The sequence below is a fragment of the Liolophura sinensis genome, chromosome 7 (genome assembly GCF_032854445.1).
Source record: "Liolophura sinensis isolate JHLJ2023 chromosome 7, CUHK_Ljap_v2, whole genome shotgun sequence".
NCBI classification, from domain to species: domain Eukaryota; kingdom Metazoa; phylum Mollusca; class Polyplacophora; order Chitonida; family Chitonidae; genus Liolophura; species Liolophura sinensis.
Genome location: NC_088301.1, coordinates 28259615 through 28403793, shown reverse-complemented (window position 1 = coordinate 28403793; position 144179 = coordinate 28259615). Strand labels below are relative to the sequence as shown.

General features: G+C 40.0%; 4 protein-coding genes across 5 annotated transcripts; 2 read left to right on the top strand and 2 right to left on the bottom strand.

The window, feature by feature from the left end:
• The first annotated feature begins 34593 nt into the window (after positions 1-34593).
• Positions 34594-39875, top strand: LOC135470811 (cytochrome c oxidase subunit 6C-like). Its single transcript, XM_064749854.1, has 3 exons — positions 34594-34637; positions 36823-36983; positions 39767-39875. Exons 2-3 carry the CDS (start codon positions 36823-36825, stop codon positions 39855-39857), a joined length of 252 nt encoding a protein of 83 aa, XP_064605924.1. The 5' UTR covers positions 34594-34637; the 3' UTR covers positions 39858-39875.
• A 9307-nt stretch (positions 39876-49182) lies between these two features.
• Positions 49183-67420, bottom strand: LOC135471432 (amyloid protein-binding protein 2-like). Its single transcript, XM_064750665.1, has 10 exons — positions 67163-67420; positions 66515-66897; positions 64261-64791; positions 63080-63297; positions 60608-60732; positions 59254-59359; positions 56765-56969; positions 56060-56240; positions 52105-52283; positions 49183-50875 (listed from the first exon to the last, which is right to left on the bottom strand). The coding sequence occupies exons 1-10, from the start codon at positions 67363-67365 to the stop codon at positions 50598-50600; spliced, it is 2409 nt and encodes an 802-aa protein (XP_064606735.1). The 5' UTR covers positions 67366-67420; the 3' UTR covers positions 49183-50597.
• Positions 67421-68211: 791 nt separating this feature from the next.
• On the top strand, positions 68212-76888 carry LOC135470322 (ATP-dependent Clp protease proteolytic subunit, mitochondrial-like). Of its 2 annotated transcripts, none has more exons than XM_064749185.1 (6): positions 68212-68323; positions 71150-71320; positions 73140-73236; positions 74700-74887; positions 75281-75386; positions 76383-76888. In XM_064749185.1, the coding sequence occupies exons 1-6, from the start codon at positions 68306-68308 to the stop codon at positions 76391-76393; spliced, it is 591 nt and encodes a 196-aa protein (XP_064605255.1). In that variant the 5' UTR covers positions 68212-68305; the 3' UTR covers positions 76394-76888. The 2 variants fall into 2 exon arrangements, with proteins under 2 accessions (XP_064605255.1, XP_064605254.1); XM_064749184.1 differs by having other exon boundaries at positions 76068-76888.
• A 3424-nt stretch (positions 76889-80312) lies between these two features.
• Positions 80313-132536, bottom strand: LOC135470810 (protein shortage in chiasmata 1 ortholog-like). The gene is made up of 31 exons (XM_064749853.1): positions 132361-132536; positions 129597-129669; positions 123604-123732; positions 122178-122283; positions 118781-118971; positions 118307-118478; positions 116157-116262; positions 115330-115453; positions 114925-115038; positions 113719-113869; positions 112269-112366; positions 111241-111516; positions 110774-110860; positions 110179-110283; positions 109280-109369; positions 106361-106471; positions 103682-103840; positions 103097-103211; positions 102822-102841; positions 102045-102187; positions 101591-101721; positions 100870-101051; positions 100446-100545; positions 99106-99333; positions 96841-96931; positions 90423-90545; positions 90021-90064; positions 89151-89254; positions 86753-88667; positions 85050-85189; positions 80313-80388 (listed from the first exon to the last, which is right to left on the bottom strand). The coding sequence occupies exons 3-28, from the start codon at positions 123620-123622 to the stop codon at positions 89194-89196; spliced, it is 3147 nt and encodes a 1048-aa protein (XP_064605923.1). The 5' UTR covers positions 123623-123732; positions 129597-129669; positions 132361-132536; the 3' UTR covers positions 80313-80388; positions 85050-85189; positions 86753-88667; positions 89151-89193.
• Positions 132537-144179: the final 11643 nt, after the last annotated feature.

Genomic DNA, 144179 nt, shown 5'->3' with positions numbered 1-144179 from the left:
AAGTTACGGAATCGCAAAACTCACCAAGTAATCCGAACTGACTGTGACGCCATCGAGCTCCTCGCGCCGGGCAAATACGTTCGCGACGATTAACATCTTTTTCGTCGCAAATCTGTTAGAGGGCTGCTAGAATACCTTGATGACATGGCTAGTAAAGTGTCTGCTCGCCTGGCAAATATCTACTACAGCCCTCGTAGGTGCTGGAAGGGCCGCGCGGCCATCCAGAAACTTGCCACTGGGGCAAAAGTCTCCGAAGATGTGGTCCGGGCCTGGCTGAAAAAACAGGCTACCTGGCAGATATATCTGCCTCGTCGGTGAAAAATACCGAGGCCTATGTTCGATGTTTCCACGCCGAATGACATCCACCAAGCCGATCCTCTATTTCTACCACATGATCGGCGAGGCCGGAAGCTGTATAAGTACGCGCTGACAGTTGTTGATGTAGCTTCTCGCTACAAGGAGGCGGAACCTCTGGCTACTAAAGATTCCAAAGACGTCGCTGATGCTCTCTCTCGCATTTACAAGAGGGGACCCCTTAGATGGCCGAAGCTTCTCCAAGTTGACCCTGGGCGCGAGTTTATGGGTGCGGTGAGCCAACTGCTGGCCAAACACGATGTCACCATCCACCGAGACCAAGGCATAGTGGAGCGTTTCAACCGTACTCTAGCTGAGTGGCTCTTTGGACATCAGTACGCCCAGGAGATGCGCCTCCCTCCCGAACACCGGTCTACTGAATGGGTGGCTCGGCTGCCCTCTGTTGTGGCCGCTCTGAATAACGAGACAACGAGACTGATCGGTAAAAAGCCAAAAGACGCCATCAAGGCAAAAGGGGTGCCCCATAAGCCTTCCTCGACGGTTCCAGGTCGTCCCGTTGGACTTAATGAACCGAAGATCCCGAGCGTGTTGACGTTCGTTATCTCTATCAGCCTGGAGAGCTGGAGGGCGACCGCCGTCGCGCGACTGATCCTGTCTGGTCTCTAGAGATATATCGGCTTGGGCGCTCTGTCACAAAGCCTAATGAACCCGTGCTGTACTATCTAAACGATACGCCGGATGGTCCGCGACGGGGATTCGTTCGTGAGGAGTTGCTTATAGTGCCTCCTGATACTCAGTTTCCCCAGGGTGGGGTTCTACGGTAGTTCCTCGATATCCCATCCTGCCGTCAAGGAGGTGCATGGCCATAAGCCAAGGTGTGGACACCATCTTCGGCTATCCAGCGCTTACTATCGAAGGGGGACAGTGAGACCTTATTCAGGTGCTGCCCATAGATATGGGGGCGCTCTGATCGTAGCACGTCCATACCGTGACGGAAGATCTTTTTCTCGAAGAGGGCCTTCTTTGTACTGCTTATGGCGGATGCGCTTTTCCACAACTCCCTTTTTCACGCCCTTGGCCTTCTTAATGTTGGCTCCACCTGCCTCCAGAATGGAGTACATCTTGGGGCGCAGACCAATGTATTCGGCGATCTGCCGCCCCGTGCACTCGTCCTTTATTTTCCCCAAGACCTTCATATTTGCTACGCTGTGCAGGGGGTGGTCTTGTGGGCAATCTGAGGTGTCGTACAGGTTTGCATTCTCAGCTATATCCCTATGAACATCCTCAGTCTGAATCTCGAGTAGCAGACTATCCGTGTCAGTGTAGAGGAGCTGGCAGCGCTCTCCGTACTGGGCCTTCATGTGGTTATAGTAGAAGTTGTACATCAGGTGCTTGGAGAGATCTAGAATGCTCATGCCCACGTAGATAGGTCGGTTTAGGACTAGGCGGGTCGTCATCATCAAATATGTTTGCCCGTGCGAAGCTCGGGGTGGCTATCAAGCGTCGGAGCTTGTCGTCTTCTCCAGAGCGTACCAGCTTAACGTCCACACGCTTCCGAAGGTTCTCCATGGTTTTTCCGAAGACCGAGTTGTTCATTAGCTTGTACAGGCCCTTCTCGAATTTACTCGCGGCCGTTTTTCGGAGCTCGGTGTTTATCCCGATATATGGTTCCATCCAAGGGCTCCGGGCGAATCTCAGGGCCCGGTGAACCTTTGTCAGACGCATTCCCAGAGATAGATACAGCTGTAGGTTCCGGTCGTGCAGGTCGTTCCGTTCCTTGTTGCGAAGGTTGGGGACCAGCTTTTCGACCTCGGTAGACCTGCCGAGAAGACCGTGCTGATAGTCTGACATCCACTCCTTTCTGGACCACCAGACGCTCCGGGGCTAATGGGTATCTGTTATGTGCGTTAAGTATGCCGGCCGGATGCTCTAGGTCGACCTCGAGGATGTAACCGGAAGGACTGTCGTGGGGGTGGGTAGCAATCGTTTCACCGAGACGCCGCGCGTCATCTACCCAATGGAAGCCGCCCGTTGGAAGGAACTGACTCATAGAACAGCCATATAGATTATTGGCGTCTAGGTATTGGATGTAGCTGTTTGGACTTTCTGGGTTGTATCCCTCCACCGGCGGATTACTGGCTTTGGCGTACCGCTTACTTACCATGGAGATACCTCCTCGCAACCCCTTCTCAATGAAGAGATGTTGGTCGTAGTCTGTCAACAGCTCCAGCTCTACCCCGGTCTTCTTGAACAGCGCATCCCACGAGAGACCTGGGCTCGTAAAGTAGTGTGCAGGGTCCAATCCATACTGCTGTAAACAAGTCTTCCGGAAGGCCTCGAACACATTGGCCAACAGGAGCACGTCTGTGCGGCAGTAAAGGTCTGTGTAGTCTCCCAGATTGGTGCAGTCAAATACCTTCCATACCTATTAAGCGTGGATGACTTTGAGCTTACTGTAGAAAGCCTCTTTGGGTGGGAGGCTGGACTCGTCGAAGCGCTCCCAGGAGTCCATATACTCATAGGTGTAGACACCCTTGCGCATGAGTAGCTTTCGTTTTTCTTCGGTGGGCTCATACCGGGCTGTGATGTGGAAAGCCTCAGGTTTGTTGGCCTCTACCAGATTGTCAAGGGAAAACGGTAAGAATTGAACGCTGTCGATGAAGCGGAGCTGCCCCAGCTAGAAGGAGATGTACTTTTCCGTGTTGATGGGCATGCAGGAGATGCAGCCCTCCGCCTTACTTATGGCTTGCATCGAGAGGCGCCCTTCGTAGCCCCGTAGGTTGTGGAAGACTACTGGTATGGCTGTCTTGGGACCCAGCTGCAACTTTAGGTTGCATACGTTATGAGCCGCGCCTCTGTACTTGCCGGTGATATGGCAGTGATCGCGCACAGAATCGGCGCCTAGAGGCTTCTCACACACGTGACAGGTTGCGGCGTTGTTGTGGGCGTGCCAATCTTGGGGAGTCATATTCATGGCTATAGGGTTGGCTAGAACATTTTTGATTTCCCGCTCCTCCTGTTGGAGAGCTGTGAGGAAGTGTTCCGTTATGTTAGGGCCTCTGTATTCCACGCTGCGTTTTGTGCGGCCGTCGCAACGCAACACAACATAGCAGTAACTGTAGGGCTCGTGGTGCTGATTCTTTTGAGTGCTGCTCTCTGTAGGTGACGGCGGCGGGCCTTCAACCTTTTTGGTCAGAGCTTCAAAGTCGGCATATATGATGAACGGAGCCGGTAGCTGTTTGTGGTGGTTCTGAAAGGTGAACTTGTTTTCCCCCTCCTGTGGCATTTCCACCCTCACCGCCGTCTGGCCAGTTCCTCGGCATTCCGGAATATGCACCTCGAGCAGATCCTCCCTTGTGTAGCCGTGTAGGCAGCGCTCGCAGAAGTGTTTGCGATTTCGTTTCTTACTTTCTTGGAACAGGAGACGATTGAGATCTTTTATCCACGTATAATGGAATTTGCCTGCCTTCTCAATCAGCAGCAGATTGATTCGGGGCGTGTCGTCGGGCTTCTTGCTGAGGCGGTGCACGATCACGCCCTTGTCCCACCCGAACACGTTGATGGCGAGGTCGTTCTTTTCCTCCACTTTAGGGATCTGAGAGATGGGCGTGGGGGCGTCGATCCCCCCAAAGTCAAGACCATCATTGATGGGGTACTTTGTTGGTCTCTGAGGGTTCCCGGCGGCTGAAAATAAGGCAGACCGGAGTGACCAATCGGAGGCAGTCGTCGTCTTTGTTCTTTACATTGATGACTGCTTTCTTGTTACTCACAGCTGCGGGTAGGGGGATGTAGGACCCGCCTCTCAGTGGCTGATACCTTGCAATGTCAAGCCAGAGTGTTTGCACGCTATTGACAACCCACCCTGACCCTCGCTGTGTCCATTTTTCCAGCACCTCCTGGATGGTGGGAAAGGCCTTATCTAGAGCTCCGTCAATGTCACCAGCCTCTAAGAGGGCCTCCTGTTTGCTGTGGAGTACTGGGCTGGTATACTCTTCACTGCCATCGGCGTTATCCTTTCGCATCTGAACCCTGAGGCCTAGTTGGAACTTAACCCCGTTGAGTGTCAGGATCTCTTCTTCTAACTTCTGGCGAATAATAGCTCGAATTTCTTCTAAGAATGCTACTGGGTCCGTCCAAACGCCTTCGGGTACGCCCAACTGCCAGGCCCGGAGGAGATTCCTTATGGCTCGGCCAGTGTTAGTGAATTCTAGTTTCTTTTCACCTAGCAATTCATCCAACCCCTCGTTACTGAGGAGGTTCTTGACGTCTTGCTTCAACTCCTCGTTACTGCGGGGTTATTGACGTCTTGTTTAAACTCCTCGTTACTTCGGGAGTTCTTGCTGGCTTGCAGCCGCTTCAACTCAGCCACAGCCGTTTTATACCTGTCGAGGATCCCCTGCAATTCCTCCAAGGCATTGCGGGACCGTGGGTACTTGGGCCGCACACCTAGGAGCGTCTCAAACTCCCCCTGCAGTGCTTGCGCTTTTTGATGATGTTTCATTGTACGCGCTGTTATACCAACACCATCGTTATACCTATTGACAGTGATTCTCTAATAGGAAATTTCGACAGCCGCCAGCCGTTTGAACTCGTCCAAGAAAGCCTTGCGCCTCCGCTGCCTTTCACACGTCTGGACATTATTATATCCGCAGGCCACGCAAAGCCGAAATCTGTTTTTTACACCCCGGCTACAGCTAATACATGGCTGGGTGCCAGGACTCTTCCGCAGACGGGCTTGGTGAACCCCGCAGTACTCCCACAGACAACTTTTACCACAGAGCTCCGTGGAACCGATGAGAAGCCACTGGCAATTATTGCGACCCTTTGGCATGTTGTTGTATTTATCGAAGTATACCTGGTGCGATGGGTATGTCTAATACAACCCCAGATGGGGTTGGGGGCCTCTATTTACCAAGGGGAGGGTGTGCCAGAACCCTCCTTCCCTATGTTTATATCTTTTCACGAGAAGGGGCTGGGGGCCTCCATTTGCCAAATGGAGGGTGGTCCAGAACCCTCCTTTCCTATACTACTCTGTTTCTTTTTTTCTGCTGGTCATCCGCAGAGGTAGATTCGCCCTTGCTGGCACTCGGTGGCGGGTGGGGGACACGTAAGGCGAAATTAATAAAATACAAAATGGGTTCACATCCAATTTCAACTTCCAATATATCTAATAGATCTTCCTCTCAGCCGACTTCATCAAGTGCTGATAAAAATAGGAAGTTACAAGTTTTATCAGACTTACTTGATAATGGACAGGACAGCTGGCCGGTTTTCATTGATCTCTCAACTGAGAGTGAACAAAAGCCGGCCTCTAAAATTCATCCTTTTATATTAAAAAGGGCTCTCTAGGGCACAGCTGGAACATTAAAAACTGTTAAAAAGTTAAGATCCGGAGACATTCTCATTGAATGTTTCCCGAAGCAACAATCAAAAATTTAAATCAAAAATATTTATAAATAAAATTTCTGATATACCTGTTTTCGCACCCCCTCACAATTCCCTGAACAGCTGTCAGGGGATAATTCGTGACCGGGATGGTTATATTATTGACTTGTCTGAAGAGGAAATATGCGCAGAACTGAAATCACAGGGTGTTGCCAGAGTTAAACGCTTCACTACGAAGAAATCTGGCAACATCATTAAACTTAATACATATCTTTTGACTTTCAACACAATCTCGCTTCCGTCTTATATCTACATTGGCCTGTATAGGGTTAATGTAGATTTATACATTCCTAACCCTACACGTTGCTTTTCTTGCCAAAAATTTGGTCACGGCAAGGGCCAATGTAAAAATCAACTGGTTTGTTTTAGATCCGGCAGTGAAGGTCATGATGGCTTCGACTGCAGCAGCACAGTTATATGTTGCAATTGCAGTGGAGTCCTCCAACGACTTTTCCGTTTTTTATTAAAGAAAAGCAAATAATAAATCTAAAAACTAAAAACAACATATCTTATCAGGAGGCCCGCAAATTGGCCTCCCTCTCTAATTGTTCACTGCAATCTTCGTTTGCCAATGTGGTCAAGCGAACTACAACATCTGTTGGAACTCAAACTTCATTAACATGGCCCATTGGAAACGACAAACCTACCTTTACATCTTTACAGCCTGCTGCTCAACCTGCACGTATTTCCTGCTCAACACAGACCACTGCAGAGCAGCAAATAAAACAGTCAATAATACACAACAAACCGATATACCTGAACTTAAACAATCCAAAAACAAAACTGCCAAAGCCAAATCCGGAAATAAATCTTATAATGATAATAATAAACCTAGTGGTCCCACAGAGCGTCCCTCTAAGGCCACTAGGGACCCTGTCCAAACTTTTAATAGGTTTGGATCGTTGGAGGACGTTGCTCCTTCAACATCGGATGTGGATGTGATGCATACATCCGCCGCACCAGGGAGATCTTCACATTATGTTCGGTGTATATACATCCGAACACTTCTTTTTCGGCCTCTCAGTTACATAATCTTACAGAACAATTACCTAAACCGTTTATAATAATGGGAGATTTTAATTCCCATAACCCCCTATGGGGCAGTAACAACATAAATAATAAGGGCAAGATAGGGCAAGGGCAAGACTTCTTATCTAAGGAGGAACTGTGTTATTTCAATGATGGTTCTAATACCTATTTACATCCGGGTAGCGGCACTTATTCTGCTATCGGTCTCACTATCACAGATCCATCACTTCTCCTAAATTTTTCTTGGAAGGTCCATGACGATCTTTGTGGTAGTGACCATTTTCCTATAATCCTAGAGCATATCACTTCTAATTCTTTAAGTTCGATGAAGCAGATTCGATCGCAGTTGAGATGTTCTGTGAGGCTGATATCACTGCAGAGACTCTCAATGCAGCAAATGATCCTATATTAAAATTTAACGAGCTTGTTTTACGAGCTACCGATAGAACTATCCCTAAAATCTCGACAAATCCAAAATCCAAAAGCAAACCCTGGTATGATAAGGACTGTCGCAAAGCCATTAAGGACTCCAAGAAGGCCTAGCAAAATTTTAATAAATGTCCTACTGATAATAACTTAAACCAGGTTCATATTTTCAGAGCTAAGGCTCGTGGATTACTCAAGTCCAAGAGACGATCTTGTTGGCGGAACTTTGTTTCGGGCATTACGTCAAAAACACCCATGCATAAGGTCTGGAACATGGTTCAGAAACTTAAGGGCAAAAATAATAAAGCAAAAGTTCAGCATTTAAAAGATGGAGATAATATATTAACTTTTCCACCCGATATAGCTAATAAATTAGCTGAGACGATTTCAAAGAAATCTTCTTCTGAGAATTATACTAAAGAATTCCAACATATTAAAAACCAGAAGGAGAAAATTAAATTCCCCTTTTCTAGTAAGAATTTAGAAGATTATAATCATTCTTTTAACTCCGAGGAACTTCAGACTGCATTAAAAAGGCCCACGATACTGCTTGTGGTCCTGATAACGTATATTATAAGTTTCTGAATCACTTACCACCTGAGCCACCGGAGACTCTCTTGGACTTGCTTAATGATATTTGGATAACTGGTAATTTTCCACCATCATGGAGGGAGGCGTGTATTATCCCGGTTCCCAAACCGGGTAAGGCTCATACTGATACGAATAATTACCGTCCCATAGCTCTTACCAACTGCGTCTGTAAGACTATGGAACGGATGATTAATAATAGACTTGTTTGGTTTCTTGAAACCAAAAAGTTACTTTCTAACATTCAATGTGGTTTTCGGCAAGGTAGATCTACCACGGATCACCTTGTTCAATTCGAAACCTTTATTCGCGATGGCTTCATCAATAAAGAACATATGGTGTCGATAATTTTCGACCTTATAAAGGCCTACGACACCACATGGAAATATGGTATTTTAAAAGACCTAGCGGATAAGGGTCTGAAAGGTCGATTACCTTTATTTATATCTCAATTTTTGTTTAATCGTCAGTTTAAGGTACGGGTGGGGTCCACTCTTTGTAACTCTTGCGAGCAGGAAATGGGTGTACCCCAGGGCAGCATTCTATCATCAGCTCTGTTTAGCATAAAAATAAATAGCCTAGCAAAAACATTAACATGGAGCACGGAGGGTTCTTTATATGTTGATGACTTCCTTATATGCTACCGAGCTAAGAATATGAATAACATCGAACGTCAGTTGCAGCTTTGTCTCAATAAAATCGAGAAATGGGCAACTGAAAAAGGTTTTAGATTTTCAACGTCTAAAACCGTAGGTATGCATATTTGTAATAAACGGAAACTTCATCTTGACCCTGAGCTTAATTTTTGTGGTGAACAGGTTAAAATTGTTGGAGTAACTAAATTTTTAGGTATAATATTTGACAGTAAGCTATCTTTTATACCTCATATAAAAATGCTTAAAGCTGAATGTACAAAAGCTCTCGATATAATTAAGGTCGTTTCTAGCACCTATTGGGGTGCTGACCGATCAGCTTTACTTAATTTATATCGTTCTCTGGTGAGGCCTAAATTGGACTATGGGTCCATCATTTACGGTTCCTCTAGAAAGTCATATATTAAAATGTTGGATCCTGTGATCTTTACATCACAGACGTATAAAACTGAGCCTTCAATATGCTGCAAAGCTTAAAGCACACCCAACAAACCCTGCCTACGACTGTGTTTTCAATCCATTATACGTATACAAATATACTAAATGTCGTAGCAAGACCCATTCGTTCGGTGTTCGTGTTATGGACTATATTTTGGAAGCCAACATTAAACTTGGGGACATAGCTCCGGTTTCTTTTCCGAAGTCTCCTCCTTGGCTTCTTCCATAACCTAAACTAATATTTGATCTACGAAAACATAATAAATCACATACAAATCCTCTTATAATTCGGCAAAGTTTTGCGGAAATCAATGCTAATTATCCGGATTGCAAATTTATATATACCGATGGGTCAAAGGATGGGGACAGAGTTGCGGCAGCTGCTGTCTTAGAACAGCGGGTCACTTCTCTTCGTCTACCACCCTCATCTTCTATCTTTTCTGCAGAGGCCAGAGCTATACTCTTGGCCTTATCATATGTTTCCTCTGGGCGTGCCCAGAGGGCAGTGATATGCACTGACTCGTTGTCTTGCCTTTTTGCAATTGAGAATAATAAATTTAAAAATCCATTAATTCTTGAAATTATAGCTTCGCACAGATAACTGGTTAAAAGAGGTAAAGACATCATATTCTGTTGGATACCAAGTCATATTGGTATTCATGGAAACACAGTCGTAGACAGGGAAGCGAAGGCTGCCTTAAATAAATCTGTATCTCCTGTTAAAGTCCCGTATTTTGACTTTCGCCCAAATATTCTTAAATATATTCGTCGCCTTTGGCAGGATGAATGGAATTTGCAGATCCATAGTCAACTGCATGCCATTGGCTACAATTCTAATATTTTTGGAGACCAATTAATTTTAACTACGTGTCGTATTGGGCATTTTCATCTGACCCATTTCATCTTAGATGGGAGCAGTGCTCCAGAGTGTGTTGCATGTGATGCTCAGTATGGCATCAAACATATCCTGGTTGACTGTGTAGACTTGGCCCATGTTCGGCAAAGTTTCTACACAGTCAACTCTATAAATGATTTATTTGACAGCATCACTGGCGATGTTGTCGTAAAATATTTGTAGGCCATTGGACTATATCCTAAAATATAATTTTAATTGTGATAAATATTGCCAGATAAAAAAATTTATACACATATAGATTTCTAGATGTACTAGTTTTAAGATATATTGGTTTTCGAGTTTTAACTGTTGTTTTTTTTTTCTTATCTGATTTTAAACATGTCTGAACATGCCGTAATCATTCATTCATTTATTCTGTTTTTAAGTCACAAACAGGATCAGTCACATTGTCTACTGCATCACCGGTTGTTTCTCCATCTGCCTGTGCTAAGTGTACTCTGGCCTTCTTGATTTTTACTGTCCCACTTTTTGTTTTGTCTCTATTCATACGCAGACATGGACTTTGTAACTGCATCAACAATTTCTTCATCTGTTGGGTTTCCCTCCAACAACTCCTTCATGACTGAGAGCCACATCCCTGAGGCCAGTATGGATAGAACGCAATGTCCTTCTTCGCTCTAACAGAGGATCATACATTAACCCGGAATCATCGTCTCGTGACGCAAAAACAACTTTTTGTCCCAGGTCCAGAATTCTCAAGGTGAAGTATAAGGTGTCTTCTGTGGTGTCTTGTGAGGCTTCACACAACAGTTTATACAGGTCTGTATCTGAATCTTCTTTGAAGTATCGTCGGAGCAATTTCCTTAACACAGGCAAGCCCAGATCTGTTTTCCCTCCAGATAACTTCAAAGGCGCCGTGATGGGTGGATTGCTGTCGCGACTACATCAAGAATCTCTGCTTCACTGTACTTCTTCAGCTTGTAGCTGACGTGTCAAATAAGTAAAACGGATACCAGCTGATCCATTTCTTTGTCCAGTGAGTTTCAAGTCCTTTTTGAAAACCTTGTGGTTGTCAGCTGACTTCTCATCAGCAAGAACTTGTTTGCTACCTTCCATGGCTGTGTTCAAAGTTTTGAGTAGCTGGACTAGACGTGGTGGTCTATCTCCCTCATCTGCAGAGAATACGGCTATGTATTTTTCGATAGCGCGTAGCCACTCGGTTTTTCCACTGTCTTCTAATTTCACAGGAATCTTCAGCTTATTAATGGAATCAAGTAGTTTTTCTGGGGCCTGTTGGTACAATAAACCCTTAATCTCGAACTCGGTCTCCACAGAACCCATGGAGACCGAGTACCTCACTACCGCTGACTGGCACACATTCGTCTTATCCTGGCAAGCTCGCCAAACTGTTGCCTTTCCTATGGTCTGGCGCAATGTAGGACTAACACACAGACGAGACGAGACAAATTATTTAGATGGCATAGAACTTTTAATGGAAATTGGCGGACAACCAGTCTCATCCATCGTATACAATGATATTACATTACAATTCCGGACAGAGTATTCCCCCCTGAATTAAAATGTCATTGAGAGTTGTCTCCCATGAACCGCTACAATCACTAGTGGGTTCATGCACACCCGTTCGAACACTGACTGAATTACTGATTGAGTTACCTTGTGACACACGCAACTACACTTAACTGTTAGGGTTACTTGTATCATAAATACAAATGCCTCAAAAACTATGAAATCTGCCATACTAGTGTACCATCTCAGGCTAATTCTAGCAAGGATTTAACGCTCTTGGGCTTGTAACAACAACAACAACACCTTGCCAAACAGTAAGCGAACTATTCTTCCAAAAATATCTTCAAAGCTAACCACATTATATCAGTTTTTATAGGTCAGCTGACACTAAAACACAACAAGAACTAAATGGTGTGATGCCGAGGGGCAGATGGCCTCTTAATCCTACCTGTAACTTTTAATGGAGGATGGCGGACAAAAAGTCTCATCCTCCCGATCAACCAATCAGAACGATGGTTTCACTCCGCGTCAACGCACCTATTGGGGATTCCCCTCCTGTCTAACACCTAAGAGTTATGTCCCTTAGAACAACATTGCTGATTACCTACGATCTCTACATATGTACCATCGCCACGAGTGTTAAAAATTGCAAATTTCGCTGGTTTCTGAAGTGTAAAATCCTTGGCTGGGCACGCAAATGTTACGTCAACCATGATTTAAACCCCGTTACAGCTACAAATATTGGTTGGAGAACAGCTACAATGTGGTCTGTATCATCGCGACTGGTCATCTCTATTTAAAACTTTCAGCTGTAGCAAATGTGCTGTTCGGTAGCCCAGAACACGTGCAGTCTGTGGGCCAAGCTCATTTAACTGACATAGAAATTATGTTACTTCTAAGTCCAAGACAAACCCAATGGCTTTACCTACATGTATTACTGTACATCATTTGTATATAGAAAATGTAAGGTACTTGATACAGTCTGTTTTAAAAACTACAATTTAACACTGACTCACAGAAGTAAGGTGCTAAAAGATGTGGAATAATGTCAGCAAATTGACGAGTGTTAAAAAAAATTGCAAATTTCTCTAAATTCTAAAGTGTAAAATCCGACGTCAACCATGATTTAAACGCCACTACAGCCACAAATATTGGTCGGAGAGCAATGTGGTTTGCACCATTCGATTTCTCGTCACAAAATACGTCGAATTAGCTTCTTTGCAAACGCATCTGAAGAATTTTTCCACTTTCGCATTTTTGCCTGATCACTTTGCTGATTTAAATGGCGCTGCAGCTAGATCAGCATTTAAATAAGTTTACCGAGTATGATATTTTGCCTTACGAATTTACTGAGTGACATAACCTACAATGGGCTGCAATTCCTTTAGGTGTACCATCGCCACTGGATGTTTCTGTATTAAACATTCCGCTACAAGTAATGTACCGTTTGATAAGCCCTGAACATCTCAAATCTTTGGTCCCAGTCCATTTGAATGACTGAGCAATTGTTTTACTTCCAAGTCGAACTCTTCATCTGCATGTAGGCCTACTACCATAAATCATTATTTGTATACAGAAAATAGAACGCATCTGATACCGTCTGTTCTAAAAATGCAATTTAGCACTCAACTACATAATTAAGGTGTCAAACGATGTCGAGCAACGCATGTCATTGAAACGTGATGAAAACAAGTTTGAAAAATTTCGCTGATTGACAAGGAGTTTCTAACGTTGCTGGGCATTTCAATAGGATGTTATCCAAGATTTAACATGAGCTACAGCTAACACTAATGGTCGGAGAGCAATGCGGTTTGCACCATTCGATTTCTCGTTGAAAAGTACGTGGGATCGGCTCCTTTTCAACCGCATTTCAATAATTTTACCCAATATGACATTTTGCCTCATGAATTTGCTGATTGACATCAGCTACAATGTGCTGCAATACCTTAAGATGAACCATCGCCACTGTATGTTGCTATATTAAACATTTCACCACAAGTAATGTACTGTTTGGTGGCCCAGAACATCTCGAATCTTTGGGCCCAGTTCGTTTGAATGACCGAGCAATTCTTTTACTTCCAAGTCGAAGCCTACATGTGCATGCACTTCTTTACTACATCATTTGTATACAGAAAACACAACGCATCTGATACCGTTTGTTCTAAAAATTAAATTTAGCACTCAAGTACAGAAATAAGGTATTAAAGGATGCCGAGCAACGCATACCATCGGCACGTGATGAAAAAAAGTTTGAAAAATTTCGCTGGGATCCAAGGGGTTGTTAACGCAGCTGGGCATTTTTATATGACGTCATGAAAAATATAAATATGTTAAACATAACTCCAACCGCCATGTTGGAATGCATACTCCTAACAGCTAATACAAGGGAGTTAACTACTGACATTTGTAGCATATTTTGTGCGTGTTTAATCTTTTCTTTTATTTTGTTTAATTTTTTTGAGAATTGTTTTTAGTGCTCAATGTTGATTATGGTTCTTTCTAGGCCATTACTTCTGAGATTGACCTTAAACAATTTGCCAGAATGCATGTCAAAAGTCTAACTTGCCTAATAGTGACAGAGGTAATTGTATACATGATTCCCCTCACTGTGAGGAGTATGTATTTAAACATAGCGATTGGAGTTGGAATTTAACCAATTTCCACTATGGTTTTATGCTTGTGTGGGTTTTACTAATGATAACACATGGGCACACCTACCTGCAAATTGATAGCTTAGACGACTGTGACTACGGACAAGCAAAGTATTTGGTGCCCAGCAGTAGTATACTGAAGCCAGTAAGGGAAGTACAGAGGTGTTCAAAGTAACCTTATGGAACAAGACAGGCCTGTGATAGTATACGTAATTACAGCCCTTCAGAGCTGGTGTAATGAATTACACGTTGTACGCTAACGATACATTGTTTCATCACGTTAGGACATAGCGCCTTGAGTTTGATAGTCCAAATAATCTATAGCGCTCGGACCTTGGCTTTCCCCATGTAACTGTTTTTAATCACTGGGCGTTTATTGTCAGTCTGCCACGATTTACAAGTGACCCTTACATTAACCACATGACCCAGGTAACAGGGTACATTGTATATACGCTACTTTGATAACAATGTTGTTATCTATAAATGTATGCAATGTTCCAATAACAATTGTACCGAAACACTAATCAACTTCAGCACCGGATTGTTTTTTCCCAGTGAAACGGGATAAAAGTTTTTATCATAAGTTAAGCAACTTAGGCCTATCCTTCTCTGTACTCTGCATGCATTTTCTCTTTTTCTTTCTACTACGACGTTAAACCCTAAGCACTCACTCACTCACTCACTCTTTTTCTTTCTCGCACACTCACTCGTATTTTCTGTGCACTATGACTGACAGCTATGGCGTCACATGACTACCTTTCCGAATGGACCCGAATCTATCATCGGTAGCGGTCGGGGACTGGTCGTTTGTTTGGAAAATTCGGTCAAAAATGTTTAAAGTTTGGAGCCTTACTACACGAATATGGGACGAGCTGAAAGCTGTAATTTTGCACATAACCTATATTTAACAAACTCTATCATACGTGGCGTTTCAATTTTCAAACCTTGATCCGACTACCTCGCTTTAAATAAAATAAACCTACTTATAAATGTTTGTTTCAGAGCAATATTATTTAGGAGTAGGGGGGGGGGGGGTGCAGTCGAAGTAGCAGCCATTAGTATACCTTAGCCTCCCCACTTTAATTTCAGGGGGTGGGGGGCAGGGTGCTTCAGCCCCCAGTTCCGCCGCCTATGAATTCCTGAAAACCAGTTTGAGAATAAGGCCTTAAACCTTCTCTTCCGCTAACAGGTTACAGTCGGTGTATGGCCTCAGACCCCCATTAATTTTCCATAAGCGACAATGTTAACGTCTAGCGCTGTAGCTCAGTCCCAGACATTCCGTGGCCAATAAGCTTTGGTGCATACCTGGCCCAGCCTGTGAGAAACGAGCCATAAAAATCTTGACATAGGTTGACCGTCAAAATCTGGACCTTTCCATGCCGTCAGCTGGGAGGCGTGCCTAGCAACGCCCAGGGGACGTCACTCGCAGCCTCATCACTACCTCGCACTTTGTGTCCTCTCGCCCAGAATTTCAAACTTTCATCAATAAAGCTCATACCTCCTCAAAGTTTTGACACTTTCCATCATTTTAATACCAAACATGCACCTGTACACCAAAAATGGCCACCTGGGAGCAAAAAAAGGCTTCATACCCTAAAATACACAGAACTACAACCCTACCAAAAACACGGAAGTTGTAATGGGGGTCTGTGTACGTATGTACATTTATTCCTCTCTTCCGGACTTATCTCCCTTATCACAAAACATTGCATTGTGGGTTAACCGAGTCTCGTTTTGTCTCACAGCACGTTCAAACCGTTTGAAGGAGTAGCACTGGGCAGCCGCCATCCATGAGGAGAACGTCCACGAGGAGAACGGACATCCATGAGCAGAACGGAACAAGTAACTTGTTCGTTTACGAATAATTGGGCAAGGTACGAGACTATAGGCCTGTATATTTATATAGGCCTATAGACGAGCAGATAAATTCTCAACACTTTAAACCCCTTATTATCCGAAAACACAGACATTACTGTAACCCTGAAGACCTTCTCTAATGTGTCATTGTTAATTAGTAACCTAATAGTCCTCCATCACTAACTTGAAGAAAAAATATTAAAGATCCACGAGGAGGACCTTGCCTAGTTCACCTCCCCATAGGTATAAAGTATAACATCCACGAGGAGGACGGTGGCTAATTTACCTTCCTACTGGCATAAGATACAACATCGACGAGAAGGACAGTGGCTAATTTACCTTCCTCCAGGTAAAAGGTACAACATCCACGAGGAGGACGGTGGCTAATTTACCCTCATATAGGTATAAAGTACAACATCCACGAGGAGGACGGTGGCTAATTTACCTTCCTATAGCCATAAAGTACAACATCCACGAGGAGGACGGTTGCTAGTTTACCTTCCTATAGGTATCAGGTAGAACCTCCACGAGGAGGACGGTGGCTACTTTACCTTACTGCAGGTATCAGGTACAACATCCACGAGAAGGACGGTGGCTAACTTACCTCCATGTAAGCATGAGGTACAACATCCATGAGGAGGACGGTGGCTAATTTACCCTCATATAGGTATAAAGTACAACATCCACGAGGAGGACGGTGGCTAATTTACCTTCCTATAGCCATAAAGTACAACATCCACGAGGAGGACGGTGGCTAATTTACCTTCCTGCAGGTATAAGGTACAACATCCATGAGCAGGACGGTGACCAGTTTACCTTCCTGCAGGTATCAGGTACAACATCTACAAAGAACACGGAGGCTAATTTACCTTACTATAGGTATAAAGTACAACATCCATGAGGAGGACGGTGGCCAGTTTACCTTCCTGCAGGTATTAGGTACAACATCCACAAAGAGGACGGTGGCTAATTTACCTTTCCTCAGGTGTAAAGTACAACATCCACGAAGGGAACGTTGGCTAGTTTACCTTTCTGGAGGTGTCAGGTATAACATCCACGAGGAGGGCTGTGCCTAATTTACCTTCCTACTGGTATAAAGTATAACATCCATGAGGAGGACGGTGGCTAACTTACCTCCATGTAGGCATGAGGTACAACATCCACGCGGAGGACGGTGGCTAATTTGCTTTCCCATAGGTATAAGGTACAACATCTACGAGGAGGACGGTGGCTATTTTACCTTTATATAGGTATAAAGTACAACATCCGTAAGGAGGACGATGACTAATTTACCTACATGTAGGTATAAGGTAAAACATCCACGAGGAGGACGGTGGCTAACTTACCTCCATGTAAGCATGAGGTACAACATCCATGAGGAGGACGGTGGCTAATTTACCCTCATATAGGTATAAAGTACAACATCCACGAGGAGGACGGTGGCTAATTTACCTTCCTATAGCCATAAAGTACAACATCCACGAGGAGGACGGTGGCTAATTTACCTTCCTGCAGGTATAAGGTACAACATCCATGAGCAGGACGGTGACCAGTTTACCTTCCTGCAGGTATCAGGTACAACATCTACAAAGAACACGGAGGCTAATTTACCTTACTATAGGTATAAAGTACAACATCCATGAGGAGGACGGTGGCCAGTTTACCTTCCTGCAGGTATTAGGTACAACATCCACAAAGAGGACGGTGGCTAATTTACCTTTCCTCAGGTGTAAAGTACAACATCCACGAAGGGAACGTTGGCTAGTTTACCTTTCTGGAGGTGTCAGGTATAACATCCACGAGGAGGGCTGTGCCTAATTTACCTTCCTACTGGTATAAAGTATAACATCCATGAGGAGGACGGTGGCTAACTTACCTCCATGTAGGCATGAGGTACAACATCCACGCGGAGGACGGTGGCTAATTTGCTTTCCCATAGGTATAAGGTACAACATCTACGAGGAGGACGGTGGCTATTTTACCTTTATATAGGTATAAAGTACAACATCCGTAAGGAGGACGATGACTAATTTACCTACATGTAGGTATAAGGTAAAACATCCACGAGGAGGACGGTGGCTAACTTACCTCCATGTAAGCATGAGGTACAACATCCATGAGGAGGACGGTGGCTAATTTACCCTCATATAGGTATAAAGTACAACATCCACGAGGAGGACGGTGGCTAATTTACCTTCCTTTAGCCATAAAGTACAACATCCACGAGGAGGACGGTGGCTAATTTAACTTCCTGCAGGTATAAAGTACAACATCCACGAGGAGGACGGTGGCTAATTTACCTTCATGTAGGTATAAAATACAACATCCACGAGGAGGACGGTGGCTTTTTTACCTTCCTACATGTATAAAATTCAACATCCACGAGGAGGACGGTGACCAGTTTACCTTCCTATAGGTATAGAGTACAACATCCACGAGGAGGACGGTGACTAGTTTACCTTTCTATAGGTATAAACTTCAACATCCACGAGAAAGACGGTGACTAGTTTACCTTCCTACTGGTATAAAGTACAACATCCACGAGGAGGACGGTGGCTAGTTTACCTTTCTGGAGGTGTCAGGTACAACATCCACGAGGAGGACGGTGCCTAATTTACCTTCCTACTGGTATAAAGTACAACATCCATATGGAGGACGGTGGCTAATTTACCTCCATGTGGGTATAAGGTACAACATCCACGAGGAGGACGGTGGCTAACTTACCTCCATGTAAGCATGAGGTACAACATCCACGAGGAGGACGGTGGCTAATTTACCTTCATATAGGTATAAAGTACAAGGAGGAGGACGGTGGCTAATTTACCTTCCTATAGCCATAAAGTACAACATCCTCGAGGAGGACGGTGGCTGATTTACCGTCCTATAGGTATAAAGTACAACATCCATGAGGAGGACGGTGACTAGTTTACCTTTCTATAGGTATAAAGTTCAACATCCACGAGGAGGACGGTGACTAGTTTACCTTTCTACTGGTATAAAGTACAACATCCATGAGCAGGACGGTGGCTGATTTACCTTCCTACAGGTATAAAGTACAACATCCACGAGGAGGACGGTGGCTAATTTACCTTCCTACATGTATAAAATTCAACATCCACGAGGAGGACGGTGACTAGTTTACCTTTCTATAGGTATAAACTTCAACATCCACGAGGAGGACGGTGACTAGTTTACCTTCCTACTGGTATAAAGTACAACATCCACGAGGAGGACGGTGGCTAGTTTACCTTTCTGGAGGTGTCAGGTACAACATCCACGAGGAGGACGGTGCCTAATTTACCTTCCTACTGGTATAAAGTACAACATCCATAAGGAGGACGGTGGCTAATTTACCTCCATGTAGGTATAAGGTACAACATCCACGAGGAGGACGGTGGCTAACGTACCTCCATGTAAGCATGAGGTACAACATCCATGAGGAGGACGTTGGCTAATTTACATTCCTACTGGTATAAAGTACAACATCCATGAGGAAGACGGTGGTTAAGTTGCTTTCCCATACGTATAAGGTACCACATCCACGAGGAGGACGGTGGAAAATTTATCTTCCTATAGTTATAAAGTACAACATCCACGAGAAGGAGAGTGGCTAATTAACCTTTCTACATGTATAAAATTCAACATCCACAAGGAGGACGGTGACCAGTTTACCTTTCTATAGCTATAGAGTACAACATCCATGAGAAGGACGGTGGCTGATTTACCTTCCTATAGGTATAAAGTTCAACCTTTATAGGTATAAAGTTTTCCATCCTTCAGGTATGCAGTACAACATTGATGATTACCAAATTAACTTCTAATAAAGATTTAACTGATTGATTGACACACACTTATGAGGACAATAGATAAGTTATATGTCGTTTTGGTACAGCTAAAATCTATATGCGGAGGACTGTTGCCTTGTTTATTTCTGAGAAATATATATAACATATAATGTATAAGTATGTATGTAAGGTGATGGATACCAGGGTTTGTTACATGTTTAGGAAACGTTTTTAAAACTAAGTGTTAGCCCGATTTGAATGGAAGCCCTATAAGTTATATAATAGCTCTTCGCCAGCCTGATGACACTTGTGTGGTAATTAACCATAGGTTGTTTATTGTTACTTAGAAATGTTATATGTTTTATGTACATGACTATTATTATTGCTTTATTCTGTGTACAGTAAACTTCTGACGCTTAATGTTGTAATCCCTTTTGATCTCTGCCTGTGCATAGCTGTTCACAGTGCTCTTGTTGTCAATTAACGTTCAATGGCCATTTAATTAGTATGTAAAAACTTGCAGAGATATAAAGCCTGGCGAATTGTTACGCTCAGTTCCTTGATAAGGACAAACAAGGTCTTTGCTGCTGTTGTATAGCCTTATTTATAACCCCAAAAATACACATATGTAGCTTGAGAAAATAATTTGTAAAGTGCGAAAAACATTGAATATTTAAGACAGCTTATTTTGCCAAAGATATCAAGTAAGTTTTTCAGAGTTTACTTCTTAACACACCCCACACATTATTTCCTCTTATGGCAGAGAAAGGTTCAAGCGTCTAAATTCTGTGTGTCTGACCTCTGACTTTCATGCATGACCGAGTTTATTTTGTTATACCGCAGAAGCTTACATCCACATATATCAGATTTCACTGGTGGACAAGTGATCGCCCGCTTTATTGCTCCGGAATTCTCTAAGTGAAAACATTTAACTTGAAACTAAATTTGGCGTCTCCATGCTATAGGGTTTTCATATGTGGCGCTACCATAAAGTTACTTGCTTTATTTATGTATTTATTTATTTGATTACTGTTTAACGCCATATTCTCTTTAGGACACATGGTCTGTTTATTCACAACCTAATGTATATAACATCCTAGCCCAGCAAACCACGGTGGAATTTTTAGAAAGACAATATAGTCCTCAGACTTAAAAAGGAATTCAGACTTATCTCCTTGTCAAGGAAATCTGTCAGCTATATCTTTCTCATACCCAGAATTGTTTTCTTTGACCTAAGCAAGATGCATTTATTACTACTATTATTAAGTTTTAGAAAATAAAATAATCAGAATCATAAAAATCCACACATCACAAAATATTTCTTAACAAATATGTGTACAGGCCAAAGAATGCAACAATACAGGTGTATGTAAATATACCGTCAATGTAATTATTTAACTCAATTTAACTCATTAAAATTTGCCTTTCCCTGGACGACAACCAAGCAGCTGAAGATCCATGTATAATACAATATGAATTGGGGACGGGCTTTTTGAAGAGCGCTTTGATTTTATTCATACAATGAATGAAATCCTCATGAAATGGCTGAAAAGGAAGTATGTCAAGCAAATACCATTTCATTTGTACTACTTAGCACATTGTGCCTACTATAGTGCTTGAAAGTCATATCTGCAGTGTCGTGATAACTTTCGTTATGGTTGAAGAATTTAAAATGTACTTTGGACCAATATCTTTATCTTAGAAATTAAGTAGGGCTATTTTATTTTGTTCATATGGACATGTTGTCTCACATGAATGATCTTGATGTCTCCTTATCCCAATTTACTTGGAATTCGACGGTGGAGAGTTATTTCCAGAAAAATTAACGAGTTCTATCATGTACGAGTTTGTTTATGTATTTCGGACGCCAGAGCAATACAATATTTGGAAAAACTCGATGTTGATAGAGGTATAAATGATTTTCTAATTCGATTATAGGATAAAACATTTCCAGTTAAAGTTAAAAGCGTGGAGTTTCTAAGAACATTCAGTGTATAGGCCTGCTCTTTCTACACTTTTATACCTCCGTGCATCACTTGGCACAATGTCTAAACAAAACAAATTTATGGGTAACTTTCGTGTGTCTGGACCGTGGAAAGCTGAGGTGGCGGTGTGTTTGTAAACACAGTTTCCCATCGCATGTCTGCTGAAGTAATACTATCTCAGGCTGACTTGTTAGCTTTGCAGTTTGGCTAATGTAGTACATAGCTTTTATAAAAGCTTTCCACTTTTCCGACGAGTTTATTTCTGGACGCTGCAATGTAACAATGACAGCACACCGACCTGTCGTGATTCAATCTGTGGATGAATTGTTAAGTTGTGTAAAAAGTTGCAAGGATTGTTGCAAAGGAGACTATATTTCATTCCATTGTCCGTTATGTCCACCGTCAAAGTTCAAGCCAACAAGGAAGAAGAAAGTAGAGAACCATTTGAGAGCTGTACAGTGGAAAGCACGCGTTGAGGGACAAAACGATACGTAAAATTAAGCATCAATACGTTTTCATCTAAAATACTGTGTACATATATAGTTATCGTCTGCGGCTTTATATGATAGGCGAGCTTTTTGATTAACTTTTCATGTTAAAAAAATAGATACATTCCCTGTCAATGAGATGATATGTTCTTAAATTATTTTTCTACATCTTTTTTCGAAATGTATACTCCTAGTGGTCATCCAGACGTAAATGCAGATTTATCGGCTCTGTAGGTGACGCCAATTTAAAATATTCTTCCAGTGATGAGGCAGAGTAAAATAGGTATCAAAGCAAATCTAAACTTACAGATCTTATTTTCGTGATTGGCCCCGGCGATGGATGTAAAACAAAAAGATGCCATCAACTTCCGGTCGGACAAATGCAAGTGTCTAATTTGCAAGGGAAAAAATAACTAACACAAATAGATCAGATCATCTATACCTGCAATTGAACTTCTACTCAATGGCTTCATGTAAATAGTAGTTGCGTAGTGTTTGTTTACATATTCTCTCTATTAGACCAACAGATTAGTCATTTGGCGTGTATGTTTTAATACCACACAATGTAAAGAACGCTCCCGCTGCGCTAACCGTAACTTGAAAGCCAACAGATGTTTTTCTTACATAATGCATGAATGGTGGCAAAAATTTTTATGCCAATCACTGGAAAACTATTCATCTGAAATAATTTGATACGAGAGAAGAGCACAATTTGTTCTGCTGACCAACTTTCAACATTGCACCATTACTGCTTTTCTCATCGTGTCTCAAAAATCAGAATAAAGTGTGCCTAAAAGCGAAAACGTCTTTAGAACCAAAACAAAGCCACATTCGTGGTTAGCTCTTTATGCCTAATGCATGAACAGTAGGTAAATTGTGGCCAAACTTTTGAAGCTAGAACAAAGCTAGAACAAAAGCAAAGCCAGATTCATAATCTATTTGTCAAATTACACTGTATATATTCACACAAAAAATCGGATCAGCTCTGCACGGGTTTAATCTTCTTTCCAAAGGCTTCACTGCGCGAGCAATCTAATTAGGCTTTAAGTCTGCGCTATATATTACAGTCCATGCACATAAGTCCATAAAACTGACCGCCATCACATGGGCTGTAAATCGAGCTGTTTTTGAGGCGTAAAAGACCATTGAAATAAATAACTAAATTATCACAATGTTCAAAAGACGTGTTTATTTTTGTAGGTAAAAGTGTCGTTCTTTGCCATCTAACTGAACACAGTTCTTCACGGCATTTCCACTGCACGTCATGTTCAAGGATAATTATTCGCAAAGAGAACTTCAAGCACCACGTTCAAACATGTGTTAATAGTCTTAACACGCCTGTTGCATCCAAATTAATCCCCTCTACCCGTACAGCGAAAAATTCTTATTCGTCGCGTGCAAAACACAGATCAGAAAACCATCAGAATAACGCAGTAGAGGCACAGGAAAGTGACGCGGTGACAAGTGACAAAGACCATTGCTATGCCACCCAGAGTATTAATCTGAAGACGACTTGTTCTAGATCATTGGATTCCCAGATTTCAACAAAGACGTCATCCCTTCGAGCAAGTTGTACACTATGTGGTAAAATTATAACAGTGAAATGGATGAAATCGCACTTGAAATCTCACCAGTCTCTACAGCATGATGTTAATGTCCACAATCATCACCATACTGTTGTAATCGATCCAGCCAAAGGAGTGTATTGTTCGTCCAAATCAAGAAGTGGTCCTCAGATCCCGATACATCTGCAGAAAAATACGCTCACAAATGCTCCGATCAGCATTTGTGAAAACAACTCATGTATTGAGTTGAAATCGGCGGCAAGAAGAGGTGGGAATAGTTCCTTTGAGTGTGATCACGTTCGTTCCGTTCCTTATGCCATTCCTGGAAAAGAAACGATTCTTAGACAAGACACGCTTGAATGCATGCGGAGTGAAAATTTCATCACCGAAAGTAGATACAATGAACTAAAGCAGTGCCAAGAAACAGCTGAAAGCTCAGGACGCCCATTTGTAGTACTCATTCCACCCCATCAGTCGACCTATTATCCTAGACATATTCATCTGTCTGTGTACACGGGGAAAAAAGGTTCTGGTGCAAACTACAACGGACTATAGTAACGTACGATAAACAAAGAAACACCACAATATGCAGGTGCACAAAAAGCATTCACACATGCCTCCATAAACTCATCTGCAAATGGTATTTAAAACAAGAGCTACCAACAAGAATCTTACACCGAATAGGTAAACGGGAGCCAAAGGCAAGTTCCACTGAGAAATAATAGCCAACATTTCCGATCATTACCAAGGAGTATACCAACGGATATCCCTCTGGAAGTCAGGCAAATTATCAGAAATCACAAAAGAGACGGTATCCTCGAAATCACTCCAAGAGAAACATCATGTGTTCAATGCCAAGGACCACTCGATGTTCGTCTTGTTTCCAACAAGTCGGAAATAATACATTTACAACTAGTGGTAAAAGGTAAGGTCTCCAACTATCAAGAACTTTAGGTCACTGTGCTCAGAACAACTGAAGGAATGAATGGTTATGGACATGATATATCGACAATATTCTTGTCATACGGTATCCTGGCACAAGCTAGGTCCATATTCAGGACACCAAGGAGAACTGAACAATGAAAAAACCAGCTTGGCTTAATATTAAACATGACATTGTAATATATTCACTGTTAAATAATCATATTAAGCCTTTATGTCTGATCCTATATATCATACGCTCACGGCATCGCGAGCAAAGCTGTCCGATAATTGAAAAGATTATGTGGATATTTCGTCAAATATACATCAACGGTGGAAATGTTCTCATAAAAAAACACAAAAGCTTTTGGAGAGAGTGATATACGTAAATATGATGTAGTGTATTAATGATTCAGCATGGAATGGTTTAGCATGGCAGTTCTCATAGTTCCTTGATTTTCTATTTGGTTACATTTATCTGAAATTAGACCATGTCTGGATATCCTAATGGTTCGCCGTTATATAATTAATAATAGTTAATATAATTAAGTATAAAATTTTAGAATTATCAAACGCCTTCTCTGTCAGATATAACCGTATACAACAAGGTATGCAAACCATGCCAACTGTTGTATCAATATAAAGAATGGAACGAGAGCATTCATAACTTCAATGATGTCATATCCTTGGGCTTGATGTATGTCTTTTCATCAGAGCTGGACTACAGGTACTCTGAAGTATTTTATGTTTATTAATGATAAAATGTCAGATTTACTCTATTTTATTTATTTACTCTATTGAGCATGCAGCATGTAGATTTATACAGAAAATTTAACATCAACAAACCTTCCAGTTTAATGTTATCTCAAGTCAGGATATACTTACTAAAACTTCAGTTATCAATATTGAAGATAAAATTTTGACGTTTAATTGTTTTCAGAACCACGTTGCAATAGGGCGGTCTGTTGCCATGCTTCAAGAAATGATCGGAGAGAATGTTGATACCTACACTTTACATCAAGCATACCTACATTTCGAGGCATGTACTGACCACGATTACAGTTTCCATTGTGTCCTTTGTGGACATATGTATATGACAAGACATGTAATTGGATGATATACATTTCTGAATATTCTGAATCAGAAGATTAGATTTAATGACATGTATAAACGTGGTTGAAAAGCGCTCTAGATATCCAGCAATATTAACATTAACACCCCAACAGCAAAACCATAAATACATATTCGATTACCTACCCATACATGTCAACTTTCATGCCAAAGGCATAAATTTGAAAGTGTACTATTCTCAGGGAGCAGTTATTGCATTTTGTACATTTTGGCGCAATTTCTGTGGCTCTTTTACGGTTATCTGCATCCTTGTTTTTTATTCCGAGATATGTTCAAAAGAATTTTTGATGTCTGGAAAGGATTTGCAGATATGTGAAATACATAATCTATATATTAACACAAGACTGCTATTTAAGAAATCTAGAAATGAATTGTAGATATCTGAAAATTAATTCAAGATATCTGAATTAGGCCGAAATGGCTTGCCATAAGTAAGGGCAGATACTTTACACGTCATGAAGGTGGAGGTAGATGTATATATGTACCAACACGCAAATGAAGTACAAGTTATTCAATGATATACACCTGTTATGGGGAAAGTTTTGTGGTCACATGAAAATGCTACACACTCAACTATAAGTCAATAACGACGTCACTTTGTTATCTTTCAGTGTCTGATTTGTCCATTCCGTCTGGCGAAGTTTCTGACACGGTGGATGCTAAGGCTTTCTGGTCTGCAGTTGAGAACAGCGTAAGAAACCCTGGCACTCGACCGGGTAAGATATCAATATGCTAAAAGTAGTCAAATTTTAATTATTGTTTTGGCAATTGACTACAAAATTTACTGCACAACTAGTGAAGCTCTACGTCTAAATTTAAAGACCTTTCACGATACAATCTTCCAGTCCGAAAATGTAGGACAGTGTGTATTTTCAACTGAAAGCAATGATTGATCTCGACCCTGTCCCACAAAGCAATCGTAGGCGAAGGTTATTGTAACTAACATGGCTGCCCATCTCTTTTACATGGGTTGTCATGGTAGTTATAATCAGCTTAGAATAAGGCTGCTTTGTGGAACAGGGCCGAAAGCAAACGTAGGCTAAGCTGATTGTAACCACCATAGCTACCTATCTCTTTAACATGAGTTGTCATGGTAGTTACAATCAACCTAGTTTACGACTGCTTTGTGGAACAGAGGCCAGGTGATTAGCAAATGAGGTTAACTACTAACAGGTTGTTCTCCCTTGCTTTAGAACAAAATACCATAACTCCGTCCTACGAGTTTTGGAGTCCTTGGATTGGCGAAAACTCTCGCAGTGGTGACTTGATTTACAACACGGAAATAAAGAAATGTTCTCAAAGTATAAACAAGGATAATGAAGACCCCGTGTCCGAACCGATGCCAGAAGAAACCATCATGAAGATGTTAAAGGATGAAAAGGTATTTCCAGTGTAGGATGTAATAACAATTTACTGTATGCACTCAAGTGAAAAGAGAACGTTTAAGAGTTAAGGGTATTTGCACTTACTTCAAAGTGCATGTACTTATCTGGGGATATTTTATCCTATATTCTCTCAACGTTTATCTGTATAATGCAAATGCCTTTTTTCTCTGACATTAATTTTCGGTGATTTGCTTCGAAAACAAATTCGCTGGATTTAAATTTCGCGGATATATAGGGTGGAATAGTACTATGAAGATTTAGTTATTTATTTGATTGGTTTTTTTACGCCGTACTCAAGAATATTTCACTTATGCTGACGGCGGCCAGCATTATGGGCAGAGCCCGGGGGAAACCCACGACCATATTTATAAAGACTGTAAAGAAATAATGATGAACACAAAAGCTTCAACACAGCTCAAACCAAAAAATTCTCATATCTTTTGACAGGTGTCGACAATCCGAAAAATGTGTCGTGAAGTGGGTGTTAAAGCAGAAGGGTCCTCTGTTGATGTGATCAGGAGGTTGAGAGACTTGTCGATTTCACGTGGTTCATTCGACAAGGCTTAGAGAAATTATTTGGATGCTCTGGTGAGAAGACGCAATACCGCCTAATTATTTCTTAACTTGGACACCTGGAGTGAACCGCATAAACTCAATTAGATATGGCCAAGTATAAACATGGCAGGTTTCCTCACATGAGCATTTTTAGGTGATACAACATCAGTTAAACTGTCATTGTATTTATTAAATCGTTCTCTTTGGCTGTGACGCTTAAAATCACTCAGCCATCAAGAAGTTTATTATCCTTAAATACGTTCTTTATTCTTCTAGGAGGATGGGCGGTTGGTTGTTGCCATCACGGTGTTGCGATCTGAAAGTTCAAGGGATTATCTCGACATTGAAAGATCTATGAAACATCGACCTAATATCACCATCTGCGACATAGCGTATCTACTGGCAAGACAGGCCCACAAAATAATTCCACATTTTTATTCCCCAAACGAAGGAAGACTGGCACCTGATACAGATTTAAACATTGCAAGAGCCGAAAAAAAAGAGAGCTGGATTGCGGGGCCGAATTTCTGACAAATCCCATTTTTTCCCCCGACTGTGTCGAATCGAACAAAATCCCCGTCACAGGATCTGACGTACACTATGCGCTCATAGACTGGTCCCACCAAGAAAACTGTAAGAGCAGGCAAGAGATACTTCGACGGTGTTCCCTGCTACCTGAGCTTAGTGGAATCATTGACACCCAAGCGGTGGAGCAACTCTTCAGCTCTCTGAAACGGGACATCTATTATTTAAATAACATGTCCCCGGTCAAACATATTTTTCTTTTTCGACTCATTATACAGCTCAGAAACGTCAGATGAAACGGAGAACTCCTTCGTAAACAAACGACAAGATTTGGACAGGGATTGTTCTACAATCAATTTGGACAGGTCTGTCAGAAATATCTAACCGAAGTTGTGCAACCCACACTGACGGATGACACCATCCAGACGCCTGTTCGATCTGAAATTGTTGTCGACTGGGAGTATGAACATGGCGAGACGAATGAAGAGATCGCCAATACTTCTGAAAGTGGACGTGGGGAACCATCAGCCTAAAGTCCAAGAGAACATACTTTTGGGCTCCACTCTATCAGAGTTAAAGCACTTGTACACAAGCTAGTCCAGCTATCAGGAACCGAGCGAATTCAGAAGATTTTAAATGTGGATGGGTTTGTATTTACCTTGTATTTTATCTGTTTGTTTTTATTTTTTGGTATAATTAGATATGGCTATTTTGGTTCCAGTTATGCATGGAGTAGTATCGGAATGGCTTTCCAGCTTTCAAGTTATCTATATACAGACTGTTCAAATGTGTATAAACATTTGACAAGACTAAAGCCATAAAAAAGGAGGAAAGTAACTAAGAATATTGCAGTCATCAAATAGTCATTTACATGTAGATGTGTGTTTAATTATTTATCATTATAATTTCATAATTTTGTTCCGCGCATGACTTGCTAAAAAGTGTGCAGGCATATATGTTTAATCAGTAGCAATCTATATACATTTCCAGATTTCAGTGTTTTACAAATGAATAGGAAGCCTTTAACAGGATTGCATTCTGTTCACATTTTTTCTTTGTAGGTACGAAGGGACATTCAGGAATAGGAGATGTAAGGAAGCTTTGGTTCGGGATGTAGTCGCACTACTTGTATCCAACAAACTGCACATATCTGGCACAGAAGCAAGACGAAGATGCTGTCAAACTGAACATTCATCGTTTCACACGGCACTTAAAAAAAGTCAACAATTAAGAGCACACCGCTTAATCAGCAGTACTGAATCGTAACTGGCATGCTGTGTATGTAAATAATAGATGACTGATGAGTTGACAATGTATATTTTATATCATTGTTATCATTGTATCATGGCTATATGCCTTGTACATATAGCCTACACCTATAATGTATTTTCCATTCCACCGCCATACCATTCATTGCCTCACTTACACATGTATAGAATCTTAGAATGTACAAGAGAGTTAATACACTAATAAACTTGCCTAGGGTACTGCAGCATATGTATTAAAACACAACTTTTATCCTTACATCTCAGTAAAGCGTTCTTCAGTTTATAATAGTTTTTCTGTAAAGGTTTTTGCAAACCAGATGAATACAATGTTGTAACCAGTTTTAGGGAATGGAACTTGTTGAATTAGAGTTTCTGTTGGCAAACTCTCCATGGGGATGGGTTATGGCACTGCTCGAGGGCTCCTTAAAATACATATATTTAAAATAGAATGTGGTTCTTGACTTTTTTATTCAACTGTCCGGAATTGGTGGTCTATGGATTTCTCATATTCTGTGATTCGAGGATTATATTCTAAGGCTCTGTAAAAATTTTCTCATCTACGTACATGTAGAGAAAGGCAAAATCAGTTTGTCCTCGTTCGTGTTGGGCTTTTCCCATCTGCGGAGAAAAAGGATGGTAAATTAGTCACCGTCCTCCTCGTGGATTTTGTACCTGATACCTGTAGGAACGTCAATCAACCACCGCCCTCCTTATGGATGTTGTACTTTATACCTATAGGAACATAAATTAGTCATCGTCCTCCTCATTGATGTTGTACTTTATACCTGCAGGAAGGTAAATTAGCCACCGTCCTCCTCATGGATTTTGTACTTTAAACTTATAGGAACTTAAATTAGTCACCGTCCTCCTCGTGGATGTTGTACTTTATACCTGCAGGAAGTTAAATTAGCCACCGTCCTCCTCGTGGATGTTGTACTTTATACCTGGAGAAAGTTAAATTAGCCACTGTCCTCCTCGTGGATGTTGTACTCTGTACCTACAGGAAGGTAAATTAGCCACCGTCCTCCTCGTGGATGTTGTGTTTTATACCTGGGGAAAGGTAGATTAGCCACCGTCCTCCTCGTGGATGTTGTACTTTATACCTACAGGAATGTAAATTAGCCGCCGTCCTCTTCGTGGATGTTGTACTTTATACCTGCAGAAAGTTAAATTAACCATCGTCCTCCTCGTGGATGTTGTACATTATACCTGGAGAAAGGTAAATTAGCCACCGTCCTCCTCGTGGATGTTGTACTTTATACCTGCAGGAAGTTAAATTAGCCACCGTCCTCCTCGTGGATGCTGTACTTTATACCTGGGGAAAGGTAGATTAACCACCGTCCTCCTCGTGGATGTTGTACTTCACACCTGGAGAAAGGTAAAGTAGCCGCCGTCCTCTTCGTGGATGTTGTACTTTATACCTATATGAAGGTAAATTAGCCACCGTCCTCCTCGTGGATGTTGTACTTTATACCTGCAGGAAGTTAAATTAGCCACCGTCCTCCTCGTGGATGTTGTACTTCATACCTGGAGAAAGGTAAAGTAGCCGCCGTGGATGTTGTACTTTATACCTGGAGAAAGTTAAATTAGCCACCGTCCTCTTCGTGGATGTTGTACTTTATACCTGGAGAAAGTTAAATTAGCCACCGTCCTCCTCGTGAATGTTGTATTTTATACCTACAGGAAGTTAAATTAGCCACCGTCCTCCTCGTGGATTTGTACTTTATACCTGCAGAAAGGTAAATTAGCCACCGTCCTCCTCGTGGATGTTGTACTTTATACCTGCAGGAAGTTAAATTAGCCACCGTTCTCCTCGTTGATGCTGTACTTTATACCTGGAGAAAGGTAGATTAGCCACCGTCCTCCTCGTGGATGCTGTACTTCATAGCTGGAGAAAGGTAAAGTAGCCACCGTCCTCTTCGTGGATGTTGTACTTTATACCTATATGAAGGTAAATTAGCCATCGTCCTCCTCGTGGATGTTGTACTTTATACCTGCAGGAAGTTAAATTAGCCACCGTTCTCCTCGTTGATGCTGTACTTTATACCTGGAGAAAGGTAGATTAGCCACCGCCCTCCTCGTGGATGCTGTATTTCATAGCTGGAGAAAGGTAAAGTAGCCGCCGTCCTCTTCGTGGATGTTGTACTTTATACCTATATGAAGGTAAATTAGCCACCGTCCTCCTCGTGGATGTTGAACTTTATACCTGCAGGAATGTAAATTAGCCACCGTCCTCCTCGTGGATGTTGTATTTTATACCTACAGGAAGTTAAATTAGCCACCGTCCTCCTCGTGGATTTGTACTTTATACCTGCAGAAAGGTAAATTAGCCACCGTCCTCCTCGTGGATGTTGTACTTTATACCCGCAGGAAGTTAAAGTAGCCACCGTCCTCCTCGTGGATGTTGTACTTTATACCTGCAGGAATGTAAATTAGCCACCGTCCTCCTCGTGGATGTTGTACATTATACCTGGAGAAAGGTAAATTAGCCACCGTCCTCCTCGTGGATGTTGTACTTTATACCTGCAGGAAGTTAAATTAGCCACCGTTCTCCTCGTTGATGCTGTACTTTATACCTAGAGAAAGGTAGATTAGCCACCGTCCTCCTCGTGGATGCTGTACTTCATACCTGGAGAAAGGTAAAGTAGCCACCGTCCTCTTCGTGGATGTTGTACTTTATACCTATATGAAGGTAAATTAGCCACCGTCCTCCTCATGGATGTTGTACTTTATACCTGCAGGAATGTAAATTAGCCACCGTCCTCCTCGTGGATGTTGTACTTTATACCTGCAGGAAGTTAAATTAGCCACCGTCCTCCTCGTGGATGTTGTACTTTATACCTGGAGAAAGTTAAATTAGCCACTGTCCTCCTCGTGGATGTTGTACTCTGTACCTGCAGGAAGGTAAATTAGCCACCGTCCTCCTCGTGGATGTTGTACTTTATACCTACAGGAAGTTAAATTAGCCACCGTCCTCCTCGTGGATGTTGTATTTTATACCTGGGGAAAGGTAGATTAGCCACTGTCCTCCTCGTGGATGTTGTACTTTATACCTGCAGGAATGTAAATTAGCCGCCGTCCCCTTCGTGGATGTTGTACTTTATACCTGCAGGAAGTTAAATTAACCATCGTCCTCCTCGTGGATGTTGTACATTATACCTGGAGAAAGGTAAATTAGCCACCGTCCTCCTCGTGGATGTTGTACTTTATACCTGCAGGAAGTTAAATTAGCCACCGTCCTCCTCGTGGATGCTGTACTTTATACCTTGGGAAAGGTAGATTAACCACCGTCTTCCTCGTGGATGTTGTACTTCACACCTGGAGAAAGGTAAAGTAGCCGCCGTCCTCTTCGTGGATGTTGTACTTTATACCTATATGAAGGTAAATTAGCCACCGTCCTCCTCGTGGATGTTGTACTTTATACCTGCAGGAAGTTAAATTGGCCACCGTCTTCCTCGTGGATGTTGTATTTTATACCTACAGGAAGTTAAATTAGCCACCGTCCTCCTCGTGGATGTTGTACTTTATACCTGCAGGAATGTAAATTAGCCACCGTCCTCCTCGTGGATGTTGTACTCTATACCTGGAGAAAGGTAAATTAGCCACCGTCCTCCTCATGGATGTTGTACATTATACCTGGAGAAAGGTAAATTAGCCACCGTCCTCCTCATGGATGTTGTACTTTATACCTGCAGGAAGTTAAATTAGCCACCGTTCTCCTCGTGGATGTTGTACTTCATACCTGGAGAAAGGTAAATTAGCCACCGTCCTCCTCGTGGATGTTGTACTTCATACCTGGAGAAAGGTAAAGTAGCCGCCGTGGATGTTGTACTTTATACCTGCAGGAAGTTAAATTAGCCACCGTTCTCCTCGTGGATGTTGTACTTCATACCTGGAGAAAGGTAAATTAGCCACCGTCCTCCTCGTGGATGTTGTACTTTATACCTGCAGGAAGTTAAATTAGCCGCCGTCCTCTTCGTGGATGTTGTACTTTATACCTATATGAAGGTAAATTAGCCACCGTCCTCCTCGTGGATGTTGTACATTATACCTGGAGAAAGGTAAATTAGCCACCGTCCTCCTCGTGGATGTTGTACTTTATACTTGCAGGAAGTTAATTTAGCCACCGTTCTCCTCGTTGATGCTGTACTTTATACCTGGAGAAAGGTAGATTAGCCACCGTCCTCCTCGTGGATGCTGTACTTCATACCTGGAGAAAGGTAAAGTAGCCGCCGTCCTCTTCGTGGATGTTGTACTTTATACCTATATGAAGGTAAATTAGCCACCGTCCTCCTCATGGATGTTGTACTTTATACCTGCAGGAATGTAAATTAGCCACCGTCCTCCTCGTGGATGTTGTACTTTATACCTGCAGGAAGTTAAATTAGCCACCGTCTTCCTCGTGGATGTTGTACTTTATACCTGGAGAAAGTTAAATTAGCCACCGTCCTCCTCGTGGATGTTGTACTTTAAACCTGCTGAAAGTTAAATTAGCCACCGTCCTCCTCGTGAATGTTTTTTTTTATACCTGCAGGAAGTTAAATAAGCCACCGTCCTCCTCGTGGATGTTGTACTTTATACCTACAGGAAGTTAAATTAGCCACCGTCCTCCTCGTGGATGTTGTATTTTATACCTGCAGGAAGTTAAATAAGCCACCGTCCTCCTCGTGGATGTTGTATTTTATACCTGCAGGAAATTAAATAGGCCACCATCCTCCTCGTGGATGTTGTATTTTATACCTGCAGGAAGTTAAATAAGTTAAATACCAAGTACCTATATATTGTATAGTCATATAGGCCTATGAACCCCATGTCGGGAAAACGGGTCTGGAGAGGCCTTGGGCTGTTGTATCCTTATCATATAGAATACCTTGTCTTATTCATTATCTGTCGTCGATAGTTTGATAATTTATACCAATAATTTATAACATACCTTGTCTTACTCATCATCTGTTGTCGATAGTTCGATAATTTGGGGAAGCACTGTAGTAAATAAAATTTAAATTAATGGTGTCAGATATACAGTGATATAATCCGAATGTCTTTTTACTGAACACAAATGTGTAACTATACCCCACTACTTTGCATTTCGCGCCATATGTATGGTCATGCGCACTGCAACGTCCTCCTGATGGATGTCCGTTCTCCTGGTGGATGTACTTCCGTTCCCCTGGTGGATGTAGGCTGACGAGTACTGTTGGTTTGAAGGTCAGCTCATATTGGACAACCCCATAGTTATAAAACGTACGTATGTTTTGTTCAAGATATGTGGAGGGTCAAGTAATTTTGTTTTTCACTTCTAGCGAAAAGACAGCCGAGACATTTCCGGGGGCTCGAGGAAAAAATGGCAGCAATCAAGGATGGAAGTGAATATGCAAACAACAACAACTTCGAGTGGTCACGTTGCTAACATTCTGCTTTGATTTAATGCACCATGTTGTGTTGCACAGCGATTCAGATAACTGTGGGTCTGAGTTACGGCTTTAGGATATTTTAGTTCAGTTAATTAAATTGAACGTGGACCTCTTTGTTCAACAACTTTTCGAGTACCTGGATTTCTAGCCGCAAAGTCTGCGCTGAGCGCTCTGACGGTTATTAAACTAACATACATGCTATCGTCGTAAATTCTTCCCTGTTAAAAGTTTGACAGCTTCAGTAACACAGCTGTATGCTAGATTTGTAGTAGTGTAGCCATACCAAATAGCTATGCTTTAAGGCCATAGAAATGTGCACAAATTTTCCAACCCTCCCATTTTGAGAGGGGTGTGAAACAGCGAAAGAATAGGAACCAGCCTCCATGTACCTACACATTTGCCATATCTGCTATAAACATGAGATATGTCAAAACTGGGATGAAAAAGTGTCATTTGAATGCAATTACCTACCATGTAGATATAAAATCCTCTCAACAGTTAACGATTAAAATGTCACCTCGAAAATTTCTTTGAATGCTGTATGTGTATTCAGTCTTAAGTACCATAAAATTTCACCTTTTAGCTGCGTTAGTTTGAGTGAACTTGCAAGACTCCTGAAATCTTAATGCCAATTTGGCTTATCTTAGTAAAACCAACATATTGTTTGTTCAATATGTGAGGTTTGAGGTATTCCTCCATCGCCATGTTTGGCTCTGCTTTGACATTGGTATCCCACATCTACTGTAGAAAAACGTCAAATTCTACCTTAATCACCCACCAAACGAACACACACCCACCCACATACCATTCCGCACCAAAACTCTACTGTTGCTACTTTCCCACTCAGCCATATGCTCTGTGGTGATCAGATTTCTATGGAAAAATCATTGTGGACAGGGAAAGGTAAGAGATTGCTAGGGTGGCATGTGGATTTTGAGTCAATTTTATTTGAGATTCTTTCCACTATCTGGGTTGGGAGTTATTTCATTAAATGTTCATTTTGTTATCAACTATAATATGGCCAAATATGGCCACAATCAATGTTCAGTTCAACTATTTCACCCAGGATACCCCAGAGCTTTCCCTCCAAAAACAGGCTGCCATTGTTTAAGTAAATCATATAAATAAATCAGTCGTCTCCATCTGCCAGGTTGCCTCCATTTTCAAATTAACCCACTAGCCTGTGGCTTTTAATGTGTGTGATTTTTTTGTACACCTCAAATTGTATGATTTAGACGTGACTGCTACAACAGTATTAGAACTATAGCTCTGAGATCGGTTGGCCATGTTCCTAGCTTCCACATTATGTATTTCTGAGAGCCAAGCTGGGAAGAATGAAACAGATCTCAGATCTACAGGAACTACTACTTTAATTATGGACTACTGTTGCAAACGTGACTTAAAGCTTTGATAAGACTTCTGTAAAAAGTTGAAATAGTGGCACACTGACCACATTTCTATGAAGTGAGTTCATCAAGCAATTCAATAAAAGGTTTTGTTGTCATACCCTCAGTTAGCTGAACAAATGTACACTGGCATAAATTAATGCACTTTAGATCATATATCTGGTGTTACTTGAATTATTTTCTTGGTATGGGCACACAGAAGTCACTTTTCCCTTGAAGTTGTTATCAAGATGTTATCTTTAACGTATACCAGTTTTTGCTTGCACATTGTCAGCTGGGGCCATCATTAAGAATTTGTTAGTTGGCCATAACTCGACCAAAGTTCGTAATTATATGTTCAGGTTTCTTTTTTAAGATATCTTATGTCAGTTTCATACCCATGTGTTTTTTCATAAGCCAGAATGAAAAACAAAAAAAAAACAAAAAATTACCTATTGACAGACCCTTTTTTCTTCTGATATTGTGTGGCTATGTTCAGCAAAGAATGCTTTATCTGAACAGTAAATAAGATGACATGGTATATGGCTGCATGTGGTTTTATGCTACAAAGCAATATGGCATCTGTGTCTTCTATCCATACTACTCTGTTGTGTAATTTGTTTGTTGCAGATGTCTGCATCTCAGCTAGCCAAGCCTCAGCTGAGAGGCTTGCTGAAGTCCCGAGTGAAGAGGGACTTTGGTATTGCCTTTGCCTTCTCAGCAGTGTGTACGGTTGCCTACAAGTTCTTGGTGAATGAACCCAGGAAAGCAAAATATGCAGAGTTCTATAAGTAAGTACCTATCTTAATTCTTTGTGCAAAAAATTTTACAAAAAATTCTTTGGCCCAAAAAACATAACCCAATTTGATCTGAAAAATCGCTGAAACTTTGATAACGGTTGAGACCTTACAGGCCTTCAGTGCTGCAAATAAGGAATGTATTGGCGTCATTTACGCCTATGAAAATGCCCATTATGCATATAAGTTGAATAGAGGAATATTTGGTAATTAAGATACACATTTTTCAACGAAAAATATTGATCGTTCAAAATGACCAGCCTACTTAAATTCGGGTTTACCAAGCAATCGCCTAATGGACCGACCCAAGCAATGAAGCTGATGCAACAACAAAGTCAGCTGCGTGACGATATTTCAAGGAAGATTGGAAGTGATCTATTGCACAATGTGTGAAAATTACAGTGCCCACAAATAACCCAACTGGTCAGTTAATAAAACAGATGGATGTTAAAACTAAGTACACAGTGCATTTAATCATATATCAGCAGTTCAAAGAAATTTTGTCCTGTGAGTCGCAAAAATGTCCGGTAACTTTTAGGGATAAACAGGACTATTGTCGTGCTGGCTCTACTTCAAATTTCTATCCCTGACAGTGGTGATAGACCTTATCGCTTGCAAGCAGAATATGGGAGATACACTCTGTATAGGTAAAACTCCTACTCCTGACATGGCATATGCCACTTTCTATGCTTGTGTACATCACTGCCATCACTCTGGGTTGGACACAGAGCTGCGGCTTAGCCATGACTGAAAAGGTGCCAGTTAACTATCCCAGCCCACTCAGGCAGGGGTCTAAGGACCCTGGAAGCTCTGGGTTCTGAGACGGTAACCAGTTCTGGTGTATTGCTTGGCAACAAGTCTTGTGTGTTGATAAGAAACATCTTAATGCGGCCTAAAATGCATTTTAGACATTGAGATAATCCACCAGCTACTTTGATCAAATTTGCCTCACGGAGCTCTGCAACAATTTTTCTGAAAAAACAAATAAGGACTCCACAAAAATATCTGCATCCAACCCTGCCACGTGACAGGCTTAACCTTTGGATCTTGTGTGAGCCTCATCACTGGTGTCCTTGCGGGGACATGTACTTGGCATTCGTCAATAAAACTGTGTCAGGAGATCATTAGAATCACTTTGAACGTAATTTAGATAAAGAGAATGCATGTGCATCAAGTAATAATAGAAACAAAAGTTCAGACCGCGATTTTGTATTTTCTGACATCACTTCCTGTCTCATCACCGTGACCCCACCTCATCGATGTTGTTCATGATTTCTTTGTAGGGGCCTCCGTGGCTCAGTTGGTTAGAGCTCTAGCGCAGCGTAATGACCCAGGAGTCTTTCACCAATGCGGTAGCTGAGTTCAAGTCCAGCTCATGCTGGCTTTCTCTCCCGGCCGTTTGTGGGAAGGTCTGTCAGCTACCAGCGGATGGTCGTGGGTTTCCCCCCGGGTTCTGCCCGGTTTCCACCCACCATAATGCTGGCCGCTGTCGAATAAGTGAAATATTCTTGAGTACGGTGTAAAACGCCATCAGAAAAAAAAAAAAAAAAACATTTCTTTGTAGGGAGTGACACATGCGCTGTAAGAAGTATGAGTGAAACTATGCAAAGGGTGACTCGGTACTCTTACTCGAAATGCAATCATAACAGACAGGTGCAAAATTGCGTCCTTTTCTCCAAGCCAAAATCCAAGATAGTTTGACAAGTATAGTTCTTTCACTAATAAAGACGCTAATTGATAATGTTATTGCTCAATCTGAAGATCTCAAGTGAACAAAAAGACACAGGGGAAAGTTGCTGACAGATGTGACCCAAGTGTAGCAGCTGAACACTGATCCCTGGCTTCTTGTTCAGTATGGGAACTACAGGGGTGATTTGTTGTCCCGGTCAGAGAGTCAAGTCAGATTATTTTGCAAGACTTGTAAAGCAAAAAGGGAAGTCACGTGATGGCGACTGTTGGCTCATCAAATATGGAAATATCAGCGATAAAAAACATGTTGTACTTGTTATGTTTCCTCTCGCCATTAAACGCTGAATTTAACTGGCAGGAAGCATGTGGATGTGTGAAGTTTCACTTTGATGTTTCTATACTTTCTGGTGATGCTAATTTTCTTTTACTGATCTGTTCAGTGAATAATAGAAAAAATTCAATAAACTACTTAGATGAAGGAAGCCCTTCAAGTTCGAGTTTTAAACCTTCTCCAAATATTGAATTGCAAGTTAAGAGTACTTCACGCAACCTCATTGAAGACCAGGTTTGCTGTTCTACGTCGACACCTACATGTATATGTTACATCACCCAATTGATTGTGTGAATGTAAAAGTCTGTAGTCAGTTTGTCAGTAACTTGTCAAAGGTCAGTGGGTTAACCCGGGCATTTTGTCACAAGATTCAGAAAAACTGTGGCAACATTCTGAATATTAAAATAACTGTCAATGGTTTTAACTGAAGCATTCAGCTGAAATATTGGTTTAACTGTAGGTAACCAGGCCATCCTTCAGCGATTCTTTGTTAGGGGTAACACTACCCTAACAGAGAAAATAGTCACTCGGTCGGTAGGGAAATTTCTTTCATTTTGGCTAATGAAAGAGATTATTGTTTTAAATAAATCCTATGGAGACAAAAATAAAGAGCATTAATAGCCCAATAAGAAATTCAGGCCCTGTTTTGGAGAGTCTTTCTGAGCCGGTGACAGCCAGTGAATAATTCTTGAGTTCAAATAATATCTGAAACATCATCAAAAGAGTAGTTTGGTTATTTCGTTGTTTTGTCTATTAGGACCTATGATGCCCAGGCAGATTTCGAGAGGATGAAGAAAGAGGGTGTTTTCCAGTCAGTAACACCAGACGGCAAAGTAGGAGAATGGTAGACATCTAGCTATAATTTGGACTCGAAGGACCATATATCTGACAGAGTAAGTTGTAGAATGTATTTATATCTTACTGCAATAAGATGGTCAAAAATTTTGAAAACTTAAGACGGTCATGAACTAAAAAATATTATAAGATTCCTTTAAATGTGCGTATGATTTTAAACTGTACATATTTGTACATGTGATCAAGCAGCATCATTTACTGCTAATGATGAGGAAAAGTCATCATTATTATAATAAATGTCATAATATTTAAAATGTCAGAAATTCCACATCTGTTGTTACCAGCAAGCACGTTTTGGTCTGTCATAGTGAACAGTTGCTCATATTTGTTACTGCTTCATCTAAACTTTTATTTGCGAACAGTGTTTGGCTTTATTTTTGGACATAATTATTTACATTTGCAGATTTTAACAGTGCTTTTGACGTGGGAATGCTGAAGACAGAGTGCAGTTCCGTGTAGTCATGTTTTTTTTTTTGTATAGATTTTCCTGAATAAATATTGTACACTCGACTGAATACTATTTTCACATGATTTATTTCTTATTGTGGTATTAGTGATGTGGCTGTCAACCTCCTGCTTAAAGATAAACACACCTAAGCTTTAGACATTGCACATTGACAATATACTGTGTTTCACCTAAAGTTTGGTGTGTGAAAATGCACTTTAAGAAGCACAGAAGTCTTAAAAATTACACTTGTGATGCCAACACTTAATTTTTCCTCACAGGTGACCCTATAAGGTGAATGAATCAGGCAGAATTTGTTTAACAAAGTGTGTTACTTGAAAAAAGTTTTCGCTGAAATGCAGTAACCTGTTCAGTTGCAAGCAACCATTGTGTTGCCAGATTCAGTATATCGGTCTCTCAGAAGTACATGCAGGAGGTTGTTATTGTCTGTCTTGGCTACAGTTGAGACAACATCAGAACCACATATTACTGTCTGAGGTAGAAATTACATTGCATGAATGGTTTTGAAATGGGTCCTAGTGCATGTTAAAATGGGTTAAAGCTAAAAATTGCATAATCTATTTAATAGTATATCTGTTGCACAATATGAATTAATAAATTTCTATTTTGAATTATGTGTGTTACTGTGTAGCTCAGTAGATGTAAGCTACATTGCTCTGTGGTGATCACATTCTAACAAACGAAACCTATGGGCATGTATTGATGGGTAATGAAAATAAGGTATTCACTAAATTCAACCAGCTCGCCTCATATAGCAGTCAGCTAGTCAATGCAATCAGAATGAAGATAGACCGATTCTGTGGCCTAATGGTTAGTGTTCCCGTCGAAGTCGGGAGACAGAGATCAAACCCGAATGTGGAAGTGGTCATATGCTTCGGACAGGGGAGATAACTCAAGGTGGGGTGTCACGTCTGGTGTTTTCGGCATGATACTCCAGTAGCAGTAGCACTTTGGCAGCATGGACTCCAATAAGAAGACACATTATATATAGATATACAAACACCCTTCTGGCCCTTCTGATTTCCTCTCCGGCCGTACATGAGAAGGTCTGCAGCAACCTGCAGATAGTCCCGGGTTTCCACCGGGCTTTACTCGGTTTCCTCCCACCATAAGGCTGGCCGCCGTGCTATGAGTGAAATATTCTTGAGTACGGTATAAAACACCAATCAAGTAAATAATAACTCTTCGTCGTCATATGTTTGAAAAGTACGACATAAAAGCCCCAAGCATACATACATACATAATTAAGATAACAGCATATTTTAATTTGACTGCTGTTTAATTTCGTACTTAATTGTATGACAGCAGTGATTTTTAAAAGATTAGTGTCCAGATTTATTATTTATTCATAATCAGCTACTGTATATAGCCCTGTATATATTGTTAAGGTGAATGTAAAAAATATTTACAAAGGGCACATTAATCTAAGTAATATGGCACTTCACTATTATCACTAGATAATGAGGCTGGTTTTATACATTTTTTCCGCCGAATTACGCCATACAAGTCAAACCTCCACGAGCCGTCAGAGCTTTGCAATTTAGTTCAGTGTTAATAAAAGCTATAAGAGTGACAACAAGCACATCGAATTTCACCATGAAAAGTTTTCAGACGATTTGACGCTCAGGGTTGCGCGCACTTAACTTCCACGGCAACCAGCACTGTAGGCATTAAAAAGCACTACGTTGTGGAACACGCTCCTGGGGCTCGTCTTACAAAGCTGGAGTAAGGCTGCGACTGGGTGTAAAGTTTGGTGCAAATTTACACCTACCCTTGGGCAGACGTAAATTCCGTAAGTATACTAAATATGGCGGCGCTTGTGGTGTTCCGTAGGCACACTTTAAGAAAGCAGTGTGTTTTCACCACTTGAACTGCACACTGACCGTGGAGTAATTTCACGATATCGGCTGCCTCGTCATGTTATTGCGCAGTTCGTAGATAAGCTGTGACTTTGAGATCGAACGCCATTCCTGTTGTCATTCAGTTTTGTGTCTCTCTGCGATTCCTGGCAACAGGATCTTTTCTTACGGAAATAAACCGATATTCACGGCATAAGTAAGGCGTCGGCGGGTGTTTGCTTGTTAGCTGTTATAAAGGTTATTTGCGAAAGCGACACCGGCGACCTCCGCTTCCCCCAGTCACCCCAAGACGTTGTTAAAGTGAAGACTGACTTTTTATAAAATATCAGCATTTCCAAACGTGCTTGGTGTTGTCGACGAGACACAGATCCCCATCATCGCACATGTCTGCGATTGACGACCCTGCGTTTTTGTGTCGGCAGGGCTTTCACTCGTTCAACATCCAGGCTATAGTCAATGCCAATTCGAGGTGTGTACTATGAATTCAAGAGGCAATAACTCTGATGTTTTTTGTTACCAATTATGTATAACTCAGACATGTTAGTTGTACATATACCAAGTTTAACTGACATCAGACATAAAATGCAGGAGAAATAGCATATTGAAACAAGTGCTACCAAAACCTGGGCAGACAGGCATTATAGCAGGCCAAGAAAAATCAAAATTGAAGATCAGCACAACAATATATGTATCTTAATGTAGTTTTAATATACATGTACCAAGCTTCAATGATAACAGATTAAATCTGTTGAAGGAGTAGCATTTTGAAACAGTTGTAAATAGATGCAAACATCTATATACAATATCATAGCTATTCATTATCATATACAATAGACCTAGAACAAAATTCCGGCTTCGAAACATTGCAGCTTTGATCTTTGGTTTATAGCTGACAGCAAAAGGCAAAAAAGGAATATACTGTTGCAGGTATTATTCTGGCTACCACAATAAACTGCGGTGATAGGCATGCTGTCTTACTGACATAATACAGTGTTAATGTGACTTAATAATACAGGTCAACATTTTGAGAAAGAAAAAAAATGTTACTTGCAGATGCATTGCCCAGATGTCAAGATGTAAAAAAATGTTATTGTTCGAGTTTTTAGAGCTCATCTACTTTTTTGCTATGTGGAACTCATAGCTTTTAACATTGGGTTTAGGCCTAGACTACTGTCTAGTAATAGTATACACAGTTGTGATGATTTTTTTTTTCCGAGCAAAAATTATCGCAATGCATCTCAGAGACGTATAAAATTGCACCTCAAAACCGAAAATGCCACAATTACATCATGTATGTATGGCACACTAGCGCCATTAAAAGGCAGAGAAAGTTTTCTGCTTGAAATTTTTTCTGTGTTATGTGTATTTTTTTTTACAAGTAAAAATACTCGCCAGATTCGTTTTTTTTTTTTTTTTTTTTGGTTTTTTTTTTTTTGCAAACGATTAGTTATTATGTTAGCTTAACAGATCAGTCAATTTAAGGTATCTGGGCTTTGATGCACCCTTTCTGAGGCTTGTAAAAGGCTCTGCCACAAGCTCCTTTGGGCCTGCGGCAATCTCCTTATGAACCTGGAGCTTCTCTTCTTCAATCCTCAAAAGCCTCTCCTCAAAAGGGACAGCAGTCTGAGGCCTTTTCCTCTTCATCTCTAAACAACAGTCAAAATGAAACACATATTTATCAACATATGCGATTACAATTAAAATATCACAAAAATACAAGCGTGGAAAATAAATATCTGGCATTATTATTTAATATCAATGGTTATTATTTTAATATTTTCTGGCTCTCTACCTGCTTAAGGAACAACTTCAGGGTGGATTTTCTTTCCTTTTTTAATCAGTTTTATTGTTTGATATTTTTATCACTGTTACCTGATGGATTGGTGGAAGAGGGCATGATGCCTGCAGATGGAGCAACATCAGCCTTTGACAAGGCATGGAGGTCAGACGAGCATGACTGGTCGCAAGGGACAACTGAGATTCCTCCATGCTCTGCCTGCTCCTTCTCAAGATCTGCATTGAAATGAACACATTTAATTACGTAGTACACATTGGGGTTGGCAACAAGTTCTAAAAAAACTTACTAATCTGTTTCTCTAAATAAGGAAAAATTTTAAGCCTTTATTTCAGATGTGATGATATGGTAACAGTAGATTAAAATACAAAAAGCAAAAAAAGAAAGAATCAGCATCGGCGATTGTGGCAAACATACGATATATGATAAATAAAGGAGCAGAACGGAACTGAAAAGAAGGAAACCAAAGCTGAGAGCTATCACAATATGGATAGAGCACATTTTAGGTAAACACTAACAAAACCTATTACTGGCTTCTATATTTTGCATAGCTAATTTTATTACATATGAGATAAGTGTAGTAGACATTTGAATCATCCCCTTTTAACAATTTGTCCATAGTTAAGATGGTCATTTCTTGCTTATTTAAGAAGCATAAAGTTTTGAAATTTCCAACATATGTAGCTAATTATCCAAGCTGAAGAATGCGCCCACAAATGTATGATATATTTTCTCGTTTAAAAGATATAAACAGAAGAATAACACAGTCTCCAAAACTTGTAAAAATTTGGAAGTTTTAACTTTAAATGATCACTCAGAACAATAATACGACTGTATGATCAATATTTTGAGCTTCACAGGACAGAATGCATAATTTTACTTAAGCAGAGTTCTGGTATCATCTGTAATTCGGTCAGGAAAAGGAAATTGTAAAAGATATTTTTCTTATGCTAAGTTCATTTGTACACTGAGTTTCTATCGCTTTAACCACTGGTATTCAAGTGAATGGTATGTCACCTGAAACTCACATGACCTACATGTTTGTGAAGTGATGTGTAAGGGTACAGCTATTACTGTATCGCAAATAACACAATATCCTTTAATACATTAATTGGCACAACAAGGTTTTGTGTTAACTCTAGTTTGAATATTGGAACTATTATTGTCTCCTGCATACAATATTAGCTCTATATTTGATTGTGTGCACACCAAGTGTGCACACAGTGAAATCCTCAAATACGAAATGATAATCCAATCATACATAAATATAAGATATCTTAGAAGGAAGAAGACCTTTTACTTTACGTAACATGTTTATTATTTGATTGTTGTTTCACTTAAATTGTGTCAGAAAGTTTCAAGGGTGAAACACATCAGAGCAGCCTGGGTAAACCTTCAACATCTTATTGCCAACTTTCTTACATGTGACAAAGAGATACGCCCACTATATTGTTTAAAGACAAACTGTCTTTGACAAACAGTAATAGCCTCATGAGCTTTGGCATCTGGTTACTGTCGCCAAGGGAAGAACTCCAACATTTAGTGCAGTACAATAACCCAGGATCCTCTCATCAATGCGTTGGCTGTGAGTTCAAGTCCATTTCATACTGGCTTCCTCTCCTGTCATATGTGGGGAAAGTCTGCAGCAACCTGCGTATGGTCATGCGTTTCTCCCGGGCTCTGCCCAGTTTTCCGCCACTAAAATTCTGGTTGTCAGCATTTTGCTGAATGTGTATCGGTTGTGGCAAGTGCAGGAGTACATTAGCAAATAATATTTTGTATACTCCATACGCAGTAAAAAAAGTGAATGGTGAACTGATTTGGCCTACCCTTTGGTTGATGGCTGGGATCTCCAGTGGTGGTGGTCCACCACCTTTGGGCCGAAGCTGTCTCTTTCTCTTAGCTTCCATAGATTTCGTTGTTTTCTTCAAATCTTGCCATTTTGTCTTTATTTCAGTTACTGTCCTCTAACATTCACCACAAGCACTGGCTCCTCAAAAGAAAAAAAAATCTGATATAACCGAAAGTGGAGTTTAAGTTGGAGCCTGCGTGAATGCTTTCTTTCAGTCTTCCTCCAGCTGACTCTGATCAAGCTCCCTCTCTGTAAACTGAATAACTCTCCTTTTTCTGTCAGTGAAAAACTAATACAACATACGTATGCCTGGATTTATCACAATTCTCAGATAAGAAATCAAGGCAGTGCATGAAAGAATTTATACTTTACATTAATTTATAATTACACCCGGCAATGGATTGGAATTGTGACCAATCTTCTTATCAAAAAATTAAGACAAAGCTATGAGTGTGTAATTCTTATGGAATGTACGTAGTGTGAAACGCTCTATGGCTCCTAGTCCCCCAGATGACCAATAGGCAATTGTCCTTTAGTCACCTGTATTGTCGCCTCACTGGGTGGGGTATCACAGTGTTCGTTGTCGCTAAGACAGACTTGTTTCTCAAAAGCATTGTACCATCACACACTATCAGTATAACGGCATGTGTATGCTTGAGAACCATGTACATGTCATCACGAAATGAAAGCAAAAACTAATAAACTTGATGAGAGACTTATCAATGTAATAGCACAACTGAAAGAAATATAATAAAAATAACTATTACTGCTTGGTGCAGATGACAAATTTTGTGATACCAAAACCATTCAGCACCCCAAGTTACATAATACACTCTCCGAAACACCATACAGTATTCATGACACCATACATCACCAACTCTCACAATGAACACCATCTTGTGACCTGGTGTCATTGCTGAATGAGATCCTGCTGTCTATTTCATTACTTACATTCTGATCTTATCAGAAACCCACGAACATCCGCAGGTTGGTGGAAGATCTTCCCACTTACGGTCGGACTTACAGCGACCGCATTAGTGGTGAGAGGCTCCTGGGCCATTAGCGCGCTAACCGACTGGGGTCATACGTGCCGATCGTCCTAAGTTGTAATATTCTGCCACATGTTAAAACACGTTGATTCCCCACCTAGGTTTCCTGTGTAAGCAGTAATACATTTGATTTTGAAGTATATAATTCATATCATGCGAAAAATCGCTTTTCAACATGAATTTTGTTCAAAATCATGGTAGCATACATTTACATGTGTACACAGGTTAACCTGGAAATCTCGGATCACAAGAATTTCTAGTCACGTAATCCAAAGTGGGAATTTTTCACAGTGTCAAGGAGCTGGTCGTGGTCAAATGGTTAAAGGTATTTGTCTTTCAATCACAAGAGCACAAACAGTGCAGATTCAAATCCAATCTTGGACAGGAAATTGTGGATTCCCCTGTTCTCACTGTTTCGGGATTCCTTGTCCAGACGCTTGATTCGAACAGGTCCGCTATTTATGGATCGGGGCATGGGGAATTCCTCAAAGACCATGCTGACATGGCCGTATAGCTATCACTTTTCTATCACTATAGCTAACATTTATCCTTAAAATGAAATAAGCGTGATGAGTGCATTATTTCCTTCAACCCAAACCAGTGGATTGATGGAAGGATCGTTTGGGTAATATTGTAGTTTTGCCATCGGGATACTGAAAAGCTCTCCTTTTTGAAAAGACTGGCTGAATTGTATTTTGCACGGTTGTAGGCCTAATTAATAGTTGTGTTGCCCGTCTTCGTTTTGAACTACACATCCGCGATGTGGCATACTTGAAAAGGATTCCTCACCGTGAAAATGAGATGCACGCTCCCAGCACAGGTTCCATCAAAGCATAGTATTTTTTCTGAGAGGAGAATTCTCAAACAATTGCGACCGGCCCCGATAGCACAGTTGGTAGAGCGTCCGCTTCGGAGGCGGTAGACCCTGGGTCAATCCTGGGTCGGGTCACACCAAAGCCGTTAATAGAGGAAGTTGAAACTTCCCCACCTGGCGGATGGTGCATCGACTGGTTGACTCAGTGTAATGGCGGGGCACCTTACTTGTCTTCGGTAAGTCGTCTCAAAGAAGCGGCACTAAATAAAAGAGCGGTGGAAATTCGTCCTGCAACAAGGAGGCACATTACCTGCACTCTAAGGACTCCTTCCCTTTGTCGTTATATGACTGAAAAATTGTCAATTACCACATTAAACACCCAAGGACTGACTCTCTCACTCAAGCGATTGTGCTGTCCCTTGCGGTTAACAATTTTGAATTCATTGTTTTTGCGTTGAGAATATCTCTGCCAATGAAACGGTAGCAAGTTGAGCTGTGGTGCAGTAACCAGTACCGGACCCTATGTTGTTATCACACACTGTTAGAACTGGAGAGGTAACAAGGTTCCAGAAGCCGAGAGCACAAAGCCATTTCTGACTTGAGTCAAAATATGATGTATCATTTTAGAGCTTATTATTGGGCCCTTGAAATTAAAACTTTGACCATTTGATGAGTTTGATCCTAAGACAAACATATTAAAATTTCAGCTTCCAGTACTAAAAACTATGCATTGTTACGAGGTATTATGTTCGACTTAAATCACATCGGCCCCAGGTACTGGAATGGAGTGACAACGACAGGTCTGTGAGGCTCACGTGACCATTTACGCTGCCTAATGATTTGTTGAAAACCACTGGTCTTCTACCAAGCCTGTGTGCATACATCACGTGAGAATGTTGATCTCTAACTTAACCAAAGATGTGTGGTTAATGCGCGTCGCCCCGGTTTCCTACACTCATTAAACCGACCGCCCTAGCATAAATGAAACATTCTTGATTATTGTGTTGAACATCAAATAAATACATCCCGGAGTCAGTTTCATATGACAAAACATGATATCTATCATACCTTCAGTGTGATTCCTTTATCAAGAATGCAGTCTTCTTGCTACTGATTTATTTATTTATTAATTGTTCTTTAATTAATTAGTGCTTTACTCACTTATATCTAGGGATGTATGAAATCAGAGTAACCAGACTGAAGCAAGTTTTGGCCAGTTACTGACGACCTTTCTCATACATGACGTGCACATATATATATATATATATATATATATATATGTGTGTGTGTGTGTGTGTGTGTGCGTGTGCATGTGCGTGTGCGTGTGTTGATGGAATACAAATCAGGTTCAGTTTGTTCAAAAAAGCAGTTGTTCGTCAAATCTGGCCAAGGGACAGAAACTATATCAGAACTTTATCATCAACAGTCACCAATTAAGAAAAATTATATTTCAATACAAAACAAGACTAGTTTATTGGTTACCAGTACATCAATAGTCATCAATAGCCGTCAACAACCATAACAGGCTAAACCAGCTCTGTAAAAGTTTTTTTTTTGTTATAATTTAAACTAATTTATGGCTCCATTGCATACAGACAAAATAATAATCTTTATATTAGATAGTGGTCCTTCAAAAATCACAAAAAAATTTGTAAAAACCTTCCAAAATGATTCTGGTTCTGGAATTCTTCAACCTTCTTGCGTGTTTGCAAAGTGTTTATTCAAGCATACTATGAAGTCATTATTCCGAGTAGACTGAGTCAAATGAGTAGACTGAGTCAAATGAGTAGACTGAGTCAAATTATGCTTTTTGTTGAAGCCCAAATACCGGCCAATCCAACTAATGTACTTTTGTCTCCCAAATCAAATTATAAATGTGTGTAAATTGCTCTAAAAGTTGCTCTCTCTCTTTCAAATGTGAAAAGGTTGAGGCATTAGGGTATGCATGTATATTTATTCATTAGGCCATCAAATCATTTAGGCTTGAATCCCTACTGTATGTGTTGAATCCCTACTGCACTAGGCCTTTAGTTTTGGTGAGAAAACTGTGCACTGCAGTTGTTAATTTTTTTACACACGTTCATCACCAAATCGCTTGACCTAGACTTGCTGGAGTAAAAAACTTTACCTACTTGAGACTCACTCAACAGCCATATTGGGGAAGTATGGAAATTTAAAAAAAAAAGAGGTCTTCTCCAGAGCCGCTGATCCGATTGCATTAACAATCGATACGCATATATAAGACAACTGGGGATATCATGTTTGCAATTTTCCTGCAAATTGGTTGAGAAATGCAGTAGCTTGCTATTGGTTGTTTAAGTCAATTTCCACAGCCACCATGTTAATATTTCCTATCCCCTTCAACTCACTAATAATAATTTACACCAGCGAGTTGTGTGAACCCTGAAAATCTCAGAGTTCAAAGTGCTGTATATGCACTATATCTGTATGTTTGCTGAAACTTGTTGAAGTGTGTTAAAAAGCAGAGGACATCAAATGTAACGAAAGAATACAGACAGGCACCTATATACTGACTTGAACCCCGGCATCGCTGTCCCTGAGAGCTATATTTTATTTTTTTATTGGTATCATACACGTGTAAGCGCCACAACTGACAGATCGCATTCTTTCCAACACAGACGGGGACATACTGTAACACAATGTGGAGTCAAAAATCCAACTGAACTATAGCTGTTGCCTTTATCGTTTTTTTTTTTTATCAGCAACGGAGTCTGACCGATGGAACCATTCAAATACATGTATTGTTTGACAAACCTGTATTACTTCTATGCATTGCTCTTTAATACATTACCAAGCTGTGTGCACAAAAATCAAGTAGTTACTCTAAAAAAAAATAACTCTCGACAGAGCTTTTCTCAAACTGTACAAAAATATATTTCACAAATGGCAACACTCTTCGCTTTCTTTTGCTTCTTTCCACCTGTCTACCCGTTTCTGCCAAATGTTAAAATCGGCCAGGAATTCTGCATATGGCCTGGGAGGTTCCATTAGTACTGGGAGGGTGATCTTCGAAGTGTGTGGAGGATTGTTGGCCACCCATTCCTCCTTCTGAGCCTCTATTATGGCAGCTTCCTTTTGCTCACCAGCTGATTGGTGGAGAGCAACTAGATGATCAAATGCAAATACGACCCAGTTAACCAGTACACCAGGAGAGTCTGAAAAACAGATTGTTCAAAGTTTGTGAGGTTGACCGAACAGATGCATCATTGAATACAATTTTATCGACAGTTGTGGGTGGAAATAATTCAGATGACTTCTGGATTTGACTTGCTCATACTATTTCTGGCACTTTCATCTCTTCCAGCTTTTAAATCATACATTTGGTCCAAAGAAACAAAACCTGGAATTCCAGACCAGGCCTATATGTTTGTTGCTGAGATTTACAGTGAAATGTAATGACATTGAGTAAGACGAATAACCCAGTAAACCCCTCCTCCAGCTAGTTATTTAACTCCAGCATTAAACAATAGCCTTGAAAACACAGACTTTGGGGGTTACCTTATCTGTGGTACGGACAGCCTTAGTTTTTCATTTTTAACATTTTTAACATTTTTATGGTAATCTCACACCATGGTGGACCTATAAACATATTATTTATTGATTTATATATTTCACTGGGGGGGTGGGGGCGCGGTGGCTCAGTTGGTTAGCGCACCAGCGCATCATAATGACCCAGGAGTCTCTAACCAATGCGGTCGATTCGAGTTCAAGTCCAGCTCATGCTGGCTTCATCTCCGGCCGTATGTGGGAATGTCTTTCAGCAACCTGCGGATGGTCATGGGTTTCCCCTGGGCTCTGTCATGGGTTTCCTCCCACCATAATGCTGGCCGCTGTTGTATAAGTGAAATATTCTTGAGTACGGCATAAAACACCAATCAAATAAATAAATAAATATATTTCATTGGTATTTTATGCCATACTCATGAATATCTCACTTTATTCAATGGTAACCAGCATTATGGTGGAAGGAAACTGGACAGAGGAACACAACCATTAACAGGTTTCTGGAAGACCTTCCCATGTACAACTGGAGAGAAAGTCCAGCATGAGCTGGACTCATTGGCGAGAGGCTCCTGAGTAATTCTGCTGCATTAGCATGCAATCAGCTAGATCACAGAGTATTACAACGCTATCTGAGTGGACTGACATGCCAAAAACCAACCATCCATGATATCCACCCAGTCACAGCAATTTGATGTCATGCTGAGCTGTACTAAGCTTATCCCCTTAGTCTTAATGCCAAGCCATAGAATTTATACCAAATGTATGACAGGACACTGGCTTGCACTCTCTAACCCAAAAGCCATTCACCATCCAATAGTTCTTCAACACTGAGCATAAAAATATCAAGATAGCTGAGTAAATTCTGGGTTGATTTTCTTACCTAATTCTTTGATGACCTTTTGAAGAAGAATTTTGGCATCTTCCACCTTTCCAACTGGATCCATAGCATAAAACATAGCCAGTGTTGCCTGGGTAACCAGCAAGTAGTTACTATGAGATGGCAAACACAGGCTCAGGATTTTGTCACTGGTAACCAGCAGTGACTCCGCTGTCTTAAATCTGCAAAAGAAAAATGAATCGTAAAGCTAATGTCAGTTACGACTACGACATGGGGCCATGCTCAGCCCAAATCATAACATCGTCATGGCTTCCTTAATTTGAACTGTGCTGGAGGGAGCTGGTTTCAGGTTCAAACCCAGTCTTGAACAGGGAATTCCACCACTCTTGCTGTCAATGGGGCCATGGTGACAACAAGTAGTCAATAAAGCTTGTGTGGCTGTTTGCAAAGTCTAATATTCGTTGATGACCACTTGTCTTCTACCAGTATGGTGTGTATATGGGAAAGTTCATCAGTCACTTGCTAAAAGTACCTCCTTCGCACCGAGCACTGCAGTTTTCTTATAAACCTGACGGTCATCGCATAAGTGAAAAACTCTTTACCATGGCGTTAAACAACAACGAAATAAAAAATAAAGGAGGGTTCAAGTTTATAACATGCCTTAATGTGCATGGGTCAAAAATATGGCTCGTGCACATGGAACAGATGCCATTCTCTAAAAAGTGAGAGAAAAAGTGTAGATACCATTTCCATAATCACACAACCATATTGTCGGCATTGTATTTCAATGTAGAATTGACAGAAATGCCATGATATCAGAAGATATTACTCCTGAGGTTACATGCCCACACTAGAAAAACCCATACTTGATCCGTTTTGTTACAGCCCCATGTGAAGTGGAACTAAAACAGCCAAAATCAAGTCTTAAGAAATGACACAACTTTGGCTTGAACCCAGGGCCTTTTATCATAAAACTTTGTAAATAAATTTTTTCTTAACTTCTCATATAAAATCAATGGCTCTACAACCCAGGAAAGATCTTGTGAAAAGTGGTTTCTAAAATCTCTTGCTAACTGCCTATTAACTGGCAATAAGGTACTCCATATATGATCAACTGCGCAGGACTGTTACAATATGACTGAATGTATAATTCATAAATGTTGAAAGTCAAGTGAGAGTGCAAGGACATATTTGCATGTCCTATCACTGAGCAACCATGTAACTGATGCTGAGCCCATCATGAGGATTATTGACACCGTATATTTCCATGTCTTATCCCTGAGTAACCATGTAACTGATGCTGAGCTCAATATGAGGATTATTGACACCGTGTTTGTGCGTGTCCTATCCCCGAGTAACCATGTAACTGATGCTGAGCTCATTATGAGGATTACTGACACCGTATATTTCCATGTCTTATTTCTGAGTAACCATGTAACTGACGCTGAGCTCAATATGAGGATTATTGACACCGTGTTTGTGCGTGTCCTATCCCCGAGTAACCATGTAACTGATGCTGAGCTCATTATGAGGATTACTGACACCGTATATTTCCATGTCTTATTTCTGAGTAACGATGTAACTGATGCTGAGCTCAATATGAGGATTATTGACACCGTATATTTGCATGTCTTCTCTCTGAGTAACCATGTAACTGATGCTGAGCTCATTATGAGGATTACTGACACCGTATATTTCCATGTCTTATCCCTGAGTAACCATGTAACTGATGCTGAGCTCATTATGAGGATTACTGACACTGTATATTTGCATGTCTTATCCCTGAGTAACCATGTAACTGATGCTGAGCTCAATATGAGGATTATTGACACCATGTTTGTGTGTGTCCTATCCCTGAGTAACCATGTAACTGATGCTGAGCTCATTATGAGGATTACTGACACCGTATATTTGCATGTCTTCTCTCTGAGTAACCATGTAACTGATGCTGAGCTCATTATGAGGATTACTGACACTGTATATTTGCATGTCTTATTTCTGAGTAACCATGTAACTGATGCTGAGCTCAATATGAGGATTATTGACACCGTATATTTGCATGTCTTCTCTCTGAGTAACCATGTAACTGATGCTGAGCTCATTATGAGGATTACTGACACTGTATATTTGCATGTCCTATCCCTGAGTAACCATGTAACTGATGCTGAGCTCATTATGAGGATTACTGACACCGTATATTTGCATGTCTTATCCCTGAGTAACCATGTAACTGATGCTGAGCTCATTATGAGGATTACTGACACTGTATATTTGCATGTCCTATCCCTGAGTAACCATGTAACTGATGCTGAGCTCATTATGAGGATTACTGACACCGTATATTTGCATGTCCTATCCCTGAGTAACCATGTAACTGATGCTGAGCTCATTATGAGGATTACTGACACCGTATATTTGCATGTCTTATCCCTGAGTAACCATGTAACTGATGCTGAGCTCATTATGAGGATTACTGACACTGTATATTTGCATGTCCTATCCCTGAGTAACCATGTAACTGATGCTGAGCTCATTATGAGGATTACTGACACCGTATATTTCCATGTCTTATCCCTGAGTAACCATGTAACTGATGCTGAGCTCATTATGAGGATTACTGACACCGTATATTTGCATGTCTTATCCCTGAGTAACCATGTAACTGATGCTGAGCTCATTATGAGGATTACTGACACCGTATATTTCCATGTCTTATTTCTGAGTAACCATATAGCTAATGCTGAGCCCATTATCAGGATTACTGACACCATATATTTGCATGTCTTATCTCTGAGTAACCTTGTAGCTAAGGCTGAGCCCATTATGAGGATTACTGACACTGTATATTTGTGTGTCCTATCATTGAGTAACCTTGTAACTGAGGCCAAGCCCATTATGAGGATTACTGACACTGTATATTTGCATGTCCTATCACTGAGTAACCATATAGCTAATGCTGAGCCCATTATCAGGATTACTGACACCGTATATTTGTGTGTCCTATCCCTGAGTAACCATGTAACTAACAGTATCCTACATGCACAAGTATGCTATGTCATACCCAGATGCAAATATATTTTGACACATGGGCAAGTGCAGACAACAATTTAAAAAATCAAAATGTGAAAAAATAATTTGACAATGCATCACTTCAGGTCATCTTGCACACTTTGTGTGAGTTTAACAAACATATGCCATATAATATTCAAAATATGCACAAAGATATATGACTACAACAGATCAAAAATGTGAAAAAATAGCATGACAATGCACAACTTAAGGTGATTTTGCATACCTTGTGAGTTTGAGAATCCTTTGCCTAATAATAGTCAAGCCTGCTGATGGTCGTGGGTTTCCCCTGGGCTCTGCTCGGTTTCCACCCACCATAATGCTGACCGCCATCATATAAGTGAAATATTCTTGAGTACGGCGTAAAACACCAATCAAAAAAATAAACAAATAAATAATAATAGCCAAGATATCCTCTACATAAATTTGAGTGGGAAGGACAGACAGATGAAAAGAGCAATTGCTGTATGTTCCCCTTCATTAAGAGGCAGGACATAACAAGACCGGCCCAGATGGCTCAGTTCGTAGAGGGTCAGTGGTCAATCCAGAGTTGGGCCACACCTAAGACTTTAAAAGAGGAAGTTGTCACTTCCTCGCTTGGCGCTCAGCATGAAGGGGATAGTGCAACGACTGGTTGACACGTCTCAGTAAATGGATCAGGCGGAGCGTCTCACTTGCCTTTGGTAAGGCATCTCAGTGAAGCAGCACTAGATAAAAGAGCAGTCTAAGGACTCCTTTGTCGTCATATGACTGAAAAACAATTATGATGTTAAACCTCTAGCACTCTCTCACTCACCAGAATTTAAAATGTGTATGCACATATAGTTTTAATGGTTTTTCATTTTAACCACATTGTATGTCCAATGTTATATTCACTTTAACATTGAAAACTATCATGACACTTTGGGCACATCCCTTTCCAACCTACTTGTTCATCTTGATGGAGATCTGTGCCATTAGAGCAAGGACCTGGGCATGCCGCAGACAGAGGTCCCCGAAATGCTGTAACACCTGTGAGTGTGCATGAGAGATCTCCTGGAGGGCTAAGCTCAACGTAGCCTCCTGCTCACTGGGTGGAAGCTGCAGAGCTTTCCAGTACTGGGCATAGGCTGAAAACCACAACAACAAAAAATTCACACCCTGGCATAATTAACCAAGTATTGGTGTCTCCAGTCATAAGTATTCTATTTATTTGTTTATTTGATTGGTGTTTTACACAAGTATTTGAGTTTTACATTTAAAAGCTATCTTAAAAGAAGGACAAAAGGTGCATGGTGTATGGGCTGAGAGGTAACAGGCCTGGCTGATGCTAAAACTCAAGTCAAGATCTTTATACATATTGTAAAGTGGAACCAGTGTATGGCTGGATGGGCTTATGAGGGTTTGGGGTTGGGCTTGGGGAGGGGGGCATTGCGGGGTAGTTAATAGGCTTGACTAATGCTGAAACCTAAGTCTAAGTTTCCCCAGGGGAAACCTATGGCCATCCGCAGGTTGCTGCCAAATCTTCCCATGTACAGCCAGAGAGGAAGCCAGCATATGACTTGAACTCACAGCGACTGCATTGGTTAGAGGCTCCTGGGTCATTGTACCCTTCTCACATGCTAACCACCTTGGCCCCAGAGGCCCCTCTTACCCAGCGTAAAGTGGAACAGGTACTTGGCTGGGTGGGCTGGAGGGTAACAGGCCTGACTGATGCTGAAGGCGCGTTGTGCATGATCTAGATATTCTTCCTCCTTGAAATTCTGTGCCACAATGAGAGCCTTGCAGAGAGCACGATGCGCATGCGCCTGCTGGGGCGTCTCTATTCCGTATGTTATTCTGGCCACCTGTAGGGTATGCTGTCAAAATAATAATATGTCACTATTAAACCTTGATTCCAGAGGGACATGTTCAAGTGGCAGTCCCCATGGCACATACCATACCTTTTCAATAACCTGAGACAATTTCTGGGTATAACTATAAACCATGGTGCCCTGTAGGGGCTGCTGTTTTTAAGTCGTAAACCCTCTGGAGGGAATAGGGGATTACTGGTAGTCGATCAGTGACAGTAGTTTACACCTCCCTCGCACCTCATTCAGAGGTTTTGAAACGATTCAAATGTTTGTGGAGTTGAATTAACACTGGTTGGTAGGCCTATATAAACTGCAAGATCATGTAGAAACTGACATTCCCAGAAGTTCTGAATTTCACCATGTGGGTACATTGCACTTGTGACATATGTATTGATTAGTTGTGTTCTGACATTCCCAGAACTTCTCACTCTTTCCATGTGGGTACATTGCATTTGTGACAGATGTATTGATTAGTTGTGTTCTGACATTCCCAGAAGTTCTGAATTTCACCATGTGGGTACACTGCATTTGTGACATATGTATTGATTAGTTGTGTTCTGACATTCCCAGAAGTTCTCACTTTCACCATGTGGGTACATTGCACTTGTGACATATGTATTGATTAGTTGTGTTCTGACATTCCCAGAACTTCTCACTCTTTCCATGTGGGTACATTGCATTTGTGACAGATGTATTGATTAGTTGTGTTCTGACATTCCCAGAAGTTCTGAATTTCACCATGTGGGTACACTGCATTTGTGACATATGTATTGATTAGTTGTGTTCTGACATTCCCAGAAGTTCTCACTTTCACCATGTGGGTACATTGCACTTGTGACATATGTATTGATTAGTTGTGTTCTGACATTCCCAGAACTTCTCACTCTTTCCATGTGGGTACATTGCATTTGTGACAGATGTATTGATTAGTTGTGTTCTGACATTCCCAGAAGTTCTGAATTTCACCATGTGGGTACACTGCATTTGTGACATATGTATTGATTAGTTGTGTTCTGACATTCCCAGAACTTCTCACTCTTTCCATGTGGGTACATTGCACTTGTGACATATGTATTGATTAGTTGTGTTCTGACATTCCCACAACTTCTCACTTTCACCATGTGGGTACATTGCATTTGTGACCTATGTACTGATTAGTTGTGTTCTGACATTCCCACAACTTCTCACTTTCACCATGTGGGTACATTGCATTTGTGACTTAAGTATTGATTAGTTGTGTTCTGACATTCCCAAAACTTCTCAGTTCCACCATGTGGGTACATTGCATTTGTGACTTAAGTATTGATTAGTTGTGTTTTGACATTGCCACAACTTCTCACTTTCACCATGTGGGTACATTCCATTTGTGACATATGTATTGATTAGCTGTGTTCTGACATTCACAGAAGTTCTCACTCTTTCCATGTGGGCACATTGCACTTGAGACATATGTATTGATTAGTTGTGTTCTGACATTCCCAAAACTTCTCACTCTTTCCATGTGGGCACATTGCACTTGTGACATATGTATTGATTAGCTGTGTTCTGACATTCACAGAAGTTCTCACTCTTTCCATGTGGGCACACTGCACTTGAGACATATGTATTGATTAGTTGTGTTCTGATATTCCCAGAACTTCTCACTTTCACCATGTGGGTACATTGCACTTGTGACATATGTATTGATTACTTGTGTTCAACCAAACGTCGGCCAATAGAATCTCTCACAGGTTGTCAAAACATTTGGTCCTCGAAATTTGAAAGCTAACTCTTAATCGGCATAACTAATTATTGGCACTTCAAACTTACACAAAGACTGTACACTACTGCGCAAGGTAACTAGTACATTAATTCCATTACATAGTCGACAAAAGCTTTGTGGAAATGGACCCACCAGAGCAACAGTGTTTAGGTGTTTGTGGAGCTTTATAGCTATATATTTAGTCTATTAGATTTATTTGTAATGACCTCTCTGGCCGTACGTGGGAAGGTCTGCCAGCAACCTGCGGATGGTCGTGGGTTTCCCCCCAGGCTCTGCCCGGTTTCCACCCACCATAATACTGGCCGCCGTCGTATAAGTGAAATATTCTTGAGTACGACTTGACACACCAGTCAAATAAATAAATATTTATAATGGCCTACATGTACTCATGCCATTCATTTGCAGTGAGACCAATCTCTACATCTAAATTATAGACACAGTGTTCTCCATTTCCAGCCTCTTTCAGTTACTGTGGTGTGCAGTTGCAGTGTACCAGATGTGCAAAATCAACACACTATACATGCTTACCCGAGCTATTTCCACACCAGAATCATCCTGACGAAACTCATTAGAGTAGTAACAGTATGTCAACAAAGCCTTCAGGTACATGGGATGCCGGCTGCCAAAGTATTCCCTGAGAGAAAATGAGTGCATTAATTTTAGAGTAAATAAAGCTTAATTTTAGAATTGTAATATTATTTAGGGGTTTAACACTGTTGTAGCGGTCTTTGTTATATAATGCGATATCGCTGAACCTTGCTTGGTATCGAGTCAAATCCCGAGAATGAGCAGCATTTGAGGGATTTGACGAGGTACGAAACAAAGTTCAGCGTTATCGGCCGGTTACACCATGATGAAGGTGTTAAAGTATATTCTACCAAAAAAAAAAAAAATGAAGATAATGAGGCAAAAAAAAACGTATATTTCCTGCAGCTTTTTGCTGCTGTTCTCTTATACTCCCTTTGCACACGTCATGCATTTTAGACCAATCAACGACAAGTTTAGGCCATTGCAGATAACCTAGATACTTCCCAACTGCGTATGTATGACATCGTGTCTTACTTTGTGATATAGAAATGTGAGCGTTTACTGTACATGCATTACGACATCATACCAATGGGTTCAGACTGGAACGTCATGAAACAAATGTTTCTTTTTCCATGGTGACTGGGTGTCAATTATTTAAAAAATATAAAAACCAAAGCTCAATATCTATAAATTGTACAAACTAACAGTTTTATCGCTGAAATAAATCCCTATAGTTCACCTTTACATAAATCATAAAAGCAAATCTAACAAGTAAACAAACTCAGATTCTTTCATTTGTAGAAATAAATACCATGAACTGATATTATTCGGAGAGGTAAACCTACTGGCCAGTGTTTTGCGTGACATACTCTAAGTTGTTAGGGTAGGAATGTAGATTAAAGTAAAAAAGACCAGTGCCGTCTGTAAGTGGGGGCGGGGGGAGCATATTTTTTGTACATCCCTGAAAACTGTCACAGTGACATCTTCTGTTATCCTTACTTTCGCATTATTCATTGGGTCAATGTTCTTCTGTGTACCCCTCACTGTCAGAAAATTACTAGAGTTTCACAATGTTCCAACCACTGACCTATTGGGGATTAATTTAAAGTTTCCCCCATTGTGACTCTCAGTTAAAATGTCCACTGTGTAAAATATGCATTCTATACATGGCTCTCCCGCATCATTAATCAGTAAACGCTGGCCAGCCAGCTGTACTTATATCGATATACTTTCACAGTTTCAGCAGCAGGTGATAATAATGTAACAACTGATGAAGTATTGTAGACAAAAACAATGTAGTTTCTTAGCTTGGTGGTTTTCTGATTACTTAGTCTGTCCTAAAGAGATACTGTACCTGGATAGCTGAACGGCCTGTACAGCTAACTGTTCAGCCCTCTTAATGTTCCACTTACTGCAGTATGCCATGACAGCATTGCACAACACATTAATTACACTCGTCTTCTCCTCGGCAGACACATGCTGAAATCATTTAAATATTAAATTTGTTCAATCGATCAGAAAAAAAACAAAAAAAGTTAATATAACTTCCAGGACATCAAAATCAGACAAATATTCATAAAATACATGTACAGTGTATATTACAAAAATGTTATTAAATTTGAAATAAATCCCTATGTATTAGACTATGTTAGATGTATTGTGATAATTTTTTTTTAATGTGCTGCGAGCCATTTTCGGAGTTTGAACACTTCACAGATTTCAAATTTCTGTGACTTTCCTGGCCCAAAATTAATATTTTTCAAGCTACATGAAATAGATATTCTTCTTTGATCATTATACCAGCTTAAATGAATGTAAAATGACCCTAACTTGTTGAACTTTCAGTCTTTAACGTAAACAGTACAGCCGTATTCCAGCCGAATATCATACGCCCATCATGGCTCCATGGTTGGCACATTCCTCCATGGTTGGCGCATGGCTCCATGGTTGGAGCATGGCTCCATGGCTGGAGCATGGCTCCATGGCTGGCGCATGGCTCCATGGTTGGCACATTGCTTCATGGTTGGCACATGGCTCCATGGTTGACGCATGGCTCCATGGTTGGCACATGGCTCCATGGTTGACGCATGGCTCCATGGTTGGCACATGGCTCCATGGCTGGTGCATGGCTCCATGGTTGGCACATGGCTCCATGGTTGGCACATGGCTCCATGGTTGACGCATGGCTCCATAGTTGGCGCATGGCTCCATGGTTGGCGCATGGTGGGCGCACCAAGGTTGGATCATGTTCCATTACATGCGTATGATGGGCACACAAACCAAACAGGATTCATGCATGACACCATGCATGGTACCAACGAGGGCGGATGATACGAGCATGATTTTAAGACATTCCGCAACATCAATATAACTGCTCCATGTGTATGTTCTTGGAGCGTGAAAACTCCACAACAATGTATCTAGTTGGATGTCTGCGGATGATTTACTGCAGCTAATGATTCGCCTATGTTAAAATCTACAATGAATTATATGTACTCTGAGTGTGCATGCACATTCCTGGTAGTAGGCTACAATCATATATCGGGGCTATCAAATTTTGCCTGAAATTGTTGAGCAGGAAATTTAAAATAATTCTCATCAATACATAAAGACACTATGGATTTGCCATAAATAAGTCCATAACAAACATAGCATAAACACTGGCAAATTCTGATCGGGATGGCAGGATGATACGCTCTACTTTAGACAGCAGTATATAAAGTAATTTCAAAGGTCTTTGGCTCAGTTGGTTAGCGCGCTAGCGCAGCATAATGACCCGGGAGCCTCTCATCAACGTGGTCACTGTGAGTTCAAGTCCAGCTCATGCTGGTATCCTCTGCGGCCGTACGTGGGGAGGTCTGCCAGCAACCTCCGGATGGTCATGGGTTTCCACCTCGAGCTCTGCTTAGTTTCCTCCCAACCATAATGCTGTCCGCCGTCGTATGAGTGAAATATTCTTGAGTATAGCATAAAACATCGATCAAATAACTAAGTAAATAAAATATACATTTATATTAAAGTATTTATGAAAGCTAAGCTGCAAAGAATGGAACTTGTGTAATCTTTTTCGTTCACATGTTTTCTTAACTTTTGCTTAACTCCATGGCACAGTAACTTTTTTAAACCGAGTATATTAATAACGGGGAACTCATATAATTCCTTCTCACCTGTATCCAGATGGTCCAAGGTGTGGACTCATTTGTTCTTTCCTTTATTACATCACAATTATTGGCATATATGTGCTAATAAAACAGATACAAAATACACATGCACTGCAACGTCTCAGGAGAAAATGATGCGTTCTACTGTCATTTGGACTGTCCGTGTAGCTCCTTCTCCAGTCTCCCATTACAATCATTCTAAACGTTCAATGTCAACAACAAATGAGGGCCTCCGTGGCTCAGTCGGTCAGTGCGCTAGCGCAGTGTAATGACCCAGCAGTCTCTCACCAATGCGATTGCTGTGAGTTCAAGTCCAGCTCATGCTGGCTTCCTGTCGGGCCGTACGTGGAAAGGTATGTCAGCAACCTGCGGATGGTCGTGGGTTTCCCCCGGGCTCTGCCCGGTTTCCTCCCACCATATTTCTGGCCGCTGTCGTATAAGTGAAATACTCTTGAGTATGGCGTAAAACACCAATCAAATAAATAAATAAATAAATCAATGTCAACAAAAGTTGTCTAACATTTTTCACAAGTCACATGGTACATGATTTGCTGGACTGTCCTGTAAAGTCAAGGTATATCGCGTCACAAAGGAACCTACCCTATCACACAATATTGTAATGCAGGGACAGCCAAGATTCAAGAAAGTGTAATTTCGACACTAACCTGTAAAGATTTGAACGCCCAGCTGTAAGCAGAATTAACACTTCCACTCTCAAGCATCATGTGACTTAGCTCCAAATACATCTCTCCTTTCTCCACAAGATCTTGACCAAAGGACATCTTCTCGATCTGCCAAATCACCTCTGTGATCCGGAAGTAGGCGATGCTTGTACTCCTCAAATTGTATTCCTTGTTCATAAGATGCATTAACTTTATATAACCTGGTGGGAGAAAATGCCACGTGATTTTTATATGTTCAGTAAATGTGACATATAAGCCCATTATAGGTATTATTACAGGCCCCAACAATCTCAATTGTTGTTAATTTTTTCAAAGTCAGAGGAGAAAATAAAAAAATTTAAAAAAGCCATTTGAAAATTTTGAAAATTTTCCACCATTTTTAAATGGTGGAAAATGTGACTATTCTTACAATTTTTCCTGTGGAAGAAATATGTACATGACTGGAATGGGTAAAAAAAAAAAAATTGAAATTCATAAAACAGCGAGAAAATAAAAACTGGGGTTGTGGATTTTTGGTCTCAGCCCATACAACACTGAACAAAATTGGTGTCGATCCAGAGAACACTGTGTAATTAACCTTTAATAATTAGAATTATTAGCTACATGTAAATTATACATGTATGTTTAATACTGTAAAACTAACACAGGATCCTCCCAAACATTGGTGACGTCTTTCGCTTTTGGTAAATTTAAAGTGAGTGAGTGAGTGAGTGAGTGTTTGGGGTTTAATGTCGTGCTCAACAATTTCTCAGTCATATGACGACGAAGGAACCCTTAGGGTGCATGGAATGTACCTCCTTGTTGCAGGACGGATTTCCACCGCTCTTTTATCTAGTGCTGCTTCACTGAGAGGACTTACCGAAGGCAAGTAAGCCGCCCCGCCTGAGCCATTATACTTATACGGGTCAACCAGTCGTTGCGCTATCCCCTTCATGCTGCACACCATGATCCCATTTGAGACTATACAAACACTTTGCATCAACCAAACACAAGAATTTTAAATCTGCTGTCTACTACATGAAGTTGCTTTTCGGGCTTGTAAATAGGCAAAGTACTGGTCAACCCAGTGCCAGCATGACAGTCCTGCACCATGATACAGCCAAACTAAAACTAAAAGCAGCAAACCCGAATGAATGCCAAATCAAACAAACGAAAGTGCACACCTTTATATGTAGCCATCACAGTTTCAAGCCTGGGATGTCTGTTCAGAAAACCAAGCACAGAGATCAGGGTTTGCTCTGCCTCCTTGCTCTGGTTAAGCTCTGAAAAAAGGTCAGTTAGGTCGAGTCCTTGCTTGATTGTCGCCCCTATCTTGTTGATATTGTCACTGGGCTGGAGCGCCTTAAGGACGACGAGGAAAGAGTTGGCAAGGTCATGGAGAAGATTGACACCGTGGTTATGCAGGAGCAGCGTGAAGTGTTTGGCATAGAGGTGAAATTGGTCAGGGCTGGCCAAAAGGTCATGGGCGGGTTCGCTCTGAATAATCTCCATGTTGTGAGGAAGCATCTTCTTACGCTGCAGCTGATGCATCAGCTCCAAGCTGCGCGCTGTCTTCAGAGCCTGACGCTCCAGGTGCAGTTGTGCTTTGTCCTCAGCCAGAGGAGAATCCCCCAGAGACCTAAACAAGTCATCAGGCTCTGGGATAAGAGAGTGACTGAAGTTTGCAGGAACTGGCACCCAGTGGTGGATGTAACCTGCCGGGAAAAGTTTGATCTGAATGATTAACTAATTGATTGATTAATTGATTAACCAGCATTGATTTTAAACATCTGACCAATTACCTCAGTATAGATGGACGATTTCCACAGTACAGCATATTACCTAACAAAAATCTGTGAAACATAACATTTACAGCATGTCTGTTCAAAGAGCTACTCGAGTGTCAAGGGCTGTATGTTTTAAAAGCATGGTTAAATGATAAAAATCGGAACTGCTTTCCTAAACAGTTACTGTAAAAAGATTGTAATACGGCATTAAAACCGCTGTTGTTAGTTTTATAGGACAAAATGAAAACAATTTTTTTTTTATCCCAAAACAGTTTTCTGTCGTTTGCAATTTTGCCTGGTGTGATGTTATGCTAGAACATCTGGTATCACCCATCATTGACATGCAGCAGAAAATGACATCACATATTCCAGCTTGCATGATATTCCAGAATAAACGCCAGACTCGACGTCATATTTGCCTGATTCATCGTCACATGGGGAATATTATCACGTTAACAGAGGTTAAACATTCTACGACGCTGTTAGTTGTAGGCCGTGTGCAGATATACATATAAGACAGAGATGACCTTTCAAGCAACGTGACAGTCTGTGTCAAGCAACACACTGGCCGGTACATTTACCTCCCTGAATAATAACAGTTCATGCTATAGTTGTTTATTTCTACAAATATAAGATTTTAAATTTGTTTGCTTGTTAGATTTGCTTTTATCATTTAATATATACAAGACGAACTATCGGAATTTCCTTCAGTGATAAAAGTGTTACTTCATACCAATTTATAGACCTCATAATACAGTAAATTTTTACGTTCCTATGTCACACAACAGTAAGATACGACTCAATATAAAGTATCTAGGTCAACTGCAGTGGACTAAGCTTGCCACTGATTGGTGTAAAATGCATGACCTCTGAGGAGGGAGTGCAAGAGGATGGCAGCAAAATTTAAGACGCATGTAACAGGCAGTGTTAGCCTCATTTTCTTCATTTCTGGGGGCAGAATAGACTTCAGTACTGTCTTGACGTTTGCTGTGAGACCCGATATCGCTGAACCATGTTTCTTACCAAGTCACATCCCAAGAATACACAACAAACTCAAGACGAAGGTATTAAAACTTTAAGTATTATTCATTTTTGAACCATGTTGTTCCTTGGGGTATCTTTCATATCATTTTAATATTCTTCCTGATTTCTCTTGTGAATGGAGCAGTACTTTTAAAAAAAAAAGAAAACAGAAATGTCTAAGCCTGAATCATGGAAAGTTGTGGGAGTACCCATTGTGTCAGTGGATTATCACCCATGGGCCTGAGCTCTCTCATGCTTCAGGAAAACTAAATGGGTTAGGCCCAAATACCCAATTGGAAACAGTACATAGTATTATTTGGAAGTTTGAGAAGTGAGGCAATATGATTGGTCAAAAATATCAACTGAGACATATATGGTATGCATGAACTTACTATTTCAGGACGTGGCTGTGACTTTATTACTTGTGATCTGTTTTAATGAATTTAATAATCCTCAGACTGTCTTTTACTTTAAATCAATGAATAAATATGGCTTGAGGCCACATCGGCGATATTTCAGGCTATATTATTTATTTTTAAGGATATTTTGGTGATGACATATTTAATTTTTACTTTAAGTATTATGGCGAGCACACGTAGTATACTGAATGGCTATACATATATGTCACCTTTAACTATTGGGGAACTGCTTGGGTTTACAATGCCTTCCTCTTCATGGTCCATGGCCTCATCTTTAGAATCTCCCTGTGGATCTCTAGGACTGAGAAAATCGCTGCTATCGCCATCGTGGATTTTGAGGATGTCTGGTGAGACTTTCCTCTCATGTTTGGCAGGGTTGACGGCATCTCCATTCCTTTGTATGGGAGGCAGGGTGTTGTAGTGGTGAAAGGAACTTGGGTTTGGCAGTTTGGAGGCTGGCAGAGAAGTGAAGTCCCGGAATAGATTGCCCTGTGAGGTTGGTCTGTGGATGATAGTGTTATCCAGGAACTCCACAAGACATCTGTACCTTTTAGATAGGATGGGGCTGGCATCAGGGTTTAGTAGGGAGTTCCTAAAATGAGTATAATGATAATAATCACATATAAATATGGATTTTATTCTTATTTTTCTCATTCCAGGGCTCATAATGATAATAATAATGAGTAATAATAATGAGTAATAATAAGTATAGCTGTGACCACTTTACAGGAGCAGAAATCTGACCCTCCACCCAACACATCATAATTAAATGTTTCGCAGAAAACAAAAAACGAACTTAAATGCGAAGACAAAACCTGCCACTAATACATGCACACATGAATCATTTCCATGCCCACCTGAAGTGTTTGTACCACTCTGTATCTTTGCCCTTTGAAGCTAGCAAGTCCAGAAGAAGCCTAGTTCTGTCTGGCGGCATACTTCCTCTCTCAATGTGCTTTAGGTCGGCTCCATTTAACACACCCGTCTTCACAAGATACTGTACAATGTGCTCCACATGTAACTCCTGTATCAGGGCAATCCTGTTCACTTTGATTCTCATCAAGTTCTGACGGTCCAGGCCTGAAGCACTTCCAGGATGGGATATTGTTAATGGTCTCCTGCAGGTATAAAGGTCAGGTGTACCAGTCAGTTGATCAATTTAATAATTATGTGACTTTATTTGTGAAAAATAACCCCTGTTACACCAAGTATCAATGGTGGAGGACAATTCGTTGGATAGAGATTCTATGTGCTATTTTCATACCCCGGACACCATTTTACTTTTCCATAATTAGCCCTTTTTACAGATGATAGTATTATGAACAGTTTTAATTGATTGACTGACTGATTCATTTAGGCTGATATGAAGACAATCAGTTTTATGGCACCTGGTACCAGACAGACATCCCCGCAGGGCCTTGAACCAGTGGGCGCTGGATTTGAACACGTGACCTCTCTGATGGGCTTATGCAACACAAGGTCAACTCCGTACACATTACAAGAAACATATCACTTTAACCATATATATATATATATATATATATATATATATATATATATATATATATATATATATCACAATAGCAGCGTAAAGAGTGAATTCAGTGCACTGCCAAACGCGTCACAGTCAGAGAGCAAAAAAAAAACAATTGAAGTATATAATCTTTTTTCCTGCAGAATGTCACTGAAAATAAATCCTACCTGTTGAGAACATAGGTGTTTCTCCGTACAGTGGTCATTTCAAATAATTCTAGATGTAAAATAACAGTTCATTAATTTACTTTTTAACCGTTATAACGGTGTGCACGAAGTTGTTTATCTTGTCGCCATGTATCTATCGCGCGTCTGCCACTCGCGCTACAACTACCGGAAGTGAGGAAAAGGGGCGCATAACTCCAGTCGCCATAGGCAAACCCACGTGAAATGACCTTAGATGAGAAAGCAAATGGTTAGAGGTTTCTCTTCGTTCCTCTATCTGTTCTGTTTGCGTAATATCCATCATGTTCGTGTTTACAAAGGTAACAGATTACAGAATAGCATTATCTTTATGAATGCGTGTTTTATCGGGATACAATGACAATTTACATGTAGGCCTATGTGTTGAGCAGACACTAAAACTCTGTAGCCTGTCATTACGTATATTTTGAGCATCAACCCTGCCTTGGCCCATAAGCTTGTCGTAAGCACATCTGCTTCCGGTGTTGTCTTCAATATACTAATGTTGTCCGCCAAATATTGTGTCTGTCCATACTCACAGTCGCCTCAACTATTAATTCTAGGTAGGTATCCAGATGTGCCATTACTAATTGACCAGAAGTCAAACGATCCACTGCTATATAGTATTCATCATCCATTAAGCCTATATAGCGTAGTTGTCAGTGTAAATAGTGTCATCATGCTTAGAGACGAAACTGGTACCGTCTCTCACCATCTTGAACTTACTCGTCACGTGAAGGAATCATGTAAATTTACTGTTATTTATTTATTTGACTGGTGTTTTACGTCGTACTCAAGAATATTTAACTTATACAATGGCGGCCAGCATTATGGTGGGCAGAAACCAGGCAGAGCCCAGGGGAAACCCACAACCATCCACAGGTTGCTGGCAAACCTTCTCATTTACAACCGGACAGGAAGCCAGCATGAGCTGGATTTGAACTCACATCGACCGCAAATTTACTGTCAAGTTTGAACTTTTCACACTCATGGGCTATTTTATTAGTCATCAGTCCAGCCAGTATAATGATCTACGTTAGCTTGTAATTACCAATATAAATAATCAACTTCCATTATGAAAATGATTTCTGTAAGAAACATGTTTATTGATGGTGATTAGGGATGGAATTTGTCCAGTTTCCGCGGGTTTCAGGTTTGTCATGTTTCATTTGTGTTGAATTTGGCAGTGATGACATATGGGTACACCCACCTGGAATTGATAGCTGAGGCGACTATGAGTACAGACAGACACGAAATTTGTATAGCGAGGACAATATGAGAAGTATGGAGGTTTCAAGCTTATGGAAAAGATTGAGCTGTAAAACATGAGATAGTGTACGTTTATCAGTAAGGTAGCACTAATCTGACAAGTTATAGCTGAAAGTCACACAGGAGCTGTTTCCTATGATTTTAATTACGTGTTCAAGTCCATCTCATGCTGGTGTGAAGGTCTGCCAGGAAGAGCATGGTCCCGACTCACCATGATGCTGGCACTCTTGAGTATGGTGTAAAACACCAATCAATCTATACTGCTGGAAATGGTCTGACCGCTTTGTTCTCAGGGCCTCGGTGGAAGTAAGCTCACCGCCCTGTTTTCAGGGCCTCGGTGGAAGTAAGCTCACCGCCCTGTTCTCAGGGCCTTGGTGGAAGTAAGCTCACCGCCCTGTTCTCAGGGCCTTGGTGGAAGTAAGCTCACTGCCCTGTTCTCCGGGCCAAAGTGGAAGTAAGCTCACCGCCCTGTTTTCAGGGCCTCGGTGGAAGTAAGCTCACCTCCCTGTTCTCAGGGCGTTGGTGGAAGTAAGCACACTGCCCTGTTCTCAGGGCTTTGGTGGAAGTAAGCACACTGCCCTGTTCTCTGGGCCTTAGTGGAAGTAAGTAGTGGACAACACCTGTAATTGTTTTGACAGTCGTAAAGAAATTTTCTTGAATGTTATGTGTGGAAAAGAATTGATACAGTTAGTTGCCAATGGTGTATTTACACTAGACATTCCAATTTCTTCCGTATAACTGACCGCTGTATTAGGAAGTAATTTTGGGTATGTATTAAACCCAAATGAAATAAATAAATCTGTAAGCTTTGTACCACATATAATATTCAATGTAAAAAATGTATATATGACTTAGAAATGATAGCAAGGGTACCAAATTGATCATCTGTAGGAGGCACAAGAATGCAAAACTTCAACTCAATACATAAAGTACTGAAATGGTGAATTTGGTAATTTTCAGTATTTAATATGCACACAGAACATCAGCAATGGAACATCTCTGTTGTGACATCATGCTTTATATCCATGTGAAACTTCAGTCATTACATACTGTACTTTTTTAGATACCGCCCCTGACATCTTGTTTAACTTTGATTGCAATACACAATACACAAAGTCAGGAATTTGGTAATTTACGGTATTTAATACGTACATACTGAAGCAATGATGGAATATCCCCCTCATGTTATTGTAGCGTACATCTGTGCAAGCCCTGATCTCAGTACCTGCGGGGGCCTCCATCACTCAGTTGTTTAGCGCACTAGCGCAGCGTAAAGACCCAGGAGCCTCTCACCAATGCGGTCACTGTGAGTTTAAGTCTAGCTCTTGCTGGCTTCCTCTCCAGCCATAAGTGGGAAAGTCTGCCAACGACCTTCCTCTTTGCTCGTGGGTTTCCCCCGGGCTCTGCCCCAGTTTCCTCCCACCATAATGCTGGCCGCAGTCATATAATTGAAATATTCTTGAGTACGGCGTAAAACACCAATCAAATAAATAAATAAATAAATATATTTATTTGGGTATAATTCTGAGTCCTTAAGAACATTAGTACTTATTAGCATTCTCTTATTTGACTTATCATTGCTGTGTGCCATGCATGTGTGCTGACATTTCTTAGGTTTGTGGACATGTCTGATAATACGTTTATATATAGCACATCTGTATGCTGTGCATGTATGGGAAATATAAACGCCCCATCTTCCACCAAATCTGATCCTATGTTTATTAAGCCCATGCTAACAGGTGATCATTTCATTATACAATCAGTGTGTTGAGAATGGCCCCTAAGGGATTTAACATCTTTTTATGGCTCTTATGCTATTTGATATTTCATCATATTTTTTTGACTGGTTGATCTTTCAGCATTTAATTCATCAGACAACCAAGTTGGCCTGTAGGAGAAGTTTTCATCAGTCCAGTAAAAGACTGCTCCCTATGGTGCCCATCGTTATCGAGCAGACGGGAAGGGGAGAGCGAGCTTACGACATCTACTCACGACTGCTCAAAGAGAGGATTATATGTGTAATGGGTCCTGTAAGTAGACAAATTCATTGGAGGTTATATGTGTGATGTATATACCAAGATCATTGGGGACCTATATCCTGTGTGTGATACATCTTGTACCCAGATCATTGGGGATTTATGTCCTGTGTGTGATATGTCTTGTACCCAGATCATTGGGGATTTATATCCTTTATGTGATATGTCTTTTACCACAGTGATTGGGGATTTATGTCCTGTGTGTGATATGTCTTGTACCCAGATCATTGGGGATTTATATCCTTTATGTGATATGTCTTTTACCACAGTGATTGGGGATTTATGTCCTGTGTGTGATATGTCTTGTACCCAGATCATTGGGGATTTATATCCCGTATGTGATATGTCTTTTGCCAAGATCATCAGGGATTAAATAACATGTGTGAATTTATGCCTTGTACCAAGAACATATTTTGCGTGTGATATGTCTTTTACCAGCTGAATTTCATCGGGGATTAAATCCCATGTGAATCATAATAAAGTTTTTTATTTCAAAAAATAAAAAAAATAAAAACAAAAAATAACTTTATTTCAAGAGGGTAGTATACATGGATATGCAAACTCAGTCAGCCAGAGGTTGATTTTCTCTGAGGCCCTCAAAAGGGGAGTTCCCAACACCTTGCCCAGTCTGAGTTACTGACATTTGTTTGCTTAAAGCTTCAAGCAGCGGTAGAGCGTCCCCTTTGGGAGTAGTAGATCCAGGGTCCATCCTGGGTCGAGTCACCCCTAAGACTTTAAAAAAAGAAGTTGTAACTTCGTCGCTTGGCGTTCGGCATGAAGGGGATAGTGCAACTAGTGGTATCAGTATTATGGCTCGGGCGGGGCAGCTTACTTGCCTTTGGTAAGGCGCCTCAGTAAAGCAGCACTAGATAGACGGGTGCAAATCCGCCCTGCAACAAGGAGGCACACTTTAAGGATTCCTTCCTCGTCATATGACTGAAAAATTGTTAAGTACGACGTTAAGCCCCAAACACTAACTCACTCACTCACTCAAGCAGCAGTTACATGGATTGAAACAGCTTTAAAAAACAAAAAAGGTAAACTCTATTACTGGTACTTTGGACAGTTGCCAAAAATGCATTGTATGACTGTATATTAAGATGGAACACCTTTTCCCATATTTAACTTAGGAAATACACAATTTGGCAAAGAAACATTTATTTTCAGTTAGAATTTACGCAGGGAAGGGTGCCACAATAAGTGAAAATGAATTAAATTCATTTGTAATCTCAAGAGAGAGTCATCATAGTCCTCCGTGAAAAGAGCATAATGGTTTCTGTCGTTTTGAGGCCAAGCTGGTGTTATTTCACATCAATGTAGCCCAAGTGTTCTTAGTCCGCGTCATTCTGTGATGTGGGCATTGAAGACGTCTAGTCTTCTGTACATCTGCGGGAGAGATTGTCAGTAGGCCAACATGTAACTTGTCAAAATTGGTTAATTGTTTTTCACAAACATTATACTTTCTTTGAGCCATAAAATTCTTCACCATATCCTTAGGCACCAATCAGACAAATTAATAAATCTGTGATGCCAAGAATGGGACTTAGCTCAGTGAGCAGTTCTAAGATTTCAATCATGAGGCACGTGAGCTGCCGATTACCATATTCAACTTGTCATTTGAATGAGAGAGTGCTATTTCATGCGATTGTGGCTTTCAGCGAATCGCTTTGTCAGAAGTCACAGCTTTGTCATAGCTTTAATATGAAATAGTCTGACTTGTCCTGTGACTTGTCACAGTGGCAAATCCCACTGTATGAACACGGTTTCATACGAACTGAAATTCATGTAAAAAGGCACTCTCATGTTGTTTTAGATATCGGATGATTTATCCAGCCTGGTGGTTGCCCAGTTGTTGTTTCTGCAGTCTGAGAGTAATAAGAAGCCCATTCACATGTACATAAACAGTCCAGGTTGGTTGTCTAACTTCATCTGCCTTCAGAATCATGAGATTTTCCTGAGTTATTGTGCTTTGTCTGTGGCTTTATGTCAGGAGAAGCGGGTGGTTTATTACTGGACACTCTGGTTTCCCCCCTCTGTAAACGAGACAGCTGTCAAATACATGTAAGCAAAAACTTTCCGAGTATACTGTTTTAACATTCAGTCAAGTAAGGTAAATGAACTGAAAGGTTTTCAAGACCATGAATGTCCATAAAAAGCGGATAGAATATTTTAGAATCAGTCTGTGAAAACACTTGATTTTTATTTATGTATATTGTTGTTTCAGTGTTAACACATTTTTTCCGATGATTTTGTGTTTTCTCCAAATGCCATCTGCATTTGATAATTATCATCATTGTTACATGTATACTGAACAAAAAAAGAAGCTTCACATGTATTACTTTATGTTCCAAATACCCACATATAGAAGACAGTGTGTTGCTGCTGGACAAATTTGGTTTATGGACATATTGAGCATGCACTAAAACAGGATTAAACATTAAGGTGCGCTTGGTGCACCCTCCACAGTCAACAGGAGCATGATGTGGTCACATTTCAATTTCACAAGGACTAGCCATCTGTATTGCAGCTTTCGCGTTCACAACAAGGCAACGTTGAACATTCTGAGGTTGTCGTCTTTGAAACGCATCTCATTTATGTTTGATGGGATTGAGGTCAGGTGATCACGATGGCACACTCCATGACGTCAACACCCGTTAAACACAACCTTAGTCCATTGTCTCTGGTTCCAGCGCAGGTGAAGCTATTCCCAGTATAGACCTTTATTACAGTCACCTGTGTCAGATTCGGCCTAACATGAGGAAGTTTGGCATGAAGATGAGCAGCGCACCAGCAGTTAGGTAATAATGATGGTCTGGTCTGGTCTGGTCTGGGCAGTTACGCGACCCTTAACAGTGAACATGTGTCCTGAGGTTGTGAATTGTCCGTGTACTGCATCTCATGGCACGTGCAAAAGCTGCAGTAGACTGGTAATCCTGGAGCATGCTGACTGCACGTTCAGCGCTAGTAAGGTGTGGCATGACAATTGTTGCCAATTCTCTCTCAAGGATTGTTGGCGTGTTTTTTCTAATCGCCAGCAAATTCTCCTCACACCTACGTGTTCAGCCACATGAAATTGTGGTCATGTGACCTCGCACAAGTCCAAAATCGCGTTTTGACAAAAGATCATGCGGCATGACCCGTTCCCTCCTTTCCAACACATGGTTCACCACAATTACGATTGGCCATTATCGTATTTGCCCATATTAACTACTTTGTAGTACCCATTTTCAATATAATTTTTTTTTGTTCAGTATACATGCTGAAAAGATTTGTGCCACAACTGTAAGTTTGCCAGAAAAGCCTAAGTGTCGTGCTTGGCAGGTTTAGCCACAACAAAATGCATTGGATCTTTGTTAATATTATATTTGTACAGGTGGTTCGGTGACTGCAGGGTTAGGCATATACGACACCATGCAGTATGTGCTGCCCCCTATAGCCACGTGGTGTGTTGGACAGGCATGTAGTATGGCCTCGCTACTTCTGTGTGCAGGGAGCCCAGGCATGAGGCATTCCCTACCTAACTCAAGGATTATGATACATCAGCCTTCAGGACAGGCATCTGTGAGTACTCGGTAGTCATGGAACAATTCGTCCATAGCATGTTAAATAGGTAATACAACAGATTTTTGGCAAAATAAAATCCATATTTCCTAATCAAATCACCTTTCTTGTTAACCAAGAATAGTTCAAATGACAATGTTCGCCCTTGAACAAGATTAGCATCTTACTGTAGTTCTTCAGTTTTTTTTTGCGAGTTTGCAAGATAAATGGGAAAATTATACTTTTTGTTAAGCCCTAAAATTTGCCAATCCAACCAATTACCCCAAAATGGTATTAAAAAGATGCATAAAATAGCTAAGAAGGTTGATCTTTCATATGCCAAAAACATTGAGAAACTCGGGTATCTCAAGTATTGCGTTAAACAACATTTGACTGGGTTTATATAATTTTCAGGGACAAGCCACTGATATACAAATACAAGCTGAGGAAATCCTGAAACTGAAGTCTCAGATAAACCGGCTGTATGTAAAACATACAAAACAGGCTCTGGAGACAATAGGTAAGGGGAGCAAGGGGAAACCTTTGTTGATACTCAAGTTCGTTGTTGAGAAATGATTATGGCTCAGTAACTCTTTTTTCCTCCGTTGACTTTTGATTTTAATTGCAGGTATGTGTATAAAATGTTATTTGGGTGGTAAATGTATAATAAGACAGATGAAGCTGAAAATTCTACCACAAACCAAGTCCATTTACATTTACTACTCAATTCTGATTGGCTGCATGCCATACTACTGTCTTCCTTGCTAAACTACTAGGTTTTGTGTTTTTCTGCTTAACCATTTCATAAAGTTGTCGCCTTACGGATTATATTTTCTTTTGAGAAATATTTCGAGAAAGCATTTATTCCTTGCAGTAATAACATACCAAGTCGTCAAATATCACTTGACTCTCCTATGGAAAAAGGTCCTTTTTTTAAATATGGTGCAAGATGGAGTATTTCAGGTAGCCGGCAACCTGCGGATCGTCGTGGTTTTCCCCCGGGCTTTGCCCGGTTTCCTCCCTCCATTATGCTTGTCGCCTTCGCATAAGTGAAATATTCTTGAGTACGCTGTAAAACACCAGTCAAATAAATAAATAAATAAATTTCAGGTAGCCTCTCCGAATCAAGTAAAAAGTGTATGTGTTGTGGTGTGCAGTGTACTAGTGGAACTTTCAGCTGCAACTACACTTCTTGTTTCAGAGAAAAATATTGAAAGAGATCGCTTTATGTCCCCGCAAGAAGCTAAGGAGTTTGGTCTTATAGACTCTGTCCTGGAGCACCCACCGGCTGTGGAAGACGAGCACAAATTGGAGACATGATGCCATGGTTGTGCATAAACGATTTTGTTGTTCTGTCCACAAAACGAGAGTGCCCTAATTATTCTCAAGTCCATCACCTGGATGTAATGCTTCACAATAACCATCAGACAGCAGTATGCTTACAGAGAACTTGATTTGCCTCTAACAGTTTGCGTACTGACTGAAGCTGATGTAGACTTTCTTTTTGGTATTTCAGACCAAAACTGACATCACTAGCAAGATGTGGAACGCATATCTATAAAGCTTTGGCAATAAATATGAGTCACAGGAAAATTCAGATACAATTGCACACCTGAGAATGCATTACAGTCTCAGACATGATTGCTCTTTACAGAGGGATACACCTCCCCTCCAAACGATAATGCATTAGTACTGGCCTAATTCATCATCTGTTTAAGGGTTTAACACCGCGGTGTTTGTTGTGTATTCTTCCCCGCTGTGAGTTGCAGGCCGTGGGCAGATATACATATTAAATACAGATGACCTATCAAACAACATCAAGTGTGTCATGTAACAAATTGGCCTGTACGTTTACCTCCCCGAGTAATATCATTTCATGCCGTTAATGACTACAGATAATAGAATTTGAGTTAAAACTCGTTAGATCTGCTTCATGATTTATATAAAGGCAAACAATCGGTATTTCCTTCAGTGAAAAGTGTTATTTTGCACAGTTTATGGAAATCGTTTTTTTTTTTTTTGTTTTTTTTTTACACCCAGACCCACCCATGACGCTAAAAAAGAAACACTTGTTTCAAGACATTCCAACCTGAGCTCAGTGGTATGTCATAATGCATGTACAGTAACCTTTTACATTTCTACGTCACGCAACAATAAGACATGACGTCATACATACGTAGCTTTGACGTATCTAGGTCTACTGCTATGGCCTAAGCTTGGCGTTGATTGGCCTAAAATGCATGATTTCTGTGGAGGAAGTAAAACAGAATGGCAGCGTGAAACCCGACACACAAACACCACTACGGCGGTGTTAAACCCGATGCCGATTCAGCAGTTACACACCAAACACCAATACAAAGGAGTTAAAGTGTATCATATCCAAAAAAAAAGATGAAAATGGGGCAAAAATGGCATATTTCATGCTGACATTCTCTTTCCCCCCATCCACAGAAGTCTGGCATTTTAGACCCAATCAGCGACAAGCTTAGGCCAGTGCAGTTGACGTATATATTTCATCTGAAGCTGCATATGTATGACAACGTGTCTCATTGGTGCATGATGTAGGAATGTAAAGTTTAAGACAAAAAGAGATAGAAAGTTTCGTAAAAACAAAAGCGATATAATGAACGTGCAAAATAACACTTTTATCACTGAAGGAAATTTCAGTACATGACTTCTATATAAATCATTCAAGCAAATCTAACAAGTAAACAAACTCAAATTTTTTTGTTTGTAGCCATAAACAGCATCAAATGACACATTCGATGTTGTCTGAAAGGTCATCTCCATGTAATATGTATATTTGCGCACGGCCCGCAACGAACGACGGGATAGAATTAATAGTAGTCTGTACTCTCTACCTATTGCTAAAGATAGCAGCATCGGTAGAAGCACGAAATGTGGAAGAACTCACTATGACACATATTCAAGGGGTGTTGCATGTAAATGAATGAATGGTAGGTTATACAGACAAAACTAAAACAAGAATGTTCAGTTGTCATGGTAAGGAAAGCTCATGCAGGAGATTCCTTTCCTGTATATCAAACACATTAAAAAAAAAACAGTTTTTCTTACCAATTTGTATTCTGTTTCATTGGGGTATTTCTACAAACATGCCTCATTCCAAAGTACAGTTCCAGGTCAGTGAGTTCACACTGCCATAAATGCATTATGACATGAAGATAATGTGACCTGGAATGGCAAAGCAAGTGTTTGTCTCCAGAAATAAAATGACCTTACTCTTTTTGAAGACCAGACAGATGTCTAGGTCTCTGGAGAAGTCTCTCTGTGTTTCAGGGCTCTGGACGACTGCTGTCCAATTCCAGTAAGTGTAGTGTAGTTGATTTACCCTTCCTAAATAACGTTGTGTTTCGGTTTAAGAACGTGTTTTTCATATGTACTTGCTAACGTTGTGTGACTGGGGATACAGTTCATGTAAAAGTGAAATCTCGCTAATCAACGCGAGTTTTCTACCTGTGGTGGTTCTCATCTGACAATATACAGATTTTACCTTACGTGAATTTCAAAGCATTTTATTTTAAGCAATCTCAGTATATTCTTCATGACTAGAAGAAGAAGTTATATCTCGGATAGAAACCATCTGTAAGCAACATTTGTAGAAAACACTAACAGTGCAATACATTTACATAATGAATATCTTTAGCTTCAAAACTACACCAGGATAAATGAAGTCATAAAGCTAGGAAAAAGACAGACGGGTCTGGCCATCTTTAGCGCCTGGCATTCTCTCCAAGCCCAGCCGCTTTCTCTTAGACGGGATCAGTGACAGCATGCCGGATTCATCTGCCGCATTCCTTGCAAACGAGTCTGTAATAACAATCATAAAACTCCTGCTATATTTCAGCTCTATAGTGGCACGAACACGTTCAAATCAAGAAGCAGTGAATGGTATTCGATGTGATAATGAGAGCATTTAAAATATAATAAGGCGTATATATTCTGAAAAAATGGATGTTCTGAATTATAACACGGTTCGTATCTGCTTTCTTAAGTTTACGTCTATCACATATTAATTTAGGTTGTGGAAGAAGCCAGGAAGGAGACACCGGAAAGGCACAGGAGCAATCTCCTCTAGCTTGATGTTAGCTTCCACACAATATAGTCTCGAACACGCAGACCGAACGAAGGAATCTTGTTAGATTTATTATATTTCTCTACTGTAACGTATAATGGATCGGAAAAAAAAAGCAGTCACAGGGAGGATTTGTTGAATGAGGTTTAAGCTTTTAAGCGTATTGAGGGCTGAGTTTTATACGCCTGTGGTAATTATTGAAGGCTCATCAGCCTCAACTGGTGAGGTTCTGAATGCACCAAGACTGAGTGTCAAACCTTTGTGGTGGACAGGATCCGAAATTTTTAGGTACGATTTCCTAGCTTGAAATGATGGACCCATAGTCCAATTTACACCTCACCAAAGATGGATGCAAATTTATTACAACAGAACGGTTAGCACCCCAAGCGACCTTAATCATACAGATATCCTTTTTACATACTGGTTCGCCACAAAATTTAAGCCCAGGGTCTAAAATGACCGTTCACGACAAAAATGCATTGAAAATCTAAAAGCATTTTCAGTTGCCCATTTCTCAATCTTATTGAGACAAAGTCGCAACTGACGTTCGATGTTATCCATATTTTTAACACGGTAGCATTTAAAGAAATCATCAACAAATAAAGAATCCTCTGTACCTGATGTTAATGTTTTGGCTAGGCTATTTATTTTGATGCTAAGTTAGTGACAGTATACTGCCCTGGCGTACACCCATTTCTTGCTCATCACTCAGACAGTGGATCCCACCCGTGCTTTCTGACATAAATAATGGCAAGCAATCTTCAAAAATGTGAAAGGTCTTTAAAGATTCACTGTTTCCAGGCGGTGTATACCTTGTCAAGATGGTAGAAGATAGGTCCCATATGTTCATTATTAATAAAACCATCTCGAACGAAAATCTGAAATCGAACAAAGTTACCTTGATGCAAAACACCTTCGTTTCCAGATCCTCCTTAGATACAAAAGTTTTTCCTGCCCTCATCATTTATATTATTACTGTCCCAAAGAGGGTTATGGGTATCAAAATCCCCCATTATATCAGTTTGCAAGGGCAACTGTTCTGTTAACTTATGGAACTCAGAAACTGACAAAGGAGAATAAGGGGGAATGTAAACCGAACACAATGTACTTGTTTCAGAAAAAGCCACAGCCGGGCGACACGCATCCGCGGCAACATGGAAATGGTACTTGTGTCGGCCTAGCCTGTTTCCCACGGGCTCTGCCCAGTTTCTTTCCACCATAACGCTGGTCGCCGTCATATAAGTGAAATATTATTGAGTACGGCATAAAACACCAATCAAATAAATAAATCAATCAAATAGTTCGCATGTTTTCACAGGTGTCTTGCCCAAATATGATTACTTCACTTCCGTGCCCCTTATCGACTGGTCTTACCATTAAGACTTGTGGTTCTGGGTTGTGGAGCAAATCTTTTGTTTCCATAAAGCAGCTGTGAAAGACAAAATTGTCATAATTACTCAATGATCAGTTGCCATAGACATTTGAATCTATTTAATCACTAGATTAAATATATTGATTTCCTTCATCTCTCAATCTTTTTCTTTTTATTAATACACCAGAGCAATTTAGTCTGCGGGAAAACCGGTGGAAGAAAACCACCTACTCATTGTCTACACGACCTGCTCATCGTTACCGGACTAAAATGTCACGACCGATAGATAGATACGAGCTGAGGTTTAACGGAAAGCATCATACATACACCGTAAAATCATATTACAGTTTTAAAACATTGCCGGTCCGAATGACTGCCAGAACCAAGATACAACACCATACAGGTCGCCTCTAAATCCATTAATTTGCCAAGCCTACGGTGACATTCAGAAGAATTCCGAGGGACACGCGAGACCTTAGCTGATTGGCCGCATCAGTGTATTGCACCTGAAACCAAGCCTTCGGGATGGCGTCCCATATGTTGGCCAAATGACCACCCTGTTTCACAACCCCACTACCTCAAAGTCCACTAGTCCATGGGCCAAGGCCAAAAATTTCACATATTGGTACCACCCAGGGTGGCCAAAAAAGTTGGTACATGTACAAAAGTTGGTAATCCATGCTTCAATATAACAGTCCTCATAGATGAGCAGCTTTGAGTGGGTTATTCCCCCTTTAATAAACATACTTATTGTTCAATGTGCTCTTGCACTGCCAACCATCACACAATAACAGCGCTATCTGAATCCACAATCAACTCAGGAACAAAGTGTTTACCTTTAGAAATACTTCCTTAACCAAGCTCATCTTCTCAAACATAATGGCAGATTTGTTGAAAGATCACATTTTAGCCTTCTATGGGTTGAGAGAAGGCTGCTACAGGGGCAAAAAGGGCTGCATTAGCAGTTTTGGACTGAAGGCAAAGTTTAAAACGAAAGACAAAGTTTAAACATTTTATAGCTCTCTATCATGGTTGTTTTAACAATTAACTGTTGACTTCAGGTCTAAATATCCGAATGGTAAATTCCAAATGGCACACAGTAGGAGTCTTTTTTTTCCATAACCCCAAACACCAATGGAAACTGCAAGGCTTTTAATTCTTTCAGAGGGACATTCATACTCTCATTTATCTGTCAGCGGACGCCATGGATGTTTAATCAAAATGTTGCTCCTTAATTTGACATCTTAACTGCATGTTGCTTTTAATTACGGAACCCTGGGTGTTGGCAGTCTTTGGTTCGTTGTGTGGACAAGCTGTCTGGATAAAGGAGAAGATTTCTCTTCTCATCCGAAAAACAAAGTAAAGTGATTCATCCAACTCACTCTGAAAGATGATTTTGTTTCTGGACGTGTTGACCTTGATGCTAAATTTGTCAAGCGTAGCACTTTTCGATTTAGAAGAACATTCGTTATAAGAACAGCTTTTCATTGTACGTTTCCATTAACTCTACAGTCTGTTTCTGTTCCTCCCCTGCACTACTTGGAGGAATAAAATGATTATGGATTAACACAAGTATTTCTTGAGGACTCTTACTTGCGTACTATCTAGAGCTTCTGAAGCACAGCAGCAGCATCGAGGTCCGCCTGGTGTTGGGTAAAGATTTTGTGGTCAAGTTTTTAGATTGCTGTTCTAAGTCTGTTGTCATCTGCACCAAGCTAAGCAAACTGGATAGGAGGCTGCTTTGTTTTCATCCATGAAAGAGCAACTGCACCTGCATGATAATCTTTGAAACATCTTTGTAACCTTTACTGCTAGGAGAGAGTACGCGCACATCTTCATCTATAAAGAGTGAATATCTTCAGATCTATCAAACATCGCTTTTCAAGGGACGCTCTGGATGCAGTTGGTGTATCTCTAGAAAATCTAGAAGTGATACTAGTAGTTACTGGTAAATTACAAGTACGTTTGCATAGTACAGTCAAATCTTTGTCATGGTGAAAATGCTACTGAACCAGCTATCGTTACACTTTTGACATTGTCCGTGTTCAAGTTCTGTTGCCGCTCGTAGAATGTTCCATGTACTGAATCTTCTCGCAATATCAAGGATTCAGAGTCATTATCAAAGCAATGAATGATGCCTGGCTGCACGGTAGTGTCTTCATCAACGAATGATATATCCGTTAGGAAATAATTTGTTTTAAAGTCTATTCAGCTAATGCATTTATGGCTCTGTACAAGTATGCATTTTTATGTAGTAGTTTAGCAGACTGTATTTGTCACCTTATGTGACGTCAAAGATCTGAGATCTGTTTCATTCTTCCCAGCTTAGCTTTCAGGAATACAGATCTGTACTCTTCCATTCACTAAACTGAATCTCGATGTTTACGAGTATGCTGTCCTCAACATGTCAAAGCTGTACACTACAAAAACATGTTGCCTGCAATCCTTCAGTAATTCCTATTTCATATCACCCAGATATTCGTGAATAAAGACCACAACGTCACAATTAACACAAATGTATCTGTTTCTTCGGCAGGAAGCCAATCTTCGCTAACCGCTATTTTCAGTTAGAGCCTCTCACCAATGCGGTCGCTGTGAGTTCAAGTCCAGCTCATGCCGGCTTCCTCTCCGGCCGTATGCGGGAAGGTCTGACAGCAACCTGCAGATGGTCGTGGGTTTCCCACGGGCTCTGCCAATATCTTCTCTATAGTATCAAGTAAGACTTAATATCCTTAAGACCTTTCTGAAACTGAACAACACAGGAACTGCTGGACTAAGGATCGATATACATGTATTTATTCCACAGCTGACAAATTCAGATATGGCATGTCCTTTCGACCAGAGATATTTATACGCTGTCCAACAATCCCCTGCTGTCCAGGCTGTGTCCGTTGGAACAAGTTTTACGAGTTTCTTATCACTTGTACATCTGGCCAGACCGCATATTACTGCATAAAGCTCTCGATCAAAGATCAAAGATAAATAACTGTTGGTGCAGGCCTACTACCGTTTATACGGGTTGCCAGCTCAGTATCTGTGAATTCACCGCAGGAACCTCGGTTGGAATGTGCGGTAACATGTATACCCACTGGGGATGGGTTGACCTGTGACCCAGTTTAAATCACCTGCAGATGCAGTGGGCATTCCTGGTTCAGGACACCTTCTCCAGAGGGGCGACTTTGCCCACTAGTGGACTGGATTCATGCTGAAGTTTTGAATCTCAGCTCAGCTTGGCTAATGGCTCTCCAGGGCCCCCAAAAGTCCGCTAGACCTTTTTCTCGCCTCTATCATTTGATGCCCGCTCTTAAGTGTCCAGAATAGGGTGCAACTTTTAGTCCTCCTCGCAGCCTGCAAAGAGGGATCCATTGTCGGTCCCTGGGAAAGATTAACAGGCTCATCAACGAATGAAGTTTGGACGCCCATGTAATCGGACTACCTAATGGCAGACCCCAAAACGCTTGCAGACAGCAAAATGTCCGGTATTAGACACCTCTGCCGGACAGCCCGTTCTAGGTAAATGAAATTAGCCATGAACCCGTTCAGCATCACTGGAATAATGGGATATCGTTAGGTGGTCTCTACCCATCTCCTGAAATCGGAACCGAAACCCAAGATCAGGACATCCACGATGAAAGACCATTCCAGCCTATTAAAAGCCTTCTCATTATCCAAATACGTGGGGAGGTCTGCCAACAGCCTGCACATGGCCATGGGTTCCCCACGGGCTTTGCCCGGTTTCCTCCTACCATAATCCTGGCCGCCCTCGTTTAACTAAAATATTTTGGGCATGGCGTAAAACACCCAGCCGCCTTACAAGACTTTTTTTCATTCGCCCGTGGAAATTTCGCGATTTCCACCATATGAACGCTCCAATCACTAAGGGCAGAACTGAGCCACACGAGATAAAGGAAGCCATATTCATGCTAGCTGAAACTAACGGAAGAAACAAAACTGCCGCTGGTAGATCTTCAAACATTTTACCTATTGTGGACTGCTGGTCAGCAAAACGTTTTAAACGTTTCAACTTTGACCCTCATTGTCACTGGACAATGTGAAGTAATGTAAGGGGTGGACTCCCTGGACTACAATGTAAACCTTTTCCCAGCAGTCTTGTCCAGACACATAAGATAAATGGCCTATGCTTCCTTATCAATCTTAGAATCCTTCCGCATGGCACAATAATGTACCCAAAGGAAAGTGGTGACGTGCACCAAAGCCTCGCCCTGTCCATGCATGAAAGCCGAAAAAGCTTCCACTGGAGTATCGCAGATGACGGAGTCCCCCGTTTCAGAGTGTCCTCCTTTGGAACAGGCATGTCATCATCCCCAGAATCCCAAGCTGTCACCACATCCTTATCCAGATGAATGGTGTCCAGAGCTGCATCTGGGGCCGTGCTCCACAGTGACTGGCAAGTCTCTTTTTCTCGGCAGCCGTTGCGTTTGCTGAGCACACTAAGAGTCACTCCAAGCAAAGTGATTTTCTCAAAGGACCATTTGATGTCCAAGGAGGCGTCTGTTCTCCCAACTTTTGTTTGTTTTTGACCGTTCGTACATGACTAAGATAGATTACAACTGAAAGTTAGACGCCCTTACAGTCGAACCAGATTTCCAGAACTCACAACAGGGGTGAAAGAGGATTTGTGGTCAGACTTATGCACATTTCTCCACATTAGAACTAAGACACTAAGAGGTGATCCATTTTAACCAATGCATACATACCTGTGCCGAGTTTGGCTTGTCCCAAGCCATGTAGTCATGGTCTCCTGGTTTGATCTTATTTAGGCTGTCCTCGTCCAAGTCCAGGTCCATGGGTGGGGAATCCCCCTCTTGCACCATCAACCCATCAGTAGCAGAAGGCTCTATAACAACATATACACATGCTGTCAGTAGGGCAGTGTTTTCAGCGCTTTGAGCCAATCTAAAGATTACTCCACTATTCGGTTTTACGACCAAAAATGAACATAAAGAAATTACCTGTGTATATCAGTAATACCATATATAGTTTTTTTGTTTTTTTTGATTGGTGTTTTACGCTGTACTCAAGAATATTTCACTTATACAACGGCGGCCAGCATTATGGTGGGTGGAAACCGGACAGAGCCCGGGGGAAACCCACGACCACAACATATAGTTAACTAGTACAATAATTAAATAATATAATTGAAGACATACATCGCAGAACAGTTTCCAAAGATGCTTTTTAATTCTGCTTCACTAAATTTAGTATGAAGGCCTGCCATTATGCATGTCCAACTTGAAAAGTATTTAAATTGGGTACTATCCCACAAGAAACCAACTGGTCACAGGTAACCAGTAAAATACGGCCTCTTGTCAATTTACCTTTTTCAGGGTTTTGTTTTAAGCCTGTTCATAGTAGCAATTGAACTATATTATGTACCATTTTTGCAGCAATGAAAACAGTGAAAATCAGAAAAGAAAAATTACCCAAAATTTTTTAAAACGTAATAAAGCCAAGCAAAATTTGAGTCGCTATAGCGTCAGCACTTCAGAACAATTTGGAACAACTTTTGCCAACCAAAAATGGAACTTTCATTTGGTACAAGTTTTGTTCCTTTATCCTGTATTCTGTCAGTATGTCGCCAAATATTTGCCTTTTATGCCGCTCAGTTTATTAACTGTCGCAAAACTGTTGTCAAGAATAGATGAGACAAAATATGATTTCTGATCAGAAGCTTGAACTACACAAGAACCAGTACTTTTTATACTTAATTCAAAAATTTTTGATCACCTGATACTGTGATTATGCAAATAGGTTAACTCTCACAGTTTACGAGTGTTTCATCAAAGTGTTTTATCAGAAAATTAAATTTCTGCTCAATGAAATCTGCAGTTCTTGAGAAGATGTTTAAATTTATTCTATAGATGTCTGTACGAGAACTTACTTGAAAATTCAACTTGGACAGGAATAATTCTTTGAAAGTTGTAACCCTGAGGTCAAGGAGGTCCCAGATGTGTGCAAGTTTTTACAGTTGACCCAGTTTTGTTCTATTTTCATTGGCCAGTTCAAGGCTAATTTACATATGAAGGATTCATATGAAGAACTTTTAATTGCCTCCCAACTAGTCATCTATGCAGAACTCGGTTTGGGGGTTCTCACGAAGAAGATTCTTGAAGGGTTATCATATAAATCCAAAATGGCCGGCACGTGACATTGGGCGACAGATTTCTGATATACACTACTTTATACCATTGGCAAGTGCCCTATGAGTTTCAGCAGATTTGAGGTAGCCAAAAGTTTTCTCTATAGCCGTCGCACAAAACTGTTGCTCACAATCCCAACAAATTCAAAAGGCCGAAAGCTTGGAATCCTAACAATTCTTGATCACAGCATAAGAGCACAAACCAATCAATTACTCCATCAACTTAATACCAACACTGACACTTCAAGACAAACATTTTACCTTGTGGTGGATGGTTTTTAGGTAGAAGCTGGGAAAGTCCATTGCTTATTCGCTGGAAATGTGGGTGAGAGCAACTGGCCTGGAGGTGCATGTTATGGCCTGGCCTCACTGGCTGAGAATTGGTGTTTTCAGTTGTCAGAACAGGCCTGCTGCCCATAGCTGGCATTGAACTGTAACCATGGCGGACTGGTAAACTGCCACCACTGGAAGCAACAGTCTTTGACAAGCTGTTCATTTGCCTCTTGTACCCACAGTTCTGCTGGAAATATTGAGTACTGTTGGGACTGAAACCTGATTTGTTAGACACTCTGTTCTTGTGTGCAGGGCTTCGTCCAGTGTGGTTACATTTCTGATAGTACCCACTTACTTCTGAAGCAAACATGGTGTCAGGATTGGACAGGTCTGTTTCCCAAGAAAAATTTCTATCCATAGCATGTTGACGTCCTTTTAAATTTGGCTCAGTAGCATGTCTGAAAACAGTGCATTTCATGTTTTCTAAATGTCTGGAAGAGTACAGCGGAGCTGAATTCTTGTTGTGACCAACTGTAGCGTCATCTGGAGTAGCTCTTCTGATACTAGAAAGAGTGATATCCAGCTTTTGCTCGGGATCCAGATTCGAGGTGGAATGCTTCAAAGAATCAAGAAACTCGCTAACATAATTTTTCGCGCGGGCAGAACAACTAGGTGTCTGATATAAGTCATCGGGCCATGCCTCACTGAAATTATCATGCGTAGAAGTCTTCTTTTGATACATTTTCGAAGATGTACATGTAGGAGGACTTAGGCTTGCTACCCTCAGCACTTCACTCTGCTTTTGTCCTTGAATAAAAAATTTTTCAGTAGTTCCATAAGCATTCGACCTTGTCCTGCTGCTGGTGGATGCACCCTTGCTTTCCCCCCAAGGATCACGAGGCTTAAACCTATCAAGTTGATTACTGGAGGAGTTTACGGTCAATGTTAGCCCTGAAACCAGTTCCAGTGGGGTTTGAGGTAAGGTGTCAGTGGTCTTATTTATAACACGCATTTTACCATTACCACTTGCACCCATCAATAACTGTCCCTCCATCTCTGCCTTGGTGAACTCATTTGGCTGTGATAAATCAAATTCTTCACAATCCAGCTTTTCTGTGCCACAATCATTGTTGTAACTGTCACTCCTGTCTCCTGTCCACCTCTTGGCATCACCTGGAAATGCTGCTTTGTGAAATTTCTTTGGCTGTAATGGAGACTGGGGAATCTGATCATCTCCATAGCTCTCATTCTCATCACAGTAGTTCCAATCTCTCACAGAGGTGTCCAGGCTTGCATGGAGGTGCGAATCTGGCTGCTTTGGATGTTGGTCCATTCTATCATTTAGGTGTAGTCCCTGCAGGGGTAGTGATGATCCCTGTTCCAGGTGGAGCTCTGGATGTTCCTCTGTTTCATGAGGCTGCTGCTGACGTGTCCCAGATCGATATTGGAATGGTCCTACTGTCCTTGGTTGATGGGGCCTGGAGCAACAGCCCATGGTTGATGTGGGCCCGGTGCAACAGGCCTTGGTTGTGGGTCTGGTGCAACTGTCCTTAGTTGATGTGGTCTAGAGCAACAGCCCTTGGTTGATGTGGGCCTGGTGCCACAGGCCTTGGTTGTGGCTCTTGTGCAACTGGCCTTGGTTGAGGCAAGTCTGGTTCAAAGCTTTGAACCGTCTGTCTATCTGGCGCTTGGCAAGATCTTTTGTCAATAAATCTGTTGTCCTGTCTAGCTTGAATACGCATCACTTCTGGATCTCTCCAGCAATCAGAGGTTATTGCTGCCTTCTCCACATCAGAATAACTTGCCACTACAGACCTCCCTTGTGGTCTGGATTCAGTAACATCTGTGTCTTCTGTCGGATGCACAAGTGGGTCTTCATGCAGGCCCTCAATTGAACGAATCTCTGAAAGTAGATTTTCATTATTTACCGCAATGCATGTGTACTGCTAACTTGCAAATTAATCAAGTGGAACAACATCACAGTTGCCATACTTAAAGTTTACCTTAATTGTTTTAATGTGAAAGACCGTACATGTATGTGGTGCATATTGCACAACCCTTTATACATGAAGAAGTCAACATAAGAAACATCTGTAGAAATAGCTGTACCATTTTTTCTGGACTTTATATGCCACCTACATTGTAGACACTCTGAAGCATAATGGGCACCATTTAATTTTTCTTTTCCATGATTACAGATTAGGTCAAAAAGTTACAAAAATAAATTGAAGACAGTGTTGTTTTCAGCATTATATATGCATAGTCCTGCAGTAGGGTAGGGAACTGCTTAATGGTAACATGGTCTGGAATTACCGCTTTTTGGTGCATCACTCTTCAATACAACTACTGACAAAAAAAGGAAATCTTTTTTCAAAAAATTTGTTACCTGTATCACTTTTACAGGGAGGGAGGAAACAGTCAGCCTAAGATCAGGCAGCATTCATTAGCATCAGCTGTTCTAGAGTGGTCTTGCTCAGCATGAGCTTAGCACTGCAAACACAAAACAACAGAAACATACCAATACTGCATAATCACAATTCAAACTAAACCCGCATGTACTTAATACAGATGACCCAGCTGGTCGGTACTGAGACTATATTATAACCGTTGCCATCTGAGTTCCCTCTGGGCTTGGGCCAAAGATAGTACTTTATAGAATTGGTGTTGCTGAAAGACAGATGTTCAGGCATGAAGCAGTTAATACCCTATGTTTTCCAGAACTTACAATGAGCATATAGATTAAAGCACAAACTCTTGTGTGAACATTAATGGATACTACTGTAATTCTCCAATCTTTTGGCATGTTCGCGAGGTGTCAAGCATAATATGAAGACATTCTTCTGTGTTGACTGATTAAATTATACTCTTTGTGAAGCCCTGAACGAATGCAACCATGTGGTTTTGTCTCCAAAATCAAATTACAAATGTGCATAAATTGCACTGAAAGTTGATCTTTCATATGCGAAAAGGTTGGGGAATTTTGGTGGTTTATTTATCTAGAATAATAAAGGTGTTTAAATTTGACAAAATCAAGTACTTTCAAGGAATTATCCCAGAAGTATAGACCTTTATGAAAGCCTGCTTTTCTATAAAATTCAAGAGATTTCAAGGATTTTTAGGACCAGTGGAAATAAGTAAAAAAACATGTGAGCTCCATCAAGTTCCCCAAAATAATAGCTGAAAAGGGGCTGAGTAGTCATATCATAACATCTTGATTTTCATAATTAGCCTGTACTGTAATAATGTGATGAATTACCTCATGGAGTTGAAGCATGGAAATGCCAGCAAATACTCTTCTTCCTTTAAAACAGAACAGAACAACGTCAGTGTTACAACTAAGCGTAGCTAAAAAAATTCAGCTGGAGAAAATATTATAGGAAAAGTATGATAGGTTTTAAACTGTTCATGTTATTCACAATCTGTGAAACTGGTTACACTAAGTACATTCTAACATTGTATATTTTGCAGCATGTAATACAACACTTTATTGTTTACGTGGTTTAATTACCCAAAATATTTATCAGTTTGATATATGTAATTTCTTCCTTTTCGATACACTGTATATCTGAAAAACAAACAGCTGAAATTTGCAATCATATCTTCAATCAGGCAGTAACTAAATGCTGTCCACAGACATGTAAAATACGTTTGCACTCACAGGTGTCATCTCTTTTTCTTCAACTATATTTTTCATGTTCTCTGAAGTCTGAGAATGAACGACTTCTTCCCCAATGGTGCTGATCACCCTCGCAACTTCTTCAGTGTCCTTACAAACCACAATCTGGAAATAAACCTTAAAAAACTGTACTGTCAACAAAATGAGAGGCATGCACCAGTATCACCCTGATTGTAGCTAAGCCATACATCTCATAGTTCAAGAAAGTTCCACAGCAACTCCTGTTGGGGTGAACTATCTGTTTAATAACATACTTTACTTGACATGTCACCTAAGAAATGCCAAAATGAAATTTTAAACATACCTCAGACACAATCAACCTAAAGATATACTGCTGGCTTTCAGATCACAGCATAGCTATAGTGATTAGCACTTATAATTATTGCCCCCAAAACAATGTCCCATACATAACCTTAGATATATAAACATTAGGACAGTTAAATAGTTAATTTAAGTTGAGTCACAGCCAAAAAAAATGGTACTTGTTGCTGTACGCCTCACTTCGGGTTAGAGGTTAGAGCAAGGAAAAGGAACTGGTTATGTGTATATTGTATAATTTGATACAGTAGGATGTCATGTCTGGTGTCTTTGGCACGATACTACGACAGAGTATATGAACATACAATGATTTCATGAAGTCTTGTCGTCATGTGACTGAAAATTAAACCGCTTCAGTAGCCTAATGGTTAGAGAGTCCGTCTCAAAGTCAGGAAGCCCTGGAAAATACCCAGATTGGGTAATACCAAAAATTGTTGCCTCGCTTGGCCCTCATTAGAGCAAGGTTACAGCCAGGAAATAGGACTGGTTAGCCCTACATGTATGTCAGTATATTGTAAATGGGCGGGGTGTTATGTCTGCTGTCTTCGGCATGATACTACAGTGACGGCAGCCCTTTGACAACATGGACTCGCCTGCCACAACAAGACATGGTATACACACACCTACATGTGATGAGTCCACCCCGTCATATGACTGAAAAATTGTTAAGCACGACGTAAAAATCCAAGCATCCCAAGGATTCACAGAAGTCCAAATTTTACAATCCGAAACATTACCAAATTGAGCTGAAAAAAATTTAGCAACCAGTTTGGAGTGTGTATTGAGTTCAAATATCTTTCACAAACCAAGTTACATTTTATGTTGTATTGTGCCTTTATCTATATATTTCTGATAACATCTATTTTACAACTTGAAACTTTCAAGTTGACATACAAATATTTTTATTTTAGAGGTTTTCTTTTTATATTAATATAAATACTGTTCATTTAATACTGCAGTTTCACATTAGATACACATTTTCTGCTTGATTTTCCATGAGAAAATGGCATTTTGTTCAGCTTCTCAGTTTTGTATTTATTTCTTGCCCAACAAAAGGGGCAGTCACATCACATTAGCCTTCCTTCAAAGTGGGATTGTTCATCTGACAGACAAAATAGTAGAAATGTACAATACAATCAATGGATTTCTTGCTTCAACAGAATTCTTGCCTTATGACCTCAGTGATGATTTCACGTGCTGCATTCCTTATAAGGCAATGAGTCCAACGCCTTCACATAAAAGATTGTTTGTGCTTTCCATACTAATTTTGAGGACTGAAAACACTACTTTATCTGAAATTGTGGATTTTAAAGAAAATTCCAAATTTCAAGCAGACAACAGGTGGTCAAAGTGAATGAATGATGGATGATATTCAAAGACACAAAGCACCCACAACACTTTCTGACAGGCAGCATAGAACACTAAGAGTTGTTCACCATAAAAAAAACTGATGAAAAAAAAATTTTGGTTAATGTGTGTAACTGGTGTATAACTTACTGACAGTGTGTAAAACCATTTTCAACTGAAAACAAAATATTTACAAATAAATCATGCAGAAAAATCTTTGAAGGATTTTTCTTTTCATAAAACATACATTAAGTCTGTGTTAGTATTAATTTTTCTATGGATATACATGTAGGCCTAACTCGGCTCTTGCAAGTTCCTTCTTCAGAACAGTCAGCGTGTTTGCAGTGAAATCTTAGCAAATTTATAGAAATATTATAATTTCACCTCATTTGGCAATTTGGTTATTGCCAAATTTAAAGGAATGATTCTAGAACACCCTTATTGGTTGACAGCTGGTATACAAATGTCTGTTTCAAAACAACATTTACAAACATCATATAGATGCAAAGGTTACTAAGATTTTTATTGATTGATATCTCAACAAATTTTCAGTGAAAAAATTGTCAATATATTCATTTAAAAAATCAGATTTCATGAAAAAAAAACTGAACCTCATTAAATACTGAAAATAAAGAAATGAAAAAAAACCTATGCTTTTAAAATTACTTAAATTATTTCAAATAAAATTGTCACAAATGACTTTGTACAGTATTTAGAAAGTCTGGTATGTTATTACCATGGGGATGTACATGTGTTTGACAAAAACAGGCCAGTGTAAAATTGTAAAGAGACAATCACTGCTGTTTTGTTTTTTGATTTTTTTCTTTTCTTTTTTAAATACCTTATACATGATGATATCCTAATTATAATTCAGATGTGTGTATTTAGTATCAGATATTCCACTGTTAATAAACTTGTGTCACTAATGTTATGCTTTTTTTTACTAAAACATTTATCTGCTGAGTTGACATTCTTACACGTACAGTGTACCTGTACATGATACATGAACAAGATAAAATCAAATTTATGTAATAAATTTACAATTTAATATGTTGGTACATAAGTACATCATATGTCTTGTAAAATATGGATATACATCTGTTTGACAAAAGCAGGTCAGACAGTGTAAAAATCACAATCACAATCTTTAATAACTGATATTTTTATGCATGATGATATCATAATTATAATTTAGATGTGTGTATTAAGATCAAACATTAAATTGTGAATAAACTTCTGCATGAATTAATGAAGCAAATACCAGAGTAAAAATTTAAATATCAAACAAATACCACTGAAAAGAGTATGCATTTCCTCACAGGTGCATGCCATAAAAAAATAAAAAAATATGTACCTCAAGTTGATAAATTATAAATAAAGTCACGGGCAACTCCATTTTGCCTAAGAACTAGACCTGAAGTCCTGTGTTAGAAGGGGAATTCCCGTCGGAAACCACCGAAGAGCAGTTCATACATATTCAGTAGAACTCTTCTCCCCAGAAGGTAGCGAACAGTACAGTTTGTTTTCCACTTGATGATCGGGAAACCGGAATGTTGGACGTAGGTTCCGAGTTAACACGAACAAGCCAGCAGTTTTAACGACTCTCCTTGGCTGTGAGGCAACACACCCCCAGCATAAATTACAGGGTACTAAAGATGCAGGAAGCGATAGACTTGGTGATTTATGCCAGCTTTTTAGTTTTACGTGCATGGTGAGCAAAAATCGCAAAATTATGCAGCCGCCACCTCCAGATAGGAAAAAATGTGTTCTTTTCAGACCGTAGTGTCATTTTTTAAAGTTTTCTTCGCCTTTAAGAAAGACATGCTACAGATACATTGCACATATACACTTATGTTAATTACCTGCCAAGAAAGAAAACACGTGATGCAGAAGCTGAACTAAAACAACTTCCCTGACACAACGCATGGGCTGGGCAAATCATGCACAGGTAACAACAATCTGTGGCATGTTTCAGAGCTGGTTCTTCTACAAACTGCTTTTCAGTAAGGTTTATAGATTGGTAACTTTTCACACCTTGCAAGGCGATTTGTCAAATAATGATAATAATCGTTCTAGTTGTGATCAAAGTATATAGCCAAAGCCCACTGTTAGTCCAGAAATAACTTTAGCCTTTAGACTGACAGTTGTAGGGTTCTCTAAATGAATCGGCTAATTATAGTTCTAAATCTGGCCTTTTTGTACATAATAACATGTAAATTTTTAGCACAGGTTACAATTCACTGAATTCCAGTAACATTTCTGTCAAGCATATGATAAATTGTTTATTGTTACCATTTAAATCTTCAAAATTTACAATCACTGAATCAGACACAGATTCATTAAATAAAGGCATGTTGTTGATCAAATTTTCCTTGTGTATGTTTTTTGTCACTTGCATTTATTTTTGACTCTGACTGCCTTAGTGATTGCTCACCTTTATTGCTATTGTGTTTTGTAAAACTGGTGATGTGCACTCAACAAAAAGTTGCACAGACTACTGCAAAGTACGAGTACAAACCTGGTCAACGGGTGCAAATATGTACACAACTGCTGGGATGATCTTCCCAGAAAATTAAAAGCCACATTTTGAAGGTAGTGTTTCTAGGTGTAATAATATGCTCTTGAATAAAAGAGCACATTTCTTTTACATGTCAACTATAAAAATTAGTCATGAAAGGGTTTGTTTTACGAGGCCTAGGCTATGTTGTGTTTCATAATGTTTACGTCTCGTTTTTAAATGGCATCAAGAGTTCAGATAAACACAACAAAAGCCCCACAAATGCACAGAAGAATACCGACAGCACTGTGGTAAGTATAACCCCTGAGGGGAATCTTCACTAGTGTTTACGATAGGTATGTGGCTACCACGACAACCACACAAGTTGTCAAATGTGTCCACCAAAAATGAAAACTTTACAAGGAAAACAATTGGATCTGTAGTCTGGACACGAAGTTATATATAGTACATATGTTAAAGGAAAATAGCTATCTAAACTGACCGCCAAAAGAAACTTTACAACTCCGTGAGTTAACTTAACCAGCCTTTTCAGCAAATTAATACCAAATTATTGTAGGAAAACGTTGTAGGAAGCATATTCCCATGTGCCACAAGCGTCACATACACCCACACAAATTTGTTTTGAGACAACGAAGAAAGTTGAAAAATCATGTGACCCATGGATGACCGCAACTGCACAAGTAATAAGTGTACAAAAACGTTACACACAGTGTGCTGGACTTGCACACTGACTAAAAACCACCAAAGTAATGCCTCTATTGACTCCAGAACAATGCGAGACGGCCCTGGGTATGGTATCCATGGGAGCCACCCATGCCCACATTGCAAGGCCCTTCTGCTGCTTTCGTGTAACTGTGTCAAACTTGATGCAATGTTAAAGACAGACACAGCAGACACTGGACAGGCCAAGAACAGGCAGGCCTAGGGTAACTATGCCAGGAGAAGACAAGCACCTGTGCACCTTACACCTGAGGAACTGCTTCCTGTCATCGTCAATCAATGCCTTAGGTCACCGGGTCAGTCAGCAGACCGTGAGGCTCACTGAATTAGGGCCTAGCGAGTTTACCGTCGAAAAGGCAAACGAACGCCATGCATGCATCATGCATGCAGCGTGATGGTGTGGGGTGGGATTTGTGGAGAGGAACGGTCTCTGGTCATCATCTACGGGAACCTAACAGCTCAATGGAACGTGAATGAAATTCTACGTCCTGTTGTCCTGCCATTCCTTCAACAGCATCCACGTGGTGTCCTGTACCAGCATGACAACGCCAGACCCCATACAGCTTGAGTTGTGCAAAACTTCCTGGACGCCAACGACGTCAACGTCTTGCCGTGGCCTGCATGTTCCCCAGGTATGTCCCCCATGGAACATGGGATATCATGTTTCCCCAAGTAAGACAATGGCCACACATTGCAGCCAACCAACAAGACCTGGCGTTTGCTCTCCAAGATGAAGGACAACGAATTCTATGTCATCTCATCAGACGACTGACTTTTTCTATGTGTCAGAGAGATTTTGCATACATTTAAGCAAGGGTGGACACACACGATATTGATTGGTTTTGGTTTTGACTGATTTTAAAAATAATCAACTTTTTGTATACTCTGCTCTTTGTTAACCAAGATGGAATTGCTATTTTTCTACTACCCCTGCTCTGATTGTTCACTTGTAAAATGATTTGAGGGCTGCTTTGTCCGTTCTTACTCAAGACTTTCAATATCTAAAGTCATTGGTCTTTTCAATATATTAAACTTCAGTCATCCTGTCTTTTGCTTTGGCAAAATGAATTGATTTGGACTCTTTGTAAAGTTTCTTATGGCTGTCAGTTTAGTTACCATGGCAATTGTGAAAATGGACAAATGTGAAACATCGTCATCTGTGTATCTGTTTATCCACCAAAAATTAAAACTCTATGTGGACAACTGATGGGGTTATTGCAGGGTCACAAAATCATATCTATTTACATGTATTTAGGAAAATGGCAATCTGGTAACCATGACAACTGCGGAAATGGACAAATGTGAGTCGCAACAAATTGTCATCTGTGTATCCATGCATCCACCAAAAATTAAAACTCTAAGTGGAAAAGTGTTGGAGTTATAGCCAGGACATGAAATCATATCCACAGAGGCAAACTGGCTGCTGTGATCACACTGGAGACAGGACAGTAAACAAAAGCTGTACCACTCAGATCTTGTGCGTAATTAATAAATTACCTTGATCACAAAGTCATCCACAGTATTAGCAAACTGTGACAATGCATTCTGCAGTCTATCAACATTTGTGGATTTCGCTGGTGGCAAAGACCTGAAAAACAAAAGTGTGAACTAGAGCCAATGGGTTTGATGACATCTGATGAACATTGGAAAGGTATACAGAAATAAACATTAATAATACAGTACATGTAGTTCCACCTTGCATTACCTGACATGTATACTGTGTAGGATGTGGCTCTTTATTACCTTCATATCCACTGAGGAAGTCACTTCTTTTAGGTTGCATGCAGTCGTAACGACACCGCAAAGTTTACTATTAATTCATTCACCTCTACTAGTCTTCCATTTCTATTATATTATGACAATCAATAATACTTTTCTGTGGTTGTTTTTTAGGCAAAGCCAAATACACCAAAGTCAAATATTCCTGCTTGCTTTTGGGATCCGACATAAGGATTTGAAACTTTACCAACATGTACCTGTAACCTAAAAACACTGAAACATAAAGAGTGTGGTCATTTTTCTCTGAATCCCAATTTTTACACTGATCTCTGACCGGTTTCCTCCCACCATAATGCTGGCCCCCGTCGTATAAATGAAATATTCAAATTAATACACCATTCAAATAAATAAATAAATAAATACTGCTTGAGGTTAAATTTTTTTGACTTAAAAAACAGTTGGAGCTATAGCTTCCTCAAGAAATCATATCTATTTATATAGTATATGTATAGGGAATCTGGCTACATGGTAATTGTACTATTATTGTTGGGATTGTTGGTAGATATTAAAGGGACAATATTTTGATTGGCAGTTTTTCGTGACATTTGTCTTAATACGCTTATGGGGTGAGATAAAGCTTTCCTCATGCCAGCGTCTATTAATATCCCCTACAGAGTAGGGCAGACTTCAATTCAATAAGTCACTCATTCTTAATAGCTAGATTGATGCCAATAGTACACACGCATCTAGCCAGTGACTAAGGCGTATTTTCCCTTTTGTGCCTGGTATGACTAACCTGAAGATAAAGCTGGGTATCACTTGGTTTCTGAAGTATATCTGCGGTTAAAATGCATCCCCGTTTAACAACCAGAATTTGGGGGCGCTGTGCATTAGGGATATCAAACAGCAATTTGTATATAGAATAAAAAACAAATGAGCTTCCTCAACTTTCTACATCTTTGTATTCTGACTGCAGTTTCGAATGTCTTGTTCATCAAGGAAGGAAGGATAACAGTTTTATATATGGGCATGTTTCTAGGGAGTAAATGGGCACTGGGACAACAAATATACTGTTTGATTTTACCCTACGTCATAAAGATTAGTATTATTATCCTTTTTGATCTCTCTCCTTGTGTATAGCTGTTCACAAGGCTCTGTCATGTCCATAGTTGAAACTTTTTTCGATCGTGTCATTACTCGAGAAATTCTGTCAGCATCTGATAGGTTTATAATGACCTTGTCTAGTTTCGCTCATCAAATAACCTTCATTTGAAACCATTAGAAACTATTCCTAACACAGGTGAAATTTTCTTTATTAGTGTATTATTTTTGAAAGAGTAAAATTGATATCGGTTTAAATACATAAATATGACAGAATTGTGGGCGACTGACCGTCATACCAATTGACACCCCGCGGCTGAGCATGTGCTGTTGTTTATATCGCCGTCATATCCAGAAAAGTACGAGTAAAGATCTGACCCTTGTGACCAAACCCTCCCACAGATACCTTTCATGACGTTCAACAAGTGTGCAAAAAGTGAATCAAAATGCATTCTGGAACATAGGACTAAGGTAAACATGCTGCTGATTGTGTGAAATTTGTGGCATACCAATTGACGCTATTGAAAACAACACATGGCCTTTTTATGCTATCGGATAGTTATCGGATTCCTACCTTTGGTGTGCACTTCGCCAAACTAATAAAACAGCTCAATTTATTTTGGAAAAAACTCAATTTCAAAACTGACCAAAACTCAATTTCCACTGGTTTCTCATTGCTGACGAGAAAGTGCCTAAAAAAACCCTGTATATATATGTACATATATATATACACATATTGTCGATTGAGAATACATTAGCTTACACGCCTCCTTTAATAAACTGTGCCAAAGTCAGCCAGCCAACAAGCCAGCCATCCAGCAAGGACAGTTGTGAACTACCACCTCAATGCCATGGGTTACAAAGAATCTTATCCAGATGAGAGCCCGCCAAATTTGTCTAAAACTGTTGTAATGTTAGAGCAGTGAGTCTCTGTGTACTTACTTGCATGATGAGAACTGGGGGCAGAGGATGAGACAGAAGTGAGTGTATTTCTGATGGAAAGAGAAGAGCTTGTCACACATTTCCTGCAGCTGGGCAGGAGAAATCAGGTCAGTAAGAGAGTGCAGGCAGATTCCACTCGTCACATCCACGGTGATGTCAGCGAAGTGTAAGTAACTCCTGCCAGTATGTAGAGAAGAATAGTCTCTTTCCACAATAAGGATATTGAATCTGCCGATCAACAAAAGAAAAAACAAACTTGAAATGAGTATTTTCAAAATAAAAAAATAAGACTGTTTCACCTGAAGTTAAACTTCCCAAAAGAATTCAGTGTATGTATACAAAATAAGACAATATCATTCTACAGCTTCAGACTTTGTAGTTATACTACTATACAGTTCTTCTGAATATGAAAGCAAAGGATGAGCGGCCTAAACTTCAATCACTTGGTCTGCCAATGAGTACATTCAGGAAGTTTTATACGATCTCACCCAGTCTATTTCCAACACAGTATGAAAAATACAGTGAAACATTAAACAAAAATTGGAAAACTCAGTAAAATATTGCAGAATGCTAATTTTCAACAGGCTCCTTTCTCAAGAAGAGATAAATAACTTAGATTTGACCCTGTAGGAGACACATGAATGCAAAACTTAGCTCAACACATTAAGAACTCAAATTGAGAATTTGGTAATTTATGGTAATTAATATGCACACAGAGCATCAGCAATGACACATCTTCCTTGTGTCATTGTGCTTTTTATGCATGTAAAACTTCAGGTCAATACATACTGTACTTTTTAAGATATCATCCCTAAAATTTTGTTTAACCACTGCTTTCTTTGTTATTTGAGAATTTTTCTTTATTTATTTTCTTTGTTATTCACAGAATGCGACATAAGCAGATCTGTACCAACCAGACTTTTCCTGAATTACACACCTGTTTTCCAGCAGGTGAAGAAGCTCATCAGTATCAAGAAGGCTGCATTTTAATTATACCCACTTGTTTTCCAGCAGGTGAAGAAGCATTGTATCAACCCGCCTTTTTTTTCAGCAGCTACAGAAGCTCTCTATCGACAAAACTGTTCCTTAATAACCTGTCTCTTTTCCACCAGCTGGAGAAGCCCTGAATCAACTAGTTTGTTCTCAAATTACCCACCTGTTTTCCAAAAGCTGGACTATCTCTGTATCAATCATACTGTTCCTTAATTACCAACCTCGTTTCCAGCTGCCAAACAATATCACAGATGCTCTATATCAATCAAACTGTTCCTTGATAACCTGTCTAATTTAAACCAGCTGGAGAGGCCATGTATCAGCTAGACTGTTCCCGAATTACCCACCTGTTTTCTAATAACTGGAGAAGCTCTGCATGAGCCGTTAGTTTTTGTGATCCTATCACTGCGAGTTGGGGTCTTCTATTTTGCCTGACCAGACCTGCACCTGAGAACAACATGTTGGTCAAACTTTATGTTAGTCATGTGTTATCAGTACAGTGATCGGGGGCCACTTTCACAAAACTTTGTCAATCATTTTATTCACCTCGCATTTAAGACACAGATGTTGTGATACCAAAGTAGCTCTTTAACTAAACTAAAGCTTTTTCTGGTTGAGCAGATCTTTCAAATTCTGAGGGCTGCGCACTGCATACACCTTTTTTTCAGCACATTTTTCAACACAGTTACCCACTCAGACCCTTGCTGACCATTAACTTGATAGCCAGGTACTGAATACCAGATGCACACTTTTTATTAATATTACACTTACCCACACAGACCCTGGTTGGATCTAGTTTGAGGGCGAGGTACCAAATACTGTGTTGGTGACAGATGGTTTGCCAACCAGCCTGAGGGTGGTGTTCATACTCAACTACAAGGTTAAACAGTGACCATGGGAAGGTTTTTTGTATTGCCCGAGCAGGGGTTATCACACACTCCACCTGATCAAACCTGTGGAAAATCCAAAGGCACTGCTGATAACTGCTGGAAGTACCTAAAGACTGTACGAAAATCCAGCCCTGATATTACAGTCTAGAAAACATAAACAATCAATAAAATTGTACAATGTGTCAGACCAGCTTTGCCATTTGACTATGTCGTGTTGGCGTGGCACTATGAAGACCACTGGATTTATATTTATATTTATGTTGTGCTGTATCCTGATTTATACTCAAATGATGAATTATCAGACTGGTGTTTTGCACCTTACTCAATACAAGGTTTATTTACATATTTATTTGATGGCTGTTTAATGTCACAGTCAAGAATTTTTCACTTATACTATGGCAGTAAGTTTTAGGGGTGGAGGAAACCGGTGTAAATCAGTGACCTCTCTAAAGGCAAGTTAAACACAGGGTTTATGGATGAAGGTCACTGGACAGAAACCAACCAACATCACTGCACCTACACAGCCGATATGTCCATTCACAGGGAACTTGAACTTTCTCTATTGCAAAAATACTTGGTTTAGTATGGCAAATTGTATATACTTGTTAAGGAGAGCTGCTGGATCCTGTTCTGTGCTTGTGATAATCACAGGCCTGAGCTGAGAACAACTGGCCAGTGTTTGGTGTAACTCAGACAACAGTCTCTCCACATCTCTCTTCACTATTACAAGAACCTGCAAAACAAAAAATAATAATAAAAATAAAGCATAAATGCATGTTTTACAAAATCCCTAAAACAACAGTTTAATGGGTAGCAAACAATGTGCTCATAGACTGATCGAACACCAAACTCACTCAACACGCATTGTGTGTGGTTGATCAGTCACTGTGGAGCAATTTAAAGCTCTCTACAGGCGTCTACAATCCCTCCACCAATCATTCAATCATAATCCTAGCAACACACACAAGGGTATCGGATAACAGCGTGTAGAAGTGGCACAAAACGCCACATAAGAAAGATTATATGCAAGATAAATGTATGTTAGAAGCGGGTTACCTTTGATTCTAGTTTGCTATTCTGCTTTCCCAGCCATTCTTCAATGTAAACACACATTTCTTTCATCTTCGGGTGTAGACAGAGGTTAGTTTTCAGTTTATGTTGCAACTGGAAAAGTTTCTGTTTGAGTTCAACAATGCTGCCTGCAAAGGAAAATTTAGTAAGACAAGCTGAACATGAAAGTACATTGTGCAGTACAGTAGCGTGCGTTGGCAGACCTGCGTATAACATTGCATGTGGCTGTGTGAAGGTAGAATGCAGCTGCGGAGGAGTATTGCATGATTTGTGATGGCACTCTACACAGGATTATTCACTGTGTGGTACCAACATAAAATCCAACATAAGTATTGAGCAACGGCTGCACTGTACTGTTCAGCTTTCCTTAGCGTTCTGAGCAGCACAATTCACACCCATACAATCCAACAACTGATGTCACAGTATGCACCTCCAAGTGCCTGCCAACAAATCTCTTCCATGGCACTCACACAAAAGAGTACATAGTCACCTATGGACTACAATACTGTAGGTATACATGTATGTACCTTATCACACAGATAAATATGTCCTCACCAGTGTCTGCTGATAATTCTCCAGGGCACTCAAACAGTACATAGCCGTCTCCAGATTAAAGTGGAAGTACATGTCTAACACAGACTGCAAAATACCTAGCTCACAGAGCCTGTTGATACCTCTACTCCAGGCCATACAGACAGTACTTAGCCATCTCCAGATTACAGTGTAGGTACATGTCTAACACACAGACCCCAAAATACGCACCTCCCAGAGCCTGTTGATACCTCTCCTCCAGGGCACTAAGACAGAACATGGCCATCTCCAGACTACAGTGTAGGCACATGTCTAACACACAGACTGCAAAATACGTACCTCCCGGTCTGTCAGCAACCTGTGGATGGTCATGGGTTTCCCCCGAGCTCTGCTCGGTTTCCTCCCACCATAATGCTGGCCGCCATCGTATAAGTGAAATATTCTTGAGTACGGCGTAAAAACACCAATCAAATAAATAAATAAATAACGTACCTCCCAGTTGATACCTCTCCTCCAGGCCAGACAGACAGAAGATACCCGTCTCCAGACTACAGTGTAGGTACATATCATATACACAGGTCACAACATGCACAAGCAGCAGGTCTTTATAGCAATCTTGATCTGAAAAATGAGCACCTACGGTTTACACTGAAGTCATTTTTCATTATTAATTTTCCTTTATAGTAGTCTGTTGTAGGCATTGAGATCATAAACTAAATTCCTCATGTTAACAAAACCAAAAATCAAGATTTCCACAGAAGAGCAAGGTGGAATTTAACTATCTAAAAGTCTCACCTAACCAGAATAACAATACACCGTATAATCAAAATATTTATGCATTACTTTTGAACTTTTTGCATACTGCAGTTTAAGTTAGAAATGTACTCATTTAAAAATATCCCTGATGCGACTACAAAATAAATCTGTCTCTGTTACATTTTCAGCTAAGGTATGATGCAGACATATAACATCTGGTTGTTTTAGCTGAAATAAGATTAAGCTCTTTCCTACTGTAACTGACGCAAAATGTAAATGCTCTGGAGTCAAAAAAAAAAAAAATCACAGATTTGTTCTCTTGTTGTGATACCCACCTTTATCTTGTCTTTCCATCTGCTTAACTAAGAATCTGGTCATATCTGGAGTCAGAGTGGCCAGATGCTGATGTGGAGGCAGTATTCTTTGGTCGAACAGGTGATGCAGAGCCTCCTGAATGTACTCTGATAACAACATGGCTGCCTCGGAATACTCCCCTGTGGCATTATGCAAAGACTACAATTACTCTTACCCAACAGGTTCTGAATTACTGATATTTCTTCTGTCTCTGATCTTATGTAATAATCCACAAGATATTTCACAGTGGTTTGGTGATCAGGTTTATGGACAGAGGTGGCGGGTGGGTATACTGCATTGAAGAAAGCAATACACAAAAACATCAAAGGTATTAAAAGTCACACTGAAGCCATCAAAAAGCTGATGGCTTTTGATTATCTATTACCATCGTTAACCAGAGGCACCCCCTTAACCTCAATTTTTATGTACTTGTACATATATATGTAAGTCACTGCACCTTCACAATAATTTCAGACATTCAATTTTATATAAACAGAGGCACCCTGAAGTAAGCAGGAAGATCACATACATCCCCTCGCTTAGTGTTCACAGTGGGTGATATCGGCATGTCTGCAGTATTGGCCTATCCTGGCTTATAGACACGATAAAGCCTGCCTTTCCACACTGCTTATAAAAGGCAATTCACTGTGTTCTCACTGAAGACGGTTGTTCAAAGAGTTTTAAAAAAAACGACAAAAATACTGATACAGCTCGGCTATGTTGGATATTTAGACCGATAGAAGCATCAACCCAATGAAAATATATCTTTGCTATTTCACTTCCCAAAACACTCACGATGACATTTTCACGCTTTGTCTTCCCTCCCCACCTTTACCATGGGGACGGTATAAGAATAGTACTCAGCACAGAGCACTCCAACACTGGTCAGTACAAAGTCTCCCCAGCCTGGTATGCCTGGAAATGTGTATAGGCCTAGGTTGCTGGTGACCGTCCCACGTACAGCCTCAGATGAAGCCAGCATGAGCTGGACTTAAACTCACCCCACTGGTGACAGTCTCATTGGTCATTAAGCAATGCTGGCGTGCTAACCTCCACCGCCAATGCGGCCCCCGTGTGTCTCTGTGTCTATTGCCTTTCAGAATGGTTTGTTACCTGTGGTGTTACTGTCGTTGTTTTTTTATGTTTATTTCTAGTATAGACTTGCGTTAATAGCCTATTACTATCTTCAAGTTTACACAACAGCATTTAAACTAACGTTTTTTTGAGACAGTCTTCATGTAACTAATTCAAGTGCCACTAATTAGTTAGTATGAATGATCAAATTTCAGTTGGCAGCTATTCTATTAGTTTTCTAATCACTGCATATATCACAAATGCGATGTACCCACATGCAGCAAGTGAAACAATCCAAAAACGTCAATTCCTCAGCAGTTTATAGAAGCATACAAATGTAGAGGCTTAAATGGCACTGGAAAACAGAAGTTCTCTAGGGCGTCTAAGGACAGGGGACAGGGCGTCTCTATCCCTCTCATCAGGCTGGTGAGGCTCACTGTGTGACAGAGGTGTGAACTACTGTCACTGATCGACTACCGGTAATCCACTACTCTGTACTGAGAATTTACAACTTAAGACAACATCCCTTGCAAGACATCACTGTATATAAAGTACACAGTTCCTCAAAATGTGCCTCAAATCATCGAGATTAGAAGACATGGTACCTTTCTGAAACATGGCCATGGCCTGCTCTTTCACACCCTAAATTCTCCACAAATTCCATCAGTCACAAATTCAACCACAGACATAGTACATGTAGAGGAATGTTACTTGATCTGGACAACGCATTTTATAATTTCTGGTAAGTTCATATGTGCCCCTGCCTGAACAATACATTTTAGTAAATATCTAATGAATTTTGTTTTCAAGTTATGTTTTACTGGTCAAATTTGGTGGGGATTTTTCACCATTGATTTATTTATTTATTTGATTGGTGTTTTATGTCATACTCAAGAATATGAATTTCCCTTATACGATGGTGGCCAGCATTATGCAGGGGAGAGGAAACCCAACAGTGAGTGCCTGTTGTGAGTGTACAAAAATCTGTAGGTGTCTAGCAGACCTCCCCAAGTATGGCCGAAGAGGAGGGCAGCATGAGCCCGATTTAAACTGTCAGCAATCTATGAAACTAGGACAAGCGGCTCATGGGTCACTGCGCTGCACTGCACAGTAACTATCTTTGCCAACAGAGGCCCCATTTTCTGCACTGAAATTCCCATGAACATAAACAATTATATTAAAAATAGCTAGGATTACCATATTTCTTACTTGATGACGTCTTCATTCATCTGGGTACTAGTGTTAATTGGAACGAAACATACAATTCCTCCATTGTGATGTTAACACTGAAGAGTGACATCAGTATGTGATGTTACATCACCTTTCCACTGCACCATAGTGCTACCTGCCCGTCCTTAAAATTAGCAAATATACAATGTATAAAAAAAATTCTTTACTGTATTTAATAGCAAAATTTCTTAAAATCTGCACTTTATACCATTTAACGCCACTTATAATTGGCCCATGTTAATCTGCACTGGACCACAAAGTGAGGAATCAATATGAACAGACATAATGGATGCACAATCCTGCACTACATGACTTTCTATGTAGTGCACGTTTTTCTAGTTCCACTTTAACCTCACCTGACATTGTGACTGACAACACTTTCTCTTTGTCTTCTGTGACTGGGGCCTTGGAGGACACAGCTTTCTCTGCGCATTGTACTTTTCTAGAATCACTGGAATCATTTCCTTCTGTAACTCCAAATAAGCAGCAAATTATCTGTATTCAAGTCGTTCCGTACAAGTTCCGTACACTGTATGTGGCCTGTTTAGCCTGCCCAAAATACACTTTCAGGGGCACGTAAGACCTTTAAATTATACTTCTGATACCAACAATCATCTCTTACATGGCCCTAGAAGGTGGACAAACTACTCAGAATTGAGCAAAACATGTCACCTGAAAAAAGCTAAGCTAAAGCGGTATACCACAGGAGAGAACTGAACAAGGTACTCAGAGACCACTGGTAGCTCGCCTGATTGAGCAGTCCATAAAACTGAATAGTAATATTCAAGCGAGGTGATACACTGAAATACTGACCTCCAAACTAAAATGAAGTAGAATCACACTGCCATACACAGATTGTTTTGTACCAGACAATGTTAAGATCTTGCCATTAAATCAACAAGAAAGGCCAAAATTATTAAACTGTCACAAATATGACTATTTATCGTATGCATAAAGATTGCAGAGTGACTATGTATGCAGAGTAGTTGCTGAGTAATGACTCTGTATGTTAGAGAGTTCCAAATACTTGCAATGGTAAAAAGACCATATGGAGAAATCATTTCTTGGAAAACTTGATGTGCTTCTTGTCATTTTTTTTAACACTGAACTAAACGGCGAAGTTCATAAAGGTTGGACATGTATGACATGACTGGATAAAGGCTACCAAGTGTTGGTGGAAAAGAACCCATAAAATTAGCCTCATTATCCAGTGATTTAAAGTGCCATATTACTCAGATTATTGAACCCTTCTGTAATATCTTAACTCAACTGAACACTATATGCAGGGGTAGCTCATTATGAATATAAGAAATCTGGACCTCTTTAACCTTCCATCCATGTATGAGAGACCAATAAATAGGAGCTAAAAAAAAAGCTTAACCTTCAATCCATGTATGAGTGCCCAATAAATGGGAGCTTAAAAAAAACTTACATGTAACCTTCAATCCTTACATAAGAGTTCAATATACAGAAGCAAACAAAAAACAAAGTTTAATCTTCCACCAGAGTGTACATTTACACACCAAACCTAAGACTAGGGAACTAAAAAATAAGCTTAAAATTCAATCCATGTTTGAGAGCCAAATAAAAGCTAAAAAAAATGCTTTACCTTCCATCCGAGTGTACATTTACACAGTAAACTTAAGACTAGGGAGCAAACAAAGCCAAACCTTCAATCCATGTATGAAAGCCCACCATACAAGAGTTAAAGGGTTAGTCTCCAGATTTAGCAACCTGTCATAAGTGTAAAGACTATAACCTGTTTAACAGTATGTTACCAGAGGGAGCGCTGAGAAACGTAATTATATGACTTTAAACAATAGATTTACTACCCTAGCAGATTTCCAGCTGGCCGCCCGGTAAAGCTCAGCAGGTGACGTCATAGATGGCCAACCCAAGACTGGCTGACCTATGCAACCCTGGAATTTGTGTCAAAATGGTGTCATTTTCGAGATGGATTATAGCTACACAGAAGCTATCGTATTGCTGTGTCAGTCTGAACCCATAAAAGACAATGAGGAAGTTCCGATTTATGATCCTTTGCAGTTGGTCAGAAAGCGCTAGCATTGCCGTAGCTGTCAAATGGCCATTGCATTCTTGTATAAAGTTCATAATTTGTTAGAAGCTCACTCATTGGTCCACAGGAGAGACACAGTCAATGGGATAGCGTGTATCAAAGCGACATTTATTCAAAGCTGCATACACCCAGCCTCATTATCTAGTGATTTTAATGCCTTATTACTCACATTACTGTATTTTTTTCCAATTTTTTTTTTACACTTAATTTAACAACATATACAGGGGTAGCTAATTATGAATAAATAACCAATCTGGACACTAATCCTTGAAAATAAAACGCTTAACCTTCAAACCATGCATGAGAGAGCCCATTAAAGGAGCAAAAAAAAAAGGCGCGGACACCAACACTCCCTCCACCCATCAGAATACCTCTCTTTACTTTGTACAGGCTAGCTAAAAACTATAGAGCTATCCATTTAAATATACAATTTAATGAAAATTCGCCGTCTCCTGTGATGTGCCGTTATTGAAATCCACTAATTGACCTTATTTCTCGCTTGAAAGTTCATTGCAACAATGGATGCCTCTACTCACCAAAACTGAACCTCATCATGTCAAATGAATGGTCATATTAAAAACCTAGGCTGTGATTTAAAAGATGACCAATTGTGTAGCAGGTATCATATGACTTTTGTGTGTTTCAACGTCATGCGTGTGCACCAAAAGAGAAGAGCATATTTTGTACCGTGTAATGCAGCCTATACGTATATCTCTGGCTAGCGTAATTAAGATGTCTAGTACATGTATACATGTATTAGTAAACCAGTATCTGCAAAATGAAAGCTGATTATCTTTCATTATTAAATCAAGGCATGTGTCATATGTACAAATGCAAACAAGCCTACAGAAATAACACAAACATTTTTCATTTAAGTGCGGTACTGTACATTATAATCAGACTGTCGACAGAGGTACACCAGCAAACTCTAGATCCAAACTCCATCCAAGATGAATGAGCCAACCAAAGATTCTTTTTTAGAGCCAAAACATACCTCTGAAATTGGCAATTCTCTAAGCACATCAAATGGTTTTTCCCTTCACAATTCTTGAGTGTAAAGATTTAAATATAGGAACCCATACAGATGCATGCTGAAGGCTAAGTCTCTAACTTGAAATTAAAGTAACAGTATCCATTTCTAAAATACTGAAAACTAAATATTAAATATATATATACTAAATATTAAATATTAACTTACCTGTGCTGGACGAAGAAACCGTAGACCTTATTATCCACAGAAAGTCATTCAGTGAATCATCTTTGACAGGTGTTTTCTTGTAGGGCTTAACTGAAACAGGCATTCAAAATCACATATATATATATATATATATATTACACAAGCTGAGATGGCTTGGTCATGTTGTTAGAGCAAAGGGAAGGAGCTCATCCTGAACCAAATTTATCTATCCTATAGCTAACAGTGGAAATGCGTTGTACCTCGTTATAACACCAGAAATAATACGTCAACAATAAATATACCCGAACTGAAGCAAAGCAATCATTCAATGCATTAACATTCTGTTGAAGGACTTTAATCCTAACCTTATTTAAGAAGAGCCACTAGTAGATGGTTTAACCTCCACCCCAACTCCACGGACCAAAACTTTCTTTATTAATGTTCAAAATTCCGCTTCAACCTCCCCAAAAAGCAAATGGTGATATAGAATCTCCTCAAGACTGGCAATAACCTATCTGACAGATGTAAATTATCAATCTCCAAACCATGACCCCATTTTCGACAATCATTAATAACTGAGTGTAGACAATGGAATAGAAATTTCAAATTTCTAAAGTTCTATAATAACAGGTATTAATTGCAAAGTTTGGATTAGTTCATGGACAATTTTAGGCACAGATGTCATCACAGAATTTGAACATATGTCTCCCCAACCAGGATCTACATGAAACTTTTAAGTCCATGAACTTTGAAATTAATTAACCCAGATACATGTTACAGTAAATTTCATATGCATATCATACTTTAGTCCAGTAGAATGAACCTTGAAATAAGTAAGTGAAATAAATAACTATGTGAACCACTGGTTCAAACTAGTGCCTTTACACTTAATGTGTGGAATGTTCTGACAACGTACCTACCTATGACTGGTTTCTTACTCGTCTTGGGAGGGTACGATACCGCTGTTTGTGGCAGAATTCTGCTATAAACAGACTTGACTTTTCTGGGTAATGCAGATAGCTTGTCTGAATATAAAAATGAAAGCAGGCCAAATCAAATCAGAATTTCTGCATTACCTGAAGTGGTGATGGGGCGGCGGTGATAGTGGTGGGGTGGGTGGGTGTGTGTGTGTGTCTTTTGGTTGGGGGGGGGGGGGGGGGGTAGGAGGTTGAGGAAAGAATTTAGATATTGTCAAAGTTGAAACAATACTGTAATTTTAGAATTAATTTTTAGCTATATTCAGCATAAGTCACAATTATTTTACAGCAAAACATGGCACCGGTATACATGCAGTAATAAACTCAACTGTATAACTGAGACGTCAGTGAGAAAATACATATACCAGAGTGCCTATTTTTTTGTCATACTCTGATTTATTGTCAGATAATTAGTACAGTACATCTCCCCATACACAGCAAAGCTACAATCACACGTATCTTCAAACCATCTATTAACACTGCTGACCATGTAAGTAAATGTATCTAATATTTGATTTGTGAAGTATTGAAATCTCACCTCTTTTTTGCCTGCCAAGAATGGCATTTCTTAACCGGACGAAGTCAGATGTAGGCTTAACAAGTTCCAGTACAGGATCTGAACAATCTAGAAGGAATTAATATCATAAATTTGGAGTGCAGACCAAGATTTTTTGCCAACAAAGTTCAATAAACGTCCTTTCTTGCATTTTGCTGGAAATCATTAGAGTTTCAGGAGTGTGTGTCCAATATTTAATCATCATCATCCAAGCCTGATTTCATATTAATACGTTTTTACTTCAATATTAAACTTCATAATGTGCTACGTTAGATGTAAATTGCAATTCAGTTCCATATCACACAAACCCTTTATTTACCCAAACAGTAGAGTGTCAAAATTAAAGACTTTTAATACAAAGATGTTGAGAAATGAAACTAAGATTACATTTTTACACTGTCATTTCCGTTCACAAAAAAATGAAGGAATGATAAAGGAGAATAACACACCATCCAGCAGGGCAGCTGGGTATTTCTCCAGCTTTTCAACCCAGGCCAGGTTTGGAAGTACTCCATTCTGTTGATCGAGGTCACCTGATGTCCAGTTCAGTACTATATTCTCCAGCACTGGTTGCTTGACCACACTATTCTTGAACAGACCTAGAAGGTCCCAGGGCAAGCTTAACTCCTCATCTATGGAGTGAGTAAGTGCAGTCAGTGACAAGAGATCAACTAACTCACTGGTCAAGGACTCTGTGTGTATTTCAGGCTCTGGTATGATTGGCTCTGTTTAAGATTCAATTCAGAAATAAGGATATATGTAATACATGTCTGAAATCACACATACACATCTATTCACTTAATTACTACATGTATTCACTTAATTACTACATGTATTCACTTAATTACTACATGTATTTACTTAATTACTACATGTATTTACTTAATTACTACATGCACTTAAGACTGTACTGATTAGTGGTAAATCTTGAAAGATGAAAGACATTTTTACACTGATCCACATAATTAGGGTTTCTCTGGAGTGAGTGAGTGAGTGCTTGGGGTTTAACGTCGTACTCAACAATTTTTCAGTCATATGATGACAAAGGGTTTCTCTGAGAACTACTAGGTGCTCTTGGATTTAATCCTTTGCTTATTGGAACTGAAGACACACTTAAACGTACTCTGAGCCCATCTGGAAATGAATAATCCAATCCAACCCAATTTCCAAAAGTTTTAAGTTGAACTGACAATTCTCACTGATACTACTAAAGCTTTGACATGGAGGAGTCACCAGACATGCTGGGAGTTGGTGTTACTTAAGATGCGGTTTTAATAATAGTATCACCTCTTATAGGGATTGGCTGCATGATCAAGCTCTATAGTGAGACTGAGCCTTACGTGATGGCAGCAGCTACCCTGGTTATTGTGTATTAACAATTTCACTGAGATGTAGTGTGTCTGAACTTTGTTCTGGTGTACTGCAGGTAAGACGTGTTTGAACAAGTCTGCATCTATGAATTTGCACATGCATGTACCTGTCAGACGTAGTTCCAAGGTCTCATTGAAGAACTTCTCCTCCTTCCAATATAATTCATACAGTCTCTCACTATGTTTTGGTGTCAGAAAACAACAGCTGTAAACCAATTTTACACTTTATTTATTATATATTTGATTGGTGTTTTGCATGCGCCAAACTGAAGAATACTTTACTTAATATGCGACAACAGCCTACATTATGCTGGAGGAAACATGGTAGAACCTGGAAAGGGGGGGGGGCTTACTGGAAGAACTTATCCAAGCCCAGATACATGTAGTTAGTCGGCCTTTCCACATGATGTCTGGAGAGGAAGCCAGTACCAGCTGTACTTGAACTCAAAGTGGCCATTTTAGAATTAAATCATTTAATGAAGCTGTACATGAAATCAATTATTAGAGGTTCAAGTCATTCAGGCTTGAATCCCTAAAGTATCTATTCAGATTATTAGTATTCTCAGCAATTTGTGATACATTTTATGAGAAAAAGACAAATGGTACGTTCCTGAAACTTCAGTATGTTTTAGGAATGGTTTCGAAGTTGTGATTTTTGGCTTTTGGTAACATCTGGTCGTGTGATTTGGAGTCCACATTGGACTTTGAGTTAAACCTTAAAAAACCAGCTTCTCCAGAACGCCTGATGCGAATGAGCTGAAAATTAAACTGCAGCTGCACAAAGCTTAGGCACATTCAAGGTGATATCGAAAACTTTCTCCACTGAAAATTATACAAGCCTGCTATTGGGTGAAAATATCTTGTGACCAACAAATTTCTATTTTTACAAATAATTTCTACATTTCTACAAATGTATAGCAAATAGTGTTCCCTAAACAAGTTACAGGTGTTCCCTAAACCCTATTTGGAAGAAGAATGCAGTGTGAATGCAAATTAAGTCTTAACTGATACAGCTGAACTGGTGTCACACAGAAACGAAAATCTTAAATTTGACAATTCTTGCCATGTTACCCCATGTAGTATGACAATCATGAATCTGGTCTTATTTTTTCCATGAGGTGTATACTTTTGACCCAAATTGCGATCAAATTGTGAAAAAAAGCATTTTCCCTCTTATTTGCAGGTCATGTGATAGAAAACTATTATAGCTGTAAAAGCTGAAACATGCTGTGCGAAAAAAGCTACATATATAGTGTAAATACAAGACACTAAGATGGCTAAGAAGGCTGTACGTTTTCTAATTAAGTTGGTTATATATCAATGCAATAATAACCATTCAAGTAACAAAAAGCATAGGCCGGATATACCTGCTTGGGACTGTTTTAATGACCCACTCTTTGCAGTTCAAAGTACCCAAGTTGATTGACACACATGTATATATACCAAGCAAAAGTTCTAACTTCTGTGCATGTACGCATACATGTGGTAGTCAGCTAATTTTTAAAAACTTACATGTATATATCAGAACATATCATTAAAAGCTGATTAAATATTTACACTTCTTCATCTTGCTCTAGTTTCATGAATGTCAATTCTCCCAAGGCCTCTTCTGTCAGTGATGGCTTGGTCTCACTTGCACCAAATGATAGCATCAGTGGAACCTCAAGCAGCATTTCATCAACTGACACGGACTCTTTAAATTCAGAACCTGACAAGAACAAAATGGTACACACATAATATATACTGAGTGAGAGTCTATAGGTTTATATTTATTTACAGTATGTTTAAGGGTATTGCCGCAGCAGTGTTTGTTGTACAACCAGATATATACCACAGAACTTTGTTTCGTACCCAGTTAAATCTCTTGAATGTTGCGCATTCTTGGGATTAGCCCCGGTACAAAATAAGGTTCAGTGATGTCGGTTTACATAAATGCCAAGACAAAGGTGTTAAAGTCTATTCTACCCCCAAAAATTAAGAAACTACTGCAAAAACGTTCTCTCATGCTGCTGTTCTCTTTCACTTCCTCTGCAGAGATCATGCATTTTAGACCAATAAAGGACAAGCTTAGGCCATTGCAGTTGATCTAGATATATCTAAGCTGCGTAAGACGTTGTGTCTTATTGTTGTATGATGTAGGAATGAAAAAGTTTCCAGCACATGTATTATGGGGTCATACCACTGAGCTCAGATTGGAATGTCTTGAAACAAAGTCATGGAGTTTAAAACGTCAAAAATGTCAAGACAGAAGTGATATCTATAAAATGTGGGAAATATCACTTTTATCACTGAAGGAAATTTGATAGGTCACCTTTAAATAAATCATAGAAGCAAATCTAAGAAATAAACAAACTCAAATTCTTTTATTTACAGAAATAAACAACATGAACTATTATTCAGGAAGGTAAAAATACAGGCCATTGTGTGGCATGACACACACTTGATGTTGTTTGAAAGGTCATCTCTAAATTTAATATGGATATCTGCACATGACTCACAACTCACAGTGGAGCAGAATAAAGCAATGCAGGTTTATGAACAGTGAACACTGAATATTATCAATATTTGAAATGTATACTTTCTGGGTAAAGATTGTAGGACTAAAGCTTGGCCAAGATCGCTTTAGGCATGTCAGGTTTCGAACCTGCAGATACTCCATAGGTACCTGATCTCCACCAATACATGTCAACCATCTAGACCACTCAAAAATTAGCCCTCCCACAAAAAGTATGAATTATCTGACTGTCAAAAATGCCATCTTACCTCCATTAATATCTATAAAACTTGCAGACTGTGCATGGCATGGAGAAAACTTGCCATGTTCTGTTCCGCTCATCAGATGAATACCAGGTGTTGATTCAACAAGTTTTTGTAACACTATTAACCAAACAAATGCATGTTAACAGAGGAAGAACAAATTATTCCTGATATTAAAAACTTTGAACAGGTCATAATGGTCTGTTCTGGTGAAATTGTCGACTAGTAAACCCAATCACACATGGACATAAATAAATTATAAACTTTACATTCAGAAAATAGCGAGATTAATGGCAAATGGTCATAATCATGTTAATGAGGGAACTTGTATAATTGTCAATGGAAAAAGTTTTCTATATCACCTGAGGAAGCAGTGCATACACTTATATACATGTCACAATTCTGACTTACCATCTCCAATCTCTGAATCATTCTTTATTATCTCTGGATGACATGAAGCCAAAAAATCTGAAAGACAGTCTGCATAAATGAGAGGCTGCAGCTCCGTAGTGCAAATGGTCTCCTCCAGAAGATACTTGAAAATACAAAGATACCAATAATCATGAAAACAAGACATGTTTTGGACATATTTTAATGCTTCAATCTGCATGAATCATATGGTTTGGACATTTTAAGTCAACTGATGGTAGCCATGCAGTCATAATACTGCAGTTAATTTGGATAAACTTATGTACAACAGATAAGTTGTGGAATAAAATGTCAACTGTGTTAAAATTTTACAGCTGTACTCTGCTATTTAATGTCTAGTTATTTAATGCATGGAAATATTATGCTTCTTGTATTGTCAACAGTTTTGCACCCAACCATCCACAATCAAGCTTTGAAGTACAGAGGGTTTTGCACCCAATCATCCACAATCAAGCTTTGAAGTACAGAGGGTTTTGCACCCAATCATCCACAATCAAGTTTTGCACCCAATCATCCACAATCAAGCTTTGCACCCAATCATCCACAATCAAGCTTTGAAGTACAGAGGGTTGTAAGTATCTAATGGAAACACAGTTTTGGCCATTGCCAACATTTTTTGATTTATTTTATATTTGATTGGTATTTTACGCCGTACTCAAGAATATTTCGCATGCACAATGGCACCCAGTATTATAGGATATTGACCACAGGAAACAAACAACAATTTAACACCAGTTTAACATTACTGTTGTAATGTTAAGATGGTATCTTGAAATAAAATATTCAGTATTCATAAAGGCTGTCCTTACCTCTGAGGTTTCAAATGGAACTTTGGTGAAAGTTTCTTGGGGAGATTTAAGTTCAATCTCTACCTCATCTTGTCTTCCACTGCCTTCTTCCAGTTGTCTGTCATTCCTGCCAGCATCAGCAAAGAGCAAAAAATTGCTATGACTTCTACAAGTCTGATATTTGACAGCAATGTGCATACATGTACTAAGGCAATGTTTTGTTGATTCTGTTTTTTGTCATTCACCCTACAAGGTTCAGAGGACTGTTTGTCAAATAAACAATTTGCAGCCAAATATAAGTGGATCTGCACAAAAAAATCACACTGATCTACACTGAAAAATAGAACAACTGTAACAGGTATTTGTGTTATTAGTCTGTCTCTTAGGTCACATTTTCTATTTATTCTATAATTACTGGCAGTGTATTCATACGCTGTATCTTTAGTACATGCCAAATTACAATGATTTCTTTGTGTTTCTGTTTCTTTATCTGTTTCAACACAATAAAGTGTCATATGAAATTTTCCTGTGTTATGTTGCTATATTTCCACAAAGGTTTTTACCTGATTGCAGTTAAATGCCATACTCAAAAACTGCACCAAACTGAAGTATGTCTATTTATTTATTTATTGGTAGTTTACCACAGTCAAGAATATTTTGCATTAGTGACAGCAGCCTGCATCATGGCATAAAGAAACCAGACAGTGCCAGGAGCAATGTCAGAAAACCATCTGTTTCTGTTTCTCCTGAGAACTTAACAGAAAAGGTATGCATATATTTGAACTAACAGCTTGACATTAGGTTAAGGACATTGCAAGCGCAATTTTCATCGTGATCATCAATTTTCATGTAGGGATTTTTATAATGATCCTTCCCAAAGTATATATTAAGATATAGTTATTTATTTTCATTTTATGACATGGTCAAGAATATTTCACATAAATGACAGCGACCATCATTATGGTGAAAGGAAAGCTCACCTGAATGAGCAGTTTGTAAAACCGAATGATTTTAAAAGTCATGTGATACATTCAAATATTGATCTCTAAACCAAAACAATGTAGTATGAGTGACACCGCCATTATTTCTCTAATTATATGGTGCTAAGACCTTGTCATTAAATGAACAAGGAAGACGTGATTAAAATGACTGATTGGTGTTGGAAACCTTCAGCCTTAAACTTGGCTTCTATTGATTATGACAAGCAGACCTGTTTTGGTTAGCACCAATCTAAAAACCCTAGTATAACCAAGTTAAATTTGTGGATATAATTCCACTGAACTGACTCCCTCTATGTTTCGAACACGTCAAACTTTTCCACGGCCATACAAACAACAGAGATTTTTTTATATCAGCAATATGACACACTGGCTGTCACTGTGAACAAGATCAATAATACTTCTAAAACACGTGTTTTACACTTGCGATCAGACCGTCAAACCAGAAGCACAACTACCTTTCTGGACCCTCCTCAAAACTGTGTTCTATGATTTAATGCTATAAAATAAAACAATGTAGACTTAAACACGTAGAATAGCTTTCAAAATTCTATTTCCAATACTAATATCTACAAATCACTGCCTGATTTTCCTGCAATACTCACATGTTTGGATCTACCGTTTTTGGAAAGCAGTTATGTCGAGTCATATGGTTTGCAGTAGTGTGTGTATGTATATATATATATATATACACACGTATATACTCTGGCTAATGCCAGATCTCAAAAACTGTTCATTAGTTAATGCTTGAGGGTGACATATGACAAACTAATTTCAACTGCATGATTTAGTACCGAATACCAATTTTATGTGTTTATTTATTTATTTGATTGGTGTTGATTAGTCACTTATACATCGGCGGCCAGCATTATGGTGGGAGGAAACCGAGCAGAGCCCGGGGGAAACCCACGACCATCCGCAAGTTGCTGCAAGACCTTCCCATGTACGGCTTGAGAGGAAGCCAGCATGAGCTAGACTTGAACTCACAGTGACCGCATTGGTGAGAGGCTCCTGCGTCATTGCGCTGCGCTGACGTGCTAAGCACCTTCGCCATGGAGGGCCCCCAACTGCATGTGAAATTATATGTACACCTGTAAGGTTGAAACAGGTGTAGTCAAGTGAAGTATGGAATTTCATTATTGGCCATGTATATTAAAGTTCCCTGCTTTATACCTCAACAATCCCTTGGGCTCTCCTACAGAATCATACTCCAGCAGAGGATCCTTCACAGTGTACTGCTGTAAACATGACAGGAGATTTCGCACACGTGGCAGCTTAAGCAAGTACTCTTGAAACGGTTCCTTTGTTATCACCTCTTCCAGCAAATCTTTACAACCAGTGATACCTGTAAACAATATATGAATTCTTTAATCCTTCTGGAATGTTTTCACTGTGAACATTTACACATATCGATACTGGTTTTTGCTTTGTTTTTTTTTTAGAAATACCATTTTCTCAAGAATGAAAAAGTTATACCATTTTCCCAGAGGAAACCAATCTAACACGGTGCTTACCAACATGTGAAGTGTTTTCAATCAGAGATAAGTTGATTCTAACATAGCTACAATTAAAGCTGGAAGATTTCAAAACCCAGCTTTCCTCAACTCAGTTACTGGAATGTTTTAGACTATAAGTATGAACACTTACAGCAGGAAAGGGCATATGGAGCAAATGTTTCCTTGTGAGGTTCCCCATTGTCAGAGGAGTTCTGAAGGTCATTATCATCACAATCATCCACTATATGTGTAGTTAGCATCCCTGCGAGTGCTTCCTGTGACTCTGGGTTAGAACTAGGAATAACCTCCCACCCATCTCCAGGTGTGACCTCCGGGATCTGCCTGAAATAAACACGGAGTACAGATTTGCGTACCAAATCCAAATCTCTATCAGAATGGAGATGAACATCCTTGTTTTTGATGATTTGTAGCAGATGTCAGAAATTCAGTTACGCGAGTTAGCAAGATAGTAATGTACGGGAAATAATACATGAGTATTTGTAACATTCAAATAAGTATTATGTCCTCAATGTAATCAACTACAGCAATATTAACTACTCCCAATTTTAGCACCTACATCAAACAATATGAAGACTTCTTGTCAGATTACAAACACATTATGCATGCAGATTTTAAACTTTAAGGTGAAAAGTATACAGGTCATGTAAACAGAGCAAAATATACAACTACAACCATCTCTAATATGTGTTTTGATATTATAAGTATTTACATGTACTAAAAAATGCTTTCTTCTGCTGTTTTAAACTACAATCCAGATATCTGAAGTACCCTCAGGTCTTCCATCCCGCAACATTTCCAAAAATAACAGAAAGAAAACTATAAGAAAACATTAAAAACAAATGACAGGAAGGCTTGTTGCACAATAATGTAAAGTCCCACAAGCTTGAATTGAATTCCCATTATACCAACATCATGAGGCAAGGCCAGAGGCCAAGCCGAGTGAAGAGAGGCCTCTACAGGTATTGTGCAAGTTTAATTCATTTACCCGTCATATTTATGAGACACAGTCACTAAACTTTCGATTTTTATGATAGCCACCCTGTTGGAACTTCTCAACATGGCAGCTGTGATAGCCATGATAGCCACCCTGTTGGGATTTCCCAACACGGCAGCTGTGATAGCTATGATAGCCACCCTGTTGGGATTTCCCAACACAGCAGCTGTGATAGCTATGATAGCCACCCTGTTGGGATTTCCCAACACAGCAGCTGTGATAGCTATGATAGCCACCCTGTTGGGATTTCCCAACACGGCAACTGTGATAGCTATAATAGCCGCCACCCTGTTGGGATTTCCCAACACGGCAACTGTGATAGCTATGATAGCCACCATATTGGGATTTCAAAACACGGCAGCTGTGATAGCTATAATAGCCACCATATTGGGATTTCCCAACACAGCAGCTGTGATAGCTATGATAGCCACCCTGTTGGGATTTCCCAACACGGCAGCTGTGATAGCTATGATAGCCACCCTGTTGGGATTTCCCAACACGGCAGCTGTGACAGCTATGATAGCCACCCTGTTGGGATTTCCCAACACGGCAACTGTGATAGCTATAATAGCCGCCACCCTGTTGGGATTTCCCAACACGGCAACTGTGATAGCTATAATAGCCACCCTGTTGGGATTTCCCAACACGGCAACTGTGATAGCTATGATAGCCACCCTGTTGGGATTTCCCAACACAGCAGCTGTGATAGCTATGATAGCCACCCTGTTGGGATTTCCCAACACGGCAGCTGTGATAGCTATAATAGCCACCCTGTTGGGATTTCCCAACACGGCAACTGTGATAGCTATAATAGCCACCAGGTTGGGATTTCCCAACACGGCAGCTGTGATAGCTATGATATCATTCAGATGATAGGCAAGACGCAGCCCTTAAAAATTGGTGCGAACGATCATTCATTTCACATGGAGGATACGTAAAATCAAAATCAGGCAATTTCCCGTCTGTGCAAAATAACATAGAAAAAAATAAAATAAAATGAAAAAAAAAATACTGAGGTACCAAAAAAGAGTGACATTATGATTGTCTGCATGAGTTAAAGTGGAATGATAATACTTTTTTTGTTGAGGAAACAGACAGCCAAGCCAAGCAGCTGCCACAGGTTATACGTCTACTGACCAACGGATGTCAAGTTAAAAATCACAGAAACCCAAAGTCCATTCACAACAAGAAGAATGTTCCAGCCAATCAAAATCTTCGACACAGGATATTGTGCTTTACATGAAATTCGGTTTATGAGATCAGTTTGAGTGCAAGGTTGTTCTGGAAGCTGAACACCTGCTGCATTGCACTCTTCAGGCAATGGAGATAACTTAAACTGACAGTTTCGTGTGCCTGATTCTCTCCCTTGTTTGTGAAATTATAGGATTTATACTGTTTCGATAGTCTTTGGTTTGACACTTCAATCAGTCAGAGACGCTTCATACATATTAAAGAAAACACTAGCATGAAGCATATGTCGGATGAAAGCATTAAATACTGCCTGGGAAAATGGCTTAATTCGTTTTTTAGAATAGTTTCCGACTTCCTAAAATGCATGTAAAACTTTGGACTCTATGGTGGCCTTTCCTGACCATACTGGAACCAATGACACCACATCAGCTTTGTGTCACTTGATACCCATATAGGTTACTTATTTCAGCATTCCAAATGTATCTACATTTTAGAGCTATCAATGCATTCACCATATACCGGTAGTATATATTTCTCTGATGTCACTGATAACAGACCAGTTTTATCTGCATTTTTAGAAATATTCTATAAATAATCAAACTGTTTTCCTGGACAGCGTTTAATGGTCTTTCATCTGATAAATATTTTATTTTAGTGTTTTCTTTCCATTTAAAAGAAAATGTTGAGGGACTATGGTCATTTTTACGTTGCAAAAGTCAGTGATAATTAAATCTTCAGAAAACACCAGACACCAAAATTTATTTGATGAAATGCCATTAAAATACAAGTGAATTATTACAGGTAAACTGCTTCGATAGCAGAAGTTGTTGAACCACAACAACATTTTCCACCGTTTCCAAGGTCAAAAGTACACGGAAAGTGTTTCACAGCAATTCTGAAACCCTCGTGCCATTGTAAGCCCGGTGGCTGTGCTTACGATATGACTGGTGCTTACTACATCAGGACCGTCCAGCATAAAACCAGTCCACTAAATCTACTTGAATATCGTAACCAATTCTTATGAAATCCGTTTTGGAGTTATGCCAAAAAAATTTGCTATGTCCGCAAGGTAAATTTCATGCAACCTTTTTTCTTGTTAAGCAGATATTTAAAATTTTTAGGGCTGAAGATGTATGGTAAGTTCAGATGATAGGCAAGGAGCAATGATAAGTTTCATCGAAATTAACACCCTAAAAAATATCCCCCCCTCCACCTCTCCCTCCCAGTCCAACTTCCTTCAGGAGGGTACAACAAAAGCTGTCTAGTTAAGCATTTTCTTGAAGCCATTACTAACAGTAGCAACAGACAAATTTACACCCTCTACTTGTTCTATTTGACTTACTTTGAAAAAGTCTCCACATTTGACTTGCAAAGTCCTTCCGTCAGAACTTTTAGGTCACAGCTAGCCAACTGGCCTTCTCCTTCAAGAAAAGCCTCATCTGCTTTGACTGTGCAAAAAAACAATGGCAATTATTTAACAAACAATCTGTAGAAAATGCTTTTTTTTTACACTACTACAGTCATGATTATTTTATTTTGTGGAAACATGACACACTACTAAATAATTTACCTACATTCAACGAAATTCCGCATTTCTTTCACCTTGGTGCAAGAGTTAACAATTAACTCCCCACTGAGAATGAAAAGATTAGTGTCTTCATTTGGCAACTGGTGCTAATTACAAATACTATATAACCTGTCTGAACAATGTATTACTGGAATAGAGATCAGGAAGCCACTGGAACTGGAAAGTCTGTCTTGATATCAGCGAGAGAGGAAAGGAAGAAAAATTAAATCTTTAAATTAATGCTTTCATGGGCATCAAACCAACTGGAAACTTCAAAAAACTAATTCTATGGTTCTTGCATAACCTGTTTTAACAACCCTATATAGAACAATCAACTATTACGTGGAGAAACTGGATATGCTTGTTGTCACTTTTGTAGCTTTCTTAACACTGAGCTAGATGGCAAAGCTCTGACAGCTCACAGCGGTTGGTCTTGTATGATACAATTCGGCTAACAATTATTGAGTGAAAAATATGCATAAAACCATCCTCATTATTTAATGATTTTAAGTGTCTACTCACATTAATATACTATTTTTTCATATCAAATTAACAATATATACAGAGGTATCTAATTACGAATAAAATAATAAATGTGGACACTAATCCTTTAACAGAATAATATTGGGAATTCTCTTACTTCACATACCAATATCACCTTCATGTATCCTACACATAGGTTGCATGTGTAATATTTTTTATCTGGGACAGTGTTAAAAATAATAAAATTTCAAAGACCCTATTCAAAGAATTCAAAGTAAACTTGAATAATTTATTTATCTGATATTTGGTATTTTACACCGTACTCGAGAATATTTTACTCAGGTGACGGCGGCCAGCATTATGATGAGAGGAAACCGGGCAGAGCCCAAGGGAAACTCATAACCATCCACATACTGCTGGCAGACCTTCCCACGTACAGTTAGAGAGGAACCCAGCATAAGCTGGACTTCAACTCACAGCAACTGCATTGGTGAGAGGCTCCTGGGCCATTGCACTGTATTGGCATGCTAGCTCCCCCGGCCCAGGAGGTCCCCTAAAATTAAATTAAAACAGATCCATCATGATGTTTCACTTTACCTTTTAGATTTTACTTGTAGCTCCTGTATTCTATATAATATAAATACAAATACCACCACCAAAAGCACTCCTTGTAACTTCATGACTGCAGACTATGATAATACATTGTATGTATATCTACCCTTGGTCCATGGCACCATGTAAAGACCGTCAGGTACAAATCCAGAATGACAATACTTCTCCACATATTCCAGATGCTGCGGAACAGTTAACAAAGACTTGTTCAAAATTGGCGTCTTGCCGTACTGGCCTGGAAATTGAATCACAAAGAGGATTTATTTACTCATTTGATTGATATTTATCTTGTGTATGTCAGTTTATTAAACATGGAAGAGACAGAAAATAGCCCATCACACATCATGCATACATGTACACAATTAAGCAAGCACATTTAACACTGATCACATATACATGTATGTAACCACAGAGTGTAAATCCATATTCTTCTTGAACTGCACTGGTCTGAAATGATATACAAATATTTATTGTACCAAGCCATCATTAAAAATATGTCTGTTGAGGTTAACCCGACAGACTCTCCAAAATAAGAACCCTATGTTTTTATTGTGATTTTTTCATTTTTCCCCTCAGTGTTAATTTCTTTGGAATCCCAATCTGTTTTCTTAGCCAGAAAAAAAATAAAATATTTCCCTACAGGAAAATTATAGGGAAATATAGGGAATAAAGAATTGCCTTACTTACAAAATGTACTCAGTGGTAGGTTAAGATGGGTTAAAACCCAACTGACTAGACTGCAAGGTTATTTTGCAAGTTCAAGATGAAGTACAAAGTATAATACAATACACTGTGTATGTGTAAATGTAACATACAGTACAGCTGGATCCTAATCTTAAAATCCTCGCACTTTTGCATGTTGGGGTCATTAAGGTCACATCACTCAGTATTTTCACCACACAGCTCCATGCATTGGGTTCTGAAAACATGACACAGTGGCCTTTCAATCCTCACCAGCTGAGCTTGAATTAACGCAGTTTTGAGATCCATACGGTCACATTGGTATTTTTTTCGCTTGCCAGGAAAATACCGGTGTGATCTAGCCCTTATGAAAATTGAAGCTTGTCACAAGCTTGCCACAAGCCATCCCAGCTAATTGAAGTGTTTGCTATCCCTAAGTTCCCTTTGAAACACAGCTAGCTAATCATGACAGCTTATTTAGATCCCACTCAGTTGGTAAGCACGCTAGCGAAGCGTAATAAACCAAGAGCCTCTCACCAATGCGGTCACTATGAGATAATTCCAGCTCGTGCTGGGCTTTCTATCCAGCTTTATGCAGGCAGGTCTGCCAGCAGTCTGCGGAAGGTTGTGGGTTATTCCCGGGCTCTGCCCGGTTTCCTCATATCATAATGCTGGCCGGGGTTGTATAAGTGAAATATTCTTGAGTACGGCAAAAACACCAAACAAATAAATAAATAAATATTTAGATCCATGCTGGCTACCCATGTAAGATTACAAGTGTTAGCTTGTGTTAGGCTTGTGCCAGCTACCATAAGCCTCACTGTCTTGCATTATCTCTACGGATATTTCATGCTAGCTACCATGGCTAGCTACCATGGCTAGTTCCCACAAAATACCCAGGCTAGCTTCTGCTCGCTCCCACAATCTTTAATAATTAGATCGCTGAAAGTAGGTAGCTTGCTGGGAGCTTACCATAAGCTCCCATTTGAACATACCATGCTAGTGCAAGTTAGCGCTTGTGCTTGCTCCCACAATCTTTAATAATTAAATCGCTGAAAGTAGGTAGCTTGCTGGGAGCTTCCTGTAAGTTCCCATTTGAACATACCATGCTAGTGCAAGTTAGCACAAGCTAACCAGTGTAGCTACATATAGCACAAGTTAGCCTGAATAGCTTGCACACGTTAGCCTGAGCAGGTGGTGGTGCAAGCTATCCTGGGTAGCTTGCGCTAGCTACCAGGCTGACCCTGCTCGCTTGCACTTCTGAATGCTAAAATGTGTGTCCAAGAGCCTTACCCGTTTTACTGATGTACAAGAACATATTAAACTTCTTCACTCATTTATTACCCCACAAAAAAATGCACCGATGACTTCTTATATGTTGCTAAATAGGCTTTTTTGTCAATAACCATGTCTTAATATTGGAAATATTCACTGCACAACACTAATTTATGTGTTCTTTGGAGCCTGAGCTGTGCTGGGGGCTGATTTCATTTCATCATAACAAAACCTGCCATAAAATAAAAACTTTTGTACTTGAAAAATTCATTTAATAAGTCATTTATGTATGTAAATGTAGATACATTCACAAAACTTGAGAACAAGACAAAAGTCTGGACAAGAAATATTCAATAAAGGGTAAAAGTTATTTTTCTGAAATTAAATGAAAAAGAACAGTGGTCAGTTGTATGTTCATGATAAAGACTTCCTACTGCTCCATCTCTCCAATGCCTGACTTACTATATGTGTGTATTTCATTCTGATACATGCATTTGTGATAATAATTACTTATTCCACAAACTTACATCTTTATACAGAATGCTTCAATTGATATGAAAGAGAAGGAAAAAATAGAAGAAAAAAAACAGAAAAAAGAAGAAAAAAGGAAGGAAAAAAAATAATTGGATCAGATGAATGTATTTAAGAAAAGTTGTTGCACTAAGGCATTCACATGTTAAAATTGTAGCTAAACCCTGTCATGAGCCTCAAAATCATTGGGCTCCTTCTGATATACACCAAGACTGAGGAACCTGAATTGAGTTGTAATATCATGTCAGAAAAATCATATACCTGTAGTTTCTACATCATCTAATCATAAAGGAAAAGTGGTGCTGTTAACAGAATTACAAGTACACTAGATTATGGGACGATTAAGGAATCATAGGGTGCCTATAGGAAATGAATAAAATGGACAATAAAGCATGTACAACAGATTACTTTCAAAATGAAGGTGAAAATAGGGACCCACATTTTAATACAGTACAGTACTGAGGCTAGTGAATGGTCTACATACATGTGCCTATACAGCTAGGCTATGCAGATAGTTTCCAGCCTCCCTCCCGTTCATGTACCTGTAAATCCGAGATTCGATTTACGCTAAATGACCATATATTTCATCCATGACTAACTTGCCCATGATTGTAAGAGTTCTATTAATTTTAGAAAGGTGTTTTGAGGTTTGCTTGGAACATGGGATGATATTCTGCTGGAAAATTTTTAGTTTCAGCATGAAAAATAGAATTTTGTGACATTTATTTGCTTCAATAAATGCACTTTTGTGGGCGAAAATTTAGGTCATTTAGAAAATTTCCGAATACAGAAGCATCATTGTTGTTCAACTACATGCAGGCATTCCTCTGTCCACAATGTCATTACTGTAAAACTACATGTAGCAATCCACTGCCATTGTTTTTAAGATTTAGAATAGAAAGCCCAACTTCTGTACATCTTCCTGCCCTAAATTCCTTCTGGTCAACTGACAGGTTTAATTTAGTAAATGAATAGTTTTCTACACACCCTGTGTTAAAATGTTAAAATTTTCAAAGTTCAATGTTCTGACTTAATTACACATGTGCTTTATTACTACCAGGCCTTGCGACATCTTTACGGGTATCTGATACCTATAAAGATACCCTGAAAGCTTTTTCACCAGTATCCATTTCGATCCCTGTAAAATAGTGTTGTCTTAATTTTGGAGTGACACATATTTTACTGGCCTGGTCACTATAATCCTTGTCCTTCCATTGGGTAGTGAGATTTCAAAGTAATTGCTCATTTGTTGAAATAATCACTGCACATTGTTGAAGGAAATCAAGGTTTTGAATTCGTATTTCCATTCTTTTCACAACTCTATACCTTAAATACACACCTAATCTCCTGAAACTAAATCGCAGATAATTCTGTGATTCTGGTTAACCGGCGCGCAATGTTTACTAACACTGATGAATCAAAGACAAATATGTTAAAAACAAAGTACTAGCTCACGCCAGCCATAATTTATTTATTTATTTAACTGGTGTTTTATGCTGCTTTCAAGAATATTTTCACTTATACGACGGTGGCCAGCATTATGGTGGGAGGAAACCAGGCACATCCCGCGGGAAACCCATGAACCTCCACAGGTTGCTGAGCCAGCCATTAAAACTAAAAATTGATTAAATTAGTTCAGTCATGGGCGGGTATGTAATTATTCAGTTACTTCATTGGTGTTTTACACTGGACTGAATATTTCCTACGATCTGGGACTAAAATAACAGTTACAACTACCATGGCGGCCACATCAAGGTGGCATCTTCATGTCATACACACATGATTTTGGCTCTCCTCTTGCTCATATAAAAAATGTTTTAGGCAGTGTAAATTAGGTGATCTGAGCCAAGGCTCACATGTGTGCTTATATTCAGTATATTCATAGTCAAACATGCATAGTGCACCGGTTTGGAGACTAGAGAGGTTTGATCCATCTTATGGAGGATCCTTTACATCTGACCACCCAAAAATTAATTAAAATTAGGGAATTTGGGACGCATTTATGAGATCAAAAGTGAAAATGGAAACAGATTTTTATTCACTTCTAGGTCTGAAAATTGTTGGTCTGAAACTGTCCAGGGGGTTCCACTGCACTATCTTCTTGTCAAAATTATCAACAGGAAATGCTTTAACATGCTTGCCCTCTCTCTGCAGGACCTCAAAATGATAGCACAGACTGTCATAATATTTATTAAATGTTTAACAAATGTTTATTTGTAAAGATCTAAGAATATTTACTTTAAGAATTGACAAAGGTCTCATGGAACAGATGTAGAATGGAGAGGCCAGTAGGGTAGATATAATGTAAGTTGGGGGATGGGGAAGGATTCAAGTGCACTCTAGCTCCAGTATTTCATTTGGACTCCCTTGTCAAGCAAAGCTGACACACTGGTTACAGACAATATCAGTTTTGATAGGAATTGGAATATCACATAGCTGATGACATATAATCAAAGCTGATTAATTGCATACAAGGTTATTTTTTTTTTGTTTATCCAACAATGGTCAGGTGATCAAGAGTGAATTCACAAAACTAGTAGTGATCAGGAAAATGTGGATACTGGTAAACATCACCTATAGGTATCCATTTACATACACAAAGAATTTCACGAAATGCAAGGCCTGACTATCCAGTTGACTGGATTACTTTAAGGGTACTGGGTGCCTCAGAACAATCATATACATGTACAGATATAAAAACACAAGAAGTCTGTTCTAGCTTGTGGGGGAGCTTCAGCCAGGTAGCATTTGAAAGTGGAGAGCTTGTGCTAGCTAGCAGTGACATCTGCGGAGATTGTGCTAGCTAGTGTAAGTTCACACTAGCTAACAATTATAATCGAGGAGTTCCCGCATGCGTGCAGAGGGCTTCGATCTTGCACAAGCCAACTGAAGGGCTTGTTCAAGCTAGAGGGAAGCTTGTGCTAGCTTGCAGAGACCTTGTGCTGGGTACAGTGTATGTAGGTAGAGGGAAGCTTGTGCTAGCTAGTGGGGAGCTTCAGTGAACCAAAAGGGAGCTTCAGCAAGCTCCTGTTAGTTTGCTTAGATAGTTCAAAGGTTGGATAGCTTGTGAACAGTTTGTGAGAAGCTTAAATAAAGGGTTGTATTTACACTTGTCAAAAATAGGGCTCGGTGGCCTATTGATCCTTGCTACTCATTGGCACATGTTCAAAATGGCGAACATGGCTTGAACTTTCAGGGGTCTATAATGGAGTATATAGAAACTTCAAGTACTAGAAAAAGCATATACATGTAGCAGACTCCCTCTGGGGCTTACTGTGGCTTTGTCATGTATAAAAGCCCTCTAGCAAAGAACATGTCTAGAACAGAAAGGCCGTTGTGCCGTTAACAAACGATAACAAACTCTTATCAAAATATGCGTATCATTTGCATATGATGGTCGGAGGTTCACTTCACCATCTCCTGAATAGGGAACGAACAGGAATGGCTTATGTTCCGCAGACGGTTCACATATGATACGCATCATGGGGTCAAGATGTGTGTAGGATTTAAAGTGAAGATCTATATGTCATATTACTGCACTGTATATCATATTAAAACATATTTTTCCCTCTATAATCTAAAAACAGTTATTAATTTATGGTGCTATCATACCTCATGTAAGTAGTTCAGTCCAAGGTATCTTGGCATCTTCAGGTTTGCTCAACAGTCTCTTAAGGTCACACTGCTAAATCAGAAAGATTTATAATAATTAGGCACATGCATGAAGCATAAATAATTAGTACATTAATTTATTTTAAGTTGTGCGGATCATCTGCTGGTATCAAACATGTTGCAACAGTAATACTGTCATGTTACTGGGGGACTGGGTTTTCTCTCAAACACCATGACTGATGGTTTACCATTATGCAAACAACATTCTGTGACATCATTTTAATGTCTGCCTAATTGTCAGCCTAATGCCAAAAAATGTACAGACACAACAGGCATAAGGAACACTTTCAGGATTCAACAGTGGTGACTATCCAAAACAGGTCAACATCGTATTAAGGCAAGAAATTTTAAACCTGACTTGTCCGAGTGGACAGGTCAAGATGATAGAATAAGTTGAATTCTACTTGAATTGTCTTAATAGCACAGAAAATTATTGCAGTGATATAAATGTACAAAGTAAAATTTACTGCCACTTTCTCAACAAGTTATCAAGGACATTAACAAATAAACATCAGAAGCATGTTGTCCCCCCCAAATCGATGTATATCTGTACTGTTTACAGTTTCGAGCACCCGGATTCGTGGCAAAGAGGAGGAGGTGATAAATAACACTGAGTTAAATTGGCAGAATGCTATTTTTTGCTGATCCTACACAACATTGAAACTATCACATTTGAAGCCTATACACATACTGATTACTTTTCCAGGCAGAATTTCTTACCTACAAGCTATATGAATCATTTTTCATGCTAAAGTCTCCTTCAATGCCTATCTCATCTGGGCTAAATTCACTTTTTTTTTCACCACCAATACTTTAGCCATGTGACCATAGAGTGTGCTCATGACTGGCTCAGGGCAGCTATGAAATCACTGTAAAACTATGAATCCCCCATGTTTGAATGTATACTCCTCGCAGCCCATACAAGGGAGACAACTACTGACACTTCTAGCATATTTTGTACTTGTTTAATCTTTTCTTCAGTTTTGTTTAATTTATTTGAGAAATGTTTTTAGAGATCAATGTTATTATGGGTCCCTCTAGGTCATTACTGGTGAGAGTGATCCTAAACAATTAGCCAGAATGCGTGTCAAAAGGTCTAACTTGCCTAATAGTGACAGAGGTAATTGTATACATGATCCCCCTCACTGTGAGGAGTATGGATTCAAACATGGCAGTTGGAGTAGGAATTCATCCAGTTTCCACTTTAGTTTCATGCTTGTGTGGATTTACTAGTGATGACACGTGGGAACACCTACCTGGAATTGATAGCTGAGACAACTGTGACTATGGACAGACAAATTATTTGATGCCCAGCAGTAGTACACTGAAGCCAGCAAGGGAAGTACAGAGGTGTTCAAGGTAAGCTTATGGAACAAGACAGGGCTGTGATAGTATACATAATCAAAGACCTACACAGCTACTTTTGGGGTTACCTTTACTGGGGATCCAGCCTTTTTTTCCCATTGGCCCTTTTCCCCATAGGCCCTTTTCCCCAGGGCATATTCCCCATAGGCCCTTTTCCCCACTGGCCATTTCCCCCATAGGCCCTTTTCCCCACTATAGATACAAATACAAAAACATTTACTGCTATGTGATTTGAAATATATATATATATATATATATATATATATATATATATATATATATGTTTATAAATATATTTTTTTTTTTCACTGATCATTGTTAAGAAAGTGTGTTTTGTAATCCACCAAAAACACACAAATCACAAACCCAAAGAACTATTTTGCTTGTGTGCATGTATAAACCATACTTGGACAATCTTTTAAATGAAACAGAAAAAATGGACATTTTCTTACTGGTAATTTTTTCTACTGATAATTATGATCTTAATATTGAATTACTGCAGGTTACATGTATATGTAAAAATTTAATCTGAATCATGAGGGTTTGTTTAACCTTGTTGTTTGGAATGACAAGTACAAGTTTAAGGTGTAGGCAATAAAACTGAATTAATTTGGTTATTTTTGTAATTATACATGAAGACAATAAGATTTGAGAAGTTAGGGGGATTAAGATTAGCACTCAAGAAGATTGCACGAATAATCTCTGCGAGTCATGGAATGCAGCCTGTTCAAGGTAGTTGGCCATCAACATCCATCTGTTTAGGCCCTCACTGAACATTTACAGAAGGATCAGGCGCTTACTGTAACCATTCTAGTGCAGCACTCTGTTGACCAGCAGCAACAAAAACAAGTTCGAAAAGAAACCAAAACCTACAGGACAGATTGAAACAGATTTGTACAGCCAGGAAGGACAACACCAGAGGAATAACAGAGACACTGCAAGCTACTATACACACCATTAGACTTTCCTAATTTTGCTTTTTGTATTAAAGTTTGTATGTTGTACTCTTTCATAGTATTTATAGACCTGCATAACTTGTTCATGTGAATAGCCTCACCGCTGTTTTGTGTATGTTAATAAAGGCCTCATTGCATATAAACAAAATAGTTCTTTGAGTTTGATTTGTATGTTATGTAGGATTACAAAACACACTTTCTGAAATTTGGTATTTTCAGTAATTGCATGAAGCAACAATTTTATAACAATACCCATTTTTTTTATTCCAAATCACATAAAAGTACATGTTTTTCTATTTGATTTGTATCTACAGTGGGGAAAAGGCCAGTGAGGGAAAAAGGCCTTCACTCCCTTTAATGCTACTGCCAGATGACAAGCTTACGTTTGACGTTTCCACGCAGTCCTCCACAGTTTTTGAAGTACCTCGTGTCCAGCTTTTCCACGTCGATTCCCGGACCTAATGATCGGTCAGTCCTTACATTGCATTTGATAAAACATGTGAATAGTGCGAAATTAAACTTAGAACTCTATCAAACGTAATGTACTGGCCGTGGCGTAATTCCCGCAACTGTCGTCTGTTGGACGAAAATCGTCTCTTACTGAGAAGATGATTTTACAAGGGAGACAACTGTATTAACCGTGGTCCTAGTCGTTCCCTCGGCTACACAACGTTTGCAGAAGAGGGCGGAAACGAGCTTAGCAGCCAATCTGAAATAATAAACCACATGCAAGATTTTCGGAATTATAGATATCAAAGCATGTAGGGACACAATTAATGATGTCACGTTCACGCAGTTATCAGAGCAATTTCCTCGATTCTCCTATCCTACATAACACCTAGAATATGAGATAAATCGCGACAAATCCCTTGGATGTGATGGGCTGGTTGTGGAATGTAACTATCTGTATCGACCAGCACGAAGTGTTGGGAGAGTTACGTGGAATAACTGCTTCTAATGTGTCGGATCGACGGTAGCCACATTTGCTTACAAGTCAGTATGTACGTGGTTTTTGATTTATTTTAGGTGTTCTGAGGGATTGTTCCAGATAGGATAGGTGATAAGATATTGAACATGTCCATGTGTTTCCGAAATAAATTTTTGATTGTACAATGGATATAAATTAAAGGGTTCTCAAGACCACTAGCCAACAATACAACTTCAGATCAAGCTATACACCCCTTTACCTCACGCAGCATTTATAGTAGCTCCACGAGTGAAGCTGACACCCGATTTAACAATGTAGGCCTACTAACGCACCTAGCAGGTCAGTGTTTGGTATGTTAATACATCGTCAGATCAGTTGCGCCACACACGTGCGGCAACATTCATAGTTCCTATTATAGATGCAAGGACAGAGTCAAAATTGATAAAGTTACTAAAATGAATTTCGGTCAGTCACTTATGTTTTAACCTCCATAGTTCACCTACATCCAGCTTTAACAGTATTGCGACTAATCTTTGGGGGTGTTTGAAGGCAGAAAAAGGCAAAACAAAGTGTTAGAAGAAGGGCTTTTGAAACGTAGATGGCGTATGTTTAGGCTAAGCTATTAAAGTAAGGGCATGGCTCTCGCCTTAGACAAATCAGAGAGCCGGCAGATCCAGTCAAATTCTCAAAGACCAGATATGATATGGATATGAAATATGTGCTTGGCAGTCGTGGAATTTAAAACTTAGCTCTTACGTACCCAAAGTATGAAAGAAAAACTATTGAAAAGCCTTCACATTGCACAGCTGATCGGCTGCATCCATCAATAATATTAAGGATTTCATATCACAAAACCTCGTAGGACGTAATAGTGGTTTTCTCCAATTAATACTACTAGGCCTATCAAAACCTATTTAAACCAGAAATAAAAAATTTTACACAATTCTCTTCTCCAAAACGTCTTTGTGCCATGCAACTGGTGTAGAAAATTGGTATGAATAATCTGGTCGAATCCATCGAGATTCTGGGGCGAAAAAACATGTAAAAGTATGTCCACATTCACTTATGTGAATATCGACTATAATGTCGTAAATAACCACACACTGGAATATTCCATGACTGATTGGGAGTTGGGTCCAGAGGCACATTCATCTCCGAAGTCCTGTGGTGATAAGCTAGGCTTTGATAGTGATTCTAGCGTACCTCAGTCAGTCGGTTCTGTGGATTCAAGTCATGTATCTACGAATGAGTCAGACTCTGTTTCAGATTCCAGTGAGTCTCGGTCGTTCGATGACTGTCAGTTCACACGTAAAAAGCGTAAACTGGACACTCGAAAGGGTGCTAATGCTTGGGGACATCTGATTCGGTCATTTTACCTGAGGATTTAGACAAATTTAGACTTGATTTCTGAGGTTTTTTCAAATTTTGAAGGGAATTCGATCCTCAAGAAAACCGTTCTGGAAGACACCCCAGTCCCAGATAATACTACCCTCAAAACTCCTCAGATAGATGGGTATATGACTGAAGACTTGGGATACAATGGGAAATCTTTGGAAATGTCTTAGATCCAGCCTAGACTTGCCATGGCCATGGGTCCTTTGTCTTTTGTTTGGCAACAGCTTGATGCTATTAGAACTGGGAATCTGGAGAATGAAGTCAATTTGATGGACATGTTAGACAAAATTGAGAAAACAGTCTTATCTCTTGATGGGATAATTATACCATCTGTGATAAATCTGGTCCATATCTCTGAAGAAAAGCTGTGTAAAGTTCTAAAAATAGCAAAACAACTCACAAAAAAGTGATATTTATTACTCCAGTCCCGCTAGAGAGTCCGCTTCGGGAACTGTAGATCCAGGGTCAATCCTGGGTCAAGTCACACCTAAGACTTTAAAAGAGGAAGTTGTAGTTTCCTCGCTTGGCGTTCAGCATGATGGGGATAGTGCATGCAACTACTGGTTGTCCTGTATCAGTATAATGGCTCGGCATCCACAGGTTGCTGGTAGACCTTCCCACGTTCGGCCGGAGAGAAAGCCAGCATGAGATGGACTTGAACTCAGAGCGACCGCACTGGTGAGAGACTACTGGGCCATCACGCTGCGCTAGTGCGCTAACCAGCTGAGCCATGAAGGCCCCCTATACCACATATAGGTGCCACTATATATGTATGGAGGCCAGTATATGATATGAATAGGGTTTACGGACTGGATTTGGGCGCTTGTGATCTGTTGACTTTTTAGTTTCTGCTGCACTGTCAATGACTCCCAAAATATAACATCATACTGCTCGGGTAGCGCAAATGATGTAGATTGGCAGGTCTTTAATAGATGAATCTTAGAGACAGTGTTATTGAGTCAGCATGATATATAGACACTCCAGAGGAACAGTCCAAGGTCATGAGTCATTATTGTCAAATTTTTGCGACGATGCCACAAAGTAGAAGCAATAAAATTGCATAAAAAAGTCAAAATCACACCTTATGTGTGTTTGTCGCTTGGTGATTGGAGACGCATACATAGTGGAAGCCGAAAACAACAAGGACCAAGGATCCAACATGCTTTATCCACGAAGAGGAAGCTCAACTCCAACGGGTGTTAGATGCAGATGTGATACAGGCCTCTAGATATTAGAATGGGCGTAAGTCATTATCCATAAACGCGACAGTGGTGTCCGTTAGTGTTTTGATTGCCGAGATCTTAATGCCGTGACCACCGAAGATGTTTTCCCTCTACCCTTGGTGGATGAATGCTTGGATACACTGGCAGGAAATGAATACTCCTCCAAACTCGACTTTAATTCAACGTACTGGCAAATCCGCATAAAGGAATCGGACCGAAAAAAAAACAGCCCCCACCACCAAACATGGCCTGTTTGGATTCAAACGCAAGGGATTCGGCTTGTCCAACGCCCCATTGATATATGCTCGTGCTATGAACCTGGTCCTCCATGGTCTTCAAAGCAACATCGTCATGGCCTTCCCGGACGACGCCTACATCATGGGCATGACCTCCCCGATCACCTTGTTAATCTACGAGTAGTTTTACACCGCTTGAGGAAATACAAACTTAGGCTGAAATCAAAGAAAACAGGTCATGGTCAGAAAACAGAGTTTTGGGGCTAACCAGTTCGCCGTCAAAGGTCTTGCATTTAACAAGGAGCATACATTCGTGGAGAAACGGCCAATTTTTTAGAAGACTAGAGACGTCGAGCGTTTCCTTGGCTGTGAAAACTACCACAGAACATTCAGCAAAACTAGGCCAAGTTGGCCGCCCTTTTGTGCTCAGTCACGAGTAAAAGCCGCTTTCTTGGGCAGAAGCCCAGAAAAAGAGCATAACTAAGATATCCCTCCACAAGGTAATGTCTGATTTCAGTGTTCACGACATGGCATAAGCCCAGAAGCAGAACCCTGACCTACAACAGCCCCGGGGAACTTCCCCGGGGGTTGTCCCTCCATTCTGACGCCATTTGCCATGGCCGGCAGCTGGCTGCCCTCTGCCCACCCTCCTGAGATCTTAATCCAGAAAATAATTCCCGGTTCTAATGGGCCATTGGTGGGTAGGCAAGACAGGCCGTGATGAAAATATCTATCGTGTTTGATATCTCTTGCAAATCGTACCTAAAATCGTGTGCATTGGTGAATTGGTGCAGAGAAGTTCCTGCCCAATCACCACGAGACCACAACGGCCTCGCCCAATAAAAAAGCAACAGAAGTCTCTTCATCCTCCGCCATTTTAACCAGTCACGTGATGTAGCTAATCAGTGCGGTGACTCACATGTACGTGGGAACTTGTCTAAGCGAGCCAGTATGACAGCCGTTTATTCAGCGCTTAGCTCTCGTTTTTTGAGCTAGTTTTAATAGACGAGTGTAGCATATGGGCGTATAAAGACATTGTTGGTTTTTCCTTACCTCTGAGTAGTTTCGCCATAGGCCCTTGTATTTCAATGACCACCAGATGTCTGGCTCTATGATATATGCTACATGTGTGGTGAGAAGCTATTAGTGACTATTCAAACCATCCCATTGAGCATTATCTCTATTTTTCCTAGTCAATGTAGATTGGATTTTCAGCCAGGAGTGTGTAGCCAAGGGGTATCAAACTAATACTATGTATTCAGTTCCACCGAATATCATTTTAATCTGCACAGTGAATTACGAGTAAGTTTTCTACATATACATTTTTAGCTGTAGGCCTACTTAATTTTTCTTTAGTGTGACCCGACCCGGGTTTGGTTTCACGACCGTCACTTACCATTCCCAGCGTCAGGAGATGTGCCATCCACCATTTTAGAATCGCTTGACTCATCTGCTAACCCAGAGGTGATTTTCATGAATATTTAATGTACGAAATACGATTGTAGACCATATATTTGTTTAAAGATCTTAATTTTATTAATCTTTTTTAAAATAAGTTCAACGGTGATTTTTCTAGCGAATTTGCGGGGGGAAAACCGTTGACTATTATAACACGACGGTGTCTTGTTGAGCTGGGGGAGGCTATACATGTTACGCATCTTCACGAAATGAATACGCTTGGTGTCATACCTATTATACGACAGGATTACATCCGCAACGTTTGGTGTAATAGCGTCACACTAAGCGTCGCATTTTTAACCCTTAGTGTACAATATCATGAAACAAAGATTTGAAACTATGTCCCTTAGTGTCTTAGTAGGTATTATGCGTTTTTATTACACTGAGGAGTGTAGCACTAAATTATGCACGACATATTTTTGAGTTGCTTGCTTGAAAAGATCAAGATGCAGTGGTGTTGTTTAGTGGTGGTATGCATGGCATCGTTAGCCAAGGGATGATGTAGGTTACCTCGTACGGTATATTTCGCTACGATAGTTGTTCCACTGCATAACAATTATACATGGTGAATTGTAACCACGTATAGCCTATTTGACTGTCTTGCACCATTTCTGCGATTATAATTTTGTCACTTTATCCCACAGATGAGCCTTTACAGCACCTATTTCATATTTAAATTATGTATAGACGGCAAATACGATGGCTTATTCTTTATTCCAGCCTGTCACAAGAATTCTTTTATTCCTAGTAACTTTAAAGTTAGCGTTGGTCTAGCGGTAAAAGGCGTTTGTCTTTCAATGGCTAGGACACACGAGGTGAGGGTTCAAACCCGCCATCTTGGATAGGGAATTGATAAGTTGTCCTCGCTCTCACTTCTTATGGTACCTGGGGACCTCTGTGGCTCAGTTGGTTGCCGCGCTGGCGCAGCGTAATGACCCAGGAGCCTCTCACCAATGCGGTCGCTGTGAGTTCAAGTCCAGCTCATGCTAGCTTCCTCTCCGGCTGTACGTGGGAAGGGTTGTCAGCAACCTGCGGATGGTCGTGCCCGGTTTCCTAACACCATAATGCTGGCCTCCGTTGCATAAGTGAAATATTCTTGAGTACGGCGTAAAACACCAATCAAATAAATAAATAAATAAATCTTATGGGACCTTGGTGACAATCAGCTGTCGACGACGATCGTGTGGCCGTTTGCGCGCTGTCTAACATTTGTTGAAAGGCCACTTGTCTGCCGCATATGTCCACCTCTGAAGTAGGGAAACGTTCGTCAGTAATTAGCCAGGAATTGAGGGCTTACCCGGACACTCCGGTTTCCTCCACCCAGAAGAGTGACCGCCATAGTATGTATACGTGAAAATTCTTGAATGTAACATAAATAAAACAACAATGAAATATATCAGTAAATAAATAAATAAATAAAATTTCATGAAAATTATTGAAGGCACTGGAAATTGTTTTCACAGTGATTGCTCTCACGGATCCTGGGGAATCATTTGAAATTCTTGACATAGACGAAGAACACTCTAGTAAAAAAGAGGTAAGGCGGTTTTTGATAATTGAACCACATGCCTATGGATATAGTATAATCTTTGTTTATATAATAGTGTGACAGTGTGTTGTGTATGTAACTTTAAAATAAGTATGCACATAATAATTACAAGTATGTACTTTAAGTTTTATAACGATCTGAACATTCCAACGACAAAATTTATTTTTAATTTCGGTCAGTTAATACAATAATAAAACAGAAAGGATTTGGACTTTTGTACGGTAAAAAGAAAACATCTACTATGTAGATTAAATAGTGTCAAATGTTTTGTTTTTTTTATCAAAAACCAGGTACCGAACTGTTGTATGCCTTTATGTTAGAGTCCTAACCTTTATTTTTCAAGTAACGAACCATATAGGTCTATGCGCAACATGTTTGGAGTTGGTCCTCGTTGGTTTTTTTTTATATTTTTAGTCCATGATTTAGCTTCTGTAGTGGCGCGCTCAGGGCTAGCGGTAGCTTGACGTAGTACCCTAACAACGCACTCAGATGGGAAGTGTAAACTGCATAAGCCGGAAGGCGAAAAAGCGAAGAAACTCTTTCGATTTTCGACTTCCGAAAAGTGTGAAAACCCGAAAATGCGAGGCAAAACCCCGAAAACGGGAGGCAAAAAAACGAAAATGCGAAGTTGCGTCTTTTATTTATAAAGAAAGAAAACATCAGTGACCGCATCTGGTTTCCATACAAAAAAGCGATCATTTTTGGTTTTGTGATGTTACTTAATCGAGATACTACAGTTCAAAGTAAGCTTAAAAGCGCACACTCACAAAAACCGAAGTCAAGTTATCAGCTTTTTGCGCTGACCGGTCACCAGAAACCTGCATTGCCTTTCAGATATATGAGCATGATTGACGCGACATCAAGTTTGTCTGTAAAATCAGTCATATTCGCTGCCAAAATTGGCTTTAGCCAGTGACACATAACAGCCCAAGCTCTACATAATGCTAAACTCCATAAGCTTAGTTTCGACACCAAGAACTGATTGCCTCTGGTGAGGTCATAATTATTCAAAAGCAAGTTGCATGAATGACAGTTACAGAGAGCTGAATATAGGCAACTCGCTAAAGGAAATAGCCTTTAACATGGTGAAAGTGGAAGCGTCATGACAAGGATTAATTAGCGAGATAGCAGTTGCTAATGCACTTGATGGCGACTACGTTAAAGCATGGTTACTCTCGACCGTCACACAAATTTAAAAACCATTTGTGTATGTTAAGTGAAACCCATCATCACTCAGCTGTCTCAGACTTAAGTTCGATTTCGTCTGAAGTTGTGGTACGATTTCTAAACGTTAAGCTTGAGCGCTAATTTTCAGTCTGAGGCAGATTCTTCATACAAGATTCAAAGATGACCCATGGCCCACTTATGACATGTTCTGTGCTGCTGTGACCCGTACTGCTGCACCACTCGACACAGCTGTCCAGCTTATTGTGTTCCCCAATCATGCCTTGTTAGGCTGTTTTTCTTTGTAGATACATTATACTTTTCTGGCCAAATGCTGTGCACGAAGTGAGCATGTGAGCAAAATAAAAACTGTCGTTTATCTCTTTGTAATTAAGTCAAGACTGTATCCCGAGAAAGTTCGATTGTTATACAACCATCTTTCTTAGAAAGTTGTCTAAATATCACTTCCGTGTTAATTAAGATCAACCACAGGCTGAAAGCACTTCACAAAGTTCTCACCTAAAGACGGCCAGGGAATTATTTAGATGCTGCATTATCCCAAAGTGTTCATGACATTTGAAAATAAAGTTTCATGCTTTTCGAATGGTAAGGTGATGAGGACGCGAAACCAAAGCAAAGCTTGTTGACTGATTCAGGTTTCCGGACGGTCTTTCAGTCTCAGAAACAAGCACATTTTTTGGCTACTGACGGTAGTAGTATACCATTTTAATTTTCGGAGAAGAATTTGATTAAGTGAAGTTTTTTCCGTATTGAATATAAACTGATTCTTTTAGAGTATTCCATATTGTATAAGTCAAAGTTTCATCGATCACAGTACAATTTTGCATCAGTTTTGAAATACAACACGAAATGAAATAAAAAACGGACACGACACCGAACTTCAGCTGTTACATGTAACCATTTACTTTATGTCACATCGTCGCTGCTGCCCTAGTTTTGTGCTGTAGGAAGCAGTCTTTTGTATTTCAGCTGTATATTACCCGCTTACCGTTATTTCCAGGGTATGAGAATCAGTACCTGTGTGCTAACTCTACCACCATCAATACAGCTATGCCTGAAATATGTTGTGTTTCAGACCTGAGGCGATGAGCTCGCTAAAGGAGCTGAGAAGTGGGCCAGACAGTATGTTGTTGGACATGACAAGTCTCTCCAGATGTCTCGATACATTCCAGGTCAGAGCTATAGAGTGGAAATCCACCTGTGAGATCCACAGGTAGAGTGAACTGGACATTGGAATGGAGGTCAAAGAAATTGAACCTAAGCATAGGCAATTTAAAAATACTTCAAACGCTTGGCCAACGACTGGTTTACCCGTAACAGTATAATAAGCTCGGACGGGGCGACTTACTTGCCTTCGGTAAGGCGTTTCAGTGAAGTAGCACTCGATAAAAGAGCGATGGAAATCCATCCTGCAACAAGGAGGCACATTACATGCACTCTAAGGATTCTTTCGTCGTCATATGACTGAAAAATTGCTAAGGACGACGTTGAACACCATGCACTCACTCACTGACCCAAACGCTTGGTTTTTATTTCTTAATACGGAGTGTATGACGTGACTTAAGATATAAAAGCGCAAAACTCCTTGTGAGTTTTCTTCTTGGGGCGTAAAAATGGCTTTAAACTACGATTTACCTAAGGCCCCAGACGTCAGTTTGGAATTTAAGTGGCCTACTGTGTTTAGGTCCAAGGATATACCTGTCAAAACAGCTTTGTTGGAGTCCTGGAATATTTAGGCGCATAGCTGGCCTCGCTTTCCTAGTAGATTCATCGATGACGTCATTTTCGAATATTTCGGACCATTATGTCCAAAACGGGATTTTCTGATAATGTCGACGTTGGCGGTACTTTAATAACTTTTACTTAAAAATAGGTCGTTGATTATAAACTTTGTGTCCGAGTGGTTATCATGCTATCGCATCGTAATGATATAGGAGCCAAACCACAGATGAGGTCGCGCTAAGTACAACTCAGGCTGGCTTTCTCTCTGGTCGAACATGTATATGGGAGGGTAGACCACCAACTCGTGGGTTTTCCCCTGCACTCTGTCCTGTTTCCTTCCACTGTAATGCTGGCCGGCGACGTGCTGAAATATTCCTGAGTACCACATAAAATACCAATCAAATAAATAAAGAAATATAGACTTTGGAATGTAAGTGTTATTTGGAAACAACTTTAGTATTAAAGGTTTGTGTTTCGGCTGAATGTAAGATATATTTTGGTGATATATTTTGTCTTTGGTGATATATTTTGTCCAGGTTAGAACGGAGCATTCGGATATTCCAGCTGGGAAAGTATGGTTGACGGATGGCATTCCGAAGTTCAGCTTTACCGGTATGGGGAAGATCCTGAGATCTACATTGGGAAAGATGGATGGAAAAAAGTGGGCCACTACACACAGGTATGAATCCAAGTATTTCTCCTACAGCTCCGTGGGATGATGTCGTAACGATATAGTTCACAAACTGTCGGTTGACAATTGCTCCCTACATGCTCCCTAGCTGAAGGAACAAACTACTTTCATCAGAAGATCTTTATCCCTGGATCAGTGTTGTCGCAGGGTCAAATCCCGCTCAAGCATGTTCGATCACTGCTAAGGAGGTTTGTTACATAACGTAGGTAGGTGAAGAGTTTAGGTTCTATTTATAAATCTATAAATACATTTAACGGTGATTATTCACCTATAATGTCGTGCTCACAGAAAGCGATTTCAATTCTAACGTTTTACTTCCACTATTTCGAGTGCTGTCGGGGTCTGGTCTTTAATAATTAGACAAGCAAATCGAAACTAGCATTATTTGACTGGGGATAGAGGGTGCATTTTTTTCAGTTGGCCGTACACCAAAAGGGATACCCCCCCCCCCCCTTCCATTGCATTCTGCTCTTTGATGCACAGAAAGTTCGTTAGAAATCTCGTGCCCTAATTATCACAAAATTATCTGCATTATGTGCGCATTATGTTGAAAACTCGGTCAGTTACACGCCTAAGGCCGGCAGTTTTACCGGGCACTCCACCCATAAAACTAACCACCGTCGAGAAATATTCTTGATAAATATAATATTACACACCTGCAAACAAATGAACGCATTTCTTCCACTACATGTGCACCGTATTATAACTTTACGAAATGGCGTAAGGGAGTAAACGTGTATTAGATGGCAGTACTAATTCAACAAGTACACCGACACCAAGGGCCAGAAAAAAGCTCCGATTTAGCGATTAAAGGAAACAGAGTGTGTTGAATTCCTAGGACTGGAAAATGAAGCGGAAAACTTTTCCCTGCCTAAGTGTGACGTTCAAGATCTTATTCTGACGACAATGAACTAAGGACTTGCACCAGGCATTACAGCAAAATATTAAAATCCTCTCCTCGGTGCCTAGACTTAATTCCTACCGTTTCTTCCTTTGTTGGGACATGTAGTGTAGTTTGTGTATGGTCCATAAACTCAAAATCTCATGCTGTAAACACTAAAGAAACACTATAAAAACATAAACATCCATGGCTGTTGAACTAGGGAACTCTTCCGTTAGAAAGTAAACCATCAAAATCAAAATGTAGCGTAAAGGAGATACCTGTTTCCTGATTTGTACAGAAAACAAAAGGGCATATTGGAAATAGAAAAATCAATCGAGGGACTATGCATATTTTATCAAAAATAGAATAATGTCTATTACAATTATAGCTGTAAGAATAAAGACAAACAGCGGTAAGAATATATAACCCCTAGAACAGTTTGCAATTGAGCATTGCATACCAGATGGTGAACCACCTCATACCTGTGATTACACACTGGCTCCATTGTTTGCCGAGGGTCATTCATACGTACGTTCCCACCGGTTCGCTAGCGGATGGTAGGTGTTCAAGTGACGTACCGAGTGTTCAGATGATGCATATCGGTGTTCAAGTGAGGTATATCAGGTGTTCAAATGACCTACAGGTTGTTTAAGTGATGCATACTAATTTCACAGATTCCATTTAACATTGGCCGTTTAAATCATCGAGATTTGAAACCGGATCTTTATGTCCGTAGCCCAGCTCTCTACGATCTGGACTATTTGGTATTCCTCGTTTGCTTCTGTTACGCCGCTCTATGGAGGCGGGGAAGGCAATCATCATACCGTACTATATTTTCTTCCGTACCGACACTTTTCAACATCAACACCGCGTGGGGCATAACGCCCTTTATCCCAAGTATTTAAAACAACTAAAGATAAACGTGTTTCCAT

Bases quoted from the DNA above. Each gene is read 5' to 3' on its own strand.
- LOC135470810 (XM_064749853.1), bottom strand. The intron at 116,263-118,306 runs GTATAAAGCAGG...TGATGCTGGCAG, and splicing joins GAGCCCAAGGGATTGTTGAG to GAATGACAGACAACTGGAAG. The intron at 103,841-106,360 runs GTGAGGTTAAAG...ATAATGCCACAG, and splicing joins GTTGTCAGTCACAATGTCAG to GGGAGTATTCCGAGGCAGCC.
- LOC135471432 (XM_064750665.1), bottom strand. From the start codon at position 67,365: ATGAGAATCAAAGTGAACAGGATTGCCCTGATACAGGAGTTACATGTG. The intron at 60,733-63,079 runs GTTAGTGTCGAA...AAATGATTTCAG, and splicing joins GGGCGTTCAAATCTTTACAG to CATGTGTCTGCCGAGGAGAA. The intron at 52,284-56,059 runs GTAGGTTGGAAA...TTTCTTTTGCAG, and splicing joins ATCTCCATCAAGATGAACAA to ATTTAAGACAGCGGAGTCAC.
- LOC135470322 (XM_064749184.1), top strand. The intron at 74,888-75,280 runs GTGAGTACTCGG...TATAATTTTCAG, and splicing joins AGCCTTCAGGACAGGCATCT to GGACAAGCCACTGATATACA. The intron at 75,387-76,067 runs GTAAGGGGAGCA...TTCTTGTTTCAG, and splicing joins ACAGGCTCTGGAGACAATAG to AGAAAAATATTGAAAGAGAT.
- LOC135470811 (XM_064749854.1), top strand. From the start codon at position 36,823: ATGTCTGCATCTCAGCTAGCCAAGCCTCAGCTGAGAGGCTTGCTGAAG. The intron at 36,984-39,766 runs GTAAGTACCTAT...TTTGTCTATTAG, and splicing joins AAATATGCAGAGTTCTATAA to GACCTATGATGCCCAGGCAG.